This window comes from Aulostomus chinensis, chromosome 3, assembly GCF_037954235.1.
Source record: "Aulostomus chinensis isolate RoL2024-O1b breed Wild chromosome 3, RoL_Achi_v1.0, whole genome shotgun sequence".
Classification (NCBI taxonomy): Eukaryota; Metazoa; Chordata; class Actinopteri; order Syngnathiformes; family Aulostomidae; genus Aulostomus; species Aulostomus chinensis.
The window spans coordinates 10772397-10913225 of record NC_141322.1 but is presented as its reverse complement, the minus strand read 5'-3'; the positions used below and the strand labels follow the sequence as shown (position 1 = coordinate 10913225).

The following is a 140829-nucleotide window of genomic DNA, read 5'->3' as shown; positions in this document are numbered from 1 at the left end:
CGGGCCCCTCTCTCGGACTGCATTGTAAAATCACATTGATCTGGCCTGACAAGGCGTTGAGTCTTATCCCCGCAGCGCAAGCTTAGGGGTTGACGCCACCGGCTGAGGAGGATAGCAGCGGCGGATAAGATGAGGGAGAGGCGAAGATCCTCTGCCTCATCGGCCGCATTAAGAGATGGGAAGAATCTAAAGTGTAAAATCGGCCTCTTTTGCGATCAGTTGGGATTTAGTACGAGTTTGTGGCAGTCGGCTCCGGCACTGAGTTCTCCCTCCTGACAGGGTAATCGCCCAGGGGCTTAGCACCACAGGAAGAACAATACCTCCCACTTCCTCTCATCTCATCTCACGGATGATCTGGACAAAGTACACGTCCACATCGACCATATCTGCCACAGAGAAGCAGTCTGGAGAGACAGGAGGATGACAAGCCGAGGCCTGAGAGAACGCTTAGAAGTCCAACAAGCTGTCAGAGAGGGGGCAGGCATGAAGGAATGTTTGTGTTTGTGTGTGTTGTGTCTCTAAATATATTGAGCGTTGTGCATCGCTTAGTGTGCTTTTCTGCATGCTGTTTGTGCACATCTCTTAATAAGATGTGTCTGTGTACACCTTGTTCATACATGAGTGCATGTGTGTTTACTGGAAGCGAGTGTGTACACACAGCAACACTGTATGTAGAGAAACAGCATGCATGTGAGATCCAGGGGGGGTCAGTGCTAATCTGCCTCAGGTTTTAGTATCTAGAATCCCTCCTGTTCTCATTAATAAGCGCCCTAAATAAATCTGTATCTCTGACACATGCAAATGAAGAGACGCAGCAGTAAAAAAGATCAAAAGATGAAAAGGCTGCTATTACAGTAATCTACCTCGGCAGAGATGAGAGGCTTTTATCTAGCCTAAATTAACTGGCTGATCCACAGTCCATCATCAGGATCAGAAGGCGTCAGGTAGCGCCGCGCAGCACAAATGTGTTTTGAACATAAAACAGTGAAAAACAGCCGGTGGTCTGCAGCTTTTATCAGCTCACAGAGTTGGAGATGTAAACTCATTTTAAATCTTTCCATCTAAATTTAGTTTTTGTCTATGTGGCCTGTATTTTTTTTTTTTAAGCAAGCCGGAAGGCTGGAGGAGGGGACCACTGGACTAAACGGCTGAAGTTGTCAAATGCAAAGCAGGAAGACAGCTGGTAGGCCAGTCTTACCAAGTTCACCTGAGCATGATGTCTCTATCTCTTCAATTTAGGTTACACTGTAACCTGAGATCCAGATCTCCTCTCCTCTGTCTCTCTGTCCAGGTGCAATGCTTCACTGAGCATCTAAATCTGTTCAGTACAGTCTCACTCCTTTTGGTCTCGGTCCGCGATAAGGAGCGGAGTTTCCAGTCTCTACCTCACACATGCACTCTTGTATAACCCGGCCATTACTTTGCATCATTGGGGTTTATTTTTCCAGATAAGCACAGTGAGGGACCTTTCTCTCTTCTTGATGTCATGAGGAGGAGTGGCTACTGTGAAAGGGGTTTTACCTATCTGAGGTATGGCAACCATTTTTACGATACTGCCTGTTGCACTTAGCAGCCTGGTGCCAGGCCGTCATGTCACACACATGCACGCTGGAAGAGCACCCCATTGTGTTCATAAAACAATCAAGGCTAATTAAGTGATCGTAAATGGACAGTCCTCAGAAGGGGAGCCATTAAAACAGTTGTTTTTACACACATAAATCACACATGTACATTTACATCCACAGACTTTCAGCACAGCCTTGGGGTGTGACCTTTGACCCAAAGGAGCCGCTAATATGCCCAAATGACAACAACTGCAACAACTCGGAAACATCTATTGGCTGACTGCTAAAGAACAATAACATCTGCCTATGACGATCCAATTAACACCACGAATGGACACAAAAAGACAGTACTGCTTGCTTTTGTGTGTGTGTGTGTGTGTGTGTGTGTGTGTGTGCGTGTGTGTGTGTCTTCTGTCTGTCTGTCTGTGTCTGTGTCTGTGTCTGTATCAGGGTTTTTTTTATCTATTGAAGACCTTTTCCAGTATAAACACAGACCTTCTCTAGGCCTCATGGGGGATCAAAGATTAAAGTTAAAGTTAAGGTTGAAGTAAGGTGTCTATGGATGTTAGGTTCAGGTTAGGATTAGTTAGTTAGGATTAAGGCCTGGGTTAGGCTGTCCACATGAGTGGGAGTCAATGGGATTTCCCTAATAAAGATACTTGTGCAAACCTGTCTTGGTGTGTGTGTGTGTGTGTGTGTGTGTGTGTGTGTGTGTGTGTGTGTGTGTGTGTGTGTGTGTGTGTGTGAGTGTGTGTGTGTGAGCGTGCGCAGGTGGTTTTATGTGTGTTTTTTTTTCCATGGATATTGCAGTTCATATCTTTGAGCTTTTAAATACTGTATATAAATACCTCCGAATGTAATCGTTGCTCTGTGTGTGTGTGTGTGTGTGTGTGTGTGTGTGTGTGTGTGTGTGTGTGTGAGTGTGTATGTGTGTGTGTTACCTGCCTCTTTTGGCTGGAAACTGTCACTGTCTCTGTCTAATTGGATTGGGAGGACACCAGCAGCTAATGCAGCCTGCTGCCATCAAGTCGTCCTTTTAAAGCAGCTCTGATCTGATTGCTGGAGTTTATTGGAAAATGGAGAGAGCAGGGGCAGGGCCACGCTCCCTGTGTTCCTCTCATTGTAACTCTTTTCACAAAGTGCTTGAGCCTTTACCTAGTTATCACTCTTATCAGTCACTGTGAGTTTGGGGTCACTTTGGACAAGGACCTAGAGGGAAATGTTTAATGTAATTTCATTGACAGGAAATGGGACTTGGGATGCGATTAGGTACTTGCAGGACAGGTAGGGGAGAAGTGAAGCACTGTTTAGACTTTGTTTAATAGCCATTTGAATGTACAGCTCTTGGGCCTCATATCACCAATGGAATCAGCTTCACCGGAGCGAAAGCCCTACATTCACTGGGAATTCAAAGTCATACAGGTCACTTGACATCAACCTCTCAGTGGAATTAAAATGCCCTTCAACCACATCTTTTTATTTCTATTTTTGCTCTCTGAGAGGAAGAAAGAGTCAAAAGGTGCTCTGTTGTTGATCAGTACAACCCTTCATGGTACATTCTCATTCAGAGAACAATGAGTGAGATTGTTTGGTCGGATGCTGCAGAAAGGCAACGAGTGAAAATGAAAAGTGTTGCGGTGAAAGATCGCTCTCCTCCGGGAATTACATTTAATGTGAATGAACCCCCACTAATGCCTATCCCCCCTCCCCATCCACCCACACACCCACACACCCACACCCACACACACCCACACACACAGACAAACACACATCGCCCCCCCTTTTTTGCATCCTATGACTCGCCCCTCCTCTTGCTTGCAGCCACCACTCTCTCCCGTCTCTGTCGCGCTGTGATTTTATCTCACTTCTTCTGATTTCATTTGACCGTCGCCAGCTAATCAGAAGCTAACATCTGGATGATTCCCATGGCAACTGACTGAACCAAATATTCTGGGCCTTAAAAGGTGGGCTGAAGTCCGACGGGGAGGCAATGAGAAATACCCCAAGATTGACAGCTTTGACAGACAAGAGAAGAAGAGAAGCTGGAATGTGTGTGGGTGTTTGTGGTTGGGTAGGTGTGTGTGTGTGTGTGTGAGTTACCTCATTCCCCCTGAGTTCACTGCCCATCCCATGGACCCAGGAGGAAAGGTTTGTGTGTGTGTGCACGCGCGCGTGTGTGTGTGTGTGTGTGTGTGCGTTTGCGTGTGCGTGTGCGTGTGCAGGAGAAAGACAACAGGGATACAAATGGAGCTTTGTAACTCAACCAAAGGCTTCAAGCAAACCGTAACAGTGGCAACAGCTTGTAAATACATTCATACACTCCAGGGATGTCAACGGTTAGAACAGAGAGTAGCTTTGCTCGGTAGCAAATGTAGGTCTATGGGTTAATTTTACATACACACTGCTAGCAAATGGCTTTGTGTGCTAGCAGCCTGAACTAGAAAATTAATCAAACAAAGGTCAGTCACACACACACACACACACACACACACACACACACACACACACACACACACACACACACAGAAACACACACACACATGCAATCACACACAGAAACACACACACTGCCCCCCCCCCCCAAAAAAAATCAAGCTGGCCAGGATGGACAAGATAGTCCTGACAACCGACTATTAGACAGTCTTACAAAGAAAAGCTACATCAGAATAGCTGTCACTACGTCCATGATCCCATCAGACCAGTGTCTCCTCCTACATGTCTCCTCGTTGAAAAGCTGACTGCTGCAGACGTGGATGTGTCGTCCCATATCTGTGATAACACAGATTGGCTGCTAACTAACTAGCACACATCCAATGGACTAGACTTATGTGACCCTTTTTCCTTAAATGAGCGGGTTTGTTAGGTTTCAGACAATTGAAAGCAGAATTAAATCAAAATGGACATCCCAGACACACTGGTTGGAGCGGTGGCAGGAGGAAGGAAGTGGACTGAGCAGTGTAGAGACATCTGCTGTCTCCATGTTGACTCACTAATAACTTTATAGCATTATCATAGCCTTATTTGACAAATTAAACATTTGTAGCTGCCATTAGATATCAGTAACTTTGTTGTCTTCCTTTTTGAGATGCAGCTTCTTCGTGGATTCACATTCGATTGATTAGTAGGTGGATTGATCACTTTACCTTGTAATTACGGTCACTGTCCTTATTTCTCCTATTACACAAGCAACCTTTCCCGCATTGGCCTTGCTCTCTCCTTCATGTGTTCATTTAGCCGGCTCCATTAAAGTTGGGCTCCCCGGGGCAAGTAAAAACCTCATTTAGCACAGCCAGCTCAGCCAAGACGGGAAACGCCAGACCCCCTCAGCCCTAACTGGATTAGGAACCAGCCAACGGATGGGCCGCGGGACAGAACTCACTGGTCCAACCACTTAAGACCACACCAGAATAGAGCCATTTGGGATGTTAGGGGATCAATACAGTAGGTGGTAGGAGGGTGGGATCGTGACACTTTGCCTCAAAAACAAGGCGTATCTTTGCCGTATGATGATGTAGCTGACAAGTCATACAATTGAGTTTGTGTAAATACATGCTATCTTGTATTTTCCTTTATCCAATAATGTTTTTGATTATTTAATCGATCTATTGCAGTGTGTGAAAATTTCAAGCCAGGACACATTGAAACTTAACCTGTTGTGTTTTAGAGTCCCAGATAACTGGTGAACAAGCCAAGAGGTTGCGCTACGTAAGAAAGAAAGCAATTTCAAACGTATAAAATAGCTCAAATGAATGGTTCCAGCTTCTGACACTCCGGCTATCTGATTGCAGTCCTGACTAGACCACCCTGAACACGAACAATGTTTATAAAACCAGTGTATTTATAAACCGCATTTAAACACACACACACACACACACACACACACACACAAACACACACACACACACACACACACACACACACACACACACACACACACACACACACACACACACACACCAACGTGTTCTACAGCAAAACCCCCAAAAACAGGAACAGGAAAAAATGAATACATAGATAAAGTTAAGATCCATTTAATACAATATACAATATGACAGATATTTTCATCACAGAGAGCTGTTGGTCATTAGACAAAAAAAAGTCTCATCTAAATGAACTTTTTTTTCTTGTTAGATACAGCATAATTTTACCTCTTCGACATTTTTCAGATAAAATCATCTCAGAAGGGAATATCAATTTTAGATATGCAAAATGTCTATAGCTTGTTTTGTTCCTTAATTTTAGCCTTCTCGCTGTAAGGTGAACTGAGACAATGTGTGTGCTCGGCTCCCCAAAGTAAATGGTAATACATGAAATAACAACTCACTTTTTTGGTGAACATCAAAAGCTGTTGATAGCATCTTGTTCTGTTGACTGAATAGGTACAGAAACTAGTGTTACCCTCAAAAAAGAAACCCAAAGATTCCTTGGAGGAGCGTTAGCAACTGACAAAAAAGTACATGTCCTCAAGCATATGTATGGGCAAACACATCTGGTTTTCCATTTTATTTATTTTGCATCTAATCACTACTTCTCGTGACACATAACAAACACATTAAGTTTAGAAAAAATACTCTTTAAATCATTCATCAACTAATTTAGTTTGAGAGATCCGACAGTCCTTTTCCTGTCAGACATTTTGACTTGTCATAGCAAGAAGAACCCAAGCGTAAGTACGAACACGACTGACGGCTCTATTCTATCAAGTGTCAGGGAAGGTCGCAAGCTCACACTGAGTCCTGGGTCAGGCTCACCTAAACTGAACAAAGCCATCATTAATGTTGTTAAATTAAAAAAAAAAAAAAAAGTGTCCGCCATGATGAGGGTCACGGTTCACATTCAACAGGAGAGAGCGTGTTGATGAGGGGATTAATAATATTCTGATTTTTATAAATGACCACAGTCATAAAGAGAGTGGAATGTAAGCAGTGGTCTCACCGTCCCAGCCCTCCCTCACACTCCTCTTATCTGGTTCTCTCTCATGTCACATTTTAAGACTGTTCTCAAATGATTTACATGTCTTTTCCAAACAGGCAGACAAAGATCGCAGATCTCCTCTGCACAACCCTTAACACCATTATCTCCCTGTTAGATATTAGTCACATGGGACATTAATGTGTTTTATGACATGATTCATTTATTCTTGCTTTTAGTCATCTGTACTTGTGCTATTGGTTTCATAGGAACAACTCATTTTAAGTAATATATAAGGGGGGGGGGTCTAAGTGTACCTGGTGTTTTACTTTAGTACCTTCTCTGACTAGTTTCATCCAACAGAAGAAGTGACAGAAAAGATAAAAGAAGGTCAGGAATGTGTAAATGTGTAAGAAAATGTTTTTTTCAGACAAATGTTTTCAGGAGGTAAAGGTGGGGTTAATAGTTGGAGTCAGAGACGGGGTGGGACATTCCTTAGAGATCATAGCATGCCGAGAGAGGAAGGCTGAGGTGCAGGGAGGGAGAGAGGAAGACACGTTTTAGTCCTACACTAACAAAAATGTTGTTTGATCTGTCAAGATGCAGTAATTCACAACAATAAAAAAAGAACATTGTTTTATCTCCCTTCCTCTCCTTCCTCTCCTTTTCGTTTGATCCCTAAATCTATCTTGCAATTTCCTCTTGAAACTTTGCATTGGGTGTTCTTTTACAGTTCAACATCCAATTGTATGATATATAGTTTACATTAAGGTCTTTTTGCTGAGAGGTAGACTGTTGAGGAGCCTATGGAGAGGTGTGGCTTCAACATGTTGCCTTCCCATCATTGTTAGTCATCAGTTCTCCCTGTTTACAAGCCATTGAATGATAGTATACAGATTGTTGATCATAATTGTTTCTTTATTACTCTTCCAACGCTATTCTCAAAAAATGAAGCACTGGTTGACAGTTGAGGGTGTTTCCTCCGTATTGCCCTGCTCTATTGGTCCATTTGAATCAATATGAACCAGTTTCAACCATGCTTACACCAGACGGGCTTTTAAAATACCACCGTTGGAGCTAATACTCCAGGGAGAGGCAGAAGGCGGGGCAGAAAATGGGGGCAAAGGGGGTGAAATAGGGAGAATAGGATGGGAGAAAGTCCTAGAGCGTCAGGGGAGTTGTGTGGATCTGTGTTGGTGTAGCGGTAATTAAGAGGGACAAACTGAATGTGTAGAAGGTGAGTAGGAGGGTGTAAATGCATTAGGGCCCCTTAACCAGAGTCTACTGGGATCAATAAGTTTCCTTTCACGTCAGGCAGGACAGGAGCTGTCCAGCTCCCTCAGTGCTGAGACACAGCTGCCTGGTCCTCTGAGTTAGAGGTGGTAAATAATGTGAAATATTATTAAATGTGATGAATAATCTCCGCAGGCGTTCTCTATTGATGGAATTTCACCTCAGACACCTGTGGAAGGCAGAAAAGAGAAGACTTAAAAGCCTGCACAGGGAGAGATAATATAATAAAAGTGATCAGACGAGTGAAGGAACAGGGGAACCCTCGTTGAGGAGACGATGACAGAAGGGAGGAGCACTGATAACCTTGCTGGCTTAAAAGCTTCCTCCGGAGCCTAATCAGGGCTCCTAATTACAAGGACTAGTTTCCAATGTCCCCCTTGCATCCCAGCTCCTGATGTCCACCAATGATAAACAGTATTATTAATTAAAAGGCTCCAATTGAATCTGATCAGTGTCTGCCGGCAAGCCTCAGAACCATTAGTTACAAGACCTGACAAAGCTTATTTCTGCACAGCGTGATGGAATCTGTCGATAAACTGAAGGAGACACGTCAACCCAGCGATGCAATGTCATACACAGAGGTGGATCAACTCACTGACAGAGCTTTTAGTTCAACTGTAAAGGCCTCTAGAGTGAAGGAAGTAAGGAGCTCTATCAGGACCTTCCTTCCCAGTCACACAACAGTGATCGTTGGGCATTTAGCATTTATTTGAAAGGATGAGGTAAATCTAACTGCAGATGTTGACTGTCCTCTTGTGAAACAGCTTATCATCTGTGCCATGGTAAATTGCCCAGATTTGGTTGAGCACAACTTGATATCTCAATGAAGGCCTGACATTCAACTGACATCCACAATTCTTTGAGAATAAGAAAAAAAAAACCCTGATGCTGAAGAGAATTTTGGTGTTCAGAAGCAAGCTTCCAAGGCACACTGGATAAACACTTATTTTGGTTACACTGCAAACAAAGTGGTTCCGAACAAGTTTCCTTGTGTTATTTTTAGTGCGACTCAGTTTGTAATGTGTCAGCCGGAGTACCCAGGTTTGCTCTGGAAGATTGTTTTCGGAGTTACTTTGGTTTACCCTGAAACAGCAGACACCAAGGGTTCAAGTTTTTGTATGAAGGTCTCTGTGATATGAGTGAAAACTGAAATCAGCAACAAAATGAACCCTGTGATGTGAGTTTTCTCTCAAAATCACATATTGAAATTGCTGGCAAGTCGCTAAAATTTATGAACTAAATTTACTTGTCTCTGAAAAAAATTAAAGGATTTTATATCTTGAAAAATGTAAAACTGATTTTTTAATATTGAAGTATCACAATACTCCAAACAAACAACAAAAACAGCACAGAAGCAGAAAGATATTTAACTTTTTCGCATTCAGTGCTATGTGTGTAATTAAGTCCATTCACTGTAGTTTAGTACTTCTTTCAGTATTTGCTGTTTGTGCAACAACAAATTACTCCACAGTGTTTACCTGGCAGCTTGTCACTTTTTTCCTTTCTTTCTTCTTTTTGCAGTTTAGCAAAATGCATTAAATTTAATTGGTTTTCAGAAAGATACTTGTCTTTCTTGTCTGTGTCCATACAAAAGCCTCAGACACCCACTGGTTGACTGACTGCTAATTAGCTTAGAATGTAAAACATAGAAATAGCTGAAGAATGTCTCGACAGTCAATTAAACATGTATCTTCAATGTAGAAATGTGTTTTGGACATGTGCCTTTGCCAGCATCAGTAGAAATGGGGGGTGGGGGGGTGCTTAACATTCACTTTGAAAAAGAAGGGAAATTATGAGTGGTTTTACCAGCTTAAGTATAAACCCAGATCTACTTTCACTGCTCTCGACTTCCCATCCCATCTTGGTCTCAGCTACCAAAGCCTGCAGTTCCTCCTCTGTCTACATTCCAGATCTAAAACATTACAATGTTCAACCTGAGGTGGCATGGTGGTGCAGTGGTCAGCACTGTCACCTCACAACAAGAAGGTTCCGGGTTTGAGCCCCAGCTTGGGCACGGGATCTTTCTGTGTGGAGTCTCCATGTTCTCCCTGTTCCTGTGTGGGTTCTCTCTGGTACTCCAGCTTCCTCCCACAGTCCAAAGTCATCAAGAAGGGACAAGGCTGATTGATACTCTAAATTGACCGTAGGAGTGAGTGTGAGTGTGAATGGTTGTCTGTCTATATGTGTTCGCCCTGTGATGGACTGGTGACCTGTCCAGGGTGAACCCCGCCTCTCGCCGCTGGGATAGGCTCCAGCCCCCCCCCCCCCCCCCCCCCTCCCCGTGACCCTTAATAGGATAAGTGGAAGAGGATGGATGGATGGATTGTCAACCTTTTTTGGGCAATTGTCCCATCGCTGGCTTTAATGCAAGCAAGCTAACTACCAATCGTCCATTCTGTGGAGGTCTGGAGCTCCGCAATGCACACAGAGAAGAAAGAAGGTGTGTTTGTTGGTGTTGGTGCACTCCTTTAATTTGTTCACAGAAGGACTCATTTTCTTCCATCACTCTAGACTACATTTATGATTCTTCTTTTCCCAACAAAAAAACAGGGCTTAGACAACTGGTTAATATTGTTTCATCAATTAGACCCATTTGTGTCCTATTTTTGTCCACTTTAAACAACTTGTTGTAGTTAGGTGGTCCGTCATGCTAGGTCTTTATAGAGATGTCTGTAGACTTGGCTTGGCTTGGCTTGGCTTAGACAGCCCACCACCATTACTACCTCCTTACACCCCTGAGGGAGCCATGGAGGATCAGATAAGACTGGGTTCCCAGATCAGGGTCAGATTGACAGTTGAGTGCCTAAGGAAGAGTGATGGGCTTGGGATTGAGATTGGAAGGAGGTCCTCTCTAGGGGACGGCCCCTAAGGGACCCTGAGAGTCATCAAACCCGTTAATGTTGATGCATATTTAGGAAGAAATCACCAATTTGAAAATTGGAAATTATTACAATATAAGTATTTATTCATTGTTCGGATGAATCTGGATGAACCTGGACTTTGTGGTGTGTAACTGTGCTGTCAATTCTTTTGCGAAGTAGACTGATTTCATTCAATTAGCTGTTGCACTGAAAGAGCAATAAGCTATTTGTTGCTGATGAGATTGGAGTTTGACAACAAACCTGATTGTAGCATCTCAAGGGATGGTTCCTCTCCTCCGCATGTTCTACGATGGAACGAGATAGTAAAATAATGAGAGCCTTAGTTGTGGTTGATTCCCACATACATTTGCACCACAGATAAACCAACACATTATAAGAAGGGTCAAAGGGTAGAAACAAGGATTTTATCTAGAGAAAACTATTTCAAAACTATTTCATGTGAGCAGTAAGAATGTCCCCCAGGACAGAAGTAGAAATGGCCAAATTATTTTTTCAAATGAGAGCGCAATGTCAGATCTGAATCAGCCATAAAATAGATAAATTTAACACATTTGTTGGTCTTAAGTAAACACATCTATTTCCCGGTAACAAGTTGTGACATAATGATTCACTGATTGTGTCTCATAAATTGCTCATGGTTAAAAATAGTTGTTTTGGATAGCGGATGAAAGGCAGAAACTGTTACCAGCTTGCACAATTCATGTGTTTCAATTCTGAAAGGGGATGTGTTATGTTTAAAAGAAAAAGAGGACATTCAGAGCATTGCACTCTCAAGGCCATTGAGGACTCCTCCAGGGCTTCTGACTTAACCAGAGAAATAATTTTACTGCAGACACAGACTGTATTATTGTCCTTAGCCTGCAGACAACCTTTCACATATTTTCCCCTTTGGTCTAAGGAGCTATGAAACGGTGTGTGAGACACACACACATACACACGCTCGCACTCACGCACACACATACACATACAGACTACATACACATCCCCCTTATACCCATGAACTAACCTATTAACCCAGTGCATGGCAACATTTACATTCAGTCACACACACATTTGTGCTGTGTACAAATAGGTAGTTACAGACATTCACTGGTGACCGTACATAGTGTTGGTTAAGAAGACACACTGACTGGGCTAATTGAGTAGAGTGTGTGGCCCCGTGTGGCCCCAGTCTGACCCCTCTGCAGCCAGGGACACCACTGAGCCTCCGCTTTGATACATTTGATACGGTTTAAGTGAGGAATGAAGACCTAAGCCTGTTTACATTTGAACTGGATTAGTGTTGGGGTGACAGTGCAGTAACGAAAGGGGGAGAGTGAAAGTCAGGAAAAGCAAAAGGATTTGAACTTGTGACAGGGAACTAGTTGTCTCTACTGTACCATTACCACTTGGAAATTTCTGTCAGCTATACTACAACAGCTTCAATTCTTTCAGTTAGTGTCATATAAAGAATGGTTGCAGCATATGAATGTTTTTCATTTTGTTTACATGTACTCTTGTATTTCTACAAGGCCTTAAGTATAAAAAGGGACAGTATTGCCCTCATGCTCACTGATTCAATTAAATATGAATGTCATTTCATTATGTATTTGAAAAACGGACATTATTATAATGAAATAACTTAAATTGGGTAAAATATGATACCTTTGTTGCTGTGTCTTTTCTCTCCTTTGTTGTGAATAAAGCCACCCACGCATCGCCCTCTCCTGAAGTAATGATTTGATGCCGCTAATGGCTTCCTAAATTTTGTAGAGAGGGCAGAACTAGTGTCATCTAGAGTTTCAGATGTTGGAGGACTGCCAGACTGGGAGGGGGGATTCAGTGTAACCCAGGCAGGGGTGGTTGCTGTAGGTGAGGAGGTTGAGTAATGAGTTGTGGGATCAACTGGGATCAGCAGGGTGTTATCATTGTATCGGCGTCCTGTACAGATATTGATATTTCCTGTTGCTCCAACATCCATACTTCATAAAATGAAGAAATCCCCAAAATAAATCAAAGCGCTTGAAGCCTTAACTGTCTTCATTCTCAGAAATATCAAAGGCGACACAGTCACTAAGGACACACCATATACTTAACTGATTCATAACCAGCTTAAATTAACTTGAGACATAGACAAACAAGAAACAGATCCTAAATTCAGCCAAGCTATAACTACTTAGTTAGTGATAACATTTTGCCTTAAGGTGTGTCTGGCCACTGCTGGGACTAATACACATGGACACACAGCCTTGACGCTGCCAGTAGAATGGATTCTATTGTTGGGAGCGGCCTACTGCTCATTCAAGTTAGCCCACATGAAAGAAATCAATGGAAGAGAGAATGACGAATGAATGTGTTGGTGCGAACACTAACCCTCGAATGGCTGCTGGTGTATATGTGTGTGCACACAGAGCAGCCTGTTTGTGTGTGTGTTTGCTTGTTTGTCACATGATGTCCTGTGGCAATCCCTAACTAACCGTACAGGCGCCAGTAGAGGGTGGGGGAGCGGGGGAAAGAGACGGGCATGAGAAGACACAGGAGGGAAGAGGAGCCATGGAGGGGGGCATGCTGGCTGACTGCTGTCACATGATGGGCATCTAATGAAGCCAAACTACATTGAAACTGTTGAATTACTGCATAAATGACTCATGACCTGACTTAGCATTGTGTAAACATGAGTTTTCAGTACAGTCCTCAAGAAAAACCGCCTTTGCCGCATCAGACGAGGAACAGAATAACATTTATACCCATTAAAAATGGCGCACGCACACACACCCTAGTCACCTACTGTGTGACACTCATGCTCCGTACCTGTTACCACCCCTCCCTGGCTCCCTTGTTTCCTGTTATCCATCCTCTGTCACTGTCAGAAGTAAAAACCAAAGCTTACACACACACACACACACACACAGCAAAAGGCACTAAAAACAACCAGAATGGATGTGGGGCTTTTATCATATCCTGTCACATCTACTGCTCACGACACATTAAAATCACACAGCCTGTATGTGTGACTGTGTGTTTTGTCACACTACAGAGTGTGTGTGAAACTACATGCAGCCGAGATGGTTGCATTTACCCAGTACATAACCAGTGGTTGGCTGCAAGCCTGGTGCTCCTGGCTCTGATCGGCCACTGTGAAATGTAGCTGACAGAGGCAGCAGGCTGTTGTCTGCGCCACTGTAATTTTGTGTGTTTGAGTGGGAGTACACAGCTGTGTCTTTGGATGTGTGTGCATGCTTGTTTATGAAGTTAATTATTTCATTGTTGTTTTTCTCATTAATGCATAGCTGTTGTGTGTATGCAGCTTCTATGTTCAACATACAGAGACTCACCTTCACTTTATTCCTTCCGTCATGCCGGACAGAAACTTTTGCCTGCTGAAAGGAACAGTGGGATTGTTGCTAATGGTGGTGCATTATCAAGAGAGGGAAGGAGAATTGGGAAGGGGAAATGAATCAATGGAAGGCCATCCTGGCTTATTCAGCAGACTTCTCTGCCCTTGTCTGTCATCTATTTTCCCCCCTTTTTTCGTTCTTGAGCTCTTGATCACTTCTCTTTCCCCTCTCCACAACATTCCACACAGTTTTGTCATTCTGCCAAGGAAACGAATCAGAGAACACTCTCTCAGTCGCCACACTTTTCCTTTGTCTCGCTGTGCCTTTCTCTGCTCATTGTTGGGTCTTCACCCAACTGTCTCAGCACACTTCACTTTGACCCCAGCGGCCTATGATGTCAAACCGGGAGCAAGGCTTTGTGACCCAAGGAACCAATGAGCCCGTGTCCAGCAAGCATTTCTGCCATCAGTAAGTGTGTCGTAAAATGCTCACTCTTCTCTTCAGCAGAGAGCTTCCATTGCAGGAAGTGTCTCCTGTTTCAAGACGACTGTTGTGCCCTTTTAAAGCATTTCAAAGTGGCTCCCCATTTTTCTTCCAAGCTTTTCCCCTGCATGCCAGTCATCATTCTACAGAGCCTGTTATTTGCACCAATAATTGAATGAAGCCGTGTACATCACTGACTTTTAATTAATTTTCATGTGATGTTTTCTTTTTTTTCTTTCTCGAGATGATCTCCACTGAACCATGGCATTGGTGAAATGTTTTAATCAGACGAGTAAATGGAATAATTCTATCAGTCAATTTGGTCTTGTCTTTATTTTTACATGGGTGATTAACCGTGTTACCAGTTGTTCAACTGGCAGGGTGGCTGAGCTGGATTAGATGTTCTCTTCGCACGCGCAAATGTGCGCGTGTGTCGGCTTCCATGAATGCCTGCATGCATGCCTCTTGTGTGTATAATGTGTGTATGTCTGTGTGTGTTTGATGCCAATTAAAGATGGATTGGTAGGCTAAAAGTCAATCAGAGGAATAAATATCGCACAAAGAAAATGATGAGATGAGATTATACATGCCCACATGAACTTTGACCTCTATAATGATGTGACTTGTAGGTGGAGGAGGAGGGTGTTTGATCTGGTTTCCATTTATCTACATGGCTGTGTCAGGAGCAATGTACGTGCATGGCTAACGTGTCTGCAGCACCATATTCTTTGCAACCTTTAATGCAGTTAGCAGCTCAGTGGTTAACTTTTCATCCTGCTGTCACTTTCCCAGCTCTTATCAGGTCAGATAGCCCTCAGATAGACACTCATACCCACACAGTCAGAGGCTCAGCTTGCCACTGCAGTTGATGACGCTGATGCAAGGCCACTATGACGACAAGAGGACAGGGCCTTATCTGTCGTCATGGTGACGGCCACGATGGAATGATGACAATCTTCTTTTGGCTCTGTGAGTTTAGACTGGACGACCAGCATGTACATCTGTGCAGGCACGTAGTGTTCAGGTGCACTATGTGTAGAAAAGGGAGAATATGTGTGCTTATAGTTTTTTGCCTCCATAATGGTGTCGGATGTATTTGTCCTAAACGTCTTCTCAACAAGCAAATGATCTCGGTCATGCAGAGACCGCAAGGAAGTCAGTTTTTGTCGTTGGCCCATTTTTTTGTTATTTTTTTACTCATCGGACTCTCACTGCGGTGTCTTTTCTTTCCGACAAATATGACAGATGCATATCAAACTGTGCAGTCTGCTCAAGGGAGATAAGGACCAGTTAGGTGCTGGGGTTGCAACATCCCACTGAGCCAATGAGTGAGCACAACGTCTTTCATACCGATCCTCAACAGATAGGCCTGCAGTGCGTGTGTGAGTGCGAGCGATGCCACTGATAATTTCTGTCTGAATTCTGGCATCTAGAGTGTAATGGTTACAGGAATGCACACGTCTCCATGCCCTGAAACCGGTTTATAAAAGTTAAATACAGAGTGACGGCTGTATGCCCAGTCGATTATGTGGATGTTTTGTCTTATATGTTTTTTTTTCTTTGACATCAGGGCCCCTGTTCCACCACATGTTACTCTTAGAGTTTGTCATCACCTGCATCAAAAATTAACCTCCGTCAGTCAAAGAAAAGGTGATTTGAATGTAGTTTGCTGATCAAAGTTGGAAGTGAAGTCTTATTATGCTTACGGACCAATAAAACCTAGAAAGAGTGATGGATTCTTTTTTTAAATTCTGATGATCTCTAGTTTGAATCTAATCATCTACAATCTCGCCCTGTAGAAATAACACTTAGATACTTCCCAGCTCTCTCCAAGATGCCCTTTTGGTGGTTTAATGGTTGTTGTCCTTTTTTCAGAAAACTGGCCATTGTCCCTTTGTGTTTTTGTGGTATCTGAGAACCTGAAGACACAACAAAATCTCAAAGGAAGCAGAGGATAAAAGTTGTCCGTTGATGCCCTCACCTCGTGCAGTTTTTCTGCATGAAAGACAAGATGAGCAAGAATTACATGAAGCTTGGCTGGCCTTTTTCCCTCTGGGATATTTGGCCATATGAGTCAAACAAATTTGTAAGAGTACGAGTATCAACTGAGAAATCTCAAAGAGGCCAACGTGTTATTCATGATATTTGTAATTGTGAAGATAATTTTCTCTCACCTAGCTTTTGATGATCCATTTGTTCTGCAATCCCACTTCGTCCCTCACAAGCTGCATGTGCTTTAGCACTGAGCTGTGGTCAGTTCTGTAACCGAGACCAGACAACTTAAAGGAAAAGCTCCGCAACCTCATTCACTTTCAATCAAAAACAAAGCTTTTGACCACAGGTAAGTGTTGGGATGTAAATCAACTAGAAAATTGAGATTATCACGTATAACAGTAGACATCTCAACTTTAAAGTTGCATGCCGCCGCAGCCCCCCCTAGATTTGGAGGTTTTGAATTGGCTAAAAATTGTATCTCTTAGATACAATACTGCGAGCCTGCATAACATGGAAAAAAAAGCTACTTTCCCATATCTTAATATCCTTTTTATCTTTGTCAAAAGATGGTTACCCTTTTTTCTTATCCCATAGTATCAACTCATGTTTTTGTATCTATGGTTTTCCATGATATAAAATACCTGTTACCAGGAGCTTTATTTAGTATCATCTGATAATATTTCCAAAGTGAGCTGAAATGATTCAGACAGGTGATGAGAAAGCTACAGAGGACTGATTGCACCAAGAACATCATCGCAAGGATTATCACTGAGTGACAAAACAAACTATTAGAGCAACCACAATTATTCTTATTCAACGGACTACTTCATTAAATGAGAACCCCCCCAAAAAAGGAATCTCAAGTGTAACAAACAGCTGGCAGCAAACAGCTGGCAGCAAACACCTGCGCATCTAGAGATTTTGTATGTGAAATTTTTCATTTCAGTCCAGTAAAATTCTCTGATTGCCCTAACCATGATGTGGCATCTCCTGTAATGAGTATATCTCAGATATTGGTATTTCCTAATGTAGTAGAATGTGCCAAACCTACACTGGCTGAATTCTGAGTGGTAATGCAGTTTGCGCCTCTCATTCATAGTTAGCATCAGCAAGTCTTCACAAATACTAACAGAGATGTGATCACATTTATTTCTCCACTCTGGCAACAAACACAACACATGGGCTCACCAATAACTGCTACATTTAGAGCATAATGGGGAACTTCATCACCACCACACATATATTGTGCATGATTGTCAAAAGCAGTCTATTCACCAGGAGCTGTCTCTGCAACCCCTTCATGGACTTCATGAATACAATAATCACTTAGTCCAAACTCTGACGTTTTTAAAGTTACACTGGAAGGGAGGGCTGCTCCAGGATTTGGATGCAGACTTTAGATGTGTTCGGATCAATTTGAAACTGAAAAAATGCAGCATAACATCACATTCCTGGTTGATGAATTAATGTATCAGAGACTTAAACTTGGGATCTCCACAAAAAAAAAACACAGCTGCTTTGGTGATCACTTGCCACTTATAAAACCATGCTACTGAGCAAAAAGCATTTTCCTACTTGATGCGCTACATCATAATCCACCTGATCACTCTGCCCCCTACGTGTGGCTGTTTTCAGTCTGAATGTTGACTTGTTATGCTTTGTTGTAAAAACGAGTCTGCCCATGTGAGAGATTTGTGCTTGAACAGAAATGCTATCATTATGTCACCAAAGACACCACACAAGATACCATCACTGTTCTAAAGTAGGGAGCTGAGTACTGCATGGCAGGCCACTGTGAGGGAATCCAGAGGATTCATCCAAGATAGATACCCGGGCCCATGGGCCTCCGTGCCCTGGCCACCCCTACTCATACCTTTCTCCAGTTACCTGCCAGTGAAAGCCAGTGGGGTGGGGTGAGTCCTGGGAATGGTGAGGGATGTTATATAAGTCCAGAAGAAGATGGCAGGTCCAGACGCCCACTCCCCTGAGCCTCCAGGACATGAGTACTGTACCTGCCTCCAGGTTTGTCAATGGGAGCCTCGACATGAATAGGCTCATTTGTCCTCAGACAGTGGGGATGAATTTGTCTGTCAGAGCAGGTTAGGGGGAAGGTGGGGGGTGGGGGCACAGCAGAATGCATGAATGAGACCTGAACACTGTATACCGGTCCCAGGTGAGCTTCCTGAATGCTCCCAGTCCCAGGTGACAGGACACAAACCTTGCTTTTTTATGGGGGGTTGAGAAGACAGTTTACACACACAGCTGATTTAGCAAAGAATGTGTGAACTTTGCAGAATAAACAGTCAGATGATTCATGTTAATTCATAATGGTCTTAGTCCGAATTGCTTCAAGTTCATGTGATGAGGGGAGCTGAATGCCTCGTTTTAACAGGGATTGTGTCCAAACAGAGAACACCAAAGACAACATGAACACCCCTGTAAGCAGCGATGAGCAAGTAGATAACTTCTGTGAAAGGGTATAATCACCAGGGACCATGACATAGTTGTCACAACCTGGAATTCTTTGGACCCATAAACCTCAGTATTGGTTTCTGCTGCCAAGAAAGTCTTTTTATAATCACAAATTGCAGTAACAGGATCACCCACACACCACTGATTAATATGAACAATTTTCTTTCAGTTATTCTGCTCCTATTTAACTAACATGACAATATTTGGGAAATAGGCTCATTGTTCATCATTTTTTATGGCTTGACAAGCAGGTAGATACCCTCGTGTCCTCTCCGTGTGTCTTATGGAGCTCCAAACCCCAACTGGACGTCTAGCTGCTAGCTAGCTTAGCCGCAATGTATGCTAGCAGTGGGGCAGTAGAGAAAACCATCTCACATGTCAAATACAAAAGTATTAATGTTGTTACTTTAGAGTCAGATAGAAAGCTGGATCTACTCTCCTGACTGCATGCAGTGATTTAAAATGTCAAAAGTTGGATCATAACTTTGATCAACATAACATTTGTTGATGACTAGAAGAGTCAGGGTATCTATCTGCTTTTCTCACACTAAAAATGAGGAACAAAGAACATACCTGCAGAAGATATTGGTGTACTCCTCTAAAATGTGAGCCCGGTCTTTAGAGTTGTCTTTCAGAGAAATTAAGGAAGTGAAGTAAATTTCACCTTTGACAATCATACTTTCGACAAGTTGCTGGTAGGTGAATTGTTACTACAGCATAATCAGAAGACCTGCACACCAAAAGAAAGGGTTTCAGACAAGAAAATTTCTGAATTAAACAGTAGGTTTTGAAGAAGTTTCCCTCAAAGGTACATTTGTTACTTCAAAATTGTTGGTCTTCATCTGAAGTGAATTGAAGAGTAAGCATTTATACCTTTTTAGCGGTTGACTGGTTCTTCGGTTTCTTAGTGTGTTGGTTGCAACAAAATATTTATCGGTCATTGTTAGCTTCACTCAAAACCCAGACTGTGAGTGTCTACACACACACACACACACACACACACACACATATATACTTATAAATGCACACACATGTATTCATATCATCACATTCTAACTCACAAATATGTTTGCAAGGGCAGGAGGATCAAACTTTTTTGCCTTTTGTAATCAATCTCTTATAACTGTCCCTCTCAGACTCCTATTGTCTTAATTGGTTCTAATGGTACAACATAAGTATTTCCTGTACAAACGTCCCACTTCCTGTTTTTCTTTTCCTTTTTTTAAATTGCTATGAAAAGCCATGCCCTCAGTCAGGCTTGATGTGCAGCTGTAACTAGCTAGTTGCTTTCAGTGTTTGTCCTGAGGTGGTATAAAATGGCGTAAAAGGGTCGTAGGAGGCGAAACAGATGTTCCATCTGACACATTTGACTTTTTCAACTAATTTCTGACATTTGAGGAGATCACCAGTGAGATTGGGTGTTCTGACAGGTCAGGATGTGGTTGGATCCTGTCAACAGAGGTCATCACTGATTATCAGCTGTCAGCTCTGACTCTCCGAGTGTCAGTTATTACTGTCAACGCTTCACTGAGTGCGTCACTGTTACATGTCGTGGTTGACTACTTTGAGAGCTGTTGGTTCAATGGTGCATCCATGAGATGCATGCAGTAGTGTGTTAGCAGGTGTTTTACTGAATGTGCCCACGTTTTTCCTGTCAGATGTTTTGAGAGGTGTGTTTCTATGAATTCCTCTTAGTCCCGAAAAGGGGAAGTTCACCGTGGGTCCTTTTGTAGCACAATCACTGTCACTCTCACAGCTCAGAAATTCAAGAGATCTGAACTAGTTAGTTCTCCTTTTGCTCACTGTGGACAAACAAGCCAACGTGACAAATAAAGGCAGGGATACATGTCCCATGTTTGTTTTATCTCTATACTGTCCCATCTAGAAGCCCTAATATCCTTCTAGGGGTCTTAGGAAGGAGCGATGCTTTTTTTAGTTAGGCCCAGGCAAAGGTCAACCCCCATTGCAACACACTCACTTAGACATGCATCTGAACTGCACTCCATTTCCTTTCATCTTCAATGTCCCTCTCTCCCTGACTCAACTTTGCAAAGGGATGGTCGGAATACCTTTTGATTCCACTAATTCAATTTCATGAAAAAACAAATACATCGGGGGAGTGGGAGACAAGGAAAGAGTGGGAGTACTAGGGGGGTGGAGGGGGGAATGAAGAGATGGAGAATGAGTGGGGACGAGCTGCAGCTTTGGTGGTGGGGTTGATGAGGACAAACGGGAAGAGCAGAAGGGAGCAAGAAAAGGAGGTGTGGGGAGTCGGAATGAGTCGAAACATCCAGTTCCAGGTTGAAGTCGTAAACCTCTCCGTGCTCTGATCGAGGTGGCCACCATGTTCACCCCACGTCTAAGATCTCTGTTCTTCATCTCTTCGGTGGAACGCCACTCTGATAGTGAAGATAAGTAACATCCTATTTTATGGCTCTTTTCATGTCACATAATTCATGATGTGTGTTAGAAGCGGATGTCTTGCTCAGTTTGGCTGTTGCTGTAGTCAGGATAAAAAGTGCGCACAGCCCTTTTATTATAGAGTGTAATGGAGGAGAAAAGATGCAAAACCAGCAAACATTCATCCAAATGTGTATTTCTAGGGTAAGGGTTCATGTCATGTGCTGCTACCTAATGTGCTTCAGCCTGAGGAGATGAGACGCTGCTTCACACAAACACTGTCTCTGTCAGACATGAGGAGCTTTGTTGGACGCAGCCCGTGTTTGTGTGTGTGTACACATGCATGCTCATGTCTGAGGATAAGTGTGTTCAGGAGACGGCAGCACTGGGAGTCACTAGTCTGGCAGACTGCTGTATTATTTTTGGGAGGACTGTTCCTTCCCTCTGGAGGGCCTCATTGAGGAGTGCCCCCCCACCCCACGCGCGTCACCCCACACCCCCTCTTCTCAAGCTCTGGGAGTCCATCCAAGCCCATCCAAGCAGACCCACTGGCTGCAGCAGCACACAACACGACGGAGCAGTGGCTTGCTCATGGCGCAGCACCCACAGCGCTGCACTACACACAGATTGCTGGACTGCTTGTTGGCAGCAGTGTGTTACATTTTCACTGGTGTTCAGTCAGTGGATGAGGGGGATCCCACCCCTCCTTTCTCTCTCTAAAAAAAAAAAAAGGCTACTCCGATTGTTGTGAGTGCTGACAACAGAGCACTTGAGCCACACTGCAAAGAAAACAGTGCCTATAGAAATCCCTGAATAAATATTATTTCCAATCTGAAGTGATCGAGCCTGTGGGAAACCCCGACAGATCAGCCTCCACTGCAGTCCAGCAGATGTGAGCAGGGTGGAGGGTTCAGGGAGGGGTGGTAGTCACCCTTTAGTTTGGACTCTTTCATCGGATGGTTTGTACTCTGGGTGTGTGAGGGCACGCTGAACTCAGTGATGATGACCTCAAATTGGCCCTAATGGAGCAGAGTCATTAGTGACTGGCTCTGTTCAAAGTTTCTCCAGCCTCTTTATTTTACTGTAATCTTCCAAATGGGAGGGGAGAGAAAAATGACCAACAAAGAGAGAAAAAATCCAGAGGAAAGTAGAATAGAACAAATTAGAAAGCAATAGTGAAAAAAATGAACAAAACAAAGAAAGAGAAAGAAGAAGCATGAGATGAGGGCGAAAGAGAGTCGACGCCTGCTTCCTGGCAGCCTCAGCTGCATGCACATCTGTGAGCAAAGGGTTTGAGCAGACCCCCACGTGTTTGCTCAGGTCGCCTGATTGCCTTTCCTTCCTCTTCTCTCTCCTGCTAAAGACCCGCTGTCCTTCCTCTCACTCCAATCACCGCAGCCAAGAGCGGCCGGCACAGGGACAACACCCCCCCCCCACACACACACACACACACACACACACACACACACTGAACTTTACTCATGACTCAGTGTTCCTCGCATATGGACCCTGTCTGCCACATAAAAAGACGTCGGGTGTTTTACCTGATGAAATAAGGGTGTGAATTAGAGTTTGTTTTGTCAAATGTGTATGTGCATGTGTGTGTGTTTCTCTGGAGCCCTTCGCTGGAGCCTGCTGTCTGGGTACAATGGTCCAGCCTGGGGCCTCGGCACCACAAAGAAGCCTTCTCTTAACAACACGCCATCACAGATAGAGGAGGAGCCTGACCAAAGCATTTCCACGCTTAAGGGATCACAGAGCTTCCCTTGATACATCTGATATCACTTATGATTTTAATAATCAAGCACTCTTCATTGTATGTTTGTACTGTATGTGTGTATGTGTGTGTGTGTGTGTGTGTGTGTGTGTGTGTGTGTGTGTGTGTGTGTGTGTGTGTAAAGCTGCTTTTCCATTGCATGGACTCGTCCATGCATCCATTCGCCTTTTTTTTTTTTTTTTTGGATTCCCCATCAAGAAAAATGTTCAGATGGCGCCTGTTACTTTTTTGGTGTGTCAATGCAAAACATGACATGAAAGGGTGACTAGTCATCAGAGAGCATCATCACTGTGTCATCCTCATTGTTGTACGACACTGGCAAGCTGCAATTTAGATTTACTATTTAATGAAACGCAACCCTCGCTGATAACTGTCGGACAGAAGATGGTGACAGTAACACCTAGCTTACACTGAACGGGGACTACATTCAGTGGTCAATGACATCATGGTACCAGGTGGAAAACCCCTTCCGAATGAAAGACTGAAGAGGCAGTGACAGGTTGTGCTTAAGTATTAAACTTTATTTTCATTTTTTTTACTTCTGTGAGATGGAAAAAATGATAAAAACGTACAGCTCATGGACTTCTCATCTAAGATAGGTCAGTGTTTTTCTTTGCCTAACAACCATGAAATTAAATTCATAACAGTTTCCATGTGTCTTTGACGAAAGCTTAAAGAGTGAAAATAAATTATCGTAGCAATAATTATAACATCAAATATAACAACAATAATAGCAATTAAGCATTTATAAACACTCTATTTACTGTGTCTTTTTTTCCATAAAAGGCCATTATTAAAAACAGGTGAACATTGTGGTGGTATACAATCCAGCATGTGAGGAGCGCAGGGGTATGTGGGTAATGTAGTCTGACTGCTACATGACAGAGGTGCTGTAGCTGTCTGTGTTAGATTTCCAGCACTGAGGCGTCTGTGTCCACAGCAGTGACGGCCTGGGGACAGACAGCGTGCATGAATCCAAGCGTAGAATGAGATGAGGTGAAAACAGGGGTTCTTTTTAAGACCTCTCATGAGTCTCCTGTTACAGGGTCAACGAGAGGTGGGTACCAAAGTGACTTAGTAAAAATAAGCAAAAAGAATGACAAGCGTTTCTGTTCACTCCAAGCCTCAGTCACCCGGGGAACACGCCAAGCCCTCGCCACATTAGCTCTCCATCTAGTCACTGAAGTCCTGCTCTCCGCATGGTTCCATCACCAAGGTCAGGCTCGACACAACCTTCAGTCATTAAGTCCAAATGAAAGTTCCTCCCCTCCAACCACTGTACATGATGACACAAGTCTGCTCAGCTTCCGGCATAATGTGGGGGGCCTTTTAATGTTATTGGCGACATGACGGCTCTTACAGGAAGAGGAGTTCTGGGTCTGGAGGGGCCTCAATGAGGCTCAGCCCAGACTGGTGAGCGATTGGAGTGGTGGGGGTGGCCGAATGAAGGGTGAATGGGCGTGGGAGTTGGCAGCATGTGTCCAGAATGGCTAAAGGGGGGTAGGTGACCCATGTGGGTCATGTGGCTTGTGAGGCCGGGGGCACTGCCAAACGGAGAGGTCTTGTCCTGCATGCACTTGGATAGCTCATCGAAGCCGTCCCCTGATCGTTTGTTCCTCTTGGATTTGCTGGACATCTTGCGGTTGCGTGTCTGGATGCCTTCTTTCTTCATGGTCAGGGGTCTGTTGACCTGTGGAGAGCAACACATTAGCTCAAACATCCAGGACAAAAGCTGTGCTGACGCCATGAATACGCCATTATAATGGACCAGATTTATTTTGCTGTCAGTTACAGATCATTTACTGGCTCACAACTTTAAAATGTCACCAGAAATATGTCACATATCACACTGATCATCAGGGTTAACAGACATGTCTTTCACAACAGCCTAATTTAGAGCGGTGTGAGATAAACGCTATAAATAATGAGCAGCTGTTTTGCATATATATCTGAGTTCAGGGGCTTTTTAGTAGCTTTTGTCCAATTTCAAACCAAACAGAGTCGTCATATGAATACATGTGGATGAGAGCCTGGCTGGAGCTGAAAGGAGCAGCTTCAGACAAATCCTCATCAGTGTAACCGACGCCGTTACAATGAATGACAGTCCCGCCCGCAGCCTCTCAGGGGACTCACGCCTCCCATTGAAACAACGAAGGATTAATAAAAACACAGGCCTGGTGGGTTCTGCTTGACAGGGTGAGCCGGCTTTGCCTCCACACTCTCACACTTTCTCTGCTCCTAAATCGATCCGAGCTGTCCGCCCACTTGACCAGTTAACAACCACCCCCCCCCCCACCACCCCCCCCCCCACACACACACACACACTAACACACACACACTTTAGCGTAACTCTCGTGTTGTTTTCCACTTACATTGTGCAGTTTAAAGTAAAGGCCGCAGGCGTTACACACCGGGTCTCCGTTCCCGTTGCGCCTCCACAGTGTGGTGGTGGTGGTCTGGCAGTTTGCGCAGCAGGTGCCCGCCCGTCTGGCCGCGGACTGTTCGAAAACAACACACAACATGAATATTAACGCATTCACGTGTCGACAGAGGTCGTGCGCTGACGAAAACACGCTGTATTTCACATACACCAACTTTCCTTTCCCAACCTAAAAGGCGCAAACTAAAGCGACAAGTGATTTTCGAGGAAACTAAACAGCGACTGGAAAATCCCATCTAAAAATGAATAAATACCCGCCGCTGCAACTATTTTCTTGTTAGCGCAGTAACATATGGGGTGTCTGCTGGTGATGGCCGTGTTTGATAAATGATAAAACAATGACATAAATCACGACGAAAACGTCTCATAATGCAGGCCTTGTGTGGTTATCGTGATAGGGGAAACTGGGCTACAAGTCGTATAAGACCCGTTGTCCTGCCTGGTAATGCGCCCCTGCGTCCATTACGGATCAATTCTTCACACATAATCAGAAACATTAACTTTACATGCGAGAACCCTCCGGCTCCTTGCTTTGCGAGCTGCATCCAGGTTTTTACTTCTAATCAGCTTCAGGTGGAGGGGTTGTCACAGCCCCGCGCATTTCTATCAGAAATAACTTTGATAACAACGCTAAAGAGAAACATTTGAGATCGTCCAGCGAGAGGAATATAAATCCGTGTATTTTCCAGTGCCCGCCCCTCTCGGCCCCTTCACGGCTGCACAGAAGCGGCTCCTCCGCTGTTGTGATAATCTCTTTACAGTACATGTCAGTCCGGCCAGAGAGAATGCAGCGCGCTGCTGGAAGGCGGAAACAGCCGGGAGCCTGACTTCCTTATCTGGGCCGGGCAGATATCCGGATAGGAAACAACTGGATGCCCCTTTGAACACAACTCTAACAAACACTTGAGCTGAAAATGCAAAAGCTGCAGCCACACGGGCCGACCGATGGAAACTCGAAGGACCTTAGGGGAGGAGAGGGCCGATGAGGTGGCCAAGGAACACCAGAAAACACTATAATCATCGTAATCATAATTATAGGCCTAATAATAATCATATGGTATAGGGTTTATAAAAGCAGACATTTTCTTTTTGTCCTATCTAATGATCTGCCAACATTAACGAAGCTGTTTGGAGCCATGCTGCAGCCTACATAATTAGCCTGAGTACACGGGGGAAAAAAATTCAGAGACGATTAATGTAAAAAAGAATAACAATATTAATGTGATTTATTAGTGCTTATAATTATCATTGTTAATCATTGAAGCTGTTACTTTAGTTAAATGACTGAAAAGCAGTTTATTCTATATTTCTACCTCAAATTTATCAGTTTAACTATGACAAAAACAGCTCAAATATATAAGTGACATACAAATTCTGGGAGTGAGATTTTTAAAAGAAAAAGAAAGACAGAAGGGGTTTACTAGGTGAAATAAGAGTGTAAAATAGTTTTGTTGTTTTAAGAGTACAGCCCATTTCAACATGTGCAATGTACGTGCAATTACATTTTTGTGTCTATTTCTTTGAAAGAATATTTGCTTCCGTTTACAAAGCAGCCAGTTAGGTATAACAGAAAATGTAATAGATAGATAGATAGATAGATAGATAGATAGATAGATAGACAGATAAAACTCATTAAATTCCAAATTATCCTACATGTTGCCATGCAGAAATGTATCCAGGCTGTATAGGGTTAATGTCAAAAGTGCGTGTGCAGTGGTCCATCACCAACCAGAATGCTCTGTGTCCATGCTGTGTTTCATTTACTGGAGTGTGGTGTTAACTAAAGCAGCATGGGCATTGGTATCAGTGACAGTATCAGAAGTACCAGCAATAATGATAGGAACAATGGCAATAGTAGCAGGATTGTAAAGGGCTGTGAAGGCGGATCATTGGGGGGTGAGAGGGACAAACAATTCCAGGAAGATCATAGGGAAAATATAACTTTCCTGGAATTGTGCTGCTGCCATCTGCTTTGTGCTCATATTTGGGTGCCTTCTCGCAGAGTACAGCATTGAAGAGAGACTCACCAGTCTGCGTTTGGGCTTGATGAGTGGTCGGTTCTGGCCGTTCATCTTGTGGTACAGTCCACATGCGTTGCACAAGTAGTGGCCGGTACCATCCCGTCGCCACAGAGGCGTGGAGGTGGCCCCGCAGTTTACACATTCACGGCCCTCTGCATATAAATCAAGAGGAGACAAGAAGAAATTTATATAATTAAAAAATTCACACTCGGACAGCAGGGCAGGGTGACCCGAGAGGACCCGGACGGTCCTGTGATGTCTGGAGAACATGTGATGGGAGCGTGTTCTGATCAGAGCGCTGTGGCGTGCACAGCTGTCATGGACACCTATGTAAACTGATCTAGAGTGGGGAGGCCAGACACAGCCAGAACATGTCCAGAGGTGTCCAACAAGAACAATGAGACACACCGTGGAATTAGAACTACATTATTTATCAGCTCGTGGGGCATGATGGGAAACATCAGTGTGGCGATATTAAATGAGCTGGACAGCGTATCTGTCTTTGATGAAAGCCTGCGTGCAATTAATCAAACACAGAAGACTTTCAGTTGAAGATTATTTGTTGTCTTGTAGTCTTGTATTATTCTGAAATAAAACCTAGGGTAAAATCGTAAACATATTATTTTTTTCTTTGTATTTTTCCAACAAAGCATCCTTGGGTTTCTCGAAAGTTTCTCGAAGGTTAATATATTCACGTAAATTAATACTAATAATATTAGCAGGACTTTTTTAGTTACTCCCATGCCCTCCTCTCCCAGACAGGTTTGACTTCAAAAGACCTGTTACTTAACCGACAGATTCATTCAAGTATCCCTCTCTCCCCAGAGCATCACCTCATTATTCCTGTTATAATGCCAGCGACACCCAGCGTCCCACCCTCCCTCCACAATGGGGTCTGACCTGAGCAAAAATGCTTCTTTTGAAATGCACCTCAGCTGGTTTTATGTACCTCCCTTCTCTTCCGCTCTGCTGTTTCACAAGTCTGGCAACCGCGTTAAAGTTGTTCATTGAAATATTGATCAGAAAGTACTAATGTATTCCGTATGACGCAATGTTTAGTGTCAATTTTTTTTTTTGTACAAAAAAAAGGGGAAGATGAAAGCTTCTTGCAAAAAAAAAAAAAAAAAAGGTATAAGGGGAGGAGTTGTGTTTTGGGGCCAGCTCACTGTAAGGTACATGTGCTGACAGCTGAAATGTCATTGTGGCATTTTGTGTACCAATCAATCACCATCACTGGCACTGGACATCGTCTTCCATAGATAAGAGTCTCTTTATTGTCCAAGCTGATATGTTTGTGTTACTGATTCAAGCTGCCCAGCTTCTTTTAAATGTCACCGTGTAACATTTTCCTGCTTCAAATGCTCCCATCAGGCAGATTATCAGACTGGCAGCATCGCCCAGGTGTGTTAGATAACTGGGCCACAATGGATGGCAATTTTGATAAATACAGGAGCAACTTCTTAACTGTTCCTGTGTGTGTGTGTGTGTGTGTGTGTGTGTGTGTGTGTGTGTGTGTGTGAGTGTACACTGGTTGAAAGTGAGAGATGTAGAAAAATTATACACATTTTCAGAATTGTTAAAATCCCACCAGTATCACTGGAAATTAAAATAAACCTCTGTTTTATTCTTAGGAACTGTTACTTCGGGAACGTTGCGACAGTAAAACCAACGATTAAACAGGATTGCTTGATGTGCTGCCCTCCCAAACCTAAAGATGATGCAGCATTATTGAATTCACCCTCATCCTCTGGGTGTCAGAGGTGTATTTGTGCGCGCCAAGGCCGAGCTTAAACACACAAACAGCGGGGCTCTGTCGCCTGGTCTTTGTTAGTGCGTGTGGTGGGCGGGGTGGAGGTCGTGATTTGTTCACTCGGAGGTATACAGGATATGGCAGGAGCCAGGGCGTCGTGACTATTCATTTTAAGTGCAATAAAAAGGCCACATTTGAAACAAAACAAACCCATGTCACGAACGACTTTGGAGCGCCTGCGCAACAAGTTAATGCGGTAAATTAGACATTTGTTTGCGTATAAATTATACCATTAATTTTTTTTTACATGTCTGGTCAAGCATATTTTTCCCAAACCATCAAAACATAAAAATCGACAAATAATGTTAATTGTTATCATTTCAGTCCCTCTCGAACTCCTAAATTCCCACACTGATTGGTCCTAGGACATTGACGAAATAGTTGAGCGATAAGTTCAATCTGAACATATTTGAAGTGGAAGGTGTTTAACAAATGCGATGAGAGGAAGATAAAAGTTGTCAGGGCAGGTTTGGAGCGGAGGAAGCGAAATAACTCTTCTCCTTCAAGAGAAACCGCTTGAGCAACAAGTTGTTCTTACAAAGAGTTGAATTAGTGCGGGAAATTTGCGATTTAAAAATGAGTAAAAATTAAATTAAAATTAACATCGCAATTTCTCATCTTATGATATAACTTAAAGGGTCAACAGGAGTTTTTTTTTTAAATCATTTTGGAAGATGAGCCCTCGACTCTCAGCTTCTCTCAGATGTGTCGTGTGCTGTGAAGCAGAAACTCGTGAGACTCACCTGAGCTCGACCTGGCTTTGCTTTTACACTTGGGTGTAAAGCTGGACGAGGATCCGCCGAGCAGGCTGCCGGGGTGGAAGAGGCTGCCGCTGTACTCGTGGGGTGTATGTAGAGGGTAGGCCGGGTAGGTGGGGATAGGGTGATGTGTAGCCGGGGCCTGGCTGTTCATCGAGGCCAGGCCGCTGCGTAGCGGGCTGCAGCTCTCCATTTTCATGCCGTCCGCAAGCGGCACTTGGTACTTAATCGAATCTTTCTCGTCCATCCTCGTCGAGGTGGAGGTGGGAGAGGTAGGCCCGGGGTCCGGAGACACGTCTTTGGGAGGGGTAGGAGGGAAACTGTAGAGGTGCGGGCTCGAGTGAGACGCTGGAGTGAGCGACGACACCGGAGCTGTGCCGGTGCTACTGCTGCAGGGATAGCCGGAGCCGGTGGGGTGCAGGCCGGGTTTGCTGAAGTGACTGACCGCCCATGCGTTGTGGTGGTGGGCGGCGGACAGGGCTGCTTTCCCAGGGTCCAGCCAGGGAATACCGGGGCTGTGGATGAGGTGTGGCCGGCAAACCTGGTTCCCAGTGAGGCGAGCTGAAATTTAAACACATTTCTTAAATTCTCATTTGTATTTTACTTCCCTGCCCCTGCCTACAGTTTACAACGCATAACGGAGACATCTTACCTGTCAAAAGCTCAGAATCGCCCAACCCCGACATTTAGTTTTCACGAATCTAAATTTATAAAACAGCTCGGATATGTATCCCTTTTCTTCGACATATAGAAGAAACAGAGTTCAGCACATAGAGAAAATATGCGCAGAAAAAAAGAAGCTGATCTACGGAGCAGTATTTTCATCAGCTGCAACTCTCGGAGTAAAGATTGTTATTAGTAAATTTGCGGTTTTTATTTTATATCCGGGAAGTGCCTCTCTCTCCCCCTGCCTCCAGAAACCCCTGCCCCAACAGAGAGGGGTTAAATGACACACTTCCCTTTCCTCTCGCTGTCATTTGCTAGAAATTCCTTTTATGTCGGTAAATCCACCCAGGGATGTCAAGATGGACTCTTGGAGCAATGACTGCACGTTGCACGAATAATTTCCACTATTATTGTCCTGTTTGTTCATGGGTGAATTAAACTTCACTTGTATTTGAACAAAGCCAGTTAACAACTGTGCTACTCGGACTCAGTCTTATGCAGAATTTAAGTCTTACCGTGTGCTTGGCTGTATGTGACCCTTGCTCGGGAGTTAGTGTAGTACGGGTTCCCTTGAGAGTCCAAGTGATTCAGAAACATGTCAACCTCGTCCTGCGGCAGTAAAGGCGCCATGGGCTCCATGTAGTTGTGGCCCAGACTGTGGTGGTGAGAGTCCGGGTGCGGGCCGTTCAGTACGGCGTGGTGGTGCGCCATCCACCGAGACTGGTCGGCTGCTGCGACCTCCATGGCTGAGCTCTCCTCTGAATGCCTCTCCGGGTTGTTTTAGGCTTCCTCCAAGTGGAAGTTAAATCCTCCTTACAATATGATCACTGAGATGAGTTGATTTAGTTCAGAAATAGAATCCTTAAATAAGCCCGTCTCCTTCTTCCTCCTCTCTGATACCTGCAAAGAGACAGAAATGCACATTAAACCACCGCAGCTGCTTCCGTGACTCATCCTAATGTTTACATCTGGTCTCACAGGATGACATTTGAAATCAACTTTGCACAAGTCGGGGTCATAGAAACGAGGGTCGCAAACAAAGTAGCGCGCAGCAAAGAAAGAGAAAAGCATCCTCCATATCAGATGACAAACGTTTCCTCTTGATACCTGTTGCAGTGTCGATCAGCTGACCGCAACCGGTGATGTGTAAAAAGCTCCGGATCCGCGCAGTGTGTGCAGGACCATTAATGAGATTTGGCGCAGACTGATGTGTCTGACGCCAGACAAATCCCATATCAAGTCACGGTGGGCGGGGCTTTGCTCTCGGCCAATCACGAGCAGCCCCGCTACAATTGGCTCACCGCATCCCTACTCTCCCTCTATCAATTTCTAGCCTCCCTGCACTGCAGTGAAAGACTTATCAATTAGCAGGATCGTTTATCGGGGGTCTCACGAAGCCCACTAAAGTGTTTTCAGACAGATTTTAACACACATGGAGATTCAGTTTGCCAAGTCTCTCCCTCAGTCAGCTATTCTAATTATCAGAAGTGTAATCCTGTGACACGCATGAAACCATCTGCAAAATGTTATTTAGAATATTGAATATTTTTCCTTATCACGATCCTTTCCGTATTGATTTTGGATTTCTCAACTTCTCGCCAAACTATTCAACAATTAGACCTGAAGTTGCCGTTTGAGCCTCACAATCCCATCTATAATTGCAAGTGTTGTTTTCGCATGCTGCTGTTATGTAAATACTCAGCGACCCCAGCAACTCTAAAACCAATAGATAGGAGGAGTCGATTTATGACCCCGAAATTGGCCCCATTGTTGTGAGCGCCTAATTGTCTTTAATTAGTGGCAGGGCATTCCTCTTGTGAAAACAGTGGTTTTGTCCCAGGGACAGAGCCATCAAACACGGTTTGCATACGAATGGCGCCTTCGTCACTCCTGGTGGCACCAGGGATGGGCGCGAGGCCTCACCTAAACCAGTTTCTCATCAAAGTGTCATTGAGAACACAATTGAGTGTTTCAAACGTGTTGTTTTACCTCTTGTGTTCTGCTCTTTTTTTCCTTTTTATTTTTATTTTATTTATTTATTTTGCATCTGGTATGAACGGGTCATAATGAATCTTGGTAATCTGCTGTTTTAATTACAGGATTAGAAACTCTCCAGGTTCTAAACATTTACGTGATTCAGAGGAAATAATTGGAGGCTGCGGATGGGCGACACAGCGACGCCGGGACATGACGTTACAAAATAATTGGGGGTGCAGGTATTAGTGCTACTTTATGATTCCATGAAAATAGTCCAGGTAGCAGGCTCAAATAATTAGACCTCATAGTGTGTGTTTGTGTGTGTGTGTGTGTTTGTTTGATTGGCGTGCACGATGTTGATGCTTTTTTGTGTGTGTGTGCCAATATCTGATGTGTCGATATTTTGGTTTTGGCTGATTGCCAATACTTAATGAAGTTGATATTATCTCTGTAGAATAACTTCACAAGATATTCACATTTCTTACATCCTGAAAATCTCGTGAACACTGTGAATCACGTCTGATAGAGAAAGTAGGAAATGTGTGTGTGTGTGTTTGTGTGTGTGTGTGTGTGTGTGTGTGTGTGTGTCCAATGATGTGCAAAACAGAAGAGACAAGTAAAACTGGGCAGATGTAAATATAAACCATCGCACTGCTACAAATTTATACAAAAAGCTGAGAAATCTCAACACACAAGCTAAAACATGGATCTCTAAATTCACATTTTCAACAAAAACCCAGGTACATACTCTTAATTTGAAAAAAGTATAAAATATTAATTTTTTTATCTATTTCTAAATATCCATGAAAGAACATACATTGTTTGTTTCCCGCAATGATTCATCATCATCAGTTTTACTCATCAGTAAGACACCAACCAAGTAAAAAGGGGTTTATGCATATTTAATATGCTGATATTTTCACAGGTTTCCACTTTTATTACCTGATATTGTTCCTTGCTTGATGACTTCAGCCTGTGTGTGTGTGTGTGTGTGTGTGTGTGTGTGTGTGTGTGTGTGTGTGTGTGTGTGGTGTGTTCGCCTCAGCTTTATAGACGTTAACCTCCAAATTCAATCAATTAGGAGGCCTGACTACCTGAATAACTGACATTCTGCTGATTGTCACTGATTACAATTCACAATACAGTAAAGATGTATAGTGTGTGTGAGTGTTTGTGTGTCTGTGTGTGTTTAATATAAAGAAACAAGAGCTTCCTCTGTTCGATACTGAATGGATGATGCTCTCCATCTTTAGAACAGTGCTGATGTTTTCTACATGTCACATCAGCCTGCAGCAGCAGTCAGTTTGAGTGTGTGTGTGTTTGAGTGTGTGTGTGTGTGTGTGGGGGGGGGGGGTTGTAATTCTGGCTGTGCTCATCACTGGGCCTTGGAGAGTGAATCAGGCTCCGGCTAGCCACAGCAGCATGCCCATTGTTGTTTGCATGTTTGCCAAATGGATTACTCAGCAGGATTGAGCTCTGTAATTTCTACCTTCATTAATCCCATTTGTATCTGTACTGTAACAAAAGATGGGAGAGGGTGGAGTCGGGCGGGGGGGGGGGTTACTGTTGCTTTCTCTCTGTCTCTCTCAAGGACACAGCAGCATTGTTTCACATGGATGCTATCCTGACTGGAGACCCCTCTAATGTATCTTGTGCACTGGGAGAGAAGTGTGTGTAACAACTGTATCGCTGTGCAGCCACAGTGGCTAATGAACAACAAGATTATCATTCCGATCCAAGCTGTTATTAAATTGGATTGGCTTTATCTACCTGTTTGTTCCCATTGGGCACGGTCATCCATCATTATCCAGAGTGGAGGTGTGTGTGTGCGTGTGTGCACGCGTGTGCGCTTGACTCTTTATATGTGTGTGAAGAGCCATGTGGGGTTTGTGAAGATAAGCAGAGCTGAAGAGAAGAGAGTGACACAAACCAGCTGAAGCATTATTGTCCCCTTTACTCACGGCTAATTAGATCGAGCCAGGCCACTGAGGGGGTTTATAGCCACCAGCACCCAGACACCAGCCCATATATCTGCTGGGTGCAGGGCCTGGAGGGTACTGGGAGAGCAGAGCTCACTCCCATTTGAGCTCAGAATAATAACATTTCAGAATCACATGAACTCCTCAGTTAACAAAGAGGATTTGGGGTCAGAAGATGCAGCCTTTCTTTCACTCAGAACACTGAATATTAATTAAAGCATCTCCTGGTCATCCTGCATGAAGCATTCATTGAAATAAAAGGCAGGCCTCAGAAGCTCACTACCTACAACGTGTCTGTCTCCACACACACAACACACACGCACGCAGGTAAGACCCGTGCGTGCCTGTGAGGACCCCGGTCCTCTCCTGCCTGTGCTGTAGTGATGGGATCGCTCTCTGTGCTGATGAAAGAGGATCGCTCCAGTCATTATGCGTGTTTAAAGCGTGACAATTGAATACTTTGTCGTCACTAATATCACGCTGATGAAACACTAATCCATTTTGGTGATCGAGAACTGGATTTTCAAGTCAAAGCACCCCAGCCCACGGCAGCGTACTCTATTTACACGGATTATTGTTTGTATTTTCGAACATCATACATACCCCAAGTGGAAATATCTTTTTATTCATGCGTTAGTGATTAAATGTGTTTCTAATTTTTGCGCAGGTTATTGTTTTCTCGAGACAAAATATTTATATTGAAATGTTAAAAAGGAAAGTAGGGGAAGCAGTGTAGAACAGATCTTCTGTCATGGATAAGACTGTTGTCTTTTTCCATTTAAGTGCACGTTTCGTTATTTTATGAAGGTTTTTAGGTATTATCCGAATAGCTGTGACGAGTCTGATTGATGATAACGTACGCAGCAATTATTCTCAGCGAAAAAGCAGCGGACATCCTTGAACTGTAGCTCAGTGTTGCAGAAGAACAACCAGTTGTTTCCTCCACTCTAATGATCAATCGATGACACCACAGCCATTATTTTATAATGTAATTTTTTTTAAATCCCAGAATATGTCGAAATTGCACATTAATATATCAAAGACTCACTTACCTATTGGAGTTTTTATGTGCGCCAGACCCGAGAAAGCCGCTCCATCTAATTCAGCCTCTCTACGAAAAATGGCGCAAAAATAATCGCCCGATGTTGAGGGGAATTCTGTCCTTTAAAGATGCTGCGGGGACAAACTGGAACAAAATGTTTAATCGCAGCTGAGTGTGTCTCGTCAGTCGGCAGAGAGCTGCGTGTGTGTGCGCGCTCAGTCTCTCCTCCTCCTCCTCCTCTCTGTCTACATCCAAACCTCTCTGAATATGAGCAGAAACTTCTGAGGCCATATGAGAGGCTGCAGCCGCACAGCAACGTAACGGCACGTCAGCCTGCAGCCCGTCTTCCGGGTCCCACTTAAACAGACTGCACCTGGCAGAATTACCTGCTCCCAGGAGGTGACCCGTGGGGGGGGGGGGTTTAATATTTTATCTGCTGCTCAACTGCTTTCCTTTATAAATGATGACATATTTCCTGGTAGCCTGTGAAAACAGAATCGCATTCAAACTTATACACAGGTCGTATTTAAATGACCATTCCACTCCTGCCGCACTCATTTTAATAACCTCGGCACACAGTTCGGGGACCTCATGAGGTCATCCAAGGGTCAAAGGGCCGCTTGTCCATAGGCTACTGCACAAGTAAAACCAACCCTTACCATCAGAAAAGGTTCAGTTTGAACTTCAATGATGGCACTTATTGGTAGTTCATTTTTCACTTTAATAAAATTATTACTAATTGCCTGATGAGCCCCTCAGCCCACACCCTCTGTTAGAAGTGTTAAAGAGGAGACCCCCCCCCCCCCACACACACACACACACACACACCGCTGGGCTTTATATCCTCGCGGTAACAACAACTTTGTAAAACATGCAAAGCCCCTAAAATCTCCCGCACGCGACCTGCGCTGCACGCGACCCGCGCTCGTGCGCGACGTGGGGGCCAGGCAGGTGCAAACAGCGCGAGGACCTCTGCAACTCGGGGCTCGTGCTCCCAAGAGTGCACACGCACACAAAAAAAAAGAGCAAAAAGAAAAGCTGAAGGAGAAGAAAAGAAAAGGGGAAAAAAAAACACTTCGACTGAATTAATTACATTAATGCGTCCGTGTTAAAAATCACCAGAGCAGAACTCAACGATTATAGACCCGAATATTTGGTGAAGAATAGAAACTACGCTTAATGGTCTCTCAAAATAAAAGAAGACTCAAGACTTTTTGACTTTAAATACGTCACAAAATCGCTTTAGTGTTTTGTTTTGTTTTGTTGGGTTTTTTTTGTTTGTTTGTTTTTTTTGGACCAGATAAGAGCTCATATTATTCAGAAAATGCTTTTGACATGTGACGTAAACCTTTTGTGAGGTAGCTGTGATCCAGTTTCAATATTAATACAATCAGAAATGGGTGTAAATGAGTCAGTGTTTTAACTTTTACTGGAGGGATCAGGAGAAACTAGGATTTGTGAAGAATTCTAGGATCTTTGTGTTTTTATTAATAAAAATTGAACAAAATATTGGACGTGAACCTCCTTATTTGTATTCTAAAAAACAAAAATCGAATCCATAATTATTGTTATTATCATTATCATCATTATTATTATTATTATTATTATTATTATTATTATGTGATTGTGTTTGCACAAGTGATTATTTCTGTGGGTATTTTGAGTTGTTTTTTCCTCACGTTCCGCACGAGACCGCACATAAATGTGCCCTGTTTTCATCAGGGATGATATTATATGCACACTGCATAAGATGCCAGGGACCTTCTTCTTCTGATTATTACCAGGGGTAATATTTCATCGGCACCACGCAATCTTTGTTCTCTGTGAAGATAATAAATGGCCTAATCGTTATCAGCTAACTGCTGGGGGTGTCAGCACCGACCGAGACTGGAAGCGGGGGTCCAAAGTGCTGCTGAATAAATTGGTGTTCCTTATCTCTCTCTCCCAGATTATCGCCGCCTTTTCAAACTTGCACAACAAATACATTCAATGCATCTAATGCATCATTTGTGTGTGTGTGTGTGTGTGTGTGCGCGCGCGCGTGCGTGCGTGCGTGTGTAAGGGTGTGGGGGGGGAGATCTCGCAGGTTGATAGAGACAGATAGGCGCAGAGAATGAGAAATATTTACACGTTTTATGCGCTGCAGCGGCGCAGCCAATATGGGGCTCTATTTGGCCTTATAGAAGGGGGTTTATTGGCCAGACCTTCAGTACACACACTTAACATATCAATACAAGATATATTAAACATACATCACTGTGATATGATGCCTATCTCTTTGATTAGAGCCATCGGAGGAGAGTTGGACCCAACCTGGGGAAATTGAGGTAAAAGCTAATTTTGAGTATTTACACAATAATAAGACAGTATTTTCACATTTGTTGAACTTATATCAATCAGTCGGTGATTCAGCACTTTGTAATGAAATTTTAGGCCTTTTTAAAAAAATAAAATACAGAAAAGCAATTTGCAGGAACTACCAGTGAAATGTGAACCTCAAACTAGTTTCCTCAGATTTGAATGCTCAGGAGGCCTCACGTTTCAGGCCTGTTTTCAACACACTGCTGGCTCTTGGTGATCCAAAATTTAGAGCACAGAAGACCTACCAACTTGTGTTTTATTGACTGATGTGATGCTGGTATTGTTCAATGTAAAAACAAATAAATAAATAAAACATCATGATGTACCCCATTCATCTTTTTGTTTTACATTCAGTTATCAAAACATGCTAAAAAGAATAGAGCCTAAAAGGTGACAGAAATAAAGTGGTTGTCGAGCATGAGATAAAATGCAGCATTTATGAGTGACGCTTACTGCACACATGCACGCAGAGAGAGAGAAAGAGAGAGAAAACACACACATCCCTTTTAATACCGTGGCATCTTCACCAGCCCCGGTGCTCTGATGGTCTCCTAGACAACCAAGATAACGGTGCAGCAGTTTTCCATATCGGCCCTGGAGTCTATTATAGCTCGGGATTAGCTTCCTTTCCAAAAAGGTCATACACAAAGTCACCAAACCTGCCTCTCTCCTCCCATGTGGCCCCCGCGTGAAGGCACATTCATAAGCATGCATGTGCCATTTCATTTAATGCCATTAGACTAATAGATCTGGGTTTGTCCCTGCGCTGGAACTAGTCCTATCTCAGCGCAGATAGAGGAGCCCAGTGTCCTCAGCACCAAGACAAGCGTTTCACACTGCAGTAGACGCACAGGCTACTGCTGCTGGAAAGAAATGGGCTGTTATGTAGCGACCCCTGGCGAGGAGGTGCTGCAACGACGCATCAGTCAGCGTGCATGCTGATTACTTGGGTATATATATGAAAGAATGTCTCCACTGGACTGTAATCATCAAGCAGCTCAGAGAGGGTGGGGGAGAATGCACAGCTGGAATGTTCCAGCTGGGATTCCCGGTGGCTGGACAGGAAGCTGAAGGAGCTCTGACAGGAAGTGTGCTCTCATGGAGGGCCAGCTTCGGGCGGGGAGAGAGAGAGGGAGATGTTTCCTGTTGGCTCGAGCCACATGTTTAGCCCCTCTCTTATTCTAACTCTCCCTCGTTTTACACCCTGATATGATAACACACTTCTAGAAGCAGCTGCATGTGCTCCCACTATTAAATGACAGGAGCGACATTAGAGGCCAGTGGTAAGCCAAGACATGGGCTAGGATTGTGTCACAGGATGCAGATGTCACCACATGAAGTAACACTTCCTGACCATCAAAGCCGTCAGTCCCAGATTAATGGACTCGCAATCTACACACCACAACAGTCCAGGTTCATGGAAATAAGGGACGAAAATTCAAGAGGTGGAGCAGGAGAGAAGGAGAGGGCAAGTGGCAAGGGAGATTGTTAGAAGAGATGTGATGGAGCGATATGTGGATTGCAAGGGAAAAAATGTCTTTGTCTCTCCTCAGTGGACAATCAAAGTTTCCTATCAGCTCTGGAGTAGGGGAAATTGGCTGCCCTGGGAAGGAGAGGGCCACTCTCACAGCCAATGGGAAGTGCCCCTGTCACTCTAATCACGTCTGATAGAGAAAGTAGGAAATGTGTGTGTGTGTGTGTGTGTTTGTGTGTGTGCGTGTGTGTGTGTGTGTGTGTGTGTGTGTGTGTGTGTGTGTGTGTGTGTGAATTTGTGTGCGCGGGCACACGCGTACACTCACAGGCTCACATAAGAGTGGCTTTCAACAGAGAAGAGCTTTGTTTCTCTCCTCCTTCACGTGATCCAAGATGATACAAAGTCTCAAGTAGACCTTCATCTGCCGCTTATCCTCTGCACTGAGGGACATACATGAGCCACACGCTCATGTTTTTTGGCAAAACTTGCCCTGAGAGGCATGACCATCAGTGCTTTGATGGAGCGCCATGTGGCAGAGATCAGTGGGTCTTAGTGGGAGCTGTGGACAGTTGCACACAAGGGCTACAAGGGAAGAGGATTACTGTCTCATCGATACAAATCCACACAGAGAGGGAGGTTGACATCAATATGCACACAGATACAGACACAGGCTTTGACTAAAAGTGTATGTGATGTAAACATCCGCATTGGGAGGAAAACGACAGCAGACTTTGATGTTTGCCCCCGGCTCTCCCTCCGTCTCCACCTCCTTCAGTGCCAGACAAGAATGCATCTCTCTGCACCCAGGGCCCAATCCTCTGTTTGATGTCCCATCTCCATCTCTGCACTCCCTTCGCTGTCCTTCCCTTCCTGCGTCTGTCTCAACTGTCTTATCTGTCAGCCCTGCTCCTCCCTGCCTCCTGCAGCTGCAATAAGGGCCACAGACACCCTCATTGTCCTCCCCTTCCTCACCGTCACGAGTCTGTACCCAGCCTGATCACACCTGCCACCTGCACAGGGGTCCGAGCTCCGGTACCCGAGTGGCGCTTTCATCCATCCTTCACCTTGTCCTTCAGAGCTTCTCATCCCGGCACTCTGTCACTGAGGAATGGCTGGTGCAGACGGCCGAGGCAGAGCAACACACAGAGCTGCTGTTGTCAGGACGTGTGTTTTAAGCAGAGCCAGAGAGGATCAATGCAGCTGAGGTGTGTGTGTTTGGAGTTCAGGTTGGACTCATATTTCTCTTTTTCATTGACATTCTTTTATGAGCGAGGGGCCAGATTGACTGAATGTGTGCTATGAGGAACGTGCACCTGAGTGAGTGTGTGTGAAGTGTGAGAGTATTTGTGTGTGAGGTGTGTGTGTATTTGTGTGTGTGTGTGCGTGTGTGTGTGTGTGTGTGTGCGTGTGTGTGTGTGTGCATGCACGCACGCACACAATAATACACTGACAGTGAGGGTGGTGGCTCTGTCTCAGTGATTTATGAGAATGTGCTGTGAAGGGTCTTCTGAGCAGGATATTGTTCCCTGACTGGTGACTACAGCCTATTTGTGTGAGTGTGTGTGTGTGTGTGTGTGTGTGTGTGTGTGTGTGTGTGTGTGTGTGTGTGTGTGTGTTAAAGTGAGAAAGATTAAGAGGGAGAGTGCTGCAGGTGAGCCCTCAATGTAATCAATCACCACCACGTCACGAGGTCTAGGACTTGTGGATTAGCCTTTCAACTGATACATACTTTAACTCCACATTTTTAGCATATTCATTATTTCTGGCAGATGAAGAAAGGAAACACTCTGCATCGTTACAATACTCCAGCACTGGAAGATAATAATCACATTCATGCTTGAGGAGGAACCATGATAGCTCAACCACATGGCCCAAACAGTCCAACACCCTGCACAAACCCCCTCATCTACCTAACACAAACGCATTCACAGTTTGCCACATCAGGATACAGTCCTGCACATGAATTCCGGTTTAAACAGTATTCTGCCTTGCATATGCCAACAGATAAACCGCAGTTCTTCTGTCATTGGTAATCACATCCTGAGCTAGAGGACGGGGCTTGAACTGAAAGACTGAGCGGCCGTATAACAGCGAAACACCAGAAAGACAAAAGACAAGGCTCCATCAATGGTGAAAACACCCATTTGGAAGCAAAGGAATTAAGCAAAGGCACTTTGTCGTACTTACTAAGGTTTTTTTTTCCCTCCAGTCTAAATTCTTGCTTGTGTTGTACATCGCCTTGGACAAAAACATCTGCCAAATGAAATTGTAGAATTGTAGAATTGTAAAAAATATACTGACATAAGCCCCAAGGCAACAGTGAAGAAGTGAGATACACGTTAACAGCATCATGTCTTGAATTTGAAAGACTTCAAGGAAAAAGCCAACTTTTAGAAAAAAATAGACTCATTGTCCATCACTTTTACAGCCAGAAAAGCAGATAGATACCTTTCTCTCTCCTCTGCAATACGGAGCTCCAGACCCCCATCAGATAGCCGGGTACTAGTTAGCTTAGCTGCAATGAATTTGAGCAGTGGGGCAGTAGAGAAAGCTGTCAAAACACCTTTATTCAAAGAAGTCTTTGATATAACTCGGATTGTGCTTAGACTCACTATATTAAAAAAATGATGATGCTATTATTTTCAAGTCAGACACAAACCCGGAATTACTTTCCTGACCAGGTGCAGTGATTTGAGGCAGCAACTCAAACGTAACTTTACAGTTTTCAATTATCCTCACAGCAAATGCTAAATATGACCCTACATATATTAATGCAGGTATGTACTGATTTGAATTAAAGTTTATTTGATGACTCGCTAGTGTTCATTGCAGCTAAGCTAACTAGCCGTCAGCTGTCTGGTGGGGGTCTGGAGCTCTGTAATGTACACAGAGACGAGGGTATTTAGTGGCTCGTCTGGCTCCAGAAATGCCTGTCAATAAGCGAATTTCCCCCAAAAGTTGTTATGGTCCTTCAAGTAGCTTAACCCTTAATGGAATTTAAGGACTCATCATCATCCAAATTTCTGAATTGACATCTTGGCTTCAAGAAAACCCACAAAGTGAAATATGAAATGAAATACAACATTAAATATGCGGTTTACACTCAGACTAGGAACATCCAGTCAGAGATGAGGATTTATCAGAGTTTCTCTACTCTCCATCGTCTTCATGCATCTGATTAACATGAGCTGTTTTACAAAAGCCTTGTATGATAACGTTGCTTAAGAGTTTACACACTAATGATGATTCATCTGATCACTACGCTGATCTCTGAACTCAAGACATCGCCTACTTTGAATGGATTAGAAATCATTATATCTAGAGACGTTTAAATTATAAACTAAGTACTTCTATCTGCGTGAATAAATAGTGACGGCATAACTGAAACAAACCCAAACTGAACGGGTGTTTGCTGTTGAAGTTGCCCTCATTTGAGGTAATGTGTTGTTTAAATTTCAAATCACATTGCAGACAATGCAAAGTCAGTGGCACCTTCACTCTAATCTTCGCAGCTATTTTGAAACTTCAGTTTATCATGACCAAGGTTATATTATACAGTCTATCAGGGGTGAGCAAGCTACAAAATATCTGAAACTCCCTTCAGTATAAGTCGCAAGATATGTGATAAATAGCTTCTTTTTTTTTTGCAAATCGTCAATATTCAGGAGCGAATGTCAAGGATTTTGACTTTTCCTCGTGCCAAAAGTACACTTTCAACACTTTGAGGGTTATAAAGTGATAGAAACATCTTTTTGATGTCCTTAAATTTCAAGTAGAGAGAAACAGCAGTTGTGAGCTCAGCATATTGTTTGAGAGTTGCTGGGGTTGAGATGGATGTGTTCATCGGTTCACTGCTCGCACTGTGAGAATGAGACTCTCCAACCTCTCATTGCTGCAAATACACAGAAAAGTACAAACACACCAACAAAAATGCCATTGTGTGGCCTTTCAGCAGCACTGAGCATCAGTGCGAACAGACATTGTCTCCCCTTTCCCTTACTACAGACTTTCAGAATGATTATTGTATAGCACATACAATATGTTAACATTATCATTGTGAGTGGAAGGGGGCCTGTTGTTGTGGCGCAGGAAATGACCTGCCAGGACCCCCGATGACCTCAGAGGGAAAGCGATGACCTCAGGCTGACCCGTGTGTTTATCCTGGGCTCCGGCAGGTCGGCTCCTCTGCCGACTGGAGAGTTGATAGGTGGGGATAGTTTGAAACAGGGAAGGCAACAATGTGCTGGAAATTCCCTCTGAAGCTTTAAAAAGGGCACAACAAGCTAACATTCTAATTTGAGATTTTATTTTGGTCGAGTGGATTATTGCATTCCTTTTGTCGGTCAAAATAAGTTTTGACGATGATACAACAGGTTCTCTAAAGTTTTACCTTGATCTTTTATTCACGCAATGCATTCTCCTTTAGCTGCGATGGTGTGGACAATGTCACAGAGAACAAGCGCCAATGAAATACTGATCAGACTTTTATGAGGCTTTAATTTGATCTGGTCTTGATATAATTTAAAATTCAAATGTGTTCATGGAACAATTATTTCTCACTGCAAACCGTCCACAACCAAAACACAGCTGCTCTGGATGTTAATGATGGTGTTCAGATAAGGATAGTTTGAAACAGAGAATGCAACGACCTGCGGGAAATTCCCTCTGAAGCTTTTAAAAGGGTACAGCTAACTAATTTCTATTTTGAGATTTTATTTTGGTCGAGTATTGCATTGCACATGTCGGTCAAAATTCAGCATTTTGGACAGAGAATTATAAGCATGAAAACAGTTCACGTAGTCATTCTTGACCTAAGCACCTTTGATGAACCAAGAGTGACGCAAGTGTGACTCCTGAGCCCCATCATGAAGTAAGCATTGTTAAACAAGTAGCTCCTTCACTTGAAGGGATTTCATAGAAATAAGGCTTGTGGTTACCACTTGTGCATTTCAATTCTTTATTTCTGTCTGACAAGTCGCTAAACCAAACTAGAGGTTGTCAGACATTAGAAATATCAGCAAGCTGAACACAGAAGCATTAAGCTAATTTTGGGGTAGCTTAGTGATGGCATGTTAGCTTTGTACGTGATAGCATTTATACAAAAACCATAAAAGTCATATTTGTTTTGATCATCTTGCTTACAAAATATGTAAATTTCACGAAGAGCTTATTTTCTGTTGTAATCCAAAATTTTATGTAAAAATCCTGCTGGCTTGGCTGAGGAATCCCACCGCTATGCTAACCTTCAAGTTATACTACAAAAATAAATCATCCTTTCCGCACTCTCGCTTTCCAGTGTAATTTAACATTTAAAGTGTGGAAACAAACCAAAGACACAACACTCTGTCAGTTTCTCAAAATTTTATTTCATGTACGAGAGCTGTCCATTTCATTGCCCACCTTTAATGTCTTTTCTCACACAACCTAATCTCATGTATTCACGAATCTCAAGGTCAAAACAAAACCACTTAGAAAACTACAAAACATCGAGTAAATACAAAAAAAAAAAAAAATGACACATTTGATTTGGGATGAGTCGGAGCATCACAATTGTTCAAATATAAATGTCCGTCAGGGGCGCATAGAAAAGTAAGTGCAAGAGAGAGAGAAAGAGGAAAATGTAAGTAACCAGCGCCACACGAATACGGCATATGTGAGCAAAGACATGAGACGGAAATCACTTGGGCCCTTCAGCTATTCATCTGAAAACAACTCGCATGAAAGAGAAAAAAAAAGATTTAAACTTTAAAAAAAAAATGAGCAAGAGTGACAAACTCCAGAACAGACAAAAATGCTGTTGTAGAAGCGAGTATGCAGTGAGCTCAAGTTTATCACAAAGCACAAAGGCACATGTGTTTGGATAAACCCATCACTACCACAAGATGAGATGTTACTAGTCCATGTCTGGTGGTCAGCATGTGTGAGCATTGTTGTGTGTGTTTCCATGTGCTATTGTGGCTTGAGTAGTTTAGAGGGCGTCCAGCAGACTGTCAATGCGACTGATGAGCTCCTGTCTCTTGCTGGCCAGAGTCTTGTCGCTCTCGATGTAAGCCTCCTTCTTCACCTTACCAGCCACCAGCCTCTCCGCCTCCTGGCAGGAGCGACACACCAGCTCTTTCACCTGGCCGTCCAGCTTCTGAACCTCCCCGACCTGAAAACACACCCACACACACTGATATGGGTTCCTTTAAAACTTGCACAATCTCCATCTGTCTAAACAGAGGGTTTGCACACTTTGTCAGAATCAATTTCAGTCTAAAACAACACACATCCTATGACCATTCGCGTAGATCAAACGTGCTTGTGTAAACAGGAAGCAGTGTGTCTACTTTGGTCTGCTGCAGAAACAAAAAATACTACTGCAGAAAAGTGAGACCTGGAATTTTTTTTTTTTTGTCAGACAATAAATTGGAAGTGTTACAAAACGTAGCATCACTGTATGTAGAAGGAATGAAGCCAATGCTGCACTGGGTGATAAAATGTTTTTTTGTATGAAGTTACAAAACAAAAACAAAAAACTAAGGTGATCTTAAAGGATGAAGGACAAAAGTTTATATGAAAAGTTTATGTAAACAAAAAACAAAACAAAAAAAAAGCCATGAATGGTTTCCACCTCCAAAAAATATTCAGATTGTAAAAACGTGCGTGCTCACCTGCCAGCAATTTCACTTCATGAATAACAGTCTACCTGAAAATTTGCACATGTGCAGTCAGACTCACATCCCGCCCTGGCCACGCCCACATTTAACCATAAATGATCGGTGTAACCAGCTCACAGATGCTGAATTAACGACACCAGCTGGCTGATCAGCGGTTCCTTTTTTAAATGAGTGTCACTGCAGTATCACGTTTTTATCACAATCAAACTGATGACGTCACACTGGAACAACATGATGTCATCAGTCAGCGTCATCAGAACGATGCACAGGCGACGACAATTCAAAATAAACTTAAGCTTCGTCAAGGTAAACCTGGCCGTGTTATGGTTTTATTCTGTAGGTCTGACACAGAGGATGGGTCGGGTCATTAACCATGTGAGAACTTGACAGGTTTTGCCAATGTCCCAATCCATGATGAAGATGAGCCAGACGAAGGTGATGGAAGCGTTGGTGCTGCAATGGTCCTTAGTGATGCGGACAGCATGAGATTTTGACGATGATACAACAGCTGGTTCTCTAAAGTTTTACTGTGATCTTTGATTCAAACAACATTCTCCCCTTTGCTCTGATGGTGGACAATGTCACAGAGAACAAGCGCCGATGAAATACCGAGCAGACTTTTATGAGGCTTTAATTTGATCTGGTCTTGATATAATTTAAAATTCAAAATGTGTTCATGGGACAATTATTTCTCACTGCAAACCGTCCACAACTAAAACACAGCTGCTTTGGATGTTGATGATGGTGTTGAGATAATCTGGACTCAAACCGCCACCTCATCATCTAGGTCATCGTATGCATGGTTCAAAGCGTACATACTGGTGTGCACATTCCCCAGCCACGTTAGTTTTTCTGAAGAGCAACTGTTGCATGGGAAGTGACGTTCGCCAGTTTCAGGCACCATTTTATAAATGAGACTCCTGATTATTTGTGCACAAAATCCATCGTTCTGACAGTTCAAGGCACTGGAATTAAATTAAAAATCCTTCAGCTAGCACTCTGATTCCAATGAATCTTCATCAGGGTTTTATACTCAGTAGAACACACATACTACATTAAAGTCATGGTGTAAAAACAAAAGTATTTTCATATAAATATTAGAAAATCACAGAAAAAAAGGGAAAATCATCATTATGTTTAGCAATTAGATATGGTGGCACATGATTTTTGACAGCCACATTAAACCTTCCCTCCAGTGCAACACATTGTCTCACCCACCTTATCAGCCAGGTCAGAACCTTCAGCTTTGAGGCGAGCCTGCAGCGAACTGATGTCGTTGGTGAGAGTGCGGTGGTCAGCCTCCAGGGTCTTCCGGCCACTGTTTAGGGCCCCCGTGTCTCGAGACTGCTTGTAGCGGTTGACCACCTCGTCCATGTGTCGGTACAGACCCAGACGCTTGTTGACCAGAGTCAACACCTGCTCTGTAATAGAAGCCACCTTCATACGCACCTCCGCTGCAGGGTCCTGAAGCAAAGATTAAAAAAAAAACAAAAACGATTCATTCAAGCGATGTGAAATAAATGGAGAGAGAACTGTAACTGCAGGTGAGCGTCAGGGAACGTGCAAGTCTTGACGCACCTTCGTGATAGCGAAGTCCAGGCGAACATAGATAATGACAGTGAAGAAGAGGATGTAGAAGGCCCCGACAACCAAGAGAGGCTCCTGCAGCATTAGAATCTTGTTGAAGTTGTAATGAACCTAGAAAACAGTACATTCATTAATCACTCACTCAAGTCACTTATCTAGCAAAAATCTACCAGTGACAACCATGTTCCAGGTAATTTTTGAACTTGTATGACACAATTCAAAAAAGGGGTTGAAAAGGGGGTTGTAAAATCAAACCACTTCATCTGAGCACATGTTGATAAAGTGGCCTTCAGGTGGTGCAAGAGGAAAGCTGGAGAATTAGCTCATTACTAGATTTGCATCCAATGAAAATGATTTAACTTTTATGTCCCTCCCCCAATCTGCCATGTGATGCACTGCAGCCTCACTGTGAAAGAAGTGGCTGGTAAGAGCAGCACATCACAACCCCCTCAAATGACTCTTTTCACAACAGCAGTATGATCTATTTTATCTAATAACATATGGCAGGGCTTAGAGGAGCTGCTCGAATAAATTAGAAAAATTCAAGACAGAGGGGGGCAAACCAGAAGTAGTTGGCCTCGCCCCTGCTCCATAACAACGGTTTCAGCTGATGGATATGATGATAGAAAGCTAGCTAGAGGTAGCCAGTTCAGCCGACATATGCACATGCAGTGCAATTGGCTAATGTAAACACCAATCACTTACTTCATGTGTTTACTGGATCCACATTGATTATGAAAATAAAAACTTTCTGGGTGACTCTATAAATCTAGCTAGCCAAACTCCCTGCCCTTGTCCAAGATTTGTCTTACCACAACATCCTGAATGTGCTGCTCCACCAGGTTGTTCTTGGTGGCAACCAGCACCGGTCGGCCAAAAGTATCCAGGTACGTGTAGTGCAGTTGGTTTGGCATGCGGTCAATCCTGTAAGGTGTATCCATGTGGATGTTTCTGATGGAAGCAGACAGAGGAGACCAGAAGGAATCAGCACCATGTTGTGTAACGCTGCACTTGGCACTAAAGTAGTTCCACACACTGACCTGGCTCCCTCTGGCAGGATGATCTTCACCGTCATGGAGTCAATGACCTGGTCGTCATACACATGGTCAACAAGTCGCATCTTGAGGGCGTATTGGTCCCCTAAAGCATAGATGTGTGATGCGTTAGGAACAGTTACAGACAGGGACAATGCAATAGGATGGAAAAGGAAAGAAGTACAGCATCCCCAAGCACAAAACATCAAACTCTTATTTGATAACTAAGAGGGCAATAATAGAAAAAAAAGATGGTACAAAATGTTCCCTCAGTAAGATGATTCATCATTTTACCCTCTAGACTTTTTTATGCAACAGCTTTTCTATATGCCCACAAATTATGAAATTGTGCACATTTCCGGAAAGCATGTGTTCAATTTTCCTGAGCCAGTTTAATACTGATGTTATCCATGGAATATAATTAAAGTACACTTTCTTGAGAATAATTAGCTCGATAACTTGTGGAATAAAGATAGCTCACCTAGGGAGGATTGTAATTTAAGTCTAATGGACAGATTGGTCTCAAAATGTGGTTTCAGGTAAAATCTATCATTTAGTTAATTGTGCAGTGCACAGAGCAGAGATGAATTAGAAGTATGCCTTCAGGAGGTGCGCAGCTCCCAGAACCCTGTCAGTGGAATTTAGTTCACTCTAAATGTGTGAGGCGGGGAGTTAAGGAGTGAGCCAGACATCGCCGCGTCCACCAAACAATTTAAAAGCTGCTTTGAGACATGCGCTGAACTTGCTGCATTCAAGAGAAGTCTGAAGTCTAAAAGAATGAGCTCCAAGTTGATAAAATGAATGAATGGTGTCAAATCAAAAACCCTGGTGTCCTTTTCAAGCTATGACTGCTCCTTCTCTTCTTCTGGATGTCCGGTGTGGCAGCCTCCCTCCTTAATGTAATTGAATTGTTTTGTTTTTTGACAAAATTGGATGTTTCCTTATGCACTATGTGACATACATTTATGTGCCTCTGATTACAGCAATTTCAGTAATTAGCTAATGTGAAAGTTTTTTTTCTTCCCTCCAAGTTCACCTGCAGCATGAATGCAGTTATGACCCAAGTTGGAAAACTGTTTGGAGGTACAACGTCCGTTGTCTTGAATGCAGCATTATCTGGACTTAACAGGACAAGCAGTATGTGAGGGCGCATAACTGTGACATCAAACAGATTTGACCACTGTAATTTATGGGTGCATACAGATTAACTGTAACACCCTCATGGTAGAAGTTATGCAAATGCATCAAATTATAGGTAAAACCCTGATGGATGAGTCACCTTCTCCTGTTGAGACCACCCATAGCTTGTGAGCTCTACAGGAATGTCTGGATCTCCTCCTGTCTATAACATCTATCTATCGTCATCAACTATGAGAATTATTATTATTAACAGTATCAATTATTAAGCAGCAGAAGCACTCAGTTCGAATTTGTCGATTACTTTCTGATTTCTCAGAACAGTTCTAGACACTGCAAGACTCACCAGGCTAGAATCACAGGTGCATAAAGGGACTCTGATTTCTTTCACCCATATTTCTATTTGTTCTGAATATGAATGTCTGGTCATATGTTTGGATTAGTTGGCCTAAGCAGCACCAGACTCACCCAGGGTGTAGAGGTACTCATAGCTGGGCAGGTTATACCCAATGATGTAGTGGGTCTTCCAGCCCCCAAACAACGGGAAGCGAGGCCTCACCTCCACCTCTACAGAGTCATCTAGAACCTGCAGGTGGGAGGTGGAGATGTTCCCAATCTCATCCCGGTAGTAGACGTCTTGCGCTGAGGCAGGAAGGATAGTCTAATGAGGCAGGAGAGATAGAAATATAATCAGCCAAAAGTGAGAACAAGCTAAAAAACAGTTGTACTCTACTTGAGCATGTGGAACCTTGAAGGACTTGACAGATGAGATGCCGCTATCTGACTGACGCTGATAATCATAACGTGAAAAAGGTCCCTTCAGTATGGCTCCTGTGTGCCTCAAGTCGATGGTCTCCTCCACAGCAATGTTGCCCCAGTGGGACACCTCGATGATGCGAGTGATGCTACTGATGGTGAGGAACGGCGTGTTGTTTTCGTAGTGGATTTTCATAGTATCCTGAATAATGGACAACATCAATAGTAGGGTTGTTTAACAACTGTTGGACAGCTTCTTCCATACATTATCAAATCCAGTCAGTTTTACCTCACTGAAGGGAGCAACATCACGGAACGGTCCATACTCAATGACCTCGTCATTCTTGCTGGGGTTGCCCAGCTTGGTGTAGCTCTCCACAGTCTTGGATGCCAGGCGGACACGTGTGGACTGACTGCGGGTGGGGTATGGGGAGTACCAGTAGTGGTTGCCCTGGAATACCACCAACTGGCGCTCCGCCTGGGTGATGTGGGTGGGGAAAGGCTTCAGCACATGGCTTAGCGTCATCTCCACCTTGGCTTTGAGCTGAGCACCTGCTGCTAAACTGGAGGGCAGCTGCACCTTGTAAAACTCCCCACTACAAGTGAGCACATGAGACATGAGTAGAGGATGAAATGCCAGTTTTTCTGGATCAAAAACTATTCTAAGCTGATTGATTGCTTTATTTTCTCGAGTGCATCGTCCAGTAAATCTAGAAAGTTAATCCAGTTGCTAGTTTTTGGCTGAGTTTATGGCTGGGTAAAGAAGACAGGGTTTACACTGAAAGATGCACTTTAGAGTTTGTTAGTTTTTCGGACAGTTTGTTGCTCTAGCAGTAGTTAGCTGTCAGTCGCCATAAGCTTCGAGCTAAGTATGTGCGGCTAGCTTTTACAGCAGTCACAAAAATGAGTGATGCAATGGTGGAAAAAAAAATATCTTGGTGGCAATTTGTGAGAGCTTGAAAGGCAAAACACACTTTATGGTTGAAGTATCACCTTAGCAGCAATCTGTATTTGCAAAGATTTATGCAGCTCACAGGAATGTCACTCCAACACATCCGATTGTACTCATTCAATCAGAAACCACTCAAATGACACAATTCAAAGACACCAAATTGTGCTGTGTGTTGTCAGTGATGTGACAAGTTAGATGTCAGAGGGCGGCTTGCCCACCTTTGGCCCTGAATTGTTGTCTGCTGGAGGTCAAGTGTGCCATCCTCCTCTTCGTCTCCTTTCACCTGGGAAAAAATGAGTACTTGAGCTTTTCGAAATGACTCAGTTTTAGGCAAAACACTTAAAGATTGACAGGTTTAATTAGAAAGTATGCCTTTATATCTTATGGTTCTGTGCAAAACAAGGCAGTGGAGCATCTACTCTGACAGCAGAAAGGGGCAGGCTTCTGCGCAGTCACACGCGGAAGTGAGCTGCTCAGCGCATACGTGTCATTCAGCCAGAGCGTGCACTGCTACGGAAGTTAACAACCTCTCGTGCACTGCAACATGAATTCACCAAAGCTCCAAATAGTTCAAAACAATGCACATCAAGAGATGTTAGTGCACTGCAGTTAGTAGTGCACATCTCAGAACGGAAAGCCACAGCTCAGTTTTGCAGCCTGCAGAGCTAACTGAGCACACTGAATCACAAAGCAGAGCTAGCTTCATTCATTCACTGAATACACAATAAGTTGGCGCTATAGCATGGCATTCATATGTCCATTCGACAACGTTATACTTCTCTCAGTTTCACGTGAGTAGACGCAAAACCAGAAGGCAAAGTTTTACAGAGGGACAGTTCGCATGGTGTGCGGTGGCTAACAAGCTAAAGCTATCTAGACGTTACGGTCTCATTCCGATGCGACTTCGTCCTCACCGAGGCTCCGATGTAAGCCAAGTGCCGAGCCAGGTCCGAGTCCACAGCTAATATGAAGCTGTGGACAGCAGTGCGTCCCTGGTTGGACAGCACAATCTCCGCTGTTATCTTAGCCAGATGAGTGCTCAAGTCCACTGTCCTCTTCACGTCTTCGTTCACTAAACCGTCCGCCGACGCGTGTGAGCTCAGAGCAGCCAAAAGCAGCAGGCACGCCCCGATGACTGAGCTTGGAGACATGGTTTGAACAGAACTGGAGCTGAAATACTGGGGGAAACTAGGATTATTGGGGGGACTGTAGAGCAGCAAAGAAAGGCCGCCGCGCCGCTCTACATCAGAAAGGATGACGCTTCATTCAGTAGAACGTGATGACGTCAGGACACGCTCTTTACACAAGATTCAGCGTCTGACGTAACAGTGACAGTGCAAAGGAAAGACTACGCGGGCTTTTTAATAATAAAAGTGGGGTTACTTCTGTATGTTGGTTCATGGTGGTGTCTGTATTATGGCCTGTTACAATAAAATTGATAGAGTAAATACCATCGCCGAGGAACAAATTTGTAATATGACCATATACAGACATGCTATACAGCCGAAATAGCTCAGTTGGGAGAGCGTTAGACTGAAGATCTAAAGGTCCCTGGTTCGATCCCGGGTTTCGGCATTTTAAAAAGACACCGTGCTTATAGTACTACAAATGATCAATAATTATGACAAACTCATACTCGTAATGATGTTGCTGAAATAAACAGCAGGATATTTGATTTTGATTTTTGGGGTCCTTACTTTAAACTCATATTTGCTGATGTCACAGAAGATCAGAGCAATCCATCCAGTTCAGTTCAATCAAGCCATCACAATGTTTAATCACCTAGCATCTCCCAGTGGTGAGTGAACATCAGCCAGTTGCTTGGTCTTCTATCCAGAAGAGGACAGCTATGTTTAAGTGGATCCAAAAAAAAATTATATAATTTTTGTTTTATTTCAGAAAGTGAAAATTATATTATATATGATTGTAGTATTATATTCTTGACTCATTACATGTAAACTAAAGTTTTCAAGCATTTTTTAAATTCTAATTATTACATTTATAGCCCGTAGCTTAATAAACAGAAACAACAGTTGTTGAATGGACATATGAATGGCAAAATATTTGAATATTTCATTTTGAGTTCCCATCTATCACTATTTATGCAGTGCCCTCTATCAGATTGGCAATCAGTATTTTATTTCTCTTTAATAATTCAGTATTTGAAATCAGTCCTTATTTCAGTCCTGATAATGCTCTGGTACTCTGACAGGCTTCCAAAGCATCATATTTTCACAGGAGTGACCTCTGCCTTTCTTGTTAGAGAAAGTGGAAGAGTGCAAGAATTTGGAGAAGACACTGCCAGCTCAACACTTGGGATAGATTCCTGTCCCACATGATATAAGAACCTTGATGTGATGTCTTTGGGAGGAAGTCTCCCTTTGTTTTAACAGGTGCCCAGGATTCCTCCAGTTCACATGTCCTGTGTGACTTTTTACAATGTATCATCTCAGCTGGTCATGTTCCTGAAGCAGAATGGCTGCTTGTCACTTAGTGTCCTGTCTTATCCTCACATTTTCACTTTCGATGTTAGACAGTGTCTCAGTTCCTAATTTCTGTCTGTTGTCTAATCATTAGTTGACTCTTGGTATGCAGATAAAGTGCTGGCTGTAACAATGTCTTTGTCAGTGGTAACTTTGCCTTGAGTCTCCTCTACAATTTGAGTTTTATGAATTTTATTCATTATTTAATGATTGATTTAAGTATTTGTGAATTATATCTCAATTAATGACTTTTTAAGTATTATTTCATAAATCTTACTTGTGCTTTTTCTGTACCTTCTGGGCTTCCACAGTTCATCCCCACCACCCCACAAGATCAGAAGGCATTTAATACTGTATGTCTTAATGTCTTCTGCACTTGCAAATGTACCATAATAATAATCATAATAATCATAATAATAATGGGTCATGGGGGGGGGCTGGATCCTATCCCAGCGGATACGGGCAAGAGGTGGGGTTCACCCTGGACAGGTCACCAGTCCATCACAGGGCCAATACATAGAGACAGACAACCATTCACACTCACAGCCACACCTACCCATACCAATTGCATGTCTTTGGACAGTTTGGAAGAAGCCGGAGTACCTGGAGAGAACCCGTGCCCAAGCAGGGACTCAAACTCAAAACCTTCTTGCCGTGAGGCGACAGTGCTAACACTGTGCCACCTAATAATCATAATCATAAGCATAAGCATAAGCATAAGCATAAGCATAAGCATAAGCATAAGCATAAGCAAAAGCAAAAGCAGCTGTTTAAACAACAGATAGTTTTACTAGTTTTAGGGCTAGTGGGATATTCAAAATTCACACCTGATGGTTGTGCAGATACAGGGTTAGACCAGAGCCCAGTTTATGCTCCTGTTACAGGGTTAAAGAAGGAGCATCGCCTAACTTCCACATCTCGCAGTGATGTTGATGCCATTCATCACCTCACAGACGTAACCAGACAGTTAAGTGTATATAAGTATATGTAATACCTGATAAAGTACTTCAGACGTTCAGAGGTTGACACAAAACCCTGTCCAGGACTAGACTGACCTGACAAATCCTCACTTCAGTAAAACAAGAGATTCCTGTGTGTTAACAAGCAGAGGAAATCATGAGACACGTATGGGCAAGGCCAGAGATGTGAAGATTGCCTAGCATATTGATCCTAAACTTGATGTTAAAAAGAATCTTGAACTGATATGTGGTTCTGATGATTACTAGAGAGAATGGAGGACTTGTAGCAGAACAGTTGGTGCTGCACAGCTGAAGAGCCAAATCAGCTCTGTGCAGCCCAGACCACCATCATCAAGCCTAGCAGCATATGAGCAGTGTCATGCTCTAAGCCCCTCATCCTCCCTCCTCCATGTGCAGTGCCACACTCCAAGTCCATTATCCTCTTCCTCCTCTCTCCAAGCACAGTGTCATGTGTGTCACCCTCCATGCCCCTCTCCAGCACCTGTCTCAGTTCAGGGTGGTCCCCAACATGCTCAAAGCCAAGCCTCTGTACCAGTTGTGGCACAAAATTTCCAACAGTCAGAGGAGAGACTTCTTACTCGTGTGGTTGACACATTTCAGTATATGATGGAGAAAATGCAGCTGCCCAACACCTCCCATCTAGTTCGAGGTCAGAGGTTCCAGAGTCCCCCTCGTGTGCGACATACCAGAGAAGCAGGCTGTATAGTTTGTAATGACTTGAGCCACACCACTGTTTCACGCTGGATGTCTTAGAGAATGGATTTTGCCTGCCTTCTCCCAGGCCACAAATCTGTGTTCTTATTCTGACTGAAATTTTAATCAGATAGCCTATGCCCCTTTCGGGTCTGAGAATTTTCTGTTTTGATAGGATGTTCAGCTGTTTCCATTTTAAACTGTTATGAGCCTGCGCTGCACTATTTGTCAGGGTCTTGTGGGGGGTGTGAGGCGCTCTTGTCAGTTGTTGGGTCAAGGGATAACTACTGCTCTTATACCACTTCATCCTGATGGGAATACTTGTTTGTTGGTTTTCTTGTCAATGACCGCCTGTAATTTGTGAATTTAAACTGTTTTCTACATGTATACTGTATAGTGGGTGCTCATATTTGATAAAATTCTGTGAAGGGTGGGTGTGCGGTGGTCTTCCTCCTTTGTATGCTATCAACACACCCATTACATAGCTCATCCAATACAGTTTGACAATGCCTGGTACTTTGCTTTGCTTGCCTGGCTATTCTGTGCCTCCTGGACTGCTGTCCTCACTAGTTACAACTCAGCATCCTCTGTTCTGACTTATTTGAACTCCAGTAGTTTTTTTTCTCTGATACAATGAATGGGTGAGTTGTGAGTTTACCTTCGGCGCATCATCAATGAGTTTTTCCTGGTGCTCTTGTAAGTATGTTCTGCTCAAGACATCAACTATATTCTAAGCATCTCTTTAAACTTCACCTCAAGACTCCCATGAGAATTCTCTGTAATCTGGCTGGAACACTGATGAATGAGTTTTTAAATGTCACTTCCAGCCGCTGCTGATTACTCTTTGCTTGCAGTTATCTTCTATACAAATACTAATGAAACCTTTGGCAGCCATTAACAATCGCAAGCAACTCTTTTATTATTAGGGTATAACATTTCTGTCATTTAGTGCCCTAGAGCCGGATGCTACTAGCCATCCATCTTGAAGGAATAAAACCCGTTCTTGACATCAGATTCTCGACTGCCATCTCGGTATTCTGGTGGTCACGGACTCCCTTATACCCTTGGCTTCAAACTTGGCACTGCACTCTGTCACGGCAACACAGACATACATACAGAATTTTTCTGATTGTTATGGATAGATTTCAACTTTGTTGGTGCATAATCACAGAGACACTATGGTGAGGACAACCTGGAGCATTTTGGTCAGTCCAGAGTGAATCAAACTGGGTACAATGGCCTTCAAATTATTCTACTTGTAGACAAAGCCACTGGCTGATGACTGTTTATTTCAAGATTATTGGAATTGTAGGGGCCATTGGTAGTGTTGTTTCACAAAAACCTCTCTGACAAATGTTTGAGCCTCTGACTGACTCACTGAGTTTGCTTTGATCTTGATGCTGTCCAGGCAGTCTGATACAGCAATCATCCAGTCACAATGCTTTATCATTTAGCGTCTTCCAGTTATTGAGTGGTTCAGTGAATGACTGAGGGAGTGGCCTCAAGTTGTGACTCTCTGGCTTAGCTTCTGCTTCTGGAGCCTTGACAAATACACCGTAAATATCAGTTCAAGGGAGCATCTCTTTCCAGCAACTTTGATGTAGAAATAGATCAAAATTGTGTTATTCCTAAAGCTGACACCTTTTTTTTTTTTTTTTTTTTTAACAAGCATTCATTATGCGTCCTGTCATTTTAGCTTTTGAATTCAGAGTGGTTACAATCACAAGGACCAGTGTTAGTTTAGCGAAGCAACAATTAGTAGAACTTGTGACCTGTGTGTTGGCATAAAATAAACACATTATAAAAAAAATATCGCCATTAAACATTTGAAATGCCGTAACCGAGTTTGTGTTTCAGTGTTTGGTGACCTCTCCGGTCCTTTGGAGCAAGCAGCAAGGCGTAGCCAGCGCGTGACGTCGACATCACTGACAGAGCTTGTTTTGGAGGAAGTGGACGGCTAAGATTGCTAGCTGGTAGCACATTAGCTTGGCAGGAAAAGCAAGCGTCAACGACACAGGACGAATCGGACCATTGTGCCGACCAAATCCCCTCTGTTACACTAAGGGAAATATACATCGTTACTGACAGTGTTAAATCTGATTAGTAAATTTAGATGCGGGACTAGCTTTCACAGATTATTTTACTGTCGACGCTCTAAACGGGTTGTTTTGCTACGGTAGACGTTTAAAGGAACTGTTAGCTTCGCTAGCCTGCACGTTAGCTAACGCTCACAACCGAGTCCAAGGAAAAGTCCACTTTTGCCAGTTTTTTACTGCAGGATCGTCGGCCAGGTTGGTTTGTGGAGACTTAAATTGTTCGATACGCAAGTGTTATATGTTAACAATTTTACTAATGTCAACAAGGTTTCACGTTTGCAAATATTTCTTAATTGGCTAGCAAAACTTAGCTAAAATCAATGATGGTAATCCAAAGACGCCTTTCAGTCAACTGACTTGGATAGATTTCAGTTCCATTTTTTTTCCTTGATGATTTGAATATTTTTTACTGATCCGCCTTCCCGATTAGCAAGCTTTTTGATCAAAAAAATGTAATGTTAATTCTGTATGCTAACCTATTTCACAAGTGTATGAGATGTTTTTATGGTTCTTCGTTAAAAATATTGAGACAGGCCACTCTGTATTGTTTGTAATGTGTAAGTATTGACCAAATAGACATTTTTATGAATTTGATCTGTAAATGTGTTAATCCAGCTACAATATTTGCTGTGCTAATCATGCTTGCCTAGTCATGGTTCCGTTAGTCCTGTGTTTTATAACCATGTGATCAGTCCCTGACACAGTGTCATGGGGTGCAGATTAAGAGCGCCGCACCGATAGCGCTTTGCCACTCTTTAAATGCTTCTATTGACTCTAACTGTGGGTCTCAAATCATAGAACTAGTTAATGGACATGCGGATGGAAACTATTGACTGTTTTTTATTTTGTTTTGTTTTTTGTTTTTGTTTTACTTTGTTTTCTATTAAGGGCAACCTTGATGTGATGGATGATTTAACTCTCCAGTAAGAGTTTGGACTTTGGTCAGTACAGCCATAAGAGTGGTTTATTGTTACAAAGCACAGCACACTGGTCAAAGTAAGAAAATGTACTTTGAATTTATTACAAAAGCAACTTGTGCATTTCAAAGATTCTGTCATTATCATTTTTTTTTAAATCAAATTGAAAACCGTTGTAGCGGTTTGCGCCATTTTTAACCTTGTTTTCCCCTAATATTGTCTTTTCAACTGTGTTTGAATGTAGGAAATTATAACATTGCAAAAGCTGTTGCGGTATTAGGGCAAATATGGGTGACCCTGAGGAAGTCATCATGCAAAGTGTACAGTGAAGGGATGGAAGGTTTAAACACTATTCACCGTTGTGTCCATTTTGCTCTGCTCTTTGTGGGTTTTGTTAAAATTTGTTTTCAGCTTATTTTCACAAGCTCTGTTGATTTGAAATCCAACATTGTAGTATTGTTCCTCTAAATAAATAGATAATATTCAACATCCTTAAAATCGCAAAATCAGGGCTTGACAACATTCCAGAAAAAAACAACCAGCTGTGGTGACAAAAATAGAAACGGCACAAAGTGAGTAATAAATAGTTTGGCCTCATGAATTGTATTTAGAGCCTCATATGGTACAGCGCAGTCCTATTGTTGTATGTGTCTTTTGTGAGGAGACTCTGACTTGGTTTCAGTCACTGAACTTTTGCATTTCTTTCGAGAGCATTTTGAGAAGCGCACAGACCATGAACAGGTTCATCTCTTGGACATAGCCGTATTCAATTTGTTTGGTTCATTCTGACTTTGATGGGATTTTGATAGAAGTTTGGTTGTTTATTTTGTCTTCCCAGCAGTGGCACAATGACATCGAGGAAGAAAGTACTACTGAAAGTCATCATCCTCGGAGACTCGGGGTGAGTGATGTGGAGCCTACAGCTTGAAGCTTACAATGTTTATTTATATTTATTTGATGTATTTGATATTTTGAATAGCAAGCTGTTCCCTACTATTCAGATCCAGCTTGTCACCATGTGATGAGAGGGAAAAAAAGGTTCAATATAATGCAACTCATCGGTATCTTTGAAACAACAAAGCACCATAGTACTATAGGAGAAATCTTTTATTAGGTGTAAGAAGAAATCCCAATATTTTAACTTATGCTGCATTCAAGACAACTCTGAAGAGTTTGGAAAATGGACTTCACAGTGATTACACAGAAATTACTGGTTGGAAACTGGTATCTTTTTGGAGCTCTGAATCCATAGACTCGATGCTTCTTAAAATATCGTAGATGGCAGCCTTAAGAACGGAACTATTATAAACACATTTTTTGATTTACTTCATGTGATGTCTGTACTTTATGTACCACTGTACCATTGCAATATTTGTAATTTACTCTTCTCTGTTCTGACTTTTGAGTTACGTCCAGCGCAGCTTAAATCCAGTAACTAGAGAGACAGAAACTCACTGTGAGATTAGTGTTTCTGTATTTTCATTTCATTTTATTTATCATTAAATAGAAACCTATTCCAGACATTCTCTTTATGAACAGACTGTGCTGCTACAGACATTTTGAGAAAATAAAGAGGAGAGACGGGAGAGGATGGGGGAAGATGTGGGAGCAGTGACGAGCATCTGTCTGCGAGGGAGAGATGTGGGGGAAGGAAACAGAGCAAAGTTAATATTTGTTGATGACATAAATGAAATGTTTGTGTATTGTATTGTATCCACACACTTATGTTGTGTATCAGTTTATCCACTGTTCCCCTCCAATATGGAAGTGAGTCAGATTATCTGAATTGATGTGTCTGTCTTTCACGTTGAGTCAATTTTTATTTACATAGCGCCAAATCACAACAAAAGGTATCTCATGACACTAGAAATAGAGTAGGTCTAGAGCCACATTCTTTAAATTAATTTAGTTTGAAAAGACCCAACAATCCCCCAAGGGCAAGTACATCTGTGACAGCTGCTGCAAAAAATTTCTTCTAATAAGGGAGAAACATTGATCAGACCCAGGCTCTATGGTGGGTGCCATCTACCTTGACTGGATGTGGTGAAACAGAGGGATTAAGACAGGGAGACGGATAAGGATGTAGAGGGACAGAGATAGAGGTGTTCAAAGCAGAGGGAGAGGGAGACGGAGGTAGTGACAGCCTCTGCAGGTCTCGGATTGTCTTTTAGCAGCTGCATCAGTCTGGAATCTGTGAGTTGTGGAAGCATAAAGACTCCAGGAGGAGGTCAAGTTAGTAACATGCATATATGGGATATGACTATGTACAGAAGTAGAGAGAAGCTCAGTGCATCATGGCAAATCCCCCGGCAGCATAACGAGGGGCTAGTCCAGGGGTCAGCAACCTTAAACACCCAAAGAGCCGTTTGGACCTGATTACCATAGAAAAGAAAAGATCGTGAGCCACAAATGGCTCAACATGAAGAAGAATGAAGACAACACTGCATATATTGTGTTTTAACCGTTATGAAATCAATGAACTGCTGCAGAGAAAACCAAACTTTATTTCTACATGCAACAAAACCATTTCTTCAGGAACTTTTCTTTTCTTGGATTTATCCATGGTTGGGCTACCAGGGATTGAAAAGTTAAATAAAGAGCGTGCCGACGGTTGTCGCACATTTGCGATTGGAGGGAATATTTTGTGCGATAAGAAATTGAACACATTTTATTTTGATGCTACAAGATCACCATAATCTTCAAATTTAGAATTACATTAAAAAACTGACAAAATAAAGTAAATTTAAACCAAACACTCATTATTTACTTTCCAAAGCCACAGGGAGCCGCAGCAGAGGGACGAAAGAGCCACACGTGGCTCTGGAGCTGCAGGTTGCCCACCCCTGGGCTAGTCTGAGCCAGCTGTAATTTATAGGTTTATCAACAAGAAAATTTGGAGCACAGAGTGAGTGTCTGTGTCCCAGACTGAGACTGCAGGATGGGTCCATGGCAGAGGAACCTGACAGGGACCGACTCCCATTCTGCTTTTGGAGACTCTAGGACCAACAAGTAACACTGCATCCTAGGAGCATAGGGTTCTAGCTGGCTAATAGGGTACCATGTAGTCTGTCAGTTTGAAGGTGGCTGACCATTGAGGGCCCTACACGTTAGAAAAAGAATTTTAAATTCTCTTTTGGATTTGACAGGGAGTCAATGCAGAGAAGCCAGAACAGGAGAAACGTCATCTCATCAACTAGTTCTTGTTGATATACAGGAGCAGCATTTTGGACCAGCTGGAGTCTGGAGAGATGTAGATGAGAGAAGGCAGTCTTAGACTAAAGTTTTATGTACAAGGTCAGGATAAATCCCCATCAAAGATAACTCCCAGATTCCTTACAGTAATGGCGGTCAGTGTAGTAGTTGTTTTTGGCCCCTCACAGCTAGCTGCGGAAAATTGCACGTCATCCAGGTTGTTATGTCCTCAGGACGTGCCTGAAGCTACGTTACGATAGGTGTGGATGCATATCGTCATAAGAACGAAAGGTATGGAATTTCCTTTTAATGTGACTTAAGGAAAGCAGACATAAGTTGGTGAAAAGAGCTCAGACCCTCGTCGGACACTGGCTGGATTGCTCTAATAAGTTGCACTCAAGCCACTTCTTGCTGTTCCATAATGTCAATTAAACCTGGGACAGCTTGATTAATTAGTGAATCCTAGTACACCTGTGCATTAGAGTATTGCGACGCAAAGATTTATTAGGGTCAAACACGCGTGCTTTTCCAATCAAATCATGTCGGTGACTTTTTGGGTCTTGCTGGTGTTTGCTCTTCATATGTTCTGCTTGTGTTGTGATTGTTACCTTGTCCAGAGTTGGGAAGACCTCACTGATGAACCAGTATGTCAATAAGAAGTTCAGTAACCAGTACAAAGCCACGATAGGCGCGGATTTCCTGACGAAAGAAGTCATGGTGGATGACAGACTCGTTACAATGCAGGTATGAGGAATGGAACGCACAAAAATTCCATATGGACATGTTTTGCTCTGAAATTTTATTTTCATTTTTATTAGTATCATTACGCATGCATTTTAAAACAAAAGATATCAAAAGCATTGGTTGTATGGTTGTAGACTCCTAAATATCAAACCGTTGGATGAACAAAAGAAGGAATTTGACTGAATTGCTTTGGGCTCTTCTTGACGAAACGACTCACTGATTAATCATGAAAATAATAAGTAAATTAAAGTTTTTACAGGCTTATTCTTACTCGCTACAACATGAAGGTCTAGGTGAAGCTGAAGCTGTAAATATGCATGTGTCTTGATTTTTAAGATTTAAAATAATTTCATAATGATTTAAACATATCACCAGATCCTCTAAAATGGATTATGACTAGTTTAAACCCTATATAAGAGAGCAAACCCTGGTCCTGGGTGTCACCACAAATACTCAGCATGCACAATAAATCACAAGGTTCCAAGGGCTTTTATGAAACAAATTAAGGTGAATATGGTCAACCAGCACGGTGGAGTATGTCAAAGTTTCAAAATATCCTTTCCTGTTGCAAATTATTGGCCCTCTGACTAGTTTGTAATATTGTCAGCCCAGGACTCTCTTGGTTTGGGGTAGATTCAGCTGTGTATGTCGGAGTTAAAAACCACTTCCTGCTCTGTAGCGAAACATTCAAATTTGCTGACTGTCCATGGCCACAAAGTCTGAAGAAAACTCAAAACTGCAATAGTTTTACATCAGTATTAGCTTTTCTGTACACTCGCCAGATTTGAGGTGGATGGGATAAGCCTTCTTAGAACCCTGTAATCAGTAAAACAGTTTTCAAAAAAAGAATCAAAATGTCAGACTTGGGCTCATCTTGAGGTGTTACATATTTCTGTAACATACAGGCTATTGATTGTTAAAAATGCATGTGTGACATGTTTTTTTTTGGGGGGGGGGGGGTGTTAACAAAGTTTGGGTCCTCCATAAGTGATTCATTGTTCAACTTAATGTTCGGGCCCTAACTGTCACATAAAAACTGTAAACACAGTGTGAAACTGCACATTTGTGAGGAAGTGTAATTGATACAAATAATGTTACTTTGTCTTCATGAAGATGAATCACAATACAAACTCACAAACACACTTCTCCGATTCTGTGTCAGATTTGGGACACAGCAGGTCAGGAGAGGTTCCAGTCTTTAGGGGTTGCGTTCTACCGTGGTGCCGACTGCTGTGTCCTGGTGTTTGACGTGACGGCGCCCAACACCTTCAAGACTCTAGACAGCTGGAGGGATGAGTTCTTAATCCAGGCCAGCCCTCGAGACCCGGAGAACTTCCCCTTTGTGGTGCTGGGTAACAAGATCGACCTGGAGAACAGACAGGCGAGTCAAAATTATCAGGTCCATATTGGGGGGGTGTGTGTCATTTTTAGGCCTTGAAGTAAAAGCATCTTCTTTGTGTTCCAGGTAACAACCAAGCGAGCACAGGCTTGGTGTCAGAGCAAGAACAATATCCCATATTTTGAGACCAGTGCCAAGGAAGCAATCAATGTGGAGCAGGCCTTCCAGACCATTGCACGCAATGCTCTTAAACAGGTAAGAGGAGACCAACCAGATGAAACCGGGGCCTAGTCAAGTAACGTAAACTGATGATGCCATTTGCTTTCAGGAGACTGAGGTGGAGTTGTACAACGAGTTCCCTGAGCCCATAAAGCTTGACAGGAACGAGCGAGCCAAGCCTTCAGCAGAGACCTGCAGCTGCTGAGGACTCTGCTGATGCGTGTGGGAGGGGGGTGTCATCGCCCTCGTCGCCCTCGTCACCCTCATCACCCTGTCTTGCCTTGTCTATATATCCTCTATCCCATGGCCCACTGTGTTAAACCCAACATACAAGCAGCATCCCACTCATAAAAAGTACTACTACACACAGACATGCTGCGCTCACCTCCTTATGTAAAGAAACACGTTTTCTATTAAACATGAGTGTCGGAGCCCATAGAGTACCTTAAGGAAAGATGTTGGCATTTACTTGTTTGATGCTTATTACTTCCCAGTGTCGATCCTCATATTTGTTCATGGCATTGGTGGTTCAGGCTGTTCCGATTTGCTGCTTCCAAACCCCCTTTTGGTTCTCATTTCTTATATCTATGGATACTATCAAAGCATAATCTCTGGACATGATTGTGTTTTTCTTTTTAATCAGTGTAGCAGCAGTGATTGTTTTCCTACCGTGACACCTTGCCACTGCTCCATTCATTTTATTTATTTGTGGCCTAAGTTTGCCCCACTTAAAAACACTTGTTACTCTGGTCTCACTTTACCTCATGTAATCTTTCGGAGGAATTCAGAATGAAGTCCAGTAATACGCTGCCTGCTGATTGTTGGTTACTGACAGAGTTGAGGATCATGTGAAATGACAAGCTCATCATCCAAGTGTACCGGTTGTTTTGCACTTTTCTGCCATTTTCAGACATCTCATTTTGGAGCCACAATAAATGCCGTTGTAGCTCAGGTCAGTGTGAATCCGAAACCGGCTCCACGATGTAAACGCTGTTCCTCGTGTCCTCTTTGCTGTTCCTCTATTGGAGAAATGAAAGGTTGTCCTGTAATCAGTGATCGTGGTACAACTTTAGACAAGAGAATGAACCAAATCAAGACGGCATGTCATTCTAATGAGTCCCAGAAAGAGAAATACCATTCATAACAGTACTATCAGCTAGTACGCTTCTTTTTACTGTCAACAATTGCCAGACTTTGTATATTTGCAAGCCTCTCGATCATTCGCCAGGGAGGGCTAAAGCGGTGTTGTAAATCTCCATATCTGACTGCCAGTTGCTCGTGTTGGCAAACAATTCAAGTGCTTGACTTTTCTTTTTAACCAATCAGATCTTTAACTGTCTGTTATGTTTAAACTTTGAAATGCATTATAGATTACAAGATAGCTTACATACTGTAACTTTGGAAAAAAAAAGTGTGTGGGGGAGGGAGGGGGCATTCATCATTATTATATTCTTAATATGATAAATGCATAGCATCTACATTGTTTCAAAATGTCTTTTTGTTTCAAGTAAGTAATAAGGGTAATAAAAATCTTGAATAAAGCCGTCTGTTTATTTTAGACATTCACCTTGAATATTGAACTAATAAGCAGTGTATACATTTTTTTTTTATTAAATTGTGGTTGGCATATCAGTTTTAACTGCACCCCAGACTCCTTTTGAGAAGCCTTTTTAAATGTATTTACTCACCCATTTATCAAAAGTTTATTTGGACTTAAACATTTGAATATGTCACGAACTAAGATTAGTGCAAAGACATGAAATATACACTGTATAAAGATCACATTTAACCTGACTTTTAATCAATCTGAACATATAAACATCAGAGTGATATGAAACAGTGCAGTTTTTAGCCCCAGTTCACTGTTTAGTTGGTTCTTGGTTTCTTGGACCCCTGAAGCCACTGCTGAAGGGGCCCAGCAGACTTTTGCCGAGACTCTTTCTTCTTTCCTGCCTCCTCTGGACTGTAAAGAGTGTCTGTCTTCTTCCTCTTTACAGGGGCAGAAGTCAGCCAGCTCGTCATCATCTTGCTGCTTCCGGTGGGCGTGGGCTCCTGGGGGATTAAGATTAATCATTTTACTATACAGTTGCAAATTGTAAAACCAAGAATTAAGTATATTCTATACCTTTTTGCTGTTGAGATCCACTGGCTGAAGGCATTTAGGAGAGTTGTTGCGGGAGTTATTGACTAGCGATGAAACAGGATGAAATGTCAAAATATTTTTGGACTGGATCAGTTTCAAAGCATCTCGACATTTCACTTCCCCATAATCAAGCCATCTTCTCACTTCTTCCTCTCCATCCAAGATGGCTGGCATCCTAAAAGACATTCACTGTGTCAACAACATTGACTTCTACAGATAATATATTCTTCCCAGTGGACAGAGTTACCTGTCATGGATGCTTTGCAGGTTTGGGGAAGCATTCACTGTGATTACACTGTAGGTGTAGAGGGGTTCTCCACCAGATGGAGGGGTCCAGCAGTCGAAGAGTCCTGCTATAGTAAGCAACTTCCACCCGGTCCACTCACCAGGTGCTTCTCCATCCTGACCAACACAGCAAACAGCACACACTCAAAACATGAAATTTAAATCAGGATCTGCAGAGTTAATGACATTCATGTGACAGACTGTTGGTTTATGACATGGAATCCTCAGGCTGGCATCAACATCAAAACTAAAGCGTGTGTGTGTGTTTGCAACACCTGGAGGACACATGCATATTGTTGCCTTGGCTGCCTTCTACACAGGAAATTTCCAGTCGTGGTAATTTCCGCTAAAGTTCTCTCCCCATTTGTTTCAGATCAAAGCAAATGCCCATGATGCTGACATTACTATAGAAAACTCACGACTTACCTCAGTCAAGTCTGGGGAAGCCCCCTCTGAAGGGCACTCATTATTGGCAGCTGTGGTCAGGAGGTCATCGTGATCCTCTCTTTTCCTCTTACTGGATCCTTGAGTCTGGGGGAAGTAGATGAAGAAGGGCTGCTTGTCTTTCCCCTGCCTCCTCCACTCGTAGAAGCCATCAGCTAAGATAACACAGCGCTGTCCTTTTATCAGAGGGTCCTTGGGAAGAAGCAAAGTAATCTGAGTTGTTCATGTGTGTTTAGAACCACAGCAAACGAGTATACTGAAGAAATGTATGCACCTTGTATGTTTTTTTCTCCAGTATGCTCTCACTGCGGCAGTTGTTGGTGCTGTAATGCATCTTACTCGGGCTGTTCTCCTTGAACCAGGAAGGTACCAGACCCCAACGCATGGTAGCCAACACACGATCCTCCTCAGGAGCGGTCTGGAGATGTTGTACATGCCAAAATAAACACGTGATACACAGTATAATGCTATGGACAACAATAGCCTGAAAATATATTCTCATCATTTAAGCATGTTCTATTTCATGTTTTTAAGACTGTTGGTTCAAATCTGTAAATCTTGTAGTCTTCAATTTCTTCTCTCTTTCATTATCTAAAATGTTCCTACACATTTTCAGCAATAAATTTCCATGACTTTCATTTTGGTCAGGAAAATTTTCATGTCCACACACTTTGTAAAACATTTGTCCACAGGGAAAAAAGAAGATAAAACCCTGTCCAGCGATATTCATCTTAAATTGATCACAAGGTATATGACTTGGCTTAACTTAAAACAGCTAAAAAAAATCTCCCTTTGTAGTTAATTCTTTTTTTTTTTAATTCTTAAATTGCATAAGTTCTCCCCGATTTTCAGAACCATGTGGGGCCGATAACTAAAAAAAAAAAGTATCACGATGCTTTTATCGTCAAAGCTTTCACAGTATACACAGCTACACTACAGTCATTAGTTAGGTGGATGTCAAGTGTTACAGGATGAGTATTTCACACAATAAACAGTATATCCTTCGCCTGAGACAGTATAGATAAATAACTCAAGGAAGGAAATATGTCACCTTATCAAAATGTCTCTTGGACAGCAGAACGGGGCTCATGGACTGAGGGCTCTTGTTGTAAGAGGGTCGGTATTTGTCGGCATCGCCATCCCTCCAACCCGGCTGTCTCCGTTGCCCTGCTCGGCTTCTGTAGCTGCAGGCTTTGCTCACCTCGTCCGGGGCGAGAGTACAAGCAGTCCTTCCACACATTTTCGGAAAAACTTTCAATTCTCCGCCACCTAAGGACGCGTCAACATTAAAGTGTGAATTTGGTTAAGTGACGTTCGCGTTATTTAACAGGCTGTAGTTACCTCGTGAAGGGGGAAAAAAAACATTCATTTTTATTGGCTGTAAAACAACCAATAAAAATCGCCTTACCTTTTTTAAAGGGTCTTTCCTCAAAAACGGCTGTGAAAGTAACCCTTTTTTTTAATCCTTGTTATCTGTGTGGGTATGCGGGGATATGCCCGGACATAGCCTTAACGCATGCGCCTGTGACGTAATGACTGTGACGTAATGACGTAGCATTTTGAGCGGAGCCAAGATGGCGGCTTATTCAGAAGAAGCCGAATCCACTAACTGTTAAAACAATCAAATATCATCCAGTGTACAGCGGTGTGAACTTGCTTCTATTAAATAAACAATAACACAATTCACATTTTTACAATAGAGTATTAAAATAGTATTTTTTATTATAGAGTATTTAAAACGGTAAAAGAGTAGTCACTTAATGCGTGTGACAATAAAATATAGGGTAACTAGGATAAATACCAAAAATAAGGATTCGAAAATTTCCAACACATTTCGGAAAGGATAACCTTGTGCAATGTAATTTGATGATAAAGTATCATGATGTTATTATTACAGCTGTTAAGAAAAGTACTCCTGGATGCTTGGATTTGGACCACTCCCTGTGTCACCCAGGCAATAGCAAACGGGTGCTCCTTCCTCCCACCCGAGGATTTCAGCAGGTAGGGGAATCAAACTAAAGCACACTAATGAAATTAAATCTGTTTTGAAATTTGTTAATGTCACTGTCCCTCACTACCAGTGGTTTTTGTTGTTCTGATGTTTTGGGTTTTAGTTTTGTTTGTAATAAGCAGGCCAACGGTTTGTTATGGAGGGTTTCGTTGGCATGGATTGAAACCTGTGGTGACTTTGGGAAAAGAAGGTGGAAGGTAGAAGTAGTTGAATTTTGGTGCGCATTGTCTTGTTTAGGCAGGTTTGCAGTTCAGGGATGCTCATCAACAAGATAGCTGGAGGAAAGTGTATAACACCTTGCCAGCTAAATGTGGCCGAAGTGTCTCACCTTCTCTTTAACTGCAATTTGACTTACTCTGCACTTGGAGAGACTCACCTATCGGACTGGTAGCCAAGAGCATGTGACCTGCTGTTGCTGATAGAGTTTAAGGACTGCGATCATTGAAATCACCTTTAAGATCAAACTGTGAACTCGTAGTGCTGCCCTGGACTAAACCATGAACATGAAGCACAGGTCTACAGATGGATTCTGCCCACCACAAACATCAGTGAATGGAAACCATCTTTATCTGATCATTCATAGGATCTGACACTTGATACTAAGACAAACACTGAGCAGTGTTTTCTTCAAATTATTCACATCACACAATCAGAATCATCTATGACTTTAAATTTAAGTGACAAATCTGCAACAGTTCAAATGAAATGAAGAACACTCAAAATGTTTATTTCTCATTCAACTGTCTCTGTTTGTGACCCCTCTAGAGTCCAAAAAATTAATTTCTATCTTTAATAAGGAAAATTTTGGGTCATTCTGTAAGTGATAATGCCGTGGGCACCATTTCTAAATGGAACTGTGAAAGTCCACTTGGACTCGGCCTCTGGATTCACAGAGTCAGCTTATACTGTAGATGTCAAGTGCTGAATTGATCATAAGGTCACACCTGGGACAGGCGGCCAAAAGTTTGAATCCACAGGTCATGTATGAAAGTTTTATGAATTTGCTCTTTTTTTGGCTTCTTGCTCAAGATGCCCAGTTTGGTTACATCATAATGCTTACCCTCTCACGTGTGTTGTTCTGATACATGGGTCTATGCTTTATGCATTTAGGTGCTTATCTTACTGCCAATTTTGTGACTATTTTATGTTATAAAATTCATGCATTTGTACACCAATTTTTGCAAGAAACTCTAAGGAATCCTTTGACAGATGTTAGACATGTGAAAGAGTGGTCTGCAGGAGAAGCTGAAGTCCTCTCTAAGGATCAGAAGATGAAATCAAAAGCCTGCAAACCAGTAGGTGCACCCTGTTTGTAGACAGTCCACTCACGCCATTGATAGAACACATCAACTTTTTGGTTGATACATTTATTTTCCGTCCCTCCAAAAAGACAGGCAAGAAGACAGATGCCCCTCTCCTCTGTGCTGCATTGGGGAGCTGAAACCCACTTGTTAGCATAGCTCAATGACTGCTACTGGATGGATGGGTAAGAATCAAGTCAAAGTCACCAAACACGCATTAGCAAGGGTTGAGCCAGGGGTGGCACGGTGGTGCAATGGTTAGCACTGTTGCTTCACAGCAAGAAGGTTCCGGGTTTGAGTCCTGGCTCAGGCACGGGATCTTTCTGTGTGGAGTCTCCATGTTCTCCCTGTTCCTGCGTGGGTTCTCTCTGGTACTCCAGCTTCCTCCCACAGTCCAAAGACATCAAGAGGGGACGAGGCTGATTGATACTCTAAATTGACTGTAGGTGGGACTGTGGGCCAAACGTTCACATTAAAATAGCGATTGCATTGCCAGAATTACTTTCCCAACCAAAAGGCAGGGTGCAGTGATTTGATGCACAACCTCAATACTGAGGCCAGCAAAATGTCGGCTGATGACTCGAGGAGCGACTGCTGCCACTAATCATGGTTGATTTTTGTGAGGAAGGATGAGGAGGATTAGTTCTGGACAAACCAAGATACTGAACCTTGTCATTTTGATGACTTTTGACTGAGCTATGTTAACCTGTCCATCCACAATTCACTGCGCAAAGTTAACAAGCAGTCAACCAGTCTCTAAGTTAGCTCCCTAATGCAGAGGAGAGGAAGGTATCTATCTTCTTGTGTGGAGTGTATTTTCAAAAATGTTGGTGTGTTCCTTTAACTCTCCCAGCAGTTATTAGCTATTTATTTTCTTTCTATGATTGAGAGTACTCAGTCTGTTATTGCAGCAGTTATATTATAAATGAATGAAGTGTGTAATATTTGATGACATCTATAAAGACAGTATAATTGTCTGTGTGTCAGCTCCACTTCCTGAGGGCAAGCGTTGTGTTGTCAGCCTACCTGCTATTAACCCAGAGAGACTGAGGACAACCAAGCCTGTCGTGGACAGAGCTGTCATGGTCGGTTAAGATGAATGAAGATTTCTGGCACCAGAAAAATCCTCCATCATCACTGTCTCCACTGTCTGTCCTCTCAGATGCATAAGGTGTTCTCTGTCCAAGGCCCTCACCCTTTCATCGGGGCCGCACTGAGAGCCAGAGGCTGGGTTGAGCAGCGGATGCATCACCCCGGCCACCATGCAAGCAGAGCCAAATCCAACGATGCTGGTGACAATGATGAAGATGGTGACCTTGATTGGAGTGTGACTGTTACAGAAATATCTAGTTTTCTATTTATATCCATCCTGTCGTTAACATCACTGCCTCCTCTCAGGCACCTCAGGCCATGTTGAAAAAGTGCACCATCAGATGGGCTGTTTGACCTCACGGTAAACAAACAGTAATGCCTCACTAAAATTTATCACTGTTCAGGAAATGCTTTTCAGTGGCAATTCAAGATCCAGCCCCTCTGTCCCCTCCTCTGATTTCGGTCTCACCTGGTACGGGATGAAGTGGTTAATTTCTACTGGGCAAACTGCAAAGTGCCAATAACACCAAAAGCTTGAAATAGAACAGAAGATAAATACTGTAGTGTTGTGAAAGCTTGTAGCTTCGCCACCAAAGTGCATATCCACTATATGCTCTTTATATCAGACCTGTGTGTTGAGGAACAGGTGGGGTTATGTGTGAACTTGAGGAGCTTGCACTGGTTTGACTGGGTGAACCTTGACAACTTCTTCCCCCACTGCTACAGACGAGGATCTCTGGACGAGAAGCATCCTTTCATTGGTCAGATGTTACTGTACAGCTCTTGCGGTGCATATCTTTTTGTTTTTTTGCATTTTGCATTCTAAGTGGAAACATGACAATATTTGTCTCTATATTTATATGTGGAGGACTACAGGAGGACGGCCTGCACCAGTCTTTTGAAGTACATCGTGGATGCAGGTTGTTCAGGAAGACAGAACAAGTAACATTCAGGGTGTGACTGTTTTTGATGGAACTATGTAGTTTAGCTAAAGGTGCGATTTTCTTTTTTGTTCTCCATTTTCAGATCAGAGGAGGCAGTGCAAAGGACCAGAAAGGCCAGTCATCCTTTCCCAAATGATTTACAGGGCAAGTTTTTGGAGAGTCTAGAGCACACTGACATAGATACAAGCTTGGAGACAACACCGTTGCTTACTGTGGAGATGGAGACTATCCCTAACTCTTTCCCATTCTCATGCCCTATTTCCTCTGTGGTGGATCCCAGATTGAGATCAGCAAACATATGACCTCCAGAATCATCTGTGGCCATCTAAATGACACTGTCAAGGCATTCCAGCAGACAACATGTGGTCAGACATGTGACCTGGCCTTTTTATTCAGTCAGGGCCACAAATCTCAATGAGAGTCTGTGGTAGTCCCCAGGATGAGGAGGGTTGTCATCCACGCATTACAGACTGCAAAAGATCTCATTGACTCACGCAAAAACACAAATCCCCGCTGACATGTTAGGTATGTGTGTTCGGTAACGTTCGTCATCATGTATTTAAAAGCTGCTTTTTCAGTAATGAACGTTGTTAATACTTTTTTGTAAAGTTACTATGGAAACTAATTCACCAGCTTGATACTTCGTTTCATGTTACCTATGCAGTGACCTGTGCCAGTAGATGATTGAAATCAACATCAGTCCCACCATGGCAACCTCTAAAACTTTGACAACTTTGCCCACCTTTGTGCAGCCGTGCAGGAAGACACACTGCGTGATGTGCTGGACCAGAGACGAGACCACACCGCAAACACGGGAGACTTTCAACTCTACAAATCTACAAGCAGGTCAGGAAGAGTTTTTAACCAGGGTCATTTGTGTTTTGTGTGGCCCATATTGTCAAAATTATGATGATGAATGATTTGGTTTTTAGTTTCTAGACTGCAGTAGAAGGGCTGAAGTATGTTGGAGTCAATTTATTTGTGGAGGGCGTCAGGATCAGAGGCTGCTGTCCACTTCCTCCCTTGAGACCCCCTTACCATTCAGCACCAAAGCATCATGGTGCCGTCAAGCAGACTGCAACTGAAAAGTGAAAGTCTCTGCTAAAAATGTTGAGGGGAGCAGATACCACCAGTGCTCTCCCTGTGCCTGCATGGGTTCTCTCTGGGTACCCCGGCTTCCTCCCACAGTCCAAAGACATCAAGAGGGGACGAGGCTGATTGATACTCTAAATTGACCGTGACAGTGAGTGTGAATGGTTGTCTGTCTCTATGTGTTGGCCCTGTGATGGACTGGTGACCTGTCCAGGGGGAACCCTGCCTCTCGCCTGAGAGCCGCTGGGATAGGCTCCAGCCCCGCAACCCTTAACAGGAATAAGCGGAAGAAAATGGATGGATGGATGGAGATAAGACATAACCAAGACTTCTCCAGTGGAAACTTGCACCACAAAGAAGCACCAGAATGTTTGCTTTTGGAGGGGACCTCTCCAGAACAATCCAGGTGGACTGGAACCTTGACCAGCTGGAGTCCTCTACTTAATGAACTAAACTCAAGACCAGAGCTGTCAACAAGCATTCATTTTAGATAGCATGCTTGTGAACAAAGTAAAAGACTCTGACAAATTCTTCAAAATGTTCCTTCAACTTGGATTGTCACCATGCAGTTTTGTTTTTGTTTTTTTGTGTGGCCTAATTCATATTAAAGTTTGAAATAGCAAGCTAGCTGTTGTATCAAAAACTACTGCCACACGATCCATGTCTGTTTTTTGAATACTTTATCCTCATCTGGCCATAAATCATGATTAAGTGTACAAAATATTGCTTTACTCATAAATACACAGGTAGGCTGTCAATGTTTTTTTAAGTTTTTTTATTTTTGGTTGAAAATAATTCATGTTCGATAAGTGTTGGCAGAGTGAATTGGATTATCTTTTTCAGTGTGTTAAAAATGGAGGCAGAAATTGATGAGCTTTGGCTACATAAAACCAGGACCTCCAACATGGCCTAATACCATTAGCAATGTAGTCAGAATTTATGATGCAACAGACTTACAAAAATTGAAAAAGAAAAGAAAAATAGAACTTTTTAAATTCACTGTTGTCTTTTTCATGATTGAAATCCTGTAAAGTGTCGCCTGGAAAAGTGGAAAGGATGAGATTAATTTAAAAATCCAAAGTAGTGTCAAGACACAAAAAAATTTAATATAAAAGTTATTAGAAATGAGTTAAATGAATAAAAACACCCCTGAATGATCAATCATATAGGACCACTCATTTTTGCTCATTTTAGCTCAAAAATAACTACAACCAAGTGGGAATTAATATTTAGTTAAATGATCAATTTCATAGTTAGGTGTCATTACGCAAAGTCATTTTCCTCTTTTCACGAAATTCGCTCTCTACCGCACCACTAGAAAGACAAACTGAACACGGGGGGCGATATGGAGCCTGCAGGGCAGTTAATACACATTTTATAATGAGCCCGACGAAGATGCGGTAGTGGCGAGCAGACGAAATTCGGTAGTCCTGTAACCTGGTCTAAGAAATGGCGGCGTCTGTGTACCGAGTTGGGAGCACTGTGGGTAGAGTCTTCGCCCATACGCGCAATGTAAGTGAAGCATTGCCATTTCCTGGAACAGCTACACAGTGTCAAGGGACCTCTGTTCCCTGTTGTGCTTGAATAAAACCTACTGTTATCGAGGAAGAGACGCTTGCTAACTGGCTGGATGAGCTGTCAGCAGTAAAGATAGTGAGCTAGCCGGTTAGCAGCTTCTAGCTAGCAAGGTCAACGGGCAAGTGAGGCGATAGCGCTTTTCACAGCTTCTCTCTGTGCTTCATGTACTTTATGTGTGTGAATCGATTATCGTTTCGTCGTCTCTATTTGTTCTCGAGGTCAGAAGCTACATCTTTAACCGGTTGTCCTCATCTGCCCCCCCAAGGCTGCGAAGCTACCTAGCTAATGGCGTTAGCATAGTGACATTCGTTTGTCCGTATACTGTGATTTTGCCTATCGTCCAAATGTTTTGTTGAATAAGCACTTTTTTCATCTCGAATCATAGCGTCAAATCATCAGAGATAACGGGACTGTTGTTGTAGCTGTACTTTATTTCCTCTTGAATCCTGTCGTAAATTGAACTTTTCTCTTCGTTTGGTCAAATAAATCAATGCTGATTTTGGAAACAGGACCTGAACGTGATAAGAGTTAAGGTGACACGTCTTTACCTTAATGTTAAGTGAAGGACTGGTAGACACTTGTACATATTTTTACATGAGTGAATAGATCTGATGGGGACAGTGACATATTCCCCTGAATTGTCTTTTTTTAGTACTTTCATTGGTAGATTCAAAGGTATCAGCAGTATTGGCTTCCATGGTAGTCCTTGCCAAACAGTTCTACTTATGCATGGTAATTAATTGCTTATAGAAGGCCTAAAGGGTATAAAAAAATCCCCTGGTCTGTTTTGTCACTAACAAATAGTGTAGCCCTCAGACAGCTTACACCTCTGATCCAGATAGTGTAGTAGTAGTTTAAAATGTGTCACAATTACATAAAGGTGCTGAAATTCATCTGTTACATCATAATAGACAACCTGGTGATTTGTGTGTGTAAATGCTTACGGTTGAAAAAGTGCAGTTTACAATGACCCCACTCTTGTTACTGTTCTTAAATTGATATTTTAACCTTTATTCACTGTACTATTTCAAAACATGAATATGGTTTCCCCATAAGTTTAATATGAACTGTTAGACATTTTTATCAATATTCAATATTCTCTAACAATGGAGTTTACTCATTGCTCCTTGTTCTCTCTTTACCCATTAAGCCCATCCTGCTGTCTCTGAGGTCTGGACAGGCCTCATTCAGCTATGCCCAATGCCTGGCAGGAGCCCCTGAAACCCGCCTTTCAACTTTAGACAATGGCTTGCGGGTAGCATCTGAGGAGACAGGACATGCCACATGCACTGTAAGAATTCAGTATCATAACCACATCTGTGCAGGAGTTTGTAAAAGCACTATTTAAACCCAGTTTGTTGTCAACAGTTTCAATCTGTATCGCTATATTTCACCAGGTTGGGCTATGGATCAGTGCTGGCAGTCGCTATGAGAGTGAGAAGACCAATGGAGCTGGTTTTTTCTTGGAGCATATGGCTTTCAAGGTAGACATCACTTGCCATCCTGAGTCTTGGTCTCTTTTTCTACTTCTTACATGACACAATTATTCTGAAATGTGTGGAGATCAAAGTAGATTTAAAAAAAAAACATTTACCATTATTCTTGCACCCCAGGGAACCAAGAAGCGCCCCCAGACGGCCCTGGAACAGGAGGTGGAGTCTATGGGTGCTCACTTGAATGCCTACACCTCCCGGGAACACACTGCATACTACATGAAGACCTTGGCGAAAGACTTGCCTAAAGGTAAGATAAGCTGTGACTGTATTTGGACACAGTGAAATAATATTGTTCCTCAGATTTCAGATGACCAAAGCAGAGCTGTTGAACAACCTCTGCCCCTCTGTGTCTTCAGCTGTGGAGCTGCTGTCAGAGGTAGTGCAGAGTTGCTCACTGAGTGAGGCCGACATAGAGCAGCAGAGGGGTGTTATTCTACGTGAGCTAGAGGAGGTCGAGGGCAACCTGCAGGAGGTTTGCTTGGACCTGCTGCATGCCACAGCCTACCAGGGAACTCCACTGGGACATAGTGTGCTGGGACCCTCCAACAACGCCAGGTACGAGAACTGCCCACTCTCACACACATTTGACTTGGGTCACAATCACTAAACTTGTCTCAACTACTATGATTAAATGTTTGCCTGTAATTTTGGCAAGACACAATAATTTCATGTATCTTACTCTATCTATGTGTGGGTGTGTATGTGTAGATATGATTGTATTAATGGAAAACACTTATGCTAGAAATCTGATGCGCCAGGACCTAGTGGATTACATCAGTTCTCATTACAAGGCCCCTCGCATGGTGCTAGCTGCTGCAGGAGGTAGGTCCTCTATTCTTTAGTACACTTAAACTAATAAAGTGTTATGAGGGTGTTGAGTGCTCATCGCAAATATGTTTCTCCCCTTCTGCATCACTACTTTGTGACTCCAGAATGCAGAAAAAGCCAGCCATGTATATTTAGTCTGCAACTAATGGATACCTGATGGCAAACAGCAACAATGTAAAGCTTAGGTAAAAGTGTTTGGGCATTAATGAGCTTATAACCTGATAAAACAATGTGGATTGTACCAGAAAATGTGCTTGTGTGTTGGTTAATGGATCAACACTTGTTGTTGCTGTAGGTGTTGTTAGCGAACGTGGCCATTAGCTCCTGGTTAAACATACATGGTTCACTCTGTCTGCATTCTCAGGAGTGTGACACAAAGTGACACACGACTTAAAAAACCTCTCTGTCAGCTCATTTGAAATCCGAAAAATTTTTGGGTGGTGTATCACTTTAATGTAAAGAATTAACATTTATCTTGCAATCTGTTCAGGTGTGAACCATGAGGAGTTGGTTGGTTTGGCCAAATCCCACTTCAGCAGCGTGTCTTTTGAGTACGAGGGAGATGCCATTCCCGTGTTGTCACCCTGTCGATTCACTGGCAGTGAGGTAAGATTGCTCTCCTGGATTGCTTATTTTCACTGTTCATTACTGTTTTACCACTCGTAGCATAGAGTTGTGAAGGAAGACAGAAGCTGTAAGTATATGGAACAGACTAGACATAGATTGTGAGATGGTGGCCCAGATATTTGTATTATTTTCACTGTCATAGTTAGTACTCTGGCATGTCTGATCCTGTCATGCTTCTCCTCAGGTCCGTTTGCGTGATGATTGGTTGCCTTTGGCACACATCGCCATTGCTGTGGAGGGGCCCAGTGCTTCCAGCCCAGACATCGTGCCCCTCATGGTGGCCAACTCGATACTCGGCAGCTATGACCTCACTTATGGTGGTGGTGAGGTAAGAAACTTAAGTGATATTTTTCAGCATCCGTAGCACAGAAACTATTAGAGTAATGCCTCTAAAACGGTATCTGACACATTAGTCCAGCATTTTCCCCTCTAAGCTTTGCCTGCTTAACACTGACAGTGTTTTAATTGGCTATGATGGAGCGGTACATCACTGTCCTCTCTGAAGAGCGGGGTCAGGGGTTTCACACTTGATTCTGGACCTGTCGGGAGCAACAACACGTGAGATGCAGCATGCGTTCCTGGGTAGAGGAGTTATAGTTTTAGTGCTTCAATCGAAAATGTTTTCAAATTCTTGCATCCCACTAGTGGGGTGAAATGGTAAAGCTGAGGGGCTGGACAATTAAATTACACAGCGTACCTTTTATACTTTGTTTAAAATGTTTGAAAAGTAACTACCGACAATTCTGGTAATTGAAAAGCTTAAAATGGAGAATGTGACAATGACCAGAATGATGATTTGTGCAGATTAATAGTCTGTAGTTGGACTTGTTAATCATGCAGATTCTTCCTTCCAGCATCTGAGCAGCCGCCTGGCTCAACTGGCTGTGAAGGACAAGTGCTGCCACAGCTTCCAGACCTTCCTCTCCTCCTATAGTGACTCCAGCCTGATGGGCATTTACTTTGTGTCTGAGAAGAACTTCATTGAAGACATGATGCACTGGTCCCAGAATGCCTGGTCAGTTGTTTCTCCAGCGTCAGTCACACGCACGCACGCACGCACACACATACATACATACATACATACATACATACATACATACATACATACATACATACATACACACACACACACACACACAGAACACCATAACATTATTTCCTTTCAAATCCTAGAACCATGTTTATTTCCTTTCCTGTATTCTGTGTATTTTAGGATGAATCTGTGCACCACAGTGACTGAGAGTGATGTCTCCAGGGGCAAGAACGCTCTAAAGGCCAGTCTGATTGGACAGCTCAATGGTACCTAATTTGTCAGACTGTCATGCATTCACACTAACCCACACACATACAAGCTCCCATGAATCACAAACCCACACAACTGTTTATCTTAGGAACAACACCCATTTGTGACGACGTCGGCAGACACATTCTGAACTACGGGCGGCGTATTCCTCTGGCTGAGTGGGACGCTCGGATTGATGTGAGTTGACACTCGGAAGTTGAAAATTGTCAAACCATTTAGTGTATGTGCAGGATATGAGTTCTGACTTCCCTCTTTCCTTTCAGGCCGTCACTCCCAGGATGGTGCGTGACGTCTGCTCCAAATATATCTATGATAAGTGTCCTGCTGTGGCTGCTGTTGGTGAGTTCTGCTGTCTCTTATGACTTTGTGGAGGAACCATCTACTGGGGGCTGTGTCCAGTTGTTCTGGGTTCAGCCCCCAGTGACATAGTTGGAGATACCTGAAAGATGTTTTGCCTCCCATTCTATGTTCAGATGGGAGGCCAAACATCTTCCAATTATCTACAATGTAGTCCTCCTTTGATAAACAGGATCTAGATGAGTCGCAGGCTTTTACCCTAATGACTCTCTCCTGTCTCCTCCAGGTCCTATTGAGCAGTTACCTGACTACAATAGAATGCGCAGCGCCATGTACTGGCTGAGGTTTTAATCTGTGGTGTTGCTCCATGTGTCCCACAATCACCTCTCATAGTCCTCCTCTCTCTCACCCCACATTTTTTTTTGTTTTGTTGCAAGAGAGAACACCTGAGCATCGTCCATGTAGACTTTACTGAACATCACATGCATTTACAGCCCTGGAAAACGTCTCTTGAAAAATAAATGACATATTGGTTTCAGGGGAGGGAAAGAGGAGAGGGGGTGGATTATCACATCAGGACACAGTACAGTCAGTACGGAGCAAAATTATATTTATAATGTCTGTAAGTTTTATTTTTGTCTGCTATTGTACATAACAGAAGCTCTCATTCCGACAAAATAAATGGTAAAACACTGCGTGTTGGTCCTGTATATATATTTGTGTGGTATGTTGCACTGTTGTTTGACTAGATACATGTTTGCTAAAGCTGTACTATGATTCTTTGATGCATCAGTTTTAGAAAACATTTGGATTTTTTTATGCTCAGTATAATCTGTAGTGTGGGTTTTGTCACTGGGAAAGGTGGCAGGAGTAAATTCCAGCTAAATATCAGTGTAAGAGAGCAACAGCACGAGTTTGCTGGCATCGAACGATCCAGCCATCACTCCCAATTTGTCATATTGATATTGACAATGCAAATACAAAACATTAAATCCCCTATCTGTAACTTCCAAACACTGTCTCCTTGAAATGTACATTATAGTTAGCATTAGCACCTCTCTTTGCTTTTCTATAAAACCCGTGCTGGATAAAGTAGAGCCCAGCTGTTTCTAATGCATGTATTTTGAGAGATATATGAACCTCACAACTGTATTTGTGCTTAGCGCGGGACTGGCAACTGTGTGCGGATATTGGCAGGCAGCTGGTGTTTCCTCCAGAGATTGCCACCACCACCCTCAGACCTGACCTGGTGCTCTGGTCCCCCTCAAGAAGGCTTATGTCACTGAGCTCACCATACCCTGGGAGGACTCCATAGATGAGGCATGCGAGCGAAAACACCCGTGCTATGCTGAACTAGCTGCTGAGGCACGACACTGTGGCTGGAACACACAAGTCTACCCAGCGGGGGTTGGATGCAGAGGGTTTGTGGCAACATCCACCACCAAACTGCTGTGGGACATGGGGATCAGGGGCAAGAGCCTACGTATAGCCTTCAAAACTGCATCTGAAGCTGCAGAGAGAAGCGGCCCCAGTTGGGCTCCTAGCTAACAAGGCAAGGTAGAGCAATTTACTAATTGGGCATGGGATGCAAGCGCAGGTTTGATCAGCCTGTAGCTGGCTGCCTCTGGTGAGGGTGTATAATGAAAGCACCCCATGAGCCAGAGGAACGCTACTGATAATACATCCTAAATTCAGCCTACCTTCCACAATCTGAATCAAATTCCCATATTCAACTTACCACCCATCATTCACCAAGTTTTTCTCATCAATTGTAGGTGAGTGGATCAGGGAAGCGGCCCCAGCAACCAACACACACAACCCAAATTCAATTTACCGCCCATCATCCATCAAGTTTTCTGTATGTGCATGCACAAGGAAGTTAACATCTAATCCTGTGTTATTGAATCCTTCTCTTGCTTTTTATCCCTCAATGCGTAGGCTGCTGCTATTTACCTACTACTATCAGTTTCTATGATACATAAATGTTTTTAATTAGAAGAATGTTTTACTGTCGATATGAATGTGTTGCTGGGCGGCACTGTGGTGCAGTGGTCAGCACTGTTGCCTCACAGCAAGAAGGTTTTGGGTTCAAGTCCCTGCTCGGGCACGGGATCTTTCTGTGTGAGTCTCCATGTTCTCCCTGTTCCTGTGTGGGTTCTCTCTGGTACTCCAGCTTCCTCCCACAGTCCAAAGACATCGAGAGGGGACGAGGCTGATTGATACTCTAAATTGACTGTAGGTGTGACTGTGAGTGTGAATGGTTGGTTGTCTCTATGTGTTGGCCCTGTGATGGACTGGTGACCTGTCCAGAGTGAACCCCTCCTCTCGCCCATTGATGCTGGGATAGGCTCCAGCCCCCTCGACCCTTAATAGGATAAGCGGAAGAAAATGGATGGATGGATTAATGTGTTGCTGTTCGACATCAGTTTTCTCTCTTACCACAGCAGTCATGTTGAGATGCCCTCTGATACATTGAGTTGATTGTTTGGAACCTACGTCAGCAGGCTGTTGGGGTGATAAATCAGGACCTGCCTTGATATATACAGTAAAATGTGAATTGAATCATAGGAGATGACATCATCTCATATCACTGTGTGGTCCTGCTGTATCGGTGACAAAGATGTGGCTGGTGTGTAAATTAATATTTGTTAGAGGCTAGATGACATCTGCGTGACCCGTGGTTGTTTATCTGTGGTGAAACGGGATGACTCCTCTTCCTTTGGAGCCCTGAGGGTCCAACTATCGTTGTTCATGTCATTAGTCAGATGAGGATGGGTCCCATGATGAGCTGGACTGGAGGTGAGTCAGGGAATGAGGTAGGCTTTGTGTAGTTCTCCTCAGTGTACTTGTCCAGGGGGTTTTATCACAACTGACGCGCTTCTCCCTCTGGGGGTTCTTTAAATAGACCTGTATGTCTATAAAGAAGCTTCTAAATAACAATACTCAGCATTTATACTGTGATGCAACACAAGGAAATAGATAGAAACAGCTGATATTAGACTTTCAAAGACAGTGTATAGGTACAAGACAGGATTCAATTTAAGAGGCGAGACAGAGTGAGTGGTGTGAGTGTCCACCAGAGGGCCTCCTGGGGTGCGAAGTTCAATTGACTCTATTTTTCTGTGCTCAGGATTTGCTTTTGTTTTGAGGTGATTATTGTGAGTGAATGTTATGAAATAGACACATCAGTGTTGTTACCCAGGGACAGAGGCTTGGCTTCAATTTGTTGCCACAGGGCTCCGTAGAACCTCCCTCCACACACACGCACACACGCACATACATTGCACACACGCGTCTCGGACTGGTGCCTCATACACACTTTCAGCTGTTTACATCGACTCTGGTAGCCGTGTGCATTTATCCAAGACAACAAGACGAATATAGATTCATTAGTCAGGAGCAATATGAGGGATATTTTAGGATTTTGTGTGTTTTGACATGTTCAGAATTGAAATACTCCAAAAATGGATGGTCAGATTCATGTTAGGCTCAGTAAAAATGATGTTGAGATGTTGCTGATGTTGCCATGTGTTGATACATTGGACACTTAACACCGTGCTAACCAGGAAGTGGTGATAACTCTGTATGTCCTCCAGACTTCATCATAATTGTGCGATCACTCTTGATCACTCCTACAGAATGGAATCTTCATGAGGTAGAGTTATACTCAGATTCCTCCCTTAGATATTTTCTAAACGACTTCAAGTTAGACCCTCACAACTGTAGGTATACTCAACATTAAATTGTTCAAGTTTATTTGATATGTCAAAGGTGGCAGGGGCTTCATGCCGAAGAAGAAGTGAGAGAAACTCATCAGTGAACGTTCAACTTGAAACCTCACCGATGGACTCCTCCTGATTGTACCTATGTGATATTCATGAGTTGAAACATTACTTCCAACTATAGATGTATATTGTTCATTTGCAAAATCCAGCAGTTGGCTCCTTCGTTCAGAATCCAAATATTGTGTTTTTTTCTCTAAGCCCTGTCATACTCTGGCAACAACACAACTCCGCCACACACCTGAACATACAGGTGTGAGGGGTGCTGGCTAAACGGTGAAACGGGATATTCCACGGAGTCCAGTTAAGGTTCCAGTAGTCTCCTTAAAGTATAAGTGATGATACGACTTACGAAATATGCCCTGTATAATTGAATCACCGTCACACCAATGTGGAAGGATTTGGCCTGCGCTTTCATGTAAAACAACTTAAAATGTATTTATTCATTTTGGAGTTTGTGACGTCTTCTGCTCGTTTGTCTGATGAGTTAAGATAAAATGTTCGATTTAAATATTCTGCTAAAGAGAACGTACAAACAACTTACCCTTGTGTGGATTCAAGGTTCCTGTAACGTCACGCTGTTTATCTTGTGGTTTGTGTGTGGACATCAGTGACTCATCCAGCAAGTGAAAATTTTCACGAGTGTGTGATGATATGTCGTGTCCTTTAGGTCATGACCCTGTGGATCTGAGGTGGGACAACATGCCTGGGGAGTTTACTGTGGTCCCTGCAGGTTATCTGATGTGACTTTAACCTTATTATGATGACTAACCCTTCATTCACAACACCTGCACGAAATCAGTAATTCTCACTTATAAAATAAACCAAATCTCCCTCAACATTGAAATTGCTTATAAAAATGAATATTTATGTGTGTGTGTGTGTGTGTGTGTATAAATGAACGTTTGCATTCTTTAAATTTTCAAAAATGACATGATATTCCTGAACATGTTCTCCATCTTAACACTCAAATGTTGCTGCCATGATGAATTACATGGACACATGAGTCATGAACCAGAAGGGCGAACATTATTGTATGACATTTTGAGTCTGAACATATATGGGAGGTAGTTGTTACTATGCATCTGAATGGTGCTGATGGGCTCTATAGACTCTGGTGACTGTCCAATTCATTAGAAGCAAACTATTGTGATTACTGTTGTGTTATTTTTAGACTTAGAAAGACAGCAATGAGTGGGGAGGAAATGAGATTAAAAGAGGGGAGGGTGAAAACGATAAACATAGGAGGAAAGAAGTTGTGTGTTGAGTGTGTATGTGTGTGAGTGTGTGTGTGTGTGTGTGTGTGTGTGTGTGTGTGTGTGTGTGTGTGTGTGTGTGTGTGTGTGTTGTGTTACGGCGAGGAAGACGGACGTGGTTGAATCGTGGAGGAGCAGGCAGTTAACCGTCCGACTGCGTGGCACACAGGTCGCCCCTGCAGAAGCTGAAGAAGACAAGACAGAAGACCCGTTATTGCAGGACATTTAAGAGTCTTCCTGATCATCACCAGAGCTCCGGGAATAGAAGTGCCTTTTAGTCAAATTACAAAATTTTCACGCTGGTGACACAGAGTAAGTACGAATTATGATTATGACACTTTGGGAGGCTCACTTAAGTTTATTACTAAGAAACAACTGCACAATTTGGAATATTACATAAAGTGCAGGGATGAAAGAGACAAAGCTGGATGGCTTATAATTCTCTGCATTTAAAATGTTTGTTTGTTTGTCCTGTAGTAATATCAGAAGCAATATTTGAAATTTCAACTGTCAATAGAAGACTTTACATCATTTATAACAAAAGATATCTCCTTGTATTCTTGATTCTCTATTTTTTTCTTACTAAATATTGTTTTTTTACTGTGATATGGAGCACTGCAATCCAACAATTTCCCGCAAGGGATTAATGAAGGATTTCTGATTTTGATTCTGATTCTGATTTTTGGTCCAAAATTGATAATTAACTTTATTTACTGGTCATTTATATTTTATTTACGAATGAAAATTTCAAACAGGTCAAGGTGCGTAGGAAAGAGTGACTTCATGCTTTGAAAAAAAAAGGAGTGTTGGGGGTTATTATGATACTTTACAGATTTAAGTGACTTTTCAGTTAATGTGGATCACCTTCAGGAGTAAATACTTTGGAAGAGTAAGTATTAAAATAAATTGTGATGCTGAGCAACAGAAGTGTTTGGTATCTTCTTTTATTTCCTTCAACTGAAATTTCAACTAAATTCATATTTCATAAATTCCAAATGTCGTAATGAGTCACCTAAGCAAAATTCCACACGAAAACCGTCGTTATAATCTACATCCTCAGGTTTGTACTTAAGTAGGTTATTTATATAATCAAGGAAGACAGTATCTTCAGATGGGTTCAAATCTCTTCTAAAAGTGTCCGTTCTTGTTGTTTCCCTGCAGAATTCTGACCATGAGACGTGTGCGTGCATGGTTTTGCCTGGCTCTGCTTCTGCCATGGTGTGTCCAGGCTCAGAGGAGCAGTCCTACTCTTGCCAAATTTAATGAAGACACACAGAGGGACACGCTGGCTGTCGACATCCTAAACCACAGTGGAGTGTTGAACTCATTGCTGCGGTCAGAGCATCGCACGGTGCTCCGGCATGTGAGAGCCCCTCGGCCTGCCTCCCAGGTGCCCAAGAGAGCCCAGCAAGGGTCCCGATTTGCCCTGTCCCTTGACGTGCCCACCAGCATTCTTAGTGTCCTCATAGACCTGGCCAAGAACCAGGACATGAGGACCAAGGCGGCAGCCAATGCAGAACTGATGGCACGAATTGGCAGGAGAAAATAAAGGCTCCAGGGTCTCTTTGGAGTAAAGCCCACTTCAACGCTGAGTCAACTTTTGTGCATTGTAGCCCAGGTATCCGATTAGAAACAGCAGTATATTTACTTATTATGACCTTGTTCTACACTCATGTAAAAGATGAATGGAGGGGACACTGGCAACAATGTCAGCTGATGCTGCTGGGTCTATTGTTTCCGTCACCAGTGGATCAGAAATCTGTTTCTTGTGTTTGCACGTGTCTTGAATTCAAAGAAAGGTTGTTCAATTAAATCCATTATGATAATCATATTTCTTCCACAAGTCTAATTCATTCCACTCTGTATTGACATCAGGCACGCTTCAAATAATTACAAGGATCAGAAACCCACAAAGAACAAATGAATGTATCTGAGCCAAATGAGCCTGTGTTCACTGCAGCCTGCCCCGGTGTGATGGTGATAACAGGACAAAGACCCAGGCAGGATATTGACCTCGGAAAGACGAACAGAGCTTTTCTATAAACCTTTGTTCACCAATACTTGATAAATTTGGCAAATAAGTCTCAGCTATTTTAGGGCTGATGATTTATCTCCTCTCTTGCTGACTGGGATCTGCAGCATGATTCATCTGTGTTCCTGCATGGAACATGAAATGAGATGCAACAGAGTGAAAAAAAAACGCTCATCTGATCTACAGCCGAGTTTGTTCTGTCTTATAATGGTCTTGACCTTGACACTATCACTTAAAGCTACGGAGCAGCTTAAGTGACAGAGACAACTCTGCAAATATAGAAATGGCGTGTGTGAAAAGTGTGACGTCACAACATAAGATCACTTAATGTTGCTACTCATTGCAGCTATTACTGCAATGACCACCACATTTCAGTGTCCCCAATATCATAAACACCACTTACAAGAGGTAGCATTTCCTATGTTATAACTTTCCCACTGTGAACAGGGTTTGAACCTGCACGGGGAAACCCCATTGATTTCAAATCCACTGTTTAACCATTCAGCCATCACAGCTTCTTAATTTAGATATATCACTTCTACAAGACTTCAGATTAGTGTCTTGGCTGAGATTCTTGTAATAATTTGAGTTCAGTCCATCCAACATTCCAAACTGATGTGCTCCTTTGTCAGTTGCAGTTGGCCGTACAGTTCAGGGATTGCACCCATAATTACATCCAACCGAGTGCTGTGAAGACTTGTTGCCACTTCTCAAGGATAGGAGGTCACGAACAAAAGAACAAAGGATGTGTTCAAATGTTGAACTGCTCTTGCTTTCCAGGGATCCTTTATTTACATTGTTTATGTATAATTTTATACACAGTGATTGGCACTGTTTCCTCACAGCAAGAAGCTCCCAGCCATCTGTGGTCTTTCTGCGTGGAATCTGCATAGGTTTCCTCCACCATTAAAGACATCTTTATCCGTCCATCCATCCATTTTCTACTGCTTATCCTGATAAGGGTCATGGGAGGGTGGAGTCTATCCCAGCAGCTGGGAGGATGTGAGGTGGGGTTCACCTTGGACAAGTTGCCAGTCCATCACAGGGCCAACACATAGAGACAACCGACCATTCACACTCACAGTCACACCTACAGTCAATTTAGAGTATCAATCAGCCTCGTCCTCTCTTGATGTCTTTGGACTGTGGGAGGAAGCTGGAGTACCAGAGAGAACCCACACAGGAACAGGGAGAACATGCAGACTCACACAGAAAGATCCTGTGCTTGAGCCAGGACTCAAACTCAGAACCTTCTTGCTGTGAGGCGACAGTGCTGACCACTGCACCACTGTACCGCCCTTTCATGACATGTATGTTAGGTTAATGTTCTTGTTGCTGCTCCTGAGGAAGACATGGGTAGGAAGATCTGGAGTTGATCCCAGAGTGCTGCACACAACCACTCGTTGCTCCCTTTAGGACGAGTTGAAATGTAGAGGACACATTTTGTTGTATCTATGCTCTTTTGCAATAAAAGCTTCTTCTTCTTTATTGTTTACACTGGAGAGAATTGACCAAAATTTAATTGTGCCTCCATCAAAGGACACTAAAGATCATTCCATATGATCCTGGCATAACTTTACATAAAACTACTGTTACACTAGATAAAGAAAATCATTCCAATGGGACCATTTATTTTTGGATTAAAACATGTATGTAGTGGAAATTTCTGTTTTCCATTTTTCGGAAGGTCGTCATTGGCAGCTAATCCCGTTAGTGTATTCCAAGACAAAGCAGATTTTAGGCATTTTGCAGTTTTTAGCAGCATATTATTGCAGGAAGGAAGGGGGCGGCACGGTGGTGCAGTGGTTAGCACTGTCACCTCACAGCAAGAAGGTTCCGGGATCACGGATGGATGGATGAATGATTGCAGGAAGTATGTGCAGTACCAGAGACCTGGCCTGACTTCATGGAACAGGGCAATAATTAATATTTATTCAACTATAACAATTTTCAACAAAACATGTGTTTGCCCTGCTATAACATGTCAAAGTGCTGCCCATCAACAAAGACAGACCACCGAGCAATTCAAAGTCAACTGAGACGTTCCCCATTTAGCAGCTCAGTTAGCTTATATGTCTTCAATCCTGATTTTTGGTTGGTAAAATTTGTCCCCTTTCCTGTTTTGAAAAAGACAAACAGGGATTTGATACTTTTGCAGGAAGGTGAAAATATTCAGTTTTCAAAATTGTAATAATCTCCCACAACGTAATAAACAGCTAATTTAATTTTAAACTGCAGCTTATAAATGTTAACTGTCGTACACAGCCAATATACAGAAATGTAGTATTACATTTGCTGTAGGTAAATGTTGTGTTATTATTCCATTTGTTGGATTATTATATTAAAAGCTGCAGTGTTGTTTTATGTTTGTTGTTTGGGAGGTTCTTTCTGTAGTTATTATTTTATGGATGTAACCAACACTACCAGTGAATTCATTATAGAAATAGTCATGTACCCAGTACATGCTGTATTTGTGGTAACTTCTTGTAAAATAAATAAAGGTGAAGTTCAACAACTCATCATTTTTTCAGGACCTGTGAGCCTCCTCACGGACCACCGGTGGTCCCCAGACCCAGCGGGGACCACTTATCCAAGGGACAGAGGAAAACGCCATTGGTTTTTCACCGGTAATTCACTTGAGTAATACGACACTTGGAAAAAAAAATATTAATGTTGACTTCAAATGTGTGTGACCTCAGGGACCTCATAAATGGAAATTTACTGGAAGTTGACAAGTTGCAAAAAAACGAGCCTCCTCGAGCTTCTCCTTGCTCAGCCATAGTTAATCATTCACGGACAGTTGGCCACTGTCGTGGTTAACTCAATAATTGGGCGAAAAACACCAATCTCACGCATTCGTGTGTTGCTGGAGACCGGAAGTCGCCTGCTGTAATCAGCTGCAGGTGTCGTTAATTAACTCCGAGTCCGGAATGAACAGCAGCACTGCACCGAAAAGTAAGTCTGCATGTGTCACTGTTTCCCACTGTCTTCTATCGTTTTTTATTTTTAATTTTTTTTTATAAAAGTAAAAGCGGTACAGTTTCATAATTGCATACCCGATGTCTCTAACAAACCAGTTATCTTTATCCCTGCAAGGTGTTTTGTTTTCCAAGGCTCCTTCCTCCCGTGTTGTTTGGGGGGGGCACTATTATTCTTACGCAGGCGTCAATTCAAAACTGCAAGAAAAAAATCTCAGTTGTTAATCACCTCATCTCTTCTCTGGATATTAACATCACACCAAGTAACCATATCGTCTCATTTTGACTTTTCTTTTAAACGTACAGTTTGAATTTGTCTGTTGAACAAATGCTTTGGTCAAGAAAGAAGTCACATTTTACCCTGGTTAGTCTTCGCACTGAAGCAGAGACTGTGGATACTGGGAGAAGATTTTATGTAATTGCCCGCCTTGTTGTCCCGCAATGTGCTTAATGTCAGAACTGAATAAGTGTGTTTACGAGAGAGGACACGTCTTTACTCTGATTAAATCTCTCCTACACTCCCATTAGTTCAAGTTAATGCTGTGCTGTTCAGTTGTGCATGAACATTCACAGACAGCGTGAAATCTTGGCCATCGGCAACGACACGTGAATTACGTAATAAAAGAGCAGAAGGGAACTGTGAGGCTGGGCGGCGGTGGAAAGACCTCTAATTTTAGTGCAGGTGTAAATGAGGTCTGATCGTATCCAGGGATCAATTTAAGCTAGAAAAAAAGAGATGTTGGGAATCTATTCAGTTTTCTTCTTCAAAGGTTTAATGTGTCACAGAGATGGACCTCAAACATTTGGGGTTTTATTTACTTTCTGCTGGTTATCACCGCCTTCTATTTCTGTCGCGTTTTTGTGAGTGAATTGTGTAACACCAGATGATAAAATTAGGTCTTGATACACCTGGTCTGCACAACCCTTGAAAGTATAAAACAAATCAACGGAGGCAGGCATCTGAAGACCTGCACAAATTAAACCAGAGCTATGGAATGGGCTAACACTGGTAGAACTGACCCTTCAGTTACTCTGACCACGCTGTGGTGTGGTTTCAGGGCTTTTGTTTTCTTTTCTTTTCTTTTTTTTTTTTTTTGACAGGAGGCTCAAGGATGTGTTCATACACAATTACACAATAAAAGTGATGACACACAACTAGCTCAACAGTTAGCAGCACAAAGTTCAGTGACCAAGTGGTGTAAGAATCAGCACGGCAGGGTGAAACGGAGAAGTACGAAATCAGAGGTCCGGGAGCAAAGCAACCACAACAGGGATTATCCCCGCAGCTGCTGGAGGTGTTGGCTTTCCTTGTAAGGTATTTGTTTTTCCGTCTTGCTGGATATTGTATTGAAATGTGTCTGTTGAAGAAAACTAATAAGTGAAACACTTCATTGAAATGTATTGCAGACGGCTTGCTGTACTGTTGTGGTGGAATAACTTCTCATGATGCTGTACAGCTAAATTCCATCTTCTGATGGCAGGACTGGGAGCTTTCTAGAAGGTGATGGATTATGCAATGAAGTCTCTCAGCCTCTTGTCTCCGTCTTCGCTCTCCAAGTAAGAGGACCAGCTCATGGGGTGGTTGAGATGCTCTAGACAAATCAAGTCGATCTGCTTCCTCATTTTTGGATGTTTCTCAGGTGTGTGACCACCAGCGTATCTGCCAGTGCTTCCATGACCCAGCAGCTGTTGTTGCGTCGAGCCCCTCGCCCAAAGCCTTTCCGAGTCACAAATGCTGAGCGCAGTATGAAGAAGGGGATAATGGCAGATGCACTGGAAGACCTGATTGACAGGGTGAGAAAGAAGGGTTGAGCAAAGAATGTAAAGGAATGAGGTGGCATAGTCATTCTAGTGTGTGCATAGGATGCCATCGGACTGACCTGTGGGTTGCTGGGTATTTCCATTTTGTGTGTTGGTGGTCTCAGGTGGGCGACTCGCTGAGTGTTCTGTGTGTCAGTGATCTGGTGCTGGATGAAGACGGCACCAGCGTGGACACAGAGGAGTTCTTCCAGACACTGCCTGAGAATACTGTCTTCATGGTCCTGGAGGAGGGACAGAAGTGGACTCCACATCTGGTAAGATACAAAAAGGACCACAAGGTGGCACTGTTGCTCAGCTACTGCAGTTTTGCAATGTTCAGTGTGATGCTGAACATATTGAGACTCCTTGTTGTACAACCTTTCGTTGTCAGTCTGTGCTTGGAAGTCACATTAACAGTGCAAAGGCCTGAATCAAAGAATATCTGGTTCACAGTATTTTGAATGTCAGACTGAATGGGGGAGAAATTTCACATCTTGTGCAAAGCGTGGGGAAGACCAGAGATTAGGTTCGGCCTTCATCATTTTTAGAGAAATGAAATAACGAGTTGAATATTAATCAGACCCAGAGGTCTCATTAAATTTGAATGCTGCTCTCTGAAAAGCAGAAGAAATTGATGAAATTTCCATAGATATTGATGCATACCACAATTTGCATCATGCCTCCAAAATGTTAGTTCTGATGCTGACCTCACACTTACCTTGCCTCTTGCCCAAAGTTGACCTTAGTGAAGGAATGCACTCTCATTGCTGGCTACTTCCTGTACGAGATATTCGCTCATTCTTCTGACACTTAAATTTCACCCAGGTGGGAAACTGAAAGGAGATTTCAGAACTCTTCTGTTTCTTGGCCTCAGCAGTGGCATCTCAGACAAAATGAAATGTCTTCAGCTAAAGGCTGAGTTATGTCATAACCTGTACGTTGGCTGGGCACCATTGCACCGCCTCCTTCCTTTATAGTACTTAGAGTGATTATTAATCACATTTTGATCCTCATGTTGCAAACAGATGTTTTCTGTCACGTTATAAAATGTATGGCTAGGTCTGTACAGAATCATACACCCAGCATGACAGTGAATATAAATGACAGTATTTTTTAAAATAATGTAACCATTATATTGTTGCACTCATCTCATTCTTTTTTTTTTCACAAGTATATTTGTGTAGAAAATGTTGTTTGTATAGTTTTTATGCATAGGGAGCTGCAGTCATTTGACCAGAATAGATGCTTCTCCAGGATACCCCCTCTGGAGATTTGTTCAGTGAATACAGGACACAGCCCCGCATAGATGTGGCCAAGCTGACTCTGGACCTCTACAAGAACAACCCCAAGGATTTCATTGGCTCCCTGAATGTGAAGGCAACCCTGTATGGTGTTTATACTCTGTCCTATGACCTGCGCTGTTACGCTGCCAAAAACCTTTTTAAGTGAGTAAAAGAACCTGTTTGGGGTATTTGAGATTTCTATAGCCTTCTCTACCATGCCAAGGCATTATTGTTAGCATTACTATTTTACGATTGATTGTGATTTTTATCTGTTACAAAATCAGTAGAGCATTTCCAGTATTCTTTGTGCTAGTAAAATATAAAATCCACTTTCCCATGCTAGCCGGTGTGGGTGTCAGAGTTGAAATAGGCTAGATTTGAACGAGATTAATTTTGGGAGGAGTTATGTCATCACTCCTGGGATCTGCAGCTTTTGGTATGGAGCGTGTGTCAAAGGATTATATTTTATAGATGAATCTCCTGTGTTGCTTTTGTGTTCCTGCAACACTGCAGATCAAGAGGTTTGCTGTTTTCTTTGTCAGATGGTATGTAGTGTGGCTTGTTTGAGAAATGACCACACAAGGATTTCAGTCGATTCCTTGACAATTGGTGTTAAGTTTGTTTAGTTTACACTGACAATAACTCAAATGTCCTTTTTCGATCTTCACCCTCATACACATGTAAATCCCTTTTCTGATTGGAAATTATACTATCTATGACCTGCTCCTCCAGGGAGGCTTTGCGGTGGACTATCTTCTCCATGCAGGCCACCGGCCACATCCTGCTGGGCTCCTCCTGCTACATCGAGCAGCTGCTAGATGATGACGAGAGGGCGGAAAAGGGCCTGACAGGGCATGCTTCTGGGGAAACCCTCCCACAGATGATGGACTCATCTGAGGGTGATGGAGGGAAAGCAACATGGATATCATGGATGAAATAATGGAGCTCTGCCTGCTCATGTCTCTTTGCTGCGCTTTTTTTTTTTTAGAACATTTCACACTGCGAATGTCTTTGTCATTTTCTCTTACATTTTGTCATCCCACATATATAGCCACAAGTTATCCCACCAAGTGCTTTTTCCTTTTCCCTCTATAAATTTGTAACTTATTCCAATGATCTGAATGAATAAAGATTTTTGTTTTTCCTTTTCTGAATGTTAGTATTTTAACAAGTGCCACAGTTTTGCTGTTTCCCATTAGACTAGAGTGGTGCCTGGTCATACCTGGTGATGTTGGCAACAGGTCCAGCTGTCTCTCCCAGGAGTCTCTTAATTGTCCCTTTAGCCTGCCTCTGTCCTGTCAACTGCACCCTGCTCCTGCTTCAGAAAAACAGGAGGGAGGAGCAAGCAGATGCTCATGGACAGAAGGAGGCCATTATACTGAGAGAAGATGGCTTGTGCTGCTTAAGCCCTCTTGGCAGCAAAACACCGAGAACAAATGCAAGCTAAATTGGCTGAGGCTGTTCTGAAGAGAAAATGTCTTAAGATGCAGTTTCAGCAGGTGAAGACATGAATATCCACACATATTGACTCTGATTTTTACTTTTAGGATACTTTCATGCTACACATGAAATCAGGTAAACTGGGGCTTAAGCCCATTGAAGTTTTGCATCCTTTCATGCAAAAATGCACCATAGAAAAAATGTGCATGTTTATTTGTAATTGCTACCAGTTAAAAACTTTAAATGTAAATGAATAGGTCAAACAGGAGAGCTTTCATTTTAAACGTGTGTATTCTAATGCTGCAAATGGATGCGCAGCAGATATAAACATGAATTGGTGACAAAAGATCTAATCTTGGATTTTAATGTTAACTTCAAATTAAAAGCTCACTAACACAGGCAGGTTTGGAGCGCTGGTTGATGAGGATGTTTAGCGCCTCCCCTCCGCTTCAGTCAGCTGAACTCGTGCTGACAACAGGCTCCTCTGTGTACGTGGAGCCGTCGGCAGCGGTGCCTGCGGACAATGCCGTCGTGCGTCCTTCCCACTGAGCCGCGTTGTCTCGCTTGCCCCTGGTCCTGTTGCTGCTGCTGCTGCTGAACATGTGCTCGGTTGCTCCGCGGTACAGGAGGGAAGCTACCCATCAACTCGCAAGTCGCGCAAACGGATTGCTGAGCGCACGGCGCTGACAAGGAGGTAAGCTTCTCTGCAGAAAATTTTTGGTGGGAGAAAACTGTTGATTCTGGAAACAAAGATTTGGATGTTTTACTGTAAAAGTTTGCATTCATGCTTAGACAAATTGTTTTTATTTTCTTTTTTATTTTGCCGTTATGGAAGACAGAAAAACTCTTTAAATTTATGAAAATGCTTTTACGCAGCTAAATTTTAATGAAACTCGTGGGAAACCTGACAATGGATAGCTCACGTTAATGCATGAGACATACAGCCAACTCTATGTTAATTTTGTCAGGGGGTGGTTATTGGTGCAGAGTTCAGCCCGCTGCTCAACAACCTCTGTAAAATATCGATTTAGCAGAGGAATCCGGGTTTTATACCAGTCCTCGGGCTGTGTGTAGGAGTGGGTGCTTGACACAGTTGCGGTCTCCCAGGCTGTGTGTTTCTCCCACGCTCCTGAGGGAGTCGTCAGTGCAGGCTGCTGGAAACATCTCTCAACCAAGTGTGATTGCATGCTTGGTGTTTAGTTGTGTCTCTGCCAAGTGCCTGGGAAAATAAAAACAAAACAAAAAAAAATCCTTTAAAAATAACACTGCACCCCGGGTTAGTTTATTGCTGCTTTATGGGTTGATCTGCACTTCCTCTGCAATTTCAGGGAGAGACAATCAAATTAAATGGTTGTACTTACCATCATTAATTTACATGTAAGACTTGCTTTGGGTCTGTTCTTAATTGAATTTAGCTGTTTCACCATCCACCCGTCAGTCAGTCAGTTCACCCATTTTCTACTGCTTATCCTCTTAAGGGTTGCTGGGTGGCGGGGCTGGAGCCTATCCCAGCTGCCTTCAGGTGAGAGGTGGGGTTCACCCTGGACAGGTCACCAGTCCATCACAGGACCAACACATAGAGACAGACAACCATTCACACTCACAGTCACACCTACGGTCAATTTAGAGTATCAATCAACCTCGTTCCCTCTTGATGTCTTTGGACTGTGGGAGGAAGCTGGAGTACCAGAGAGAACCCACACAGGAACAGGGAGAACATGGAGACTCACACAGAAAGATCCCATGCCTGAGCCAAGACTCGAACACAGAACCTTCAGGTGACAGTGCTAACCACTGCACCACCATGCTGCCAGGTGCTTCACCGCACAAGTTATTAGATGTATATTATGAAAATGCGGTATTCCCTGCAAGATGACCATTTAATTTTGTGAACTTTTTAAGCAAAATTTCCATTAAACCTACACTCTTCTTTTCAAATTTAAAATATTTGCTTCTTTCCATTGTTTTGTTTTCCATCCACCCATCCTTTTTCTATATCGTTTATCCACTAAGGGTCGTAGGGGGGCTGGAGTCTCCCAGCTGACACTGGGCGAGAGGCTTGTTCACCCTGGACGGGTCCCCAGTCCATCACAGGGCCATCAGGAGCAATTCGGGGCTCAGTGTCTTGCTCAAGGATACTTTGACATGGTGAAGGGGAAGTGAAGATCGAACCAGCGACCCTTAGGTTCTGAGACAGCCACTCTATCTTTGAGCCGTTGTCATTCTAAACTAAATATATTTTGTTTTTTCCTGACACAAAATTATTGGCTGATAGGGATAACCCTCAGCTGCAATTACTTTTGACATTTTGCTGCTCAGCGGCTCTGAAGCAGGTTACCCTGACACAATTCAGTAATTGAAGGTTACTTGCGGCATTTTTTTCAAGATTAAAAAATTTAAAAGAGAACCAAAGCAGTCAAATGTAGCAGGCAAGAGGGGTTGGGATGAAGAAGGCAGGGGTTGCAACAGTGTGAAGGTGGAGAGACAAAGAAAAGTCTGAAAGCATTTGGGTCTCTGCCACACCGTCCCTGTGTTCTCCTCTGGATGGCTTTGATTGTTAACATGAAGGAGGAAAGTTAAACCCTTAAAATGGAAGTGTGCGTGTACATGTGTGGGAATACATCATCCTCATCCCTCTCTGTCTTACTGCCAACACCTGACCAAATATATTAATTGTCTTGTAATTTTCTTCTTTGGCAGTTAAGTGACCTCGTCATTTTTTCTTTGTTTCTTTTCCCAGCTGCTTTCTCTTGCATAGGTTGTCAATCTTTGGCTTTTTCAGCAGAGGAATAAATAATTCAGGTAACAGGACAACAGCGAAGCATCCAGGCCCTCGCTGAAAGCCTGGATGCTTCGCTCAAACCTGAGTTACCCGTCTATGTTTGGAGAGTCCGTCTGAATAATGGATCTATTTCCCAATACAGTGCATCTTATAATGGCTCAAACGGCAATAGGTGCAAGCTATCAGGAAAAATATACATACATTAAAGATGAAGTTCTTAAAAAAGCATTGATTTTTACTTCCCCTCATCTCAAATCCCATTTTTTTCCCTTTGAGTGTTCTCTGTATTTTCTCCATTTCTGCTACCAGCTGCTGCTCACGCTCCATTATGAAAAAAGTATGGATGACTTGGACAGACGTGAGCGTTGTATTCCTGCATATCCACAGTGGGTAACTGCCACAGTGAAGAGCTTTAGATGTACAGGACAGAGAGTCAATAAGCTGACAGGAGGGAAGCAGACTCACCAGCCTGCCGTGCCATCGCTGACGCCCATCAGGGCTGAGACAGTGTTTGAAGGAAGTTGCATGTGTGCAGAGTTGTCATGTGACCTTTCTGTTGTATTTTCTAGGATTAGCGAATTGGGAGTGATTGTGAAAGTGAGAGAGGTGATTATGCTGCTTATTGTGACAAACTCAATCAGCACAAAGTTCCTCTCAATTCTTCAGGACACTTTACTGTATTTGAGATCATTGTTTTGGTGATACAGCCTCTTGGTTTTACTCCATGTGTGCCACCAGACAGCTATCGAGGTGGTGTGTAGCAAAACAAATTATTAACAGTTACCAATAATGTAGAATTATTTCCAAATCTTCATGTTTATAATTGTCGTTAGTGGAATTCAAAAGAGAGTGTGTTCCTTCCTCAACATGAAATTTAGGCCCCTGGCACTCTCTCCCCCCTCATGTTGCGTGGTGTTGCTGTTCCTTAGGGAAAGAGACAAAGAGAGAAAGAGGAGGTGAAAAAATTGATACAATTAGGATTTTTTTGTTGTTGTTGCATGAAGCAGCGACCTAAAGCACATACAGTGGTGCAAATATTGCTTCCCATGACCACTAAGTGGCGCTAAAGAACATAAGCCAAGTCATAATATATCACAGAATACTGCTTAAGGACATCCCAGATATGAATCAAATGTTTGTCACATTAGGCTGACCTCCTGAAACCACTGGCTGACGCTATCGTTTATTTTCAGCTTGTAGATGTCATCAGATCAGGTTTCTCATCAAATCTATGAAGTTAGAAGAAGATCTGACAGTAACTCACCACCCTTCTTCACACGTTTTCTGACCAAATCTGAGATGGACCTGGTTGACTCACTCAGAGGAGGACATAATAGTTTAAACCAAACATGTCATGTCCAATTATGGAAAAGGTGCTGCCATGATTAATCTGACCCCAAATTTAAAAGTGTCATTAGTAGTTCTGAGGCGATGATATAATAAATAACAGATATTTTTAATAACAAATCAAGAAGTTGGTATAATGAGCTCATTCATTTTTTTTTTTTTTTTGCAAAAGCAATTCAATGGAGCCAATTATGTAAAAATGCACATATAGCATTTTATATATTGGTATTAAAATGTCACTCTATCATGTCTTTCTCAATATATCTATTACTTTGATGCACTCATTAATAATCTTGAAAAAACAATGACACTGAAGTGACCCCCCAAGAAGGATGTTGCTCTGAAGCTGGCATCATAAAAGCAGACTAACACGCTGTCGGTTCGGCAGTCACTGACTTTGTTTCACATTCCATCAGAAAAGACCTCTCAACATTTCCAACCTTGGAATACACTCCAGTGGAGCATTAAACTTCCTCTCTCACTGCATACACCTACCGCTCCCCTGAGAGACCGCTTGGACTCAAAAGGTTCCCTGTCGCACAACATCGTGTGCGCTTGTGTGTGAATGTTGCACAATGTTATCTGACATTCCAAGGCTGCTTCTCTAAGTTGTAGCATATAAATGTTTTTCTCTCAGGAACAATTGTCTCCACCGTTGTGTGTGACCTGAGAGAGGGCTTTAATAACAGTTTGATTTCTCAATGGGGAGTCTGTTTACACACACACACACACACACACACACACACACACACACATGCACAGAAGGGATAAATTTGAGGGAGAGCTCACATTAGCGCCAGTCGCTGCATGTTGTCACAGTTGGACTCTTGAATGCTGCTGTCTCTATTCTTGGGCACTGTTTTGTCTAAGTGATGCCTTGTTTGAGTGAATGCTGTGCCAGGCTTTGTGGCAGCATTGACATGACAAGAGACTGAGGCTTCTTTTTCAGCACAGAGGGTGGATGCTCAACAACTGGAGGCAAGAAGGGAGTAACTGTCTTTGTAAACATCATTTCTGTAGTATCCTATACAAAAATCACCTCAGATACTTCTCCAAACCCAACCCAATTCTTCATTTTTATCATCTCAGCTATTAAAGTGAAGTGGCTCAACAACAGGACCGGACAGAATCCTCATACTTTCTCCACAGCGTCCCTACTTTTTTTAATGTTTGATTAAATCGACAACTTCTCACATAACTTCTCATCTAAATAATGAAATACTAATTTTCATCAGACAATATGTGATTCCATGATGCTTTAAAATGTGTTTAATTTAGGATTTAAGAAAGGTGCCTCTGACCTCTTGATATATACCAGATTAACAGGCACAGTTGCGGCCGAGTTGTATGACATAATTCACATGGACTACCACTGAAGTATGCTGGCATCTGGAACAATAGGTTGCTGTATGCCCCCTTACAGCTTGTGGCAGTCAGACTTTTCCCTTGTGCACCTATTTTGTCCCATATTATGACAATGTTAGGGGCGGGATGGCTCAGAGGTAGAGTGGCCATCTAGCAACCGAAGGATTGCTGGTGCGATCCTGACTTCCCCCGGTGACCATGACCCCTAATTGTTCCTGATGGCCCTGCAGCGGACTGGTGACCCATCCAGGGTGAACATCACCTCTCACCCAAAGTCAGCTGGGATAGGCTACACTCCAAACCTAACAGTTACATCCATCCATCCATCGTCATCTTCCGCTTATTCTTACACATTAAGGGTCGCGGGGGGGCTGGAGCCTATCCCAGTGTCAACGGGCGAGAGGCGGGGTTCACCCTGGACAGGTCGCCAGTCCATCGCAGGGCCGACATAGAGAGACGAACAACCATTCACACTCACATTCATACCTACGGTCAATTTAGAGTATTCAATCAGCCTAGTCCCCAATTGCATGTCTTTGGACTGTGGGAGGAAGCCGGAGTACCAGAGAGAACTAACAGTTACAGTTGTTGCATTTCAAAAAGTTGATATAAATTTATATAAATCTGCTGCTGATTCTGAGTCAAACATTTTGCTCCATGACCTTCAAAGTGACTGCGGTAATCTCCAACAGGCCCCTAGACTCCACTGAAAGGGAAACCTGTAAGGGGTCTTTTTAACTCACTGTGTTTCCTGTATGTCTGACACCACAAACCAATAATTTACATCACTGCCCTCAGTATAATCCCCTGTCTCTCACTAAATAAGAAATGAGTCAATAGTCACAGTCTTTAGGTAATAATCCAGAATTGTCCCCCACCTGAATCTCACTTGAAACTAGTTGGCGTTACTTCAGCATCCTCTGACTGCAGTTGAAGCATCCCTGCTGACTCAGATCGGTCACGTTGTTCGTTCCTCATGAAAAAGAAGAGCTTTAGTTTTGAAGTAGACTTGAAGTTGTGAAGTGACCAGAAGGGGCTTCTTTTGTTGCTGTTTTCTAAGTAGATCCAAAATGTCCTGAAATGTTGTGTACCTGACAGCTTATTTTCATTCAAATATAACTTGGCATTAACTCCCCTGTGGAGACATTGAATCCATCCACATCCGTCTGTTGTTTGCTTTATTAACCAATATATCAGCTGCAGATTTAACAGGCTGGGTTGTTACCAGTATAGATGGTTGCATTTAGGATTTGATTTAATTAGAGGAGTTTGTTGTCTTGGTGGAGGTATGTATTCTTCCAAGTAACCCTGTAGTTTTCACTCCGTGATCAATAAAAATCTCATTTCTGCAGCACTCCGAGCTAAATCCTGCATTCAAATGTATGTGCCATCAGTATTCGTGTACTTTCTCTCTGTATTCCAGTCGTCTCTATATATCTAATTTTGACAACCTGTTAGATTGAGCCTGTCTCACAGGAATAGCAAGATAATCTTTACTGCCATTCATCTTTTTTATCTTTGTTCTGCTACTTGTGGGAATTGCTGATGTGATTCCAGCTGTTCAATTATAGATGTTATACAGTCTCGCTTGTTGCACACTTTCTGGCTTCCCACACGGAAAGGGAAACATCTGAAGAGCATCATTTAGATATCTGTGCAAAACATTTACTATGGATGTGGGATGGCACTTTAAACCCCCCTCCCCCAAATAAAATGTACTCATTATATTGGAGGATCAGTCTTTGGCGCCCATGCATTACTTTTTCATTTAAAATGATGTATTTGCAGTTATAAAAGGATTTCATCCCTGTGCATAGTTTTGTTTAAAAAGTATTCTTCATAAGCGGTTTGATTGATCGATTTTATTCGCTTTTAGTGAGCAGAGATTCACAAAACAAGTAACAAAGGTAGAAATTGTACACATTTACATATAAATGGAAGTAAAATGAGATCAACCAACACATATTCTGGAAAAAGGATTACAGATTAGTTTCCATGTATGTCAAGTGCTGTTTAGAATGAAATCAATCTGTTTACATGCTGCATATGTGCGTGTGCAAGTTGGAACAGAAAAGATCAGGCATTAACCCATGACAGACATGAGCAAGAATAAGATTAATTCAGCACAGTGAAACTGGAAATATAATTGGGCCCCGAAAATCGTACTCACCCATGGTAGGAAGCAGTTGTACTGCGAGTGCGGTCATTGCAGTTGAATTTGCACTCTTGCTGCCATGCCAACCAGCCTGGCTCTTGTTGCAGTTGATATTTTGTGTCCTTTGGACCCAGGTTCAAGACCAGGGTTGGCTGACTACCCTCTGCCCTTGCTGCATGTACTGATGATGAGATAGGCGTGTGTGCCCAAAAGGGAGGTACGCTTGGCTGGTTAGCTTGGCTAACAATTGAAAAGAACAAATGTTAGGTAACCTTAGGTAGCAAAATCCTCCCGCCACATCCTCCAAAATTCACAAGTTAAAATGTTAAAAACCTACATTGTATCAAGCATCTAAAGACATGCACCTTCTTTCACAGGTGAACAGTTCCTCACCAAACCTGCACGTACTCAGTTTCAAATTCACTTTTACATTCAGGTTTCTGAGAGAGACAGAAAAAGCCAGATTGTGGATTGGAATAAGCAGTAAAAGAGTACACGACTGCTTCAGCTCTAATAAGAGGCATCAAGTTGAACCTGATTGATTTTTCAACACTTTTCACACTTTGCATTTGCCCTCCAACCATAGCTTACAAAGATGTTAAAAGGAAGCACATTCCGAAGTTTTTCAAGGGGCACAGTTGACCTTATTGCTCTAAAACACATAATTCTGAAACAGAAAAACTACAAACTACCTACATAACATGTGTGTCAGCTGTGTATGTCTCATTGCTTTTCTGGTGCATTCTTCATATTGGCACTCTGTTCAACTTTTCAGTACAAAGCTCCTATCTTGTTAAGCCATCATGTAGCTTTCAGTCAGGCAATCAAGAGGGAGTCTTTTGGGACTCAAGCACTCTGTTGGGGACTGGAGGAAACCAGGAAACCAGAAGCTGTTAGGGGACAGCTGATGTAAGACTATAGAGCGGAAAAAAGCTCCCACCGCTGTTCCCTGAGATATCTTGTTTACCAGTGGCCTTCATTTTCACTTCCTCCCCTCACATGTTAATTTTCTGTAACCTGGCTTCACTCTCAGTTCTCTTCCTTAAGGCGTTTGAAAAGATCCAAGCTCACTAAATATACCTAAAAAAATCATCAGTCTCTATTCAACACCCCCCCCCCCCAATCGTTTTCACTCTCTTCCAGTTCATACAGTACGCTGACAACCGGAGCAGCTGAAAACCTCCAGCATGTGTCAGGCATTCATGCTCACCATCGTTTCTTCAGTCTGCTCTTCAATCATTTCTCTCCACATGCCCAAGAGACACCTCTATTCTTACAGTTAGAAGCTAAACTCAAAATGTCCTGACTGCTTTCTCACCAGTGTTGTAGAAATGTGCTTGTTTTTTTGAAGAGGTCTAGAATTTTCGGATCTTTCGGGACTTTAATTTCAATCCACATTCTGTTGTTTACAACGGGAGAACAGAACACGTCAGTGTCAATATTCAATACATCAGCAGCAGACATTTTTATAATTGCATTTTTCCCTGGTGATGTCTTTAATTGTGACCTAATGGGCCCGTGAGGCTGGAACAGGCTTCTTCTTTCTGTTTATACTATAGGAATGTAACATGCCTGAAGCTCTGTGTTTGAAAGAGGATTTAAATCTACTTTATTCTCACGAGCATACACAACCTTAGAGTTCAGTGTCACACACTTCAATACGACAGCACCTGTGCCTTCATTAATATAGAACCTTGTGGCGTGGTTGCTATGGAAACAGAAGCTGGGGAGAGGTGCCTGGAGGTTGAGAGTTGAGTAGTGTTTTGTCATGGTTTACTTTCTCCACTCTTGACTCGTGACTTTCTCATTGAATATTTGACACACGTGACGTCGGAAATGTCACCTCCTGACAGACTGAGCTGAAGAAAAGCAGTGATTTTAGTTGTGATTGATTTCCTTCCATGACGAACAACTGTGATTGACTCACAGCTTAGACACAACACCACAGAAGGATACTGTCTATCTGTATGTGTGTGTACATTCTTTAACTAAGATCATTTGGAGCAACGAACAGATTTTATTTTTCCAAAATTCTGAGTTTTAACATTACCAGCTTTGCAGGTGCATATATTTATGTTGGTTGCACAAGCAAATATAATAAACCGTTATCTGAATCACCATTTTATATAAAATGTGCTTGTTGGTTGACAAAGTGCACTGCTCTCTATGAGATTAAAAAAGTAGTGTAGTCTATAAGAACACATTTTTGCAACTGAACAATAAATCTTCCTGTCTTATTTTTTGCGAGAGTGAAAGTGCTGTATTGCAATTGACTGCAACCTTTGGTTTATTTTAATTCTACCTATTTCATATTATATAATTTTCGATGTTCAACCCAAAGCTTCCAACTGCCTGCTGCTTCTGCTGATCTTTTTAAACACATTATCTGCTACAGCTGGTACAGAGGTTATCACCAATTTAGCATAAATTGTTGACTCTGCTGCTATTACTGATAGATTGAGAGTGCAGTTGATTGCCTGCAAGTCTGATTGCTTAGCTTCATTCAGTTTGCTCATTCCCCTGAGCCCCAATACACATAAGTGATGGTCTATTGTGGCGGCCCACGGTTCTGACAGCTCGTGTGCAGGTCTCAGACTGTGACAGAGCCAAAATGGTAATCAGAGGTACTGATAGGAGACAGATTGAAGGCTGGATTGATGCATAATACAGCACCTGTTCCATCTGCAGAAATGGGGTTGATCTAAACTTATAAGACTGACAGGTTGGCAGACAGACAGACAATCATAGCTGCAGAAGGGGGCCCTGGTTGAAGTCTCTTTTTAATACAAAAATTGCTTCACACATTGCAAGAACTGGCAGGATTTCATTCCACTTTGATTGTTTACATGCAACCAATGACTGATTGAAATCTCTGACATACTATGAGAGAGAATAATGTGTTTTGATTGTTTCCTCCTCACTCCATTTCTCATCTGTCTGCATTGTGTTCCCATCTCCCTAGGATTGTCACCAAGCCGTTATTCATCCCTGTATGATGGAGCCTCAGCCTGGTGTATCATGGAAACTCATCAACAGCATGACAGACACAATATATAAGGATTGAGAAGTGGCCATGGAGACTGACAGCTACACCACAAGATCAGCTGCCACTGACTGGGCTGGCCTGGAGGGAATCGATGTCCTTCAGGAGCAAGGAGGAGAGGGTCTGTCAGGCAGCACTGACTCATGGTACACACCGTACTCGTTCAGCTTCCAGGTGTCTCTCACAGCCTTCCTCATGCTGGAGTTGGTGTTGGGTTTCAGCAGCAACCTGACAGTGCTGGTGCTCTACTGCTCTCAGTCCAACTTGGTGGACTCAGTGAGCAACATGGTGACTGTCAACCTACATGTGCTGGATGTGGTGGTGTGTGTGCTTTGTCTGCCGCTCACTCTGGTGATTGTGCTGCTGCCACCAGGACCAACCATGGCCCTGCTCTGCTGCTTTCATGAGGCTTGTGTCACCTTTGCCAGCATTTCCACAGCACTCAACATCCTGGTTATCAGCTTGGACCGTTATGATATTTCAGTACGGCCAGCAAACAGGCTCCTGACGACGCACAGGGCTGTGCTGCTCCTTGCTGCTGTCTGGTTCACATCTGTAGCTGTGTTTTTTATCCCATTCTTGGAGGTGCAATTGTCCATGGAGGATGGAGTGGAGGAGAGAGGCCAGGTGACACCCTTGTCTTTGTCCTCTAATGGCATCAGTGCCCCAGTGTTGCCCATGTGGAATAATCGGACACTGCTGTGTGTAGGTGGGCAGGGCTATCACACAGGCCTGGGGATGCACTACCATCTTATCCTGCAGGTGCCCATATTCTTCACCACTGTGGCAGTCATGCTCTTCACCTACTCCAGAATCCTAAGAGCTTTAAACATTCGCATTGGCACCCACATGAAGAAGAGCCAAAGGTTCATGGGCCCCTCCTGCAGGGGGCGCCACAAGAAACAAACCAAAAAAAAGACAGGGTTTAAAATGATCAACAGTAGCGAGGCAGAAGGGGAACAGTGCACCACAGATGGCATGAAACGTCTCAGCCACCCTCCCCTCATACCTTCCCCATCTCCTACTCCTACAGCTACCTCCCCCCCTGCCCTGTCCTCTTCTGTCCCACTGGTCACCCCTGACACAGGTGCAGCGTCTCCTGTGCCACCCACCATGGGTGTCCAAGCCTCAGTCTCAGCAATTATTGCCCTTCGACGGGCAGTGCGGCGACACAGAGATCGGCGAGAGCGCCAGCGACGGGTGTTCAGGATGTCCCTCATCATCATCACCACCTTCCTAGGCTGCTGGGCTCCCCTGTCTATAATCAATATGCTAATCCTGGGCATAGGCCCCAGTGATGCCCTGGTCAGCCTGCGCCTCTGGTTCTTAGCCCTTGCCTATGGCACCACAGTCTCCCACCCTCTTCTCTATGCTTTCACCCGACAGAAGCTGCGACGTGCCCTCCGTGCCAAGGTTAAGAAGAGGGTGGTTTCCTTACTTCAGGTAGACCCTTCACCAGGGGGCAATGTCATACACAACTCATGGGTGGAGAACAGAAAAACCATCCGGCAGGTGCATCTTGAAGCTAGCGAAGGAACTGACCGCTGCATGGCAGAGGCCCTGTGAGACTGATCCACATGTGCTAGTATAATTAAATATTCAGAAAAGAGTCACAGGTGTGCGCCATTATGAAACCCAGTGAAGTGTGAAAGGAGTGTAGGAAATCTGAAAAACACATTTCCACCTCTGGGAGATGTTTTAATATAGCCAGCAGCAGACAGCCCATGCTGAACACAGCTACTATCCACCTAAGGCAGCGGTGGAAGCAGGATGCTGCTGTCACTGTGGTGCACAAAGCCTTCGCAGCTGAAGAAAATCAAACAACAACAAACACACAAGTGTATATAATTTGCACTCTCTCAAATCCTGTTTACATATGGAGTTGTGTGATGCAGCATTCTCATAGGGGTGCTTACATAACTGCTCCAAAGAATGTATTTAGCCAACAGATGATCTGATCTGCCACCCACTCAGAAGCTCCGAGGCAGCTTTAAAAGAACGTTGATACACTTCAGTTATCCCAAGTCTCTCTGAATGTGTTTAATATTATCTCTGCCTTAATTCTGCTCTGCTTTGTTGTCTATGTTTAATAAAATTCAGCTATTTTACATAGAGTTGGCCTTTCTACATGAAACATGATCTGAGATGTGGATTTGTCGGGGTCTTAGGTGAGGAACAAGGCAGAGGACAAATATAGGCTGTTTGAAATATTAAATACATTTTTTGGGCAAGTTTTACAGTATTAATACCCAAAAACCCCTAATGGCAATGCACCTCTTTTGCTAAACAGTTTGTATCCATTTTTTATTTTGTATGTGAAACTGCAAAGAGACAGTAGGAACAAGGACCTCTTAAATTCTTTTGGGACATATATTTAGCTCTCTCCAGCAGAGTTAAGTAAGAAAATTACTTTTTCTCATGTTGACCATGTTGCGTCACCCACCACCAAACCTGAAGCTATCAGCAGCTACTTGACATAACATAGCATAGCATAGCATAGCACAGAGATGGGAAATGGGGATATTAACAGCTAGCCTGGCCTCATACAGGAAAAGATGCCTAACTGATTCAAAAGTCTAGTGGATAGATGATGTAGATTTACATAGATATACATACAGTAGATTTTGTTTCTTTTAAATGGGATCAAGCTAGCTGTTTCCCTTTGGGTCCCGTCTTTATGATAAACTAAGCTAGCAAGTGTCTGTTGCAGCTTGACATTGACTGTACAAATATGAAAGTGAATATGTGTAGTGATTAATTAGATGATAAAATAATAACAAGTTTTCATGCCTTGTTCTGTCCCTGTGTCTTCATGTCCATCATGAGCGACCGCTTTTGTCCCAACTCTATATGCAAATAAACATGGTCATCTTTTCCCTTGTTTTTAATGTGCACGAGGAGGCAAAGCTTACTCGTGCGTCATCTGCTGGAACTTTAAACTCAAAGAAATCCAAACAACACAGATCGGGTCATATTCCAGGCTTCACCCAGGATGTTATATTTTGTTCAGTGGAGGAAAAAAAAAACGTAAATGTACCCTTTCATACAAATATCATCAGGGGTTATCAAGTAGCGACATGCGTGATACCAAAGTGCAAGTCATGCTTTTGCGACTGTAAGTGCGGTGGACTATTAATTACTCCAACAAGTAGACGTTCTCATCACAAATGACGCTGAAAGCAGAGCAACTGCACTTTCCACCGTATGAGTGGGGCCAACGAAAACATGACTTGAGTGAGTTTTAACCACAACCATGATCTTTGTAACTAAACATCACAAGATCTGAACCACAACTTTGACACATCCAATCATGTATGTAACTAGAAATACCACATGGCTGTTGTATGCCTCTGTAATGTCTGCCTGTCATAGTGACTTTGACCTTTGACCTTCAAAATCTTTTCGGTTCATCCTTAAGCCCCAGTAGATGTTCTTGGCAAATTTAGAGAAATTCCCAAATGGCTTTTTAGGGATATTTCTTTTATGTGAGATGAGCATGACCGAGACCCTTGACAGCCAAAATCTTTTCGGTTTATTTTTGAGTCCCAGTGGATATTTGAAGCAAAATTCTGAGAAATGTCATCAAGAGATACCAGAGATATTGAGTTTGTGGAAAGTGTTGTAAATCTGCAAGCCACGGAGGCTGTTCATCTCATACCAGTGCAACAGGATGCGTTGTATGTTTGAACAAATCACACCAGGAGTGAAAAGACATTTATAAACTGAGTATATAGATTGATATATGGATTTTTTTCCCAAAATTTTCAGTATAGTAATGATAATGAAAATAATTTGTTGGTGGGCCAAAGTGCTTCCATGGGATGACTGTTGGTGAGGCGGTCCCTCAATCCAGGCCATGTTAGCTTTGCTATTACTAAATGGATGCGGCTATATGTGACCAAGACCGCCTCGGAGGGTCAGATCTCACACCTGAGTTCACATCTGTGTATGTTAATGTCAGGTCTGAGCAGAGCCAGTTCTGGATGTTGGTAGTATGGATGAACAGGTGACAGCAATAACAAGAGAAAACTTGTATGATCATGCAATGCAGTGCATCTACAAATTTTGTTCTTTGAAGGAATTTAATTATTACAAATGATTCTTACACATTCATATTTTACACAGAATACTCTACGTTTCCTGACTATTTATTACAGCTCCATTGTTTTGGATTGTATAATATGTTCCTGTAGCTCTTATGTGGAGTTTTGGCGTGCTAAAAGCATGCCGGTAACACCAATGTACATACTGTGTATATAAAAGAGATCTAAATTACAGTACACGTCACTTGGTGCGTACGTGATCATAGACAGACCCTTCAGAGTTGCAGCTGGCTCGCCTCGGTGTCAGCACCCAGACATCTGGTCCCTCAGCTCAACTCAACATCCGTGTCCTCCAAACACGAGAGAATTACTGTCACTACAGCCCAGCGCTGACAGACTGAGGGGTTATTAATAGGACTTTGTTTGATTTTTTTGTTGTATCTGCTTGTGTGTTCACTGCTTTTATGCTTTATGCACACTGGGGCTCATTTTTGTGATTTCTCGCACATGCACAACAAATGCATCCCTGAACGAACGCACATGTAAACAGATATATTATTGTACACCACTAGTATGTTGTCTTTGGAAATTGTATTCACTGTGATGCTTTTTGTGAATGTATCACTACTGAATGTTAAATTATATCAATAAATACAGAGTTCTGGATGTGTTGCCTCTGCTCACGTTGATATGAATAATTGATTTGTTGAATGGCACAAAGGTACTCTATAAGGTAAAATCTGTAATAGCATGAATGTAAATACAGCAAATACCAGTAGGCTATGTGTACTATCTGTAATGTTTTGGCACGAGGGTTTATATTTTTTTTATTCTGCTTGGAGTCAGCTATTGTTAGTGTCTAGCTGGTTTACGTAAGATAAGTGTACGTACTATAACATTAGAGTCTGCAGGAAACACCCTGTCAAACAGTTTGCAGGGTTCTTAGAGTAATTGACAAAGTGCAGCCTGCATTTTGAACTTTATTTCTAGTAAATATACTCACTAAATGCTGTCTCGTAAAGCTTTTCACACAAACACATCAGCTGTATGATGAAGGTGATATGTAAATTACTTTTTATGATTATAGGCAAGAACTTCATCAATGTGCCTACGGCAGCATTGGTACACAGCTCTGTGTTTGACTAATTGGTACCCAACACTGTTTCAGCGTGGAGCTGTTCTGTGTGCTGCTGCTGTCATCTGATCAGTTTTATAATCATAGAACCAGTAGTTGCAACTCAGCCACCTGATTGGTCACCTTGGACTTTCTGATGTAGTCAAATAAGAATCGCCTCATCACTATAAATGTTCATCTGCCATTGATTAGATCTCACAGCAAAGTTGTTTCTGGTTATTCTTCTTTGCATTCCGTTTTTTGTCTGCATTCCTTGAGATCCTCACCCTCTTATTGCTGGTTAAAGATACAGTGGATTGAACAGAGTCTTTGATCTGCTGCGCATTTTAACATAAGACGCTTAGAGCACTACTTTATCTTATTCTTCTAAGATCCTGAAAGTACACTGCATATGTTTTTGTCCCACCTACGCGGCAGCAGAGGCTCCCAGGCTTCACCTCCTGCCCGCGGGTATAGAATTAATTTCTGATTTCTCTTGAAGAGGAGACCTGCTGCGAAGGGAGCAACATTAGGACAAAGTAGAACTCTGTCTGTAGCTCACGTGATTACCCTGAGTACCTGAGGGACACACAGGCTTGAGGCATACACAGATGTGCTGCTTTTCTGATCCAATGAACACAAAGTTCATTGCTGGAACTTTGTTGTGTTGTGTTCAGCAGTTTTCTCTTCAGTCTCATTTTTCTTAGGCTGTATTCTATACATGTGTTTATGTGAGCTGCATTCACTCACAACAATCAGAGAACAATTTAGTGAGTAGGCTGGTGCTATTTACTATCTGTTACTTTTAGCATCATTTTACCAGCTTTGGCATTCTTCTGAAAACCCATTGTTGAAGCGGTTATGTACTTTCTGATGAGAAGCCATCCTTCGCTGGGTGCCCTCAGTGGGCGCTGAACACCTACTGTACCTGGCAGTGTTCAAGCCATGCTCCTCCCAGCAAGCTATACTGCACGCTCTTGTTCAAAAGTTGCTAACATGCTGTTTGAAAACCTTGTGGGATGTATGCTGCGTGGGGTGGAGGTGCTACAGACCTGTGCGGTAAAGGAAGAGGGTCATCAACGTGGGACGAAGCCCTGCAGAACAATCAATCATCGGCACTTAAACATTGCCACAACAATCGTGACACTTCTCATAGCTGTTTAATAGTATTATAGATATAGTTTCAATTCCATGAAATTGAATAGACAATCTTTTTCTGTGCCAATAGTTTTAGAACGCTTCAGGAATGGTACAATGTTTAAGTTTCAGTGTATTCCAAAATGATTCAGTGGAAAAGAGTAGATATAGTTTAATTCAAAGAAATACACCAAAATGTGCTCATTTGTCATGCTCCCAGAGTCAGATGAGAGAATATTAGATACCCTTCTCAGCTGAGATGATGAGAAGGTTAAATACTGGACAAAACAAGATTCAGAACCTTATCTGAACCAGAGTACAAAGTGAAAGAACTGGAAGGAAACTGAACAGGCAGGAGCAGGGTATGCTAACCTGCCTCCCCACAACCATTCATTGCACAAAGCTAACTAGCATTCAGCTGGTCTCTGTGGGTCTCAGCTCTGTAATGCAACTCAGAGAGGAGTAAATATTTCACTGTGTGGTTCCATAGAGGATGGCAAAGTGTTACTAACTGAAGTAAGCAAACTGAAACATACTTATAATCTTCAGGTTTTTTTTTTCAAACTTCAATACTAAAAAAACCCCACAGAGGAGCTACCTTCCATAATAATTGTTCTGTAGTTTTTTTTTGCTGTAATGATCTGAATGTGAAATAAGAAGTCAGTTCGAGTTGAAGAGAGCCTCTTGGCCAGCATCCTGTCACAGGCCCTCTGAGAAAAACACAAGATGAAGCGGAAGAGTTTATGTAAGTGTGTTTTGTTTAAAGAAACTGATTATACTGGGTAGGAAATGATGCACATAGTGCATCTGTTTCAAAGCACTCTCTCTCACTCTCTCTCTCTCGCTCTCTCTCTCTAGTTAAACACTCTGTTTTTAAGCTGCTGTGTAAACGTCCCCAGAGAAAACTGGTACAGGTAAGACCGCATTGGAGAAGAGAGGAGAGAAGAGGTCCAACAAAAGTCAAATCACTGTCATGGGATGGGTCTGTTTTCATGTTTCAGCAACAACAGGAGAACCAATCACAAAAAAGATTAAGAAAAGTTGAATTTTTTTTTAATGTTTATGTTGCAGCGCACATCAGTTACCACAACACCCACTTTTCAGGGATGACCTTTTGTGTACATGTATTTCGGTCTGATATTTTTTTTAAAGGATTAACTTTTTAACAACCATTAACAGAGAACTTGATAATTTGGGAGGCGTTTTGTTTGCTTTTCTCCTAATTTGGTGTATAATCGGATGTGCGTGCATGTCCAGTAATGTCAGATAAGGCTTAGAATACATTCATGTGTGAGGAAAAACTACAGTACCCTACTCTGTTACATCGCGTTTTCTTTTTCTGATAAAAGGGTACATGTGGCTAGCCCTGAAAGGAGGAGGCCCCGCTGTGAGGCAAACAGCACGATGATAATTCACAGTACTGAACGTCGCAGCTCATATGATGATGCATCAGCTGAGGGGAGACCGCTGCTGCTCTTAACTCTTGCCCAAACAACCAGACATTGTAGCAGTTCAGTCAGCTGTTTCATAACCATAGCAGGGACTAGTAAAAAGGATAATGAGAGTACTTCTACCCCGTGTTCGACACCGGCCGCAAGTCGTGCGTCAGTTTAGTGGTTTTATGGCCGACCCCTGCTCCCCTGTGATTTGAACTTTATGAGTTCTGCGGGCTAGAGTTTGATCTGAACTTGCACGAATGCATCTCCGGGTCAAGGTAGTGAAGGAGTCCTGCTAAATCGAATAAGTCTTCTTGTCGTAATGCTGACTCATCTTGACATGACCTGACAAACAGTTAGCGTTTGAACTGTGATATTAGATGGAGCCAGAGGCGCTTCTGTGTGCGGGCTGGTGGCCATTATTCATCTGTAGCTGTGTGTTGTTTGAGGAAGAAGGCTGTGAGTACAGGACATGAGATTTTAGGGACAGACTGTAAAATCCTGCTGGATTTCTCTTGAGTTGTGAGTTTTGTTTTTGCTCCTCTTTGCATACAGAATAAAATATTGATATTAAAATTATACCAATGATAAGTGACAATTTGGGGGATTTAAAAAAATCGAAAGGATGAGCTTGAGACACATCCCTGGAGTGATCATAGCAATTTAAAATGTGTATATTTTAAGCCTGCGAGATGTAACTTGTTTAAAAATATATAAGAACTGAATCATGGAAACAAGTTTATCTCATGACCTCTGAATACATTTTTTTTCTCTGTATGCCCACACACAACAAAACAAAACAAAAACAAAAATCTCTTAGCCATTTTAAGGCTCCGTAAATTAAAAAGTCAAATTCCCGAGATTAAAAATCAAAGTAATGAAAATAAAAAGTAAAGGTTGAAATTATGTGGTGAAAATTCAACATTTCCGGATGTTTTGAGAGCTGTGTCCCTCCATTTAATGAATTTGAGGCCATGAGATATAACTTGTTCCCCCTAACTAATGAAAGTTTTGGAACATATCTTATCTCACAGCCACAAAATGACTAAGTTGAGGGTACAAGTTATACCTTGAGGCCATGAGGCCGTTAAACTGAGTGAATATTTCATATCTTTTTTGTTCATTTTTTCTCCCCATGGCCTCCCAAGGGCGCCTTAATTATGAGATAACAATTTATCTCATTATTTCGCTTTTTTTGTCTTGTAACTGCGTTCCTATCGTTTGAGTGGCGGTCATTCGAGATCTGACATTGATTTCCGGCCATTTTGATCACCTCATACATCGGCCGCATACACATCAACAGACAGGTTCCTCTATTACCAGATAAATATTTATTATTACATTTCATTATCAAAGCAAACTTGTTGTTTTTTTCCTGTTGTATTAGAAAGGGGCATCCACATTTTGTACTTAGCGCAAAATAAGGTGCGTATCTTCATTTGTGTTCAAACTGTTTTAGTTTGTGTTTACTTTTTTGAAAGGCATCACTTACAGGTCCTATCATGTGGAGATATTCTGATACCTTTCAATGAATTAGCTCAAACAATGTTGTTAAAGCAGATGACCATGCGAAAACAACTGATTGAAGAGTTAACATCACGAAAGAAGTAAGCAAAAGGTCCATTTGAAGTCCTGTAGTAAGTACATCGGTACTGGAAGGACCCCTGATGGACAGAATGTGTAAAATTTGCGTCGCGTGCCGAAATAGCTCAGTTGGGAGAGCGTTAGACTGAAGATCTAAAGGTCCCTGGTTCGATCCCGGGTTTCGGCAGTGTGGTTGACTCTTTTGGCGCCTCCACGAGTCGTTGTGATATCAACTGTAGGTCATATCTACGTATAGAACCATTTCCTACTTGGTCCTCTGCATTTCTCAGGTTACGCTTACCTTCCACTCTTTATAGCTTTTATTTTCCCCCCGTGAACTTGACGCTACTTTAAGGAAGTATAACTGTAAAAAGATCAAGCGTCTCTTTTTCATACCGTGTAATTTTTCAGATCACATGAACCTGAATAACACCCTGGAGTAGTACATTGATCGTACAGTAGGGGGCAGAGTTGGTCCATATTTGATCCTAGACATGGAACCCTTGGGAAGTACAAACACACTCACTGGGCATTAATAATATACTGTAATGCCTGTAGGCCTGCACATTGATTATTTCTCCACAGGAGCCAGTTAAACCAATTACATAGCCCATCTCTCCATGGTAAGTGGAATGGTTAAATCAGTTTTACCCCCTAAAGTGAGGAACCACAGTATAGTCCTATGAGTAGTGCTAATTATAGGCCTTAATAACATTGTTTTTCTACATTACCCTGAAAACTACTACTCATTGTTTCCATAACAATTAGGGAAATTTCAATCTCAAATGGCCAGCAGGCCAGAAATACACTTATTTTCAGATATTTAATTTTAAATGTTTGTGTATAAAACTTCATTTTTGGCTAAACTTGGATTTAAACCCCCCTTTTTTCACTGAATTTTTAAACTCGTAAGTAAAAATTCCTTTACAAAATAGATATGATAAAACAGTACACACATAGACAACAGACATCACATAAACAATAGTCACATTTATAAAAAATGGGGAAAATAAAATATTACTTTAAGGAGATGAGTTCTCTGACATTCAAGTCCTTCTGTAAAGCTACGGTATATCGCAGCATCCTTCAAGAAGAATTCAAATTCATGAAAAAAAATCACTCATGGAATCTTTCCAAAAAGTCTAGAAAATCTACATTTGTAAAATAAATGCTCTATAATTGTGTTCTTCCCTTTCTTCTTATTATAGTGCTACTGTTATATAAACCTGTTCCATGTGTCTACAGCAAGGAACAGAATGTTACAGTTTAATTTTTGAATAATCTGTGCTAATATTCAATCAAACTCCTTTTATAGAAAATAGACTCAGCACCTAAAGGGCGGGGAGGTGATGAAACCCTAGGGACACCGACACAGGAGATGACTCCTTGTGTCTGCACCATCTGGTGATATTTCATCGGTGGGTTTTGTGTTGAGGTCCATTTATAGCCACATGCACAAGCTGTTCTCAACACTGCAGAAACTCCACAAGAGATGATTCAGTGGTTTTGACACTTCTCTTCACACCTCACACAATTGTGGTGTTACATTTGCAAGACACACAAACCCAAGGAGAAACAATGGACCCTCAATATCCTGCAAATGCCCAGTCTGTGGGGATGAGTACATTTGAGTTCAAAAGTAATCGTCAGTGTTATTCATTAATCTGTTTATTTACCCAGACTCTTATTTCTGAATAAGAAGTCTGATGGTATGATTTGCTGCAGTGGGTCGTCTTCTGCCAGGTCTAGCTCGGCAAAACAGTGTTTGTGTTACATATTAAGGTAACATCAGATCATGCCAGCAGCACCTCAGCATGAACGGACAGATTTAAGTGACCTCCTGTGGTACATTTGGAGTTCCTGGCCATTTCTGGCCTGTTCTAATTGGTGTCTGCTGAGACGTGTACAGGCGAATGAGCCACAAGTCCAAGAGCGCAGGTTCAGGCCACTGGGCACCAAACAGGACAGGGATTTGCGTCATTCCCATTGAAATGGGAATGAAAGGCCAACTGGCTCTCTGGTGATGTACTAATCAACAGTGCATTGACAATGAACAGACACAAAGTGGTTCAGAGAACTCACATCGCCAGAGATTGACAGGGGGATTGAAAAGACGCACAATGTTCTGTTGCACAGCCAGCAGGAATTTTGTTTTTGTGTGAACACAAAATCTGCAGATTCACAAACACTTGCCAACCGAAAGAGGAAAAATAAAATCATAAAGTATGTAAAGGGAGCCAAAAAGTCCAAGAGCCATGTTCACCATTTTCCTGTGTTGTTTTTAGAAGAGAGAGCAAATGAAGGTAAAGTAAAATGACACCAAGTAAGAACAGCACTAGAAACAAGCAAAAAATAAAATAAAATGATTCTCTCGCTTCCATTGTACCGCCATGAATTCACAATTTTACACAATGAGATGGGAAATTAAATGTCGGAGTTACAAAATGCTGTAGATTCCCTCCTGAGGTTGTTTTTTTTTTCTGAAAAAAGTTGTGACAACTTGAACGCCAACTGAACACATCAACATGAAGACTGAGAATACTTGTTCACCTACATTCCTTTCATTTGTGGTCTATTATGTTTGAACAGAAACCTTTTGTAAAGGAATGTATGAAACCCGGGATTTGTATGATTTTTTCTTTTTCCCCTAAAGGATTGTCTGCATCCTCATTTGTTGCTGGGTAAATATCCTGTGCTTTTGGTTATGCAAGATATCGCTCGCTCCTCATTGTGTTTCCATTGCCATGATTCGGTTTCCTGGTGGCTTTGTTCTCTCTGCACTTAGAGCGCCACAAAGAACGTCTGAAGATGCCAGTCAAGCCCTGAATGAAACCTGCAGGTGGGGAGCAGTCCAACAGCCAGACCGAAGTGGAGAGGGGATGTTTTCGCTCTAATTAATCAAGACTCTTTTCAATCTAGTTCCACTTCCAAGCAGCTCCCACAGACATCCCAGTGGATATGGCATCGCTCCAAGGCTTGCATAACTGGAGCAGCAGTGACTTCTACCAGCATCTCTGCTTCCATCCAAACATCCCTCTTTGTTTCTTTAATGTTGCCTGGCCATATTCATGCATCATGCTGTATTACCGCATCGCCATAAACAATGTTGTGAGTTAGTCGAAAGGAGACTAAGTGGTGGATGAATATCTGGCTGCATCATCAGCTGAATTAGTCCTCAAGCTGCCAGGGGCTACATGGGACCTTGTGAACACAACCTTACCGCTCGGTCACTTCATAAATATGTATGACAAAGGTGCAACCAAACAGAGCAACATTCACAATCATGTGGAGCCATGATCCTGGCCAATTAATGTGTTCACTCTGCTTGTAGTTTTAGCTTGTAGAGATTAAATACTCCACTGAGTTCAGCTGCTAACTTTGTCTATCTGGTATTTTAGATAAGAGCCAAGAGCGTGACCTAAAACAGTGACCCCATAGAAGGGATTGAACCGAAACAATGATCTAAAACGCTTCAGTGAGCTGAAAGCAAGATTGAATGGTAAATCGTTGAGTCAATGTATTATTTTTCTACTTTTTGAAATATTGCCTTGGAAAAGGGACCTGTAATGTCAAATTTCAAAAATGTACTCACTTTTCTAAAACAAAGAAAAACTCAGTTTTACACTTGTCTGAAGTGCTTTTGTTTGTTTGTCTTTGCAGAGTAACCGGAAATTGACTTACTTTTTCTAAACACATTCAAATGTAGCAAACATTTTTATTACATGATTTTGCACTTGGACAGCATTTGGTACATGAAGTTTGAACCTAACAGTCAGCTGGGGCCTTTTTGAATGAAGGTTGCATGCGTCCTCTGTGGCTTCTCTTGATGACCTGTCCAGTGAACACTCCGCCACTGGCCCAATACCAGCTGGGAGATAGGCTCTGACCCAGTGCGCCGAGGAGGGAAGGACCCTTTAATAAACTGGTATATGACTGATGTCAGATGTTTACCAGGGCAAGGACGGACAAAGATGAACCCCCTTCCACCCACCCACCCCACAGAAACATTGAAAAAGCTCTGGACATTGGGTGCAGGACAAATAGGGCAAGAGCTTCACAACACTTAAGCAGATAGTAACACACACAAATTTCTCTCCTGCAGATTTCCTGAGCATTTGGTTCAAATTTTGATACATTTGAAACAGACTGATTTGATTCACACTGATTCGATATTACCCTCCATATCAAGCTTAGTCATTGGACACAGCTTGTAAACATTTTAGTTTGGGCCTGAGCCTGAAGGTACTTCAGGCAAAGACCCTTTTATGTTTGCTCGGCAGAGCAACACATTAGCAGCACTAATTTTAATTTATTATCTCCTGATTAGTTCTTGTAGTCTAGGACATATCCGCATCTTTTCTGCCCTTAAAATCTTTGACATGCACACATCTTTTCTCACCAAAGGATGAAAAGTCATGTCACCTCTGTAGCCAGTGAACACAATGACTTGTTGCTGACAAACTTGATGAACGGGTTCAGTTGTTGACACAAGAACATATAGTATGTGAACTATCACCTAACATGTCAGTGAATGTGGCTTCAACACATTCTGCCATAAACCTAGTGATGCATATTCATTAGCTGCTGCATAACTCAAAGACATGTGTCCTTAATCTGGAAGCTCTGGTCTACAGAGAAGGAGTAGTAGAAGTATGCCTGGGTTTCTCTAAGATGGTCTTGTTGTCGAGCTCTTGTGACATAACACACAAGTATGCGTACAATCCAGATATGACAAGGGAGGGCTGTCTGATGGAACCGCGTATGACCTCGCTTTTGTCCTTTGAGACAAAAAGGCGACTTTGTCTCCTCAGACTGACTGAGTAGAAAGTAACAAACCCACCCACTGCTCCATGAACAGGCTCTGTGGACAGTGCAGAGTGTTGTTTGTCTGGGTACTCCATGTAGTTGTCCTTTAGATGGGTGTTGTTCTTGGTGGTGCCCTGCGCTGACCTTTGCACATGCCTGGGTATCGATCTACGTCATCAAATGAAAGCTTTAATTGAAAGAGGTTCCCACAGATGCTTTTCTCTATTCACTGGACATGTGGTGTCTAAAGTTTGCTTGTGTAATCAAATTAACAAAACATGCTGATAAATTATCATATTGTCCATTATTATTGTGGAAATCCTATATATTTATGTGTGTGTGTGTTAGTGTGTGTATACTCTTAAACTTTAACATTAAATCTGTTTCAGAGAATTTGCCTTCCTGAGTGTGTGTGTGTGTGTGTTGAGTGCTATGTGCAGTTTGTTGACCTCCTTATGGTGCATGTTCCAAGCCTTACACAGATGATCGTTGACATCATTCATCATTCCCTGGAGATTGACACTACCAGATGCAGCGGCCCAATTTACGTGCTGTCACTGAGCAGTCCGACACACACATTGCATACGCTTGCTCATGTGCTTCTACATTTCACAATCTTTCCCCTTTGACTCAGAGGTTACATGGGTTAATGGATGAGGTTATGGTAATTTCCCATCACATCACACATTCGTTTGTCTTTACAGCAGCCGCAATCTCCAGTCGCAGTGGTAACGTCGGCTCTTTATTGTTTATACATCATCGCCAGAATGTGCTTTTCCTTACACGTGTGATGCTGCAGCAGTGGTTTTTTTACCATCTGTCACAGGCCTCATAAATGAGGGAATTTTATATGGAGACTGCTTTATACATCAAACCCAGAAACTGAGATTAGAAGTAACGCTGGCAGATTTGAGTCCAGGGACTAAACACTGTCAGACGCTCTGAAGGTGTGTCCTCCTCTCCCCTCACACACACTCAAACTGCAAATCCTATTGGCAGGATAAGATGTCCCTCTTCTGAAGCATCTGTCTGTTGATCTGTCTGGAGCCTGAATGTCCATCCCCAGCAGCCTGACCCCCCGCCCCTTCCTCTTTTCCTGCACACACAGTTCATGGCCTGTTACATAAGAATGCTCCACAATCATTGCAGTAGATACAACAACAGGCCTGGAGATATTTTGGTACAAAAGCTGCAGTTACCTCACTGTTATCACTTCAATTATTATTATTTTTAAATTTATTTTGCAGTCACACAAGGGAGGGTTAACTCCTTATTTGCCACCACTGTGTTTGCTCATGCAGTGGTGGACAAAGTTTTCATACACTAGGCAATAGAAATGCCAGTGGCCACAATGTTTTCAGCCGCAAAGTCTAGCAAACATGAAAATACATATTCAAACTCCCCTAGACATGTACAATCTGATACTGAAGTATTTCTTTTTATTTTCATCCCACCTAAGTTTACTTCATAAAGTAGCAGACTCTTTTCTTATAATTTACATTTTACATTCAAATGCATTGAGGAAATCTTACCTTGCCTGCCCTGTAGCTCAGAAAGGAACAGACCTGAATATTTTAGCCAAATTTTACTTAGTTAGCTAACACTGGTCTGTAACCATGATATGTGAGTAATGTTAGCTTTGACAGTGAGATTTCTTAAAATATCTGAGTTGCCCCATTCTGAGTGTCTTTCATATATTTGCATTGGCTAGTCCTTCAAGACTCACAGTGGCTGTGAGGCCTACAATGTCTGCAAACTGATGAAAATCTTCACATCGGAGAAGCTGAGAAAATCTTTTAAAATATGAATATTCTCTTATTTCACTATAATCATTTGACCTGTCAATCATTGCTGCAGATGAAAACACAGAATTTAACTCTTGCAACTGTAAACTGCTAATAATGGATTGCTTTTGTCAGTTTTTGTTTTTTTTTTTGCATTTATTTTCTACACTGCTAGGTGGATTTCAAAGGTCTTTTACCGAGGATGATTTGGTACTTGGCACTTTAACTGTAATTCCATACAGTCAATGAACAACGCTCTTTTTCACAAAGGCCCATTAGAAACTTCGAGGTTCCTCCAGAGGGTCTGATCAGTGGCTCTTACATAACTCTAAATATGGTAGGGATTTCCCCTCATGCCAGAGGATTCAGACTGGCTTGTCTGGCCTCCTCCATGCTGTGATAGTATTCTGTGTCATCGGAAACCAAAGCCAGTTGGTTGCATAGATGATGACATGCTGTCTTCACACGGAAGATGGATTTTAGCACCATATATTTCACTAGCACTTCTCATTTTCATTTACGTATGCTGACACAAACATGTCAACTCAAATGTAGAAATGATATCATGTGTCCTCGAGCTACAGACTCACAACACGATGATGCAGGGCATATGATTAAAAAAAAAACATGAAGTCACATTACATGGTATTTGTTTGTGTTTATTTTTTAATGATTTAATCTCACCTTAAATTTCAGTGTTATGTTATTCCACTGAATATCTCAGTATCATTGGTACTTGAAGTTCTTTGCATCCATTTGTCACAACACAGAAATTTTGCTGCAAAATGATGGATCACGACACTCTGTCTTGATGTGTGCACAGAGATCAGAGCACTGAACTATATCATCATAAAACTTATGTCATTACCGGCATAAAAGATAACTAGGGATGCTCATTTAGATGAAAATCCCAGCATGGCCAGGAGCATATCCATATCCTTTTCAGCCTGCATGCATTCCTAAACACAGGAAGATATTTTTGAGGAAGAGCAACTGTTTACTGAATCTCTCATTGTCAATGCCACAAACTCTGTTGTCAATCGGTTAACCAGAACTCTTCATCCCTGCATGGTCAACTTTACATTCTTTGCTCTCTGGGCACTCAATCATTCAACTCCTGTTAATCTCAGAAACCTCTCATCTGACAGCTTCATCACACTCGCTGCCATTTTCCCTGGCGTTGTGCTAACGGGGATTAGGAGGCTTTAGGAGGCTTGAGAATCAGCCAGTGCTCGTTTAATAAGATGGACCTGTTTCTTATGTACATGTGCAGCATCTGAACCTATTTTTTTCACTCTGGAGCATTTCTCACTGCCCCAGTGGAACAGAAACATGGCCACATACTTTTACCTGGATGTCATATGATGTCAGCCAGTGATGGACATATTCTTTAAGATAGGATCAAAGAGTACATGAATCTGTATAAATGACCACACCAGCACAGAAGAGCCTTCATCTGAGGTCAAAACATAGGCACAAATGGACACTGGATATGCACATGATGCAACCATATCAGGGTTGTGTCTGTGTGAGAAAGCAATGAGTCATCATCTCTATTGAGGCCCAACTATCGAAACATGGCCTAGGTCAGTTAGCCAACAGCTCTTCTTCGACCTGACCGGGTTCCAGGAGGCTTGACTGTCAGGCCTGACGCTTTCCATCAGGGCTGGAACTTACCAGCTGATCATCATCTCTCAGTCATGGAAAGTGTGACAGGTTTTAATCCTGAGATTGCACAAGGTTATCTCCTCTCCAGCTTTGGGTATCTGCTGGGTCACTCTGAATCAAAGGAGAAGCATAGGTCCTATAGGGGTCAGCATAGAGTTGGATTGTTGGGTGGACTCTCAGGCAGATGCACCACTCAGCAGCCTTTTAGGGAAAGTCACCAGTTATTTTTGCAACAATTCTAGGAGATAGCCATAACTGGATTTTTAATGGTGACTCAGCCATAAACTGCATATAAATGGTTCACCAGTCAATATAAATTATTAAAAGTTCAGGACTTTACATCAAAATAACACATATTTCCCACCTATTATATTTCTACTGGTCAGACACAAGTTTTACAGCACCGACTTCTCGGCAACAGCGTGCTCCGGTTCCACCAGCAGAATCGTACAGCATGAGTGGGAGCAGCTTCTGATCATGTGTTTCTCTTTACTCAGCCAGGTACGAAACTGCTCACAGATCTGTTTCCAAAGTTCCGCAGACGATTGGCTATTTGGTGGGGAGGGGTGGTATACATATCATACAACTGCCATTTTTGGCATTTCACATTTTTCTGTCCAGGATTCCTTAAGTGGTTCATCTCTTTTGAAATGAGAGCTCTATATTTGTCATTGAGAGGGTACCAAGCATGAAGCCATTCCACTTGATGCGCAGCCGACCTGTTGTGAGTGGCACAGTCCTGGGCCGGAGCCAGCAACATTCCTCCCACCACCTCACCCTCTCTAGCTTACATCCTGGCAGGGTCTCATTAAGTGGCCTTTTGTTGAGGGATTACTGAGTTTATATTTAACCTCTGCTCTCATCACTGGACTGTCTAAGCAGTTGTTGGCACTACCATCTCATTAAGAAGCCATATGTGTCCATCTACCGTCTGCGTCCCTTTCTTCATATTTTCAGAGTCTTTTTCTTACATCACTGGGGTCCACAGGCTTCACTCTCTTTTCATAATTCAACGTGCTCTCTTTGGTGATTCGTGTGACTCTTTAATCTATTTCTGTTAATGTGGGACCTAGTTTCCCCTTGCGGAGTTTCCAGCTGCACCTCATGTGCTGCACCTTAGTACTGCTTCAGTGTTCCTATCATCAAAATCCCTTGCTGACTGAATTCAATTATGAGCGTGTGTGCAGATGCATTCAGATTTTGTGTCTTGTCTGCTGAGATGTGTGTGTGTGTGTGTGTGTGTGTGTGTGTGTGTGTGTGTTTGTGTGTGCTTGTGTCTTTGGTGTTTATGAGAAACATGTTGTTCTGGTCCTGCTGGGTTAGAGAGAGAGAAAGTCCTCATTTGTGGCTGGCTCGTTAAGAATGCAGTTGTTGGCTTTGGCCTCTGGAGAAATGCACTTTCGCGAATCTGTCTTGCTGAAAACATTGTCAGGGTAGACAAGGCCAATGGCATGGAAACACTTTCTATTTTGAGGGTTGGGTTTTTGTTTGCGCCTGTGTGCGTGTGTAACCTTGTTGACCCTCTGTTCAGCAAAACATGCACTGTCATACTCATGTTTATCTGTGTTTTGTAAAGAATCTCACTGCGGTCAAGTCATCCCCTTGACTCTCTCTTTAAGTCTAAACTATCCACAGCAATTCTAACTTGTCCTCATCTCCCCCCTTTGGGCTTTATCTCCTATGAGTCTCCAACACTGGCTCAGGTGTGGAATCATGCTGGTGTTCGGTAACGATGAGTCGGAATGCAAGCAACAGACATAAACTGTGTCATCCTATGCATAGCAGTGGATGTAAAGGTCATCTACCCGGAGTACATATGAGATTGTCTCCTATGGACCTCCATACTAAGCACCAGCAGGGAACACGCATCAATGGACCAGACTTTGAGGGGAAAAAAGTGCATGCCCCAGCTAAAGATGGATAATGCCTCCCAAGGTAGTCATTGGAGGGAAAGACTCACACCTCACATTGCGTACATTTGATCCAGTTAGCTTAGTTTAGCATGACATACTGGCATCCATTCATTATCACCTACACTGAATGACAGACATGTGTCTGATGTGCACTCTGTCAAGTTTGCAGAGTCTTGACCTCCGTTTCAATAGAGATTTTTATTTTGTTTCATGAGTTTTATTTTGTACATTTACATTCGCCACATTTTGTCTCCTTCCCTTGCCATTTGTAACTGCAGCTCTTTTCAACATCTGTTCCAAACCATTCAAAAAAGTCATATTCCTTTGCAAACCATCGCATCAAGGCACTGGCTGGACCGAGACCACTTTTTTAGGTTGAACCAAATTATGGTTCATTGGACTGAACCATTGAATCACTGGGCTACAAAGTTGATGCTAATACTATCGGATAACCCTGTGCCATTTAAACAAACAGTAAATGAATATCAGCTGCATTACAATCTTCATTGCCTCCCAGATGCTGCAGCTCCAGCTGTATCCTTGCCTTGGTTGAGGTTGTCGTTGGGTGTCGTACAGTACTGGGTGTTCTCCCATTTTGTGCGGCAGGCCAACTATCCCACAGTGGTGAGCGAGCATTCATAATAACCCCCCCCCAAAAAAACAGTTTTTACAATTTTCTGTCCAAATGTTTTAGACAAAAATTTGTGTTGTGGGAAATAGCTTTTAAATCGCAATTAATCTGTAAATCTCCTGACATTCAAAGCAATGAGGCAAAATCTAGATTTAAGACAAACTTTAACAACTTCTGCAGAAGACACCACCAAAAAGGAGAATGCCTTTTATTAAATACGTTCAAAGTCTTCCCAGTAAGTATTATGGACGCAGGACTGCAACTTGATGGGTTGGTGGAGATTAGTTTCTGCTCTGGTCTGTTCAGATAGAGATGACGAAATAATTATGTTGACACTGGAAACACTGGTAGGCTGACTCGTTTTAGAAAAATGATGAGGATACAAAAAGGGAACTGGGGACTGAAAATGGCATTGATCAGTTTAATTGCACCAATTCTCCTCCCTACTCCAGCTCAGCCTCATAATGTAACACGTACATTTTGGTTTACATTTTATTAACATAAAGGTCCCATTGTCTAGGGTAACTCATGTAGCATGATAAAACAAAGGGTTAGTTAAACCATGTCAATCCTACTGTAACTGATCAAACTGGAACTTAATTTGTCATCCAATGGAAAGATGAGACAAAGCATGAATTATATCATATACAAGGCTGCACCATGATGATTTTACTTCTGCATTATTTTCATCTGTTCATGGCAATGAAATCACAGCAAAACCTAATGTAGAAGCAGCAGTCATCGAGACACAGTTCCTGGAGAAGTCTCCGAAACTCTCCAGACTGTTCAACCACAGCACTTCCACTGCCACTCACAGTGACCTTTCACTTTCACTTTACTTATTTCACCTGCTCCCTGTCCATTACAGATGTAGGAATGACAGTGCGTAGTTTTCTAAAGTGACATTCAGTGGTCCAGGTTAGCATGCTTATTCTGGTCATCGTGTTATCAAGCCTGCATACTGCAGTTACAGACTTTGTTGTTTGTTTTTGAAACTGAAGTGTACCCACAAGTCAGCGTTGTATTTGGAAGGGGCCACTCGAATATATTTCACACCCCTGTCAGCCATGCTACTTTTGCTTTCACTCCGCCACAATACTAGAAATGGAATTCATGGCAACAAGCCATACTGTACCATCGGCGGGAGCAGAGGTTATAGTTCACAACCTGTTGAAAACCTGAAACACAATTTTTGAAAAAAAAATGGATATCTGGAGCTGGAAATCCCAGCAGATATCACAAAAATAAATACTGCAATATAATGTGGCATCAAACAGTTACAGAGTGTTTGAGCTCTTGCATACAGGCCTGTTGGTTGCTTCATCTATCTAACATGTATCTTCTCCCGTTAACCATGGAGGATCTGAAGAAACACAAGCTCTTTAGTGAAGAAGGAAAATGTAAGGTTGCATAAGATAATCCTGCTACAAACGTAAGCAGGTGTACTTTCACCCCCATGGCTGAGTGTGCCAGGTAGAAGAGGCCCCTGTGTATTTCCACTGCACCTCATCACGCGGGTTTTTCTTTCCATCTCTCTGTGGGCCTCAGGTGTTCTTCACTCAGCTCATTGAAATGAGGCCAAGCTCTCCCATCAACAGCCACTCAGAAACCATTATCAGGCCCAGTACCCCAAACCCTCAGTCTCTGTGCCTTCCTCATTATGGTGCCAACCAATCACCTGCACTGCTCGCTAACCAGCCACAAAGGACTATTTCAGGGAAAAAAGGCAGCGTGTAAAGGGAGAAGTAGGTAGCTGGTGAGAGTATGGCACTGTGCAGAGAAATCACACCTTGAAACCAAAGCTTGAAAAGAAAAGGAAGATTCAAGTAAATGTTGGCTGTCGTGGACTAAAAGCTGAATTAATTATGTCAGATTGCTGAGTCGAGAGAATGAAGAGCCTATTGAGGTGGATAAATTCTGCTATTCAGGCAAAGATTGAGGACTGGATAAAGAACTGAGGGCTGCATTAGTGCATGGAGGGGTGTAGATTTGGTCTGAAATGGGGGAGGAGGAGGTCATCAGAGGAGGAGGTCATCAGAGGAGGATGTGGATGGGCTTCTCTATAATCCTCTGACATGTGCAGTCTTCCTCACGTGCAAACTCAAGCAGAGCCGTCTATGGCACTGAAGAAAGCTGCATCGCTGCCAAGGCTGCCCACACTGCCCACACTGCTTTAAATCAACAGCCAACATCTCTGCTGACCCAGTCTGTAAACACACTCTGCGTTTCATCGCGGGACTCACTGTAATCTGGCTGGGGTTTTCTTACCTGTGTTACAATGGAGCAGAAAACCGTCACACTCCACCCTACATTTAGATAGTGGTGGGTGACCTCAGGGGCTGCTTATTGATCTACTTTACTGTGACGGGGTAAATTAGAGAGTTACAACTCTATAGTAATTGAATGCCTGAATGTTGCCCATGGATAGCAGCACATCTGCATGTCTTTGATTCAACATGTGTAACATAACAAGGCATCTTGCCCTCAGACATGCTGACCTAGTCAAAGAGTTTAAAGAGCCAGCAGAAGCAATATATTACATAATTAAACCATGCACTCAAGAATAAGTCAAAAAATTGTTTTGAGAGGGCTGCACGGTGGTGCAGTGGTTAGCACTGTCGCCTCCCAGCAAGAAGGTTCCGGATTTGAGTCCTGGCTCGGGCACAGGATCTTTCTGTGTGGAGTCTCCATGTTCTCCCTGTTCCTGTGTGGGTTCTCTCTGGTACTCCAGCTTCCTCCCACAGCCCAAAGACATCAAGAGAGGACGAGGCTGATTGATACTCTAAATTGACCATAGGTGTGACTGTGAGTGTGAATAGTTGTCTGTCTCTATGTGTTGGCCCTGAGATGGACTGGTGACCTGTCCAGGGTGAACCCCGCCTCTCGCCCGAAAGCTGTTGGGATAGGCTCCAGCCCTCCCATGACCCTTAACAGGAATAAGTGGAAGAAAATGGATGGCTGGATGGAAATTGATTTGAGACAAACAAATGAAAGTCTGACATAGCAATTTAGGTTACAAATGACCAGTTGCAAATCACCAGTCATAAACAGACCATTTAGATTCAATCAGTTCTGGTGATATTCATTTTTATCAGTGATTATGTCCCATCATTAAAAACTGTGCCAGACCCAGGAGGTCTAATTCCATGTAAAACTTCCAACTGGAAAATTGAAATAAACAACTTGTACTTGAGCACTCCAAATCTCAATAGGTCAGTTGGATTGTTGTTTTTTTTAATTAAATGCCTGAAATAAGGTCTATGGTTCATTCCTTATTTAATATATTTTAACATTTTGTTCCACAGAAGAAAATATATCACTTAATACCACACATAAATTAAAAACAGAGGTTGCTAAAAAGTGGCTGAACAAGACAGTAGCAGTTGCTATTGACATTTAATGTAATCACACCAAAAGAAGAAGAAAGTCGCGAACTGTGGTGACATTGAAGTCCTGCATCTGTTCATATCATAAGGTTGGCTTTGTTCCCCTGACAAAGGTATTTGCATAAGAAAAACAAAATTAGCTGGCAAATGTAGCCTGCTTTCTCTACGTGTGGTGAGGGGGACTTAGCTGGTAATATCAGACTTTCCTGTGTGGAGGGGAAACAGCAAATTGGGAAAGGAGTAAAAGCTATTGAAGTTTGCTTATGCATTTCGGCATAGTTTTGGCTGTGTTACCCCTAATTTCCACTGGATGCGGTTGTATCACATTATGGCGGCGCCGTGGCAGCCGGCGCTGATCGCCACAATTCTCAACAATGCCTCGGTTTCCACCAGAAGCACTGCTATGCATCCCATAAGTGGTTTGATGCGCCACTCTGCAAGGAATATGTGGGGAGTCTATTTTTGACAGAAGCCCAATCAATATGCGCTGAGCAGATCGAGCCATACAGGAGGTATTCACACAAATAGCACAGTGATTCCCGTCAGCATTCAAATAAAACCTCATGTGCAGACTCCTAATTAAAAAAAAAACCAAAACAGACAGCAAAGGACACAATATAACCACATACTCTTTGTGCACAAACAGTATAAAGGAGTTGAGCAGGCAAACCATGACACAGCTGAGAAGCTGCCGGTGAAAATTGCAGCTGTGCAGAGGACTGACAGAATCAGTGCCACAGCTGTAACGCAATGCAGCTGTGCCTGTTGGGACTCTGGTGTTATTGTTTCATTTACAAGATATTTTATGCATGTTGGAAAAAGTAGTATCTGGACTCAAGACTAACACCTAAGAGCATTTATCTGATCATCATCTACAGATGAGCCTCCCTGCAAGACGAAAAGGCCCGACGGTGAAAGCATCCAGCACACTGAGTCCCTACATGTGTGAAAGATTTATTTGTGTGGGAGTACCTGGCCATGTTTTTGTAAAGGATATGTGCACATACTAGAGGTCAGTGTGAACCCAGCCTCCAAGTGTCTGTAGCTGCAATCCATCTTAGAGCCTTATATTACAGTATTATGTTCGCACGTGTGTTGGCTTTTTCCAGGGATTAATATTCATCTGGGTGGCAGTCTGTAGCAACTCAGACTGTTAGTCTTCTGACTGTACTGGGCTTCTTGGATGGAGTTCATTTTCTTCTGAAAATATCATATATCTTTTAATGTGATGTATCAGGTTTCTAGCCAGTACTTCATGTCTATCAGTTGTCTCTCGATTTATTCTCCCACTACTGTGCCAATCTTACCTCTTCCGGTTTTCATATTGTTGTAATCTGAAATGCTCTGCTCTGACAATGCTCTCTTCAACCACATAAACAGAGATTGCATGTTGTCACAGCTGCAGCTGCCTTTCCTTTTCGGGTAAGTGAAAGACGTGTCCAGATTCTGTGTGGCTTTTTGCCATTGTGTTTAGGTCAGTGCCCAGCTTTTAATAGTGTGCGATAAATTGTGAGTGCACTGTTATTTATGGCAGGCAAGCTAAGTGTGTTTATTTGTTGAAGAACAGATTGGCTGGCAAGCACAGCTCTCCAGCCTGTCACCTCACGTGGGGATGGTGAGGCTTGACACACTTCAGAATTAGGTAAATATCAAGTATCTACTCTCTGTCTGTCTGTCTGTCTGTCTGTCTGTCTGTCTGTCTGTCTGTCTGTCTCTCTCTGTCTCTCCTGGGTTTCTTTCATATCATGTCGGATGTGTGAGACTCTGGTGTCAGATTGACCAGACAGAGGCAGCTGCTTGGCGTATTCTGCTTAACTGGTATAACTACGAGTTGCCCCTACGGTAGCGAGTAGTGGTGTGTTCTGTGTGATATTCAGGTCTATACTGTTTACACCAGAGAGCCACTCTAAGCTGCTTGCTTAGCTACATCAGAGGTACTGCCCTCACAATGTAGGAACAGAGTGAGTTAAAGTGCAACAACTGTGTGGTCATGACTTTCAAAAGGTACAGTAGCTACTGAGAATGCTGGGGGGTCCAATCCAAGAGCTGAGCAGCACGTGTGTGCTGTAGTTGTTTATTGTATACACACTTAAAAACCAAAGGTACCCTGCAAGAACGTGGTGAGGATATAAGATGATCACGATATTACTAAACAAGGACAAGCGAGTGATATTAATTACTTCATCTTCGCCCCTGCAGACACATGGATGTTCACACATATAGAAAAGTAGAATGTAGCTTGTGGAAGGGTAAAGGAAATTAACCCACTCGGATGGTAAACAAAAAGTAACTTAAGCTTTTAAGTTAAAGTTACGTACTGATTGCTGCTGGGTTGCGTACTGATTTGACTTAGCTGAAATTGTATTTTTGTTTCTAGCAGTTGTTCACTTCACCAGCCTTTGAACTGTGAATGTCAATGATTAACTGTTTCCTCTTGAAAACTGAATCACTATCAAAATTAGTATCACACCATGTTTTTTACATAATATAACTTTAGTTTTCATTATCCAAGAGTAGAGTAGAAAGTAGTCGACAACACAGTCTATTCACTGGTGTCATCAGGCCATCCTGATGTGAAACCTCCTGTAATCTGTTTTCTTCCTGTACATTCTGTAGCAGGTCATCTGGACAACCTTAATGAGCATAAATGCACAGAAGTTGGTGGTTACAGTGCTTGTTGTGTATGAGAGGAGGGATGGGTGGGAGACTCATGTCAGTGGAGGGACAGGCAGCTCGTGTCAGGGTTGACGACAACACGGCTACATTTTTATGCGAAAACGTGACTGATAAAATCTGAGTTTCCACTTGCATGTGTCGTGATGACTGGTTTAGAATCAACTGCCAGCAGTGATGATATGAACAGGCACCCTATTAGTTACAGTGACACTCAGTTGGGATTTGTAAACATAAATAATCAGTGAACATTACGAGTGAGGTCCAGAGATCATCACTTATTTTGTTGCTGTGCTTTAGAGGTGCAATATATGATTAAAATCACACTTACAACATTGAAAAATACAGCGTCAGGCCAGGTTCTCAGTTTCATAGTCCCCACAAGGTATTGTTATGTATTTGCACACATTACCTGATAATGCAGTGTATATATAATATCTCCTGTTTTCCTGAATTATCTACAGTTTTACAGAACCTGCCATTCCACTGGCTGCTCCTTTAAAAATTAGAGCCCATCACAGATTTCTCCTGAATGAACATGCCAACTCAACTCCAAACCTGATTCTGGAGCAGGGAAACTTCAGGTAACATAACCCTCTCCATGCAAGGTAAATATGAATTAACTTAATTTACTTACTTTAACTATTTTACCGTCTTTTTCTCTATATATGTTCTTTAATTTGTTACAATTCTGAGTTCATGATGTTGTGTTGTGTTAGCTCAGCATTAGCACCGGATGATAGCCAAACACTGACAGCCACACCGGTACTGACGTCACCACCGCGCTCGTCACTGCTCAACCCTCGCAAATTCATTTTTTGATACATGAAAAGAACAGAGAACGCATGGACGTCACAGTTCTAAGAAACATGCATATGCATGAGTATCATTCCCCTCTAACATTCTTGGGAAAGTATAGTGTCACTTGATAACTCGTATCTAAGCAACTTGGAATGTCTTAAAGGAACATTGCACCATTCTGACTATTTTGTGCTGGTAAGCGTAAAGTTGTGGCTGTATCATGATGGTGATTTATTGTGGTGTGCGCCCTCACCACATTTACAGAGTTTATTAATGCGTGTCTAGATGACTATAGATGACTTTATACTCTGTCAACCCTCTCCCCTTAAATGTGCGCACACATGCACACGGATCTGACTGACACACCCTGAACCATAACAAAAAGAGGTAAACAAACAAACAAAAATTCAAACCACTCAAGAAATCCAGGCAAGTACAGTGGGGGTCTGATTCTGAGCCTCGCTCTGTGGTGGTCCTGTGCAGGGTCGGTTTGCTGAAGGCGGGTGCTTGGTCCCTCGTCTCTGTGGTGGATGGTTTGTTGGAGGCCTGGAGACCAAACTTTAAGCTTTAAGAATACAAGAATCACCAAAAATAATCACAATAATTCTACGTAATGTGGTGCTCTGCAGTGCCCACCAACACTGTTCATTAAGATTATCAGGATTAAGACTGATTAATTAATTAATTAATTAATTAATTAAAAAAATAAAGGAACTGGAAAAGAAAACAAGCAGGAAATCAACAGTGGGAAAGACATACAACATTATTAAATAAAATATACAAGAAAATAATTAAGATTAAAAAAAAAATTGGGGTTTCATGGCCTAGGCGGCAAGGTGGTGCACTGGTTAGCTCTGTTGTCTCACAGGAGGAAGGTTCTGGGTCCGAGCTCCGGGTCGTTCTGTGTGGAGTCTCCATGTTCTCCCTGTTCCTGTGTGGGTTCTCTCTGGTACTCCAGCTTCCTCCCACAGTCCAAAGACATCAAGAGGGGACGAGGCTGATCGATCCTCTAAATTGACTGTAGGTGTGACTGTGAGTGTGAATGGTTGTCTGTCTCTATGTGTTGGCCCTGTGATGAACTGGTGACCTGTCCAGGGTGAACCCCACCTCACGCCTCCCCCTCCCTTAACAGGATAAGCATGTGGAAAAGTTGGTGCATGGATGGATGGATGGTTTCATGGCCTCCGACCCACCTGTCCTGGGCCCCCATCAGTTGGATTTTTGTGTGCCCCCATCTCACCCAGTGTGTGTGTGTGTGTGTGTGTGTGTGTGTGTGTGTGTGTGTGTGTGTGTGTGTGTGTGTGTGTGTGTGTGCACGCCTTTCCCCACCTTATGTTGAATGATTACTTTTATGATAATTATTATATGATATAAAACAGTAGTAGTAGTAGTAGAAGTATCAGTGCACCCATCTTCCTCCACTTATCTGGGGTCTGGTTGTGGGGGCAACAGTCTAAGCAGAGAAACCCAGACATCCCTCTCCCCAGCTACTTCGTCCAGCACCTCTCGAGTGATCCCGAGGCATTCCCAGGCCAGCCCAGACACAGTCTCTCCAACGTGTCTTGAGTCTTCCCTGAGACCTCCTATCATTTGGACGTGCCCTGAACACCTCCCCAGGGAGGCATCTGGGAGACCTCCTGACCAGATGCCCAAGCCACCTCATCTGATTCCTCTCAATGTGGAGGAGTAGAGGCTCTACTCAGAGCTCCTCCCTGATGGCAGAGCTTCTCACCCTATCTCTAAGGGAGAGCCCAGCCACCCTCTGGAGGAAACACATTTTGGCCGCTTGTATCCACGCTCCTGTCCTTTCAGTCATTACCCAAAGCTGATGACCATAGGTGAGGGTAGGAACCTAGTTCGACCTGTAAATTCAGAGCTCTCAGCTCAGGTCTCTCTTCACCATGAGGGCCCGTTGCAGAGTCCGCATCACTGTATAATCCACACCAACCTGCCTGTCGATCTCAGAATCCATCTTTTCCTCACTTGTGAACAAACCCCAAGGTACTTGAACTCCTCCACCTGGGGCAGGGTCTCATCCCCAACCTGAAGGTGGCACTCCACCCTTTCCTGAGCGAGAACCATGGACTTGGACTTGGAGGTGCTGATCCTCATTCCAGCCTTTTCTCACCTGACTGTGAACCGATCCAGCAAGAGCTGAAGGTCACAACCTGATGAAGCCAGCAGGAACATATTGTCCACAAAAAGCAGAGACCCAATCCTGCAGCCACCAAACCAGATCCCCTCAACACCCTGGTTGCACCCAGATATTCTGTCCATAAAAGTTATTAACAGAATTGGTGACAAAGGGCAGCCCTGGTGGAGTCCGACCCTCACTTACTGCCGGCATTGCAGACCAAGCTCTGAAATGCTTCTTATCATCCACAAAACACATGTAGACACACACTTAGACTGGTTGGGCAAACTCCCATGCACCCTCAGGGACCCTTTCAAGAGTGTAGAGCTGGTTCACAGTTCCATGACCAGGATGTAAACCACACTGCTCCTCCTGGATCCGAGGTTCGACTATCTGACACACCCTCCTCTCCAGATCCCCAGAACAGACCTTACCAGGAAGGCTGAGGAGTGTGATCACCCTCCGGTCCTCCTTCTTAAAAAGGGGAACCACCATTATGGTCAGCCAATCCAAAAGCATTGCCCCTGATGTCCATGCAATGCTGCAGAGTCCTGTCAACCAAGACAGCCCCACAGCATCAAGGGCTCTGAGGAACTCCAGGTGGCTCTCATTCATCCCCGGGGGCCCTGCCACCAAGGAGCTTTTTGACCACCGCGGCAACCTCATCCCAGAGATAGGAGAGCCTCGCGTAGAGTGCCCAGGCACTGCTTCCTCATTGGAAGACGTGTCGGTGGGAGTAGTAGTAGTAGTAGTAGTAGTGTTCTTCTTCATCTGGCTACCCACCATAACTTGAGGCAGTAATTGTAGCTGTTGCTTATGTCACACTTGTCTTCTGTTTTTATTGTATGTTTTCCACAATAAAAATAAATAAACAGATGTCTGTATTTTTTTAACCTCTGCAGCTAATAAAATACTCAAGTTTTCCTGATGACCATTTAAAACGATTGATCAATACTTAGCCATCTAAACTGAAATGAAACATGTTTCCATTACACAAGCTCTATCAAACTGACTCAGGTGGTGTCGGTATCTGCCAGCCACTGATGCTGTGTCCAAGACACTTTGTCCTGTTTCTTGTGTGTTTCCTTTGGCAAACCTTTCAGTGTCCCCGGTGCCATCTGAAGGTGTTGAATGTTCCGGATATACATATGTCATGAGTTCTATCTATAGGATTGGCAAGACATGGGCTTCAGCCACAAAAGAGTCTGATTCTGATGTAACAGGTCTCACTTGCTCACAGAATGTGGCACAACATACTGGTCAGGTTGGGCCACTTGTCACTTTCAATTACAACTAGGAAAACAAAATAATTAAGATAACCATTATTCTGTCACAGTGACTCCCTCCTGTTGCCATGTGATTTTGCTTCAACAAGTCAACACAATAAAAAAAAAATATTAGGGGAACTTTTGGAGCTCATACCTCCATCAGGGCGAGTCAACAGTTAGAAGCCTCTCACACCACTATGCACGTCGGCTGCTCCACACACAGAGAGAATGGTGCGGCTTCACGCCCTGCCACAGTAACACTGTGTCTCTGTTTTCAACCATCACCAAGTTCCTCCTGACCAAATCTGAGATGGATCTAGTTTAACAATTGGACGAGTATGTTAAAGTAATTTCCTGTTGCCATCAGGTGGCGCTGTGACTTATCCTGCTAACAGAAAAACAAAGACAAACCAACAAACAGATGAAAGCCACAAAAAACATGACTTCCTTGGCGGAGGTAATAAGCGCTAATATCGATGTTGACTGAATTAATTGTAGTTATAATTTGCCAAACACAGCAAGATGGTAGTGACATCCTGAAGTGACTTAAAGGGTCCTCCTGACTAGTCTGGCATAAAAAGTCTTAATTAGATTTTGTTTGTTTGCTCATGAAAAGTCTACTTGCTTTATTCTAAGGAGCAGAGTTTGCGATGAGAATAACAGGTTTGTGTTTTGTTGTTTTGCTCTGAACTGATTCACAGGCTGTTTTTTTAGTTTAATCCGAGAGGCCAAAGAATTTCCCCAGCCGAGCCATAACGTTGTCAACGGAGAGAAGAAACTGCTCTGCTGTCCTATCTATGAGGCTTCCTAGAAAATGAACCAAAGAGCAGGGGTGAGCCAATGACCTCTGACCTTCCTCAGCTGCAGAGGAAAATGCAGCCAAACAGCCATGGAACTGGTCCAGGCCGAGCATCTAGGATGAGAGTCCCTGAGCCAAAACCACTCAGGTAGCACAGGGTTTCATGTCACTGTACAGGGCTCACTTTTGAAAATATGATACACTAAGAAAGTCAAATGGTTCAAACAGAGGTGATCAGCTTAGCAAGTATATCTTTAAGTATTTCTTCATTTCTATTAGGGGTGCAACAGTACACTTATTTATGCCAGAAATGTTCTGTATGGATCTTTCGGTTTAGAACATATGTTGAGTCAAGTTTCGTCCCTTGAAACGTCCACAGAGGGAATGACGACGTTCGTTCATCCATGCTAAATGACTTTACCACAACGGTGCCTTGGCTGCCCCACAGTATTAATCAAATCCGTTGTATATGTGCCTTATCTGGCTTTCTTTTATTGGAGAACCTCCTCAAAACTTCGGCAACCATAAAGTGATGCAAACAAGCTGTTAAGTAGTGCAGGAAGCCACTCAGCACTTCTCTGCCAGACGAATGGACTGCTGAGTCTCTGTCTAATAATTCTGGGAAGTGTGGATAGTTCAAGTGCAAGGCAGAGCCTAAATCCAGGAAGTGTGTTGATGTCAACATCTCTGTTTCCTGTATGACATCACTCAGCTCTGCAGCTTTATTGATACACTCACACTCACACTAGTCATCATCCATTTTTTTTCTCACTCAGGCTGGTACCATACCACCAACCTTAGTGAGAAAATAAATCCTTATTTTATGAAAGTCACAAAAGATCCATGTTTTTTAAACCATTAGACATATAAGACATTGGCTGGTTCTGAAATAAAGGAAAGTGGGTTTTTTTGTGCTTGGCAGAACTGAATGCTGAGTAGTTTGATAGTTTTGAGAAGCAGGGGTCTGTTTCTTGATCACGGCTGATTCTGGATTTTTGGGGCTGATATTTACATTTAGAAGTTAAAGAATCTACTACAAATATATTGGCTGATATTTTTTTAATAGTTCTATCAACAAAATAGGCTTCAAGTGTTGAAAGTAAAATGACTCTAAGTCCTGATTTAGAGCAGTATATTTAAAATTCATGGGCTACTTTGCAAAGGCAAAATATCGTTGGGGTAAACTTTTCTATTCAGGAAACATACATATATTGATGTGTCTTCACAACTATTCAGTGAGATAAAACAACACACCTACTTTAAATTTACAATCCACAACTTTGTAAAAATTTGCCATTTTCAGCGTGAAGTTTATCGTTACTTCACATGGTAAGGGGTATTTTGAAAATGGCAGCACACAAAAAGGGTTAAAAAAGGCTGACTGAGAAAAATAGCCCAGGGGGATCTCAGACCTCCAACATTGTTCCAGCAAACTCTAATTTCGATGCGCGATGCTTTGAGTTCTGGCTTGGTACGTACGTATTGATTCTGAAGTATTTTCAAAATAGCACACGTCAGCCAACACAGTCTGTGACAGATTTACTGGTTGCCCAGAACAAGTTCTATCTGTCTGTTTATCCTGCAGAACCGGGCTTTAATCCTACCTTTCAGCCTTCCTGCCCCAAAATCTTCTCTGTGATTCCTGTTTTTATTATTAATGTTGAGATTTGCAAAGGCCTAAAGACACTGGCTGATTCTAATGGTGGAATTTTTGCTGTCTTAGCAAGAGCTGCTCTTGAATAGCCCTAATGATCTGCTAAATTAGATGTTCCAGTAAACCATGCCAGTGGGTTGGCCAGCACAATACTGGGGCACTGGAACAGGCACATCTACTTCAAATGCAGGCATTATTCATGTGGTTGGATGCGCCTGTGTTTGACAAGTCACACTGTCTGTTGTGTGAAATGTAATTTCCCAGGAAAAACAAATCATTGCACATTGTTTCAGTGCGACTCAACAGTATCGCCTTGCACAACACCCAGAATAAGACTGAAAACGATGGTCAGTTAGTACTATTATTTAATGGATATTGATTTATGTTAATTCACGGTAATATTGGGGAATTTGAATTGTGAAAACAGCACAACAGTTATACAATGAAATTCTCCCTTGTGTGTCACTGTGGGTTGTACTGTCCTTGTGAAGTTGTTTGCCCTCCTGATGAGGTGCAGGGAGGTGAAGGCTGCAGCTGGGACGGATTGTGCAATTTCACTCAACCACCGGAGAGTTCTCTCCTTAACCGCACAGTTTCAATACCAGAGTAATAATTATTATTCCAGCCACAATTTATTATAGAATATAATGTTGACAACTGAAACACCCTGCAGGAGTTGTAAAGATTTGTCTGAGTGATCTTAAGCCATACTACTTGAAGAAATAAATCATTTTCTGCTACCGTTTTTGTATTTGTTTTGTTTTAATAGGGAGATGTCACCTCTGCCCAGTTCTGTAGATACTGGTCTGGAAGTTACGTGCAACATGGTGGAAGCAATGTGTGATGGCTGCCAGAGCCACACAACAGAAGTTGAGTTCATTCTCAGCCACATCACCACATGTTCAGTTTTCCCTTGCAACTACTTCAATACGTACATTTCGTTTTATTAGCAATTTGGCATTTATTTTCTGAGGCACATTTATAAATTTATAAAATCCTTGCCACAGCGCCATGTGATTTAAGTTATTTATCCCTTTGTCTTTTCTTTTGAGCGTCCTACCTGCCACTGACCTGCAGAGCACTTCCTGGTTTGGACAAAAGATTGGACTGAGGGTGGAGCCTGATTTAATTCAGAGGCCCAAGCCAAGGACTGGACCAACTGTTCTGAGAGCACAGGGGGCATTGGGGTTATTTTGGATTGAATTTAAGTTATTGCTTGGAATAGTGCCCCCTGTGCTTATTTATTTTTTCAGTCCTTAAGTATATATGTTCCCTTTGGCTTCAGTTTGGAAGTGGTGGTAGCTGAGTTTGCGTCTTGTTTTGTTAGCCTTAGTTTTCAGTGGCGTTATATTTGGTTGACCCCTTTTAAGCACCCTCTAACTCTATTAATTTAGTTGTATTAATTTGCTTTTGTTAACCTTTATTCCAGGCTTCATGGTGGTGCAGTGGTTAGGACTGTTGCCTCACAGCAAGAAGGTTCCAGGTTCAAGTCCTGGCTCCAGCACAGGATCCTTCTGTGTGGAGTCTCCCTGTTCCTGTGTGGGTTCTCTCTGGTACTCCGGCTTCCTCCCACAGTCCAAAGACATCAAGAGAGGACGAGGCTGATTGATACTCTAAATTGACTGTAGGTGTGAATGATTGTCTGTCTCTATGTGTTGGCCCTGAGGTGGACTGGTGACCTGTTCAGGGTGAACCCTGCCTCTTGCCTGTAGATGCTGGGATAGGCTCCAGCCCCCCTGCAACACTTTGGAAAGTGGAAGACAATGGAAGGATAAACTTTATTCCTTTTTGAGAAATCCATCCTTTTTTTCAACTGAAAACCTGTGTTTTGGCTCTTTAGCCCCTGACACTTAAAAAAAAAAAAAAAAAGCTTTTTGAGAGAGTTTTGTCTTGGTCCTATGTTTTTCTGTCTAATTCTCTATGGAAAGTCCCAACAGTGCAGTGGTACAGCGATGCATCAAGATTCTGTTACCTATTTTTGGCCACACAATGTCTTAAGAAACATAAGTTAGTTGACTGCTTCCCTGCAAAATGAGAGCGGGAGCAACAGCAGCGTCACTGATTGTTTTGAACAAGCAGCAGCCAATGAGAAACTCTACTATGTGACTGTTCAGTCACACACCGCGATCCCATTGATCAGCTGTGGTCTCTTTCTGATTGATCAGCAACATTTCCATTTATTTATATTTATATTTAATTTTTTTTTAAATATTTTTTTGTCTGCTCCTCTGATCCAGCCAAAAATGTATGACTTAAACTTGAAGGGGATGACTCAATGGTGACTAAAGCAAGTCTGCAAATCTGACATGAGTTATTCCTGTCACATTTGCAAACATATCCCTAAAGAATTTAATGTCACAAGTTCTTCAGGTTTCCTCATGACAGTATGATGTTGGAATATTCCCATTTAGTCAAATAACGAGCTGTTCTCATTCTCATTCATTGTACTCACGCCTACAAAAGGTACCACATTATTTCTTGTATAAGCATTGTAATAATGGGCCAGACAACCACTTGGATATTTGCTGCCTTGTATTTTTCACGAGTCAATTATTTGTATTTTAACCAAAACCGTTGCTTTGTTTTCTCAAACCTCACCACACTACGATCTAGGGGGGGACTGGAGTTTATTCCAGCTGACATTGCGCAAGAGGTGGGGTTCACCCTGGATGGATTGCCAGTCCGTTGCAGCAATTAGGGGTTCAGCTCAAGGACACTTCAACATGGTCACCAGGGGAAGTGAGGATGAAAGCAGCGACCCTTCGGTTACTAGACAGCCATTGCACCTCTGAGCCATGCCGCCCCCTCAGGAGATTTTGTTGCAAATAAATGATGAGGCAATTTTATGCATGGATTATTCATAAGGAATAAATGAAATTTGAA

General features: G+C 42.7%; 9 protein-coding genes, 2 long non-coding RNA genes and 2 other non-coding genes across 31 annotated transcripts in view; 9 read left to right on the top strand and 4 right to left on the bottom strand.

The window, feature by feature from the left end:
- Nucleotides 1-23584: 23584 nt before the first annotated feature.
- On the bottom strand, nucleotides 23585-36069 carry gata2a (GATA binding protein 2a). 3 transcript variants are annotated; one of them, XM_086198626.1, is made up of 6 exons: nucleotides 35799-36069; nucleotides 31306-31690; nucleotides 30111-30685; nucleotides 27563-27721; nucleotides 25468-25593; nucleotides 23585-24785 (listed from the first exon to the last, which is right to left on the bottom strand). In XM_086198626.1, exons 2-6 carry the CDS (start codon nucleotides 31532-31534, stop codon nucleotides 24486-24488), a joined length of 1389 nt encoding a protein of 462 aa, XP_086054752.1. In that variant the 5' UTR covers nucleotides 31535-31690; nucleotides 35799-36069; the 3' UTR covers nucleotides 23585-24485. The 3 variants fall into 3 exon arrangements, with proteins under 3 accessions (XP_086054752.1, XP_086054753.1, XP_086054751.1); XM_086198627.1 differs by lacking the exon at nucleotides 35799-36069 and adding an exon at nucleotides 31898-32016 and having other exon boundaries at nucleotides 27563-27708; nucleotides 30110-30685; XM_086198625.1 differs by lacking the exon at nucleotides 35799-36069 and adding an exon at nucleotides 31898-32016.
- Nucleotides 36070-44969: 8900 nt separating this feature from the next.
- On the bottom strand, nucleotides 44970-53013 carry rpn1 (ribophorin I). The gene is made up of 10 exons (XM_086198624.1): nucleotides 52663-53013; nucleotides 51967-52031; nucleotides 51086-51392; nucleotides 50789-50998; nucleotides 50509-50701; nucleotides 48910-49009; nucleotides 48682-48820; nucleotides 47861-47980; nucleotides 47501-47746; nucleotides 44970-45774 (listed from the first exon to the last, which is right to left on the bottom strand). Exons 1-10 carry the CDS (start codon nucleotides 52897-52899, stop codon nucleotides 45592-45594), a joined length of 1800 nt encoding a protein of 599 aa, XP_086054750.1. The 5' UTR covers nucleotides 52900-53013; the 3' UTR covers nucleotides 44970-45591.
- A 237-nt stretch (nucleotides 53014-53250) lies between these two features.
- Nucleotides 53251-53323, top strand: trnaf-gaa (transfer RNA phenylalanine (anticodon GAA)). Its single transcript has one exon. It is a non-coding gene; the product is annotated as a tRNA-Phe (tRNA).
- A 4512-nt stretch (nucleotides 53324-57835) lies between these two features.
- Nucleotides 57836-65928, top strand: rab7a (RAB7a, member RAS oncogene family). 4 transcript variants are annotated; one of them, XM_086198613.1, is made up of 6 exons: nucleotides 57836-58195; nucleotides 59759-59818; nucleotides 62727-62853; nucleotides 64016-64234; nucleotides 64319-64447; nucleotides 64521-65928. In XM_086198613.1, the coding sequence occupies exons 2-6, from the start codon at nucleotides 59766-59768 to the stop codon at nucleotides 64614-64616; spliced, it is 624 nt and encodes a 207-aa protein (XP_086054739.1). In that variant the 5' UTR covers nucleotides 57836-58195; nucleotides 59759-59765; the 3' UTR covers nucleotides 64617-65928. The 4 variants fall into 4 exon arrangements, with proteins under 4 accessions (XP_086054739.1, XP_086054738.1, XP_086054737.1 ...); XM_086198612.1 differs by having other exon boundaries at nucleotides 57836-58227; nucleotides 59756-59818; XM_086198611.1 differs by having other exon boundaries at nucleotides 57838-58195; nucleotides 59756-59818; nucleotides 64521-65927.
- Nucleotides 65929-65971: 43 nt separating this feature from the next.
- hmces (5-hydroxymethylcytosine binding, ES cell specific) lies at nucleotides 65972-68815 on the bottom strand. The gene is made up of 7 exons (XM_086198610.1): nucleotides 68692-68815; nucleotides 68335-68552; nucleotides 67558-67701; nucleotides 67266-67475; nucleotides 66802-66956; nucleotides 66537-66729; nucleotides 65972-66463 (listed from the first exon to the last, which is right to left on the bottom strand). Exons 2-7 carry the CDS (start codon nucleotides 68521-68523, stop codon nucleotides 66278-66280), a joined length of 1077 nt encoding a protein of 358 aa, XP_086054736.1. The 5' UTR covers nucleotides 68524-68552; nucleotides 68692-68815; the 3' UTR covers nucleotides 65972-66277.
- Nucleotides 68816-68856: 41 nt separating this feature from the next.
- Nucleotides 68857-74881, top strand: LOC147267650 (tubulin monoglycylase TTLL3-like). 10 transcript variants are annotated; one of them, XM_086198617.1, is made up of 11 exons: nucleotides 68874-68928; nucleotides 69181-69284; nucleotides 70504-70589; nucleotides 70685-70780; nucleotides 71583-71680; nucleotides 71758-71905; nucleotides 71994-72048; nucleotides 72414-72607; nucleotides 72714-73156; nucleotides 73384-73477; nucleotides 73564-74881. In XM_086198617.1, exons 4-8 carry the CDS (start codon nucleotides 70759-70761, stop codon nucleotides 72511-72513), a joined length of 423 nt encoding a protein of 140 aa, XP_086054743.1. In that variant the 5' UTR covers nucleotides 68874-68928; nucleotides 69181-69284; nucleotides 70504-70589; nucleotides 70685-70758; the 3' UTR covers nucleotides 72514-72607; nucleotides 72714-73156; nucleotides 73384-73477; nucleotides 73564-74881. The 10 variants fall into 10 exon arrangements, 8 of the variants coding, with proteins under 8 accessions (XP_086054741.1, XP_086054746.1, XP_086054748.1 ...); XM_086198615.1 differs by having other exon boundaries at nucleotides 68857-69284; XM_086198620.1 differs by having other exon boundaries at nucleotides 68857-70589; nucleotides 72414-72448; nucleotides 72564-72607.
- A 207-nt stretch (nucleotides 74882-75088) lies between these two features.
- Nucleotides 75089-80542, top strand: uqcrc1 (ubiquinol-cytochrome c reductase core protein 1). The gene is made up of 13 exons (XM_086200630.1): nucleotides 75089-75235; nucleotides 76452-76592; nucleotides 76699-76785; nucleotides 76915-77044; nucleotides 77154-77352; nucleotides 77540-77619; nucleotides 78116-78231; nucleotides 78437-78580; nucleotides 79107-79267; nucleotides 79466-79551; nucleotides 79644-79732; nucleotides 79819-79894; nucleotides 80139-80542. Exons 1-13 carry the CDS (start codon nucleotides 75173-75175, stop codon nucleotides 80201-80203), a joined length of 1437 nt encoding a protein of 478 aa, XP_086056756.1. The 5' UTR covers nucleotides 75089-75172; the 3' UTR covers nucleotides 80204-80542.
- Nucleotides 80543-84990: 4448 nt separating this feature from the next.
- Nucleotides 84991-88099, top strand: LOC147267648 (uncharacterized). Its single transcript, XM_086200629.1, has 2 exons — nucleotides 84991-85202; nucleotides 86052-88099. Exon 2 carries the CDS (start codon nucleotides 86062-86064, stop codon nucleotides 86437-86439), a length of 378 nt encoding a protein of 125 aa, XP_086056755.1. The 5' UTR covers nucleotides 84991-85202; nucleotides 86052-86061; the 3' UTR covers nucleotides 86440-88099.
- Nucleotides 88100-89733: 1634 nt separating this feature from the next.
- LOC147267647 (lipid transferase CIDEC-like) lies at nucleotides 89734-94131 on the top strand. Of its 3 annotated transcripts, none has more exons than XM_086200628.1 (7): nucleotides 89734-89877; nucleotides 91002-91210; nucleotides 91382-91457; nucleotides 91541-91694; nucleotides 91826-91975; nucleotides 92955-93145; nucleotides 93716-94131. In XM_086200628.1, exons 3-7 carry the CDS (start codon nucleotides 91405-91407, stop codon nucleotides 93921-93923), a joined length of 756 nt encoding a protein of 251 aa, XP_086056754.1. In that variant the 5' UTR covers nucleotides 89734-89877; nucleotides 91002-91210; nucleotides 91382-91404; the 3' UTR covers nucleotides 93924-94131. The 3 variants fall into 3 exon arrangements, with proteins under 3 accessions (XP_086056754.1, XP_086056752.1, XP_086056753.1); XM_086200626.1 differs by having other exon boundaries at nucleotides 91002-91215; XM_086200627.1 differs by having other exon boundaries at nucleotides 91002-91215; nucleotides 91308-91457.
- A 770-nt stretch (nucleotides 94132-94901) lies between these two features.
- LOC147267645 (G protein-coupled receptor 22-like) lies at nucleotides 94902-109818 on the top strand. The gene is made up of 2 exons (XM_086198609.1): nucleotides 94902-95117; nucleotides 105035-109818. Exon 2 carries the CDS (start codon nucleotides 105146-105148, stop codon nucleotides 106679-106681), a length of 1536 nt encoding a protein of 511 aa, XP_086054735.1. The 5' UTR covers nucleotides 94902-95117; nucleotides 105035-105145; the 3' UTR covers nucleotides 106682-109818.
- Nucleotides 97776-102214, bottom strand: LOC147267646 (uncharacterized). The gene is made up of 3 exons (XR_015112271.1): nucleotides 102088-102214; nucleotides 100796-100890; nucleotides 97776-98129 (listed from the first exon to the last, which is right to left on the bottom strand). It is a non-coding gene; the product is annotated as an uncharacterized LOC147267646 (long non-coding RNA).
- A 4725-nt stretch (nucleotides 109819-114543) lies between the features above and the next one.
- Nucleotides 114544-114616, top strand: trnaf-gaa (transfer RNA phenylalanine (anticodon GAA)). The gene has a single exon. It is a non-coding gene; the product is annotated as a tRNA-Phe (tRNA).
- Nucleotides 114617-129781: 15165 nt separating this feature from the next.
- Nucleotides 129782-140829, top strand: part of LOC147267643 (uncharacterized) — an 11082-nt gene continuing 34 nt past the window's right edge. Inside the window, exons 1-6 of one of the 3 annotated variants that reach the window (XR_015112268.1) lie at nucleotides 129782-130039; nucleotides 130185-130259; nucleotides 131755-131898; nucleotides 136195-136440; nucleotides 138716-139570; nucleotides 140560-140829. The exon at nucleotides 140560-140829 is cut by the window's right edge and continues 34 nt beyond it. This is a non-coding gene — a long non-coding RNA (uncharacterized LOC147267643). Of the gene's footprint in view, nucleotides 130040-130184; nucleotides 130260-131754; nucleotides 131899-132959; nucleotides 133112-136194; nucleotides 136441-138715 lie in introns of all 3 variants that reach the window. The other 2 variants (XR_015112270.1, XR_015112267.1) reach the window with 2 other exon arrangements.

What these genes read in the sequence shown, in the direction of transcription:
- gata2a (XM_086198626.1), bottom strand. Translation starts at nt 31,534, where the DNA reads ATGGAGGTCGCAGCAGCCGACCAGTCTCGGTGGATGGCGCACCACCAC. An exon ending in TCAAGCCCAAACGCAGACTG is followed by an intron (nt 25,594 to 27,562) that starts GTGAGTCTCTCT and finishes GTTTTCGAACAG; the next exon opens with TCCGCGGCCAGACGGGCGGG. An exon ending in TTTACTTTAAACTGCACAAT is followed by an intron (nt 24,786 to 25,467) that starts GTAAGTGGAAAA and finishes TGCTCTCCACAG; the next exon opens with GTCAACAGACCCCTGACCAT.
- rpn1 (XM_086198624.1), bottom strand. Translation starts at nt 52,899, where the DNA reads ATGTCTCCAAGCTCAGTCATCGGGGCGTGCCTGCTGCTTTTGGCTGCT. An exon ending in ATGTTGCTCCCTTCAGTGAG is followed by an intron (nt 50,999 to 51,085) that starts GTAAAACTGACT and finishes TCCATTATTCAG; the next exon opens with GATACTATGAAAATCCACTA. An exon ending in ATCCTGCCAGAGGGAGCCAG is followed by an intron (nt 48,821 to 48,909) that starts GTCAGTGTGTGG and finishes TGCTTCCATCAG; the next exon opens with AAACATCCACATGGATACAC.
- rab7a (XM_086198613.1), top strand. Translation starts at nt 59,766, where the DNA reads ATGACATCGAGGAAGAAAGTACTACTGAAAGTCATCATCCTCGGAGAC. An exon ending in TCGACCTGGAGAACAGACAG is followed by an intron (nt 64,235 to 64,318) that starts GCGAGTCAAAAT and finishes TTTGTGTTCCAG; the next exon opens with GTAACAACCAAGCGAGCACA. An exon ending in CACGCAATGCTCTTAAACAG is followed by an intron (nt 64,448 to 64,520) that starts GTAAGAGGAGAC and finishes ATTTGCTTTCAG; the next exon opens with GAGACTGAGGTGGAGTTGTA.
- hmces (XM_086198610.1), bottom strand. Translation starts at nt 68,523, where the DNA reads ATGTGTGGAAGGACTGCTTGTACTCTCGCCCCGGACGAGGTGAGCAAA. An exon ending in CCAAGAGACATTTTGATAAG is followed by an intron (nt 67,702 to 68,334) that starts GTGACATATTTC and finishes CAACATCTCCAG; the next exon opens with ACCGCTCCTGAGGAGGATCG. An exon ending in CTTCCCCAGACTTGACTGAG is followed by an intron (nt 66,957 to 67,265) that starts GTAAGTCGTGAG and finishes TGTGTTGGTCAG; the next exon opens with GATGGAGAAGCACCTGGTGA.
- LOC147267650 (XM_086198615.1), top strand. Translation starts at nt 70,759, where the DNA reads ATGACTGCTACTGGATGGATGG. An exon ending in TCGTGGACAGAGCTGTCATG is followed by an intron (nt 71,681 to 71,757) that starts GTCGGTTAAGAT and finishes CTGTCCTCTCAG; the next exon opens with ATGCATAAGGTGTTCTCTGT. An exon ending in TGGTGACAATGATGAAGATG is followed by an intron (nt 71,906 to 71,993) that starts GTGACCTTGATT and finishes GCCTCCTCTCAG; the next exon opens with GCACCTCAGGCCATGTTGAA.
- uqcrc1 (XM_086200630.1), top strand. Translation starts at nt 75,173, where the DNA reads ATGGCGGCGTCTGTGTACCGAGTTGGGAGCACTGTGGGTAGAGTCTTC. An exon ending in GGTGCTAGCTGCTGCAGGAG is followed by an intron (nt 77,620 to 78,115) that starts GTAGGTCCTCTA and finishes CAATCTGTTCAG; the next exon opens with GTGTGAACCATGAGGAGTTG. An exon ending in TCACTTATGGTGGTGGTGAG is followed by an intron (nt 78,581 to 79,106) that starts GTAAGAAACTTA and finishes TCTTCCTTCCAG; the next exon opens with CATCTGAGCAGCCGCCTGGC.
- LOC147267648 (XM_086200629.1), top strand. Translation starts at nt 86,062, where the DNA reads ATGAGACGTGTGCGTGCATGGTTTTGCCTGGCTCTGCTTCTGCCATGG.
- LOC147267647 (XM_086200628.1), top strand. Translation starts at nt 91,405, where the DNA reads ATGGATTATGCAATGAAGTCTCTCAGCCTCTTGTCTCCGTCTTCGCTC. An exon ending in TGGAAGACCTGATTGACAGG is followed by an intron (nt 91,695 to 91,825) that starts GTGAGAAAGAAG and finishes TGGTGGTCTCAG; the next exon opens with GTGGGCGACTCGCTGAGTGT. An exon ending in GCTGCCAAAAACCTTTTTAA is followed by an intron (nt 93,146 to 93,715) that starts GTGAGTAAAAGA and finishes CTGCTCCTCCAG; the next exon opens with GGAGGCTTTGCGGTGGACTA.
- LOC147267645 (XM_086198609.1), top strand. Translation starts at nt 105,146, where the DNA reads ATGGAGACTGACAGCTACACCACAAGATCAGCTGCCACTGACTGGGCT.